Raw genomic sequence first — 144,179 nt, 5'->3', positions numbered from 1 at the left:
GACGGATCTGTCGCGTGCATCCTGTCATGTAAACTGTCCTGTCAATCATCTTGTCACAGTTAAAATCCTCTATTAAATCTAATTTAATTTCCTACCGTTTCGGAGAGAAATGTAGTAGCACGTTCATCTGCCAGTGGGTCTTTCATGGAGACTGTCCTCATGTGTTTGCAATTTGAATATAATAATGCATTTAAAAGTTGGTGCGCTTCACTAATGGTCGTCGCTCAAATGCCTCTGGGCGCAATTGGATAGACCTAAAACCAATCAGAGCGATCGTCATTGTGTAAAGCCCGCCCCAACGTTTCTGACTGGTGCCTCGATTTCGACGGATTAGAAATGGGCTTGAATGAGCTCTTTGCCAGACTACTTGCAGAGCAAATCTAAATTTGCCGGAAGTTGTCTGGGTTTTCCCAGGCTATTGTGGTCCTCTATTACCTAAAACTTTGTCTATTAATGCAAATTATCTGTCATTTGCACTACTTTGAGGAAAGATTAAGCATGGAGCAAGATTTGTTTTACCAACGTTTATGTTTCATCAGTCATTCACGCAGAGCAGAGTAGCTTGCAAAAAGAATGGATTTAGAGAGATTGATTCATCTGACGAGTCGTTTGAGAATCATTGAAAATGTGGTGATGTGCAAATGTATATTATGAGAAAATGAAACAGTCTTTTGACATTTGATGCATGTAAACCTGTTGTAGGAGACTCCAAAACAACATTATGAAACTTTAAAACAGCATAATAGGAGCACTTTAATTCTCCATCACATGCACCTCACATCATTAACAACAATCCTATGTTGAACCAATGACAGATTTGCGACCATGTTAATTCTGATTTGTTAACCGTCGTGACTGAGTTGTTAATTCTATGCTAGTTCACGATTGTTGGCTCATGTCAGTCATGCTACTATGTAAGATTGATATATTGTGATTTTGAAGATTTGGACATCTGTGATACAGTATGTGTGCATCATGTAATAATTTTAGCTCATTATAACACTCGGTAAGCATCCCTCAGCATTCCACCTCAATCAACTATCAGTTACACTTGGCGCCCTTGAGTTGGTATGTAGTCTCTAGATCATCCCTTTGATTACTGAGCCAAAGGTTTCAGGTCTCAGATCTCATGCGTCACACCAACCTGAGAGAACGTCATGTGACACATCATGTCCCAGATTGAGAAATGTGCAGTGTGTTGAAATGTCTTACCCCTCTCACAAAGTCATGTAACTTATTTCTGTGGCTTTTCCCAAAAGTGTTTGCTTACATATTTGTGGAGAGGCTTTATTCGCCCCAAATTCATCCAGACATTGGATGACATTTGCTCACGTTCTGCAGGCATTCAAACCGCTGCTCGTAAAACTTTAATTTGATGCGATTTAGTTGTAGAACCCTGATGTTTTTCCTGAGGATTTGTTAGGATTTCAGAGAATTCAGTCTACCAGGATTTTCTGCAAGTTCAGCGTCAACATTGTGGTGAAATGCAGATGAGACGTAAACTTGAGTAATCTGTTTGCTTTATAATGTTTGAGAATGTAATTGTCAAGCAAAACAATACAGCAAAGCCACAGTTTATGTTGTGAAAGCATTTGTCCTAAGTTTGAATAAACTTTAAGAGCTGTTTCGAAAACCTGCTGTAGTAAATCTGTGTATTTGTATACAGGCTCTTCAAATGTGATATACAGCAGTGGCTCAACTGCTGGGTCATGACCCTAAAATGTCCCACGGGTTTTGATAGGGTCTTAGACAGCAAACTAAATCAATGATAAATGCAAGTAGTAAAATGCATCTAACTAGTTGCTGTTAACTACAGTAATATAATTGTGAATAGGATAGCAACATAAATGTGTCCCGTCAAACTCTACAGCAAAGTTCCTCTAATCCGGCCCTGGGGGATTTTTTTTTTTTGCTCCAGCCATAATCAAAGACACCTGAGCAAGCTAATCACAGTCTTTAGAGTTACTAAAATTCATTGAGGAACACAGCTCTAAAGTATTTTGGTGCAAATATAGTAGAAACTTGTCAAATTAGGCAAATGCCAGTGGATAGGTCACATGGTATCAACATATCCTCAAATAAAAGAAACAGGACCAGATTACATAATTGTTTTGATTAAAACTATTAAAATAATTTTCTTTAAATAAATAAAAAATATTAAAATAAAATATATTATATTAGATGAAAAACAAATGAAAATTACAAATGTTGCCATGCATGTAGCCTACTAAATTACGAAAATTAAAACTAAACATAAATGTAGTTTTTTTTTAGTTTTTTTATTAATAAAGCAGTGTTTTGTTTACCATTTTTCAGATTATCCGCAGAAGTCATACAGGGTTGGAACAACATGAAGATGAGTAAATGATTTCAGAATTTTCATTTTAGGGTGAACTATCCCAGCAATGCATTGTAAAAAGTGATTGAGAATCAAAGAGCAAGAATATGCCTGAGGTTCATCAGATAACGTACTGTTTCCTCCTTTTTGAAAAGTAAGATCTGAACATGAGCTGATTTTTCCTTTGTTAAATTTCACTCTGCATGGGGCCAGCTGAGGGTTTTCAGCCAGTTCTGGGACCGCTCCAAGAGAAATATTGGACAAAAAAATATAGGGGCATGCACATCACTGAAAATACATTTCAGAAATATGTTCTTGGTTTTTCACTTCTCATAACAAAAGCAGCCTCACTTGGTTACAAAGGTCTTCAGGAACAGCCTCTCCGTTATCCAAGAGGCATGTCATATTAAAACTCCAAAACACGCAGAGGCCATGCTTTATTCCTGAATCAGATGTATTCATCGTTCCCTTGCAGATTCATTGTTGGAAAACACAACGAGAAACATGTGCATGGCTACAAATGCCACTCACCCTGCATATAAATGATCAGTGAGATATGGGTCTAATTACAAACAGTCTGCACAAAGACTACAGGGCAAGTGATCTTACCTCAAGTTTTGGGGGTTTATGACTGGAAATGATGGTGTGCATCTGGTTCAGGTTATTGTTGTTGTATTTATGACTGGTATGACATCTCTAGATAGAATGATTTGGGTTATCCATCAGGAGCAGGGGGACGCGCATTAAATTCGAATCCCTCTGTGAGTCCACAGGTAGTTGGGGTCAAGTTTTCGCATGTTACCCAGAAAACATTTTAATTATGTACCGATGCCCTCATCTGTTTCCTTCAGCTTGAGACTGACTGGTGAATATAATAATTAAGGCAAGCTTGATCCTTTGACCTCTTTGCTGGAAACGGGATATGAGTTTAAGTTGGAGAGCTTGGACAAACTTAAGTTGACTTCTTTAGGGAATTGTGGCTTGAATTTCAGAATCAAATAGAAGTTGAGAACAGGATGAAATTCAGCTACTACGATTAATAATAATATTCTTTAAAAAATGCATTTTTAATCCTAATTGTAGGGCTGTCAATTGATTTTCTTAATGCATTAATGTATAAACAAATTCAGTTTGTTTTAAAAAAAAAGAAAAAAAAACATATTATGCAATCAAATCTGCAAAAATGAAATACTAAAATAGCTTCCCGCATACTTTATGGGCTTACATGTTTAAAGTTGTTGTCTGCTGTTCCCATTAACATTTTTATGTTAAAATGAATACATGAGTGGCATACATGTATGCACTGTCATTTAAAAGTTTGAGGTTTTTAGAAATTAATACTTTAATTCAGCAAGCACACATTAAATTGATCAAAAATGACATGACTATAATGTCATAAATTGTTTTAAATAAATGCTGCTCTTTGGAACTTTTTTAATTAATCAATGAAAGAATCCTATCCATTTCGACAAAACTATTAAGCAACACAACTGTTTTCAACATTGATAATAATAAGAAATGTCTCTTGAGCAAAAAATCTGAATATTAGAATGATTTCTGAAGGATCATATAAGCAATGATACTGAAATATCAGCTTTGCCCTTACATGAATAAATTACATTTTAAGAAAATAGTTCACAATATCACTGTTATTTTGTATCAAATAAATGCAGCCTTGCTGAGCACAAAAGACTTCTTTCAAAATACTTCTTTCTAGACATTTTTAAGGGTAGTGTAGTTATACACACGGTAGTGTATATAAGTTAATACGTTAACTTTAACAGCCCTAAAATAATACCATTGCACACATATTTGGCTTATTGTCGCAACTCAAAGTCAAGAGAGGTAAGAACAATGAAAAGTGGTAACCACAAACATCAAAACAACGTATCTCCATTCATCCATTTATTGAGTAATCATTCAATCCCAGCTGAACATGTTTAAACACATACACAATAGATACGGTGTGCAAAGAGTTTACTCTGATTCCACCCCTCTCCCAATGAGACCTTGTGTTGCCAACAGACTGTGCAGACAGAGAGTTTAATGTCATGTCTGCACTCACCGACCATCACTCTCATAATTACACCCCAGCCACCTGAATCTTATTAAACATAATGGCTTATTGTTTTCCCAGCTGAAACATCATATTTGAGCATTGAAAGATTAATGTCAAATGTTTGCCAAAAAAAACCCAATGCTTTTATTTGTTTCCTTTATTTTATAAAAAAAAAAAAAAAAGAAAAAAAAATGAATTCTAAGAATGCTGGCTTCAACAATATATGATGCTGAATCACATTTTTATGTTTTGTTTGCCAATGCTTGGCCTACGGATGCTGAAACTTGCCTTTGGCTTAGCCATCTCAAAGAGTTCTTAATCTTACCAAAACCTCACCACTAACCTCTTGCAAACCCTTACATGTGTATCATGGCTCGGTTCCTTCAGCCTCACTGGCCGAGTGAAAGCCAGGCATGAGTGTGTCCCAGAGTTCCAGTGCCAGCATGCAGAGAAAGGCTGCTGTGCAGAGAGACCAGCTGCTGTGCAGCTTTGTTTATCCTCCCCTGCTAATTATGTCAAATATTATTCCAGTCTGTCTTCCACATCCCCTCTGCAACGCCTCTCCGAGAGGAAGAGTGTGTGTGCGTGCATGCGTGTGTGTGTGTGTGTGTGTGTGTGTGTGTTTTGCAGTGTGCTCACAGGTAATTAAGGTAACAGTACACCAGCAGGATGTGTCAGCCTTTTTATTTTTCATAATGATCTGAGATTTTGAAAGATTCTGTGGCAACTAACAGTTAATTACATCATTATTCTTTGCTTATTTTGAAATATTTTGTATTTGTTTGTTTGTTTGTTTGTTTATTTTTCATTCATTTATATATTTATATTTTAATTGTCACAATTTATTAACTTTGCAACATGACATTGTTATTGAACTGAATTGAATCAACATTGAACTGACTTGTGCTGCATTCACAGCCTATCAGACTCGGAAATAGGCATTTCTATGGCAAAATACTTTTAACATCATTTTATCTCAAAACTCACTTTCAGACAGCAGCGAGTGTTTGAAATAACTTCTGTTTGTGATCCAATGTGGATTCTGATCACCGTATAAGTATTTATACGCGATGCAAAAGACAAAGCGCGCTAACTATTACCATAGTAAACATGTTATATATGAACGCTTGAAGAAATCAGACAAATCATATAGGCTATCACAATCATGTTTTTATTTGATCTGTCAGTATGTCTCGTCTCTTTAAACCAGACTGTCTGATATCCATATTTAGCTCTGCATTTGTCATCAAATAAAGCAACTCCGGTTTTTCGAGAACTTCTGTTTCTCTGACTGAAAATATAACTGTATTGGGAGAGAGTGCTAAAGCTCCTCAGATCGTATTATCAGTGGCATATTTGCAGAAATGATCATTCTTTCTAAATGTTATTTAAATATGTTCTGTGGCTACAAATAAACAGAAACAGACGCAACTGAATAAGTAGGCTACGTGTCCTCTTTTGTGAAATAACGAGCCTGATCTCACGGCAATTCGTACAAATTCTACGAGGTGGCTAATTCGTACGAATTCATACGACCTCACTCGTATGAATTAGTACGATTTTTGCTAAATCGTACATATTTTACGAATTGCCCAATTCGTATGAATTCATACGAATGACATACCCCTGACCCCGCCCCTAAACCTACCCATCACGTGGGTTTAGACAAATCGTACAAATTCGATGTGAGGTCGTACGAATTCGTATGAATTAGCCAACTTTTTATCAGTCGTTCGAATTCGTACGAATTGGTCGTGAGATAGCGTTGAAATAACGGCAAACCACTTTATTCCTGTGTGACTATGTGCAATCTTGACAAAAGTTAATTCATTACGATCAATGTATCACTTTTTATTGTAAACCTGTCGTAAAACATCGATGCAATGATTTCTTTCTGAATAGTTTTCTCATAAAACTTCCATTTGTTGGTGAAATGATGGGTTTGTGTGACGTTGTTTTAGAGAGGTGTGAATTCCTCTGTCGATCAGTGCAATAAGTTTCTCAATTATTTCATTGATTGAGGACATAGACAATTCTTTAACCTCCATCACCCAAGCTGAGCTGGTTGATATTCAGCCTTTAAACCCTCTTATCGCTACTTTTTCGAATTTTGAAAAAGGTTGGCATTGACTTTATTGTAAGAACATGAACTCAACTAACAGTATTTTAGACCACTCCCCTTTTTTTCTATTAAGAACTGTCTTTCATTAATCAGACCTTATATTATTTTAATTGTGAATTCATCACAGAGTTCTGGATCTATTCCTACAGAATTAAAATTAGCTTCCATTACACCAGTCCTTAAGGAGCCTGGATGTGATGTTTCTGACTTTTCTAATTATAGGCCTATTTCTAACCTCCCATTTCTGGCAAAGGTCCTGGAGCGTGCTGTGTCGGCTCAGTTACATACTGTAATTACTTAGCATTAAACAGTCTCAATCAACCCTTTCAATCAGGTTTCAGAACAGGGCATAATACTGAGACAGCCCTGGATACCATAAATATGATACTGTGCCAGCTTGACAGGGAGTTCCTCAGGGTTCAGTGTTGGGCCCAACTCTATTTAGCATATATATGCTTCCACTTGGGCAGATTATTAGCTTGGCACCACTGCTATGCTAATGATAATCAAATCTTGGTGCCATCTTTGATCCTCAGCTAACATTTTATGTTCATAATAATACATATCTTAAAAATCGCCTTCTATCATCTTAAGAATATATTGCACCAACTTTTCTCTCTTTTGCTGATGCAAAAAGGCTCATAAAAGCCTTAATTTTGCCCACCGTTGGACTGTTGTAATGCATTGTTCTCTGGGCTCCCAGCTAAAACTTAAAATAGGCTTCAGTTTATTCAAAACTCTGCTTTTTAACTAACTTACTGTTATTGCTTGTGCATAATAAAATAAAAGTGCATAATATATAAAGTTCATTATTATTATTATTATCATAGAATAAATTTAAACATCATATATGATGTTTAAATATCTGGTGTTGCTGGAAATGCTGGTACTGAAAGTACATGCCATTGTGCACGTGTCTGTGAGTTCGTTAATGCCTGTGAGGTGTTGAAATATTCTGGGCTTGGGTAACAGTATGAGTAATAGCGTTAGAGTTCAGAGGCCCTGCCGTTTGACTCTGTCATGCCAATATGCTGGCATTTGGATTTAGTGGTTGGGGGTAGAGACCCTCAGGCAGCTGGATATTCATATCCAATGGCATTCTGAATGGATATATTTATGCACTTGAGATTGGAGAAAGTTCATATGCAACTTGAAATAAACATTTTATGGGTCTGCGATAAGAGGATAATTGCTGTCATGGAACACAAATGAATGGATAAATAAGGTTAATTAGCATAGTTTCAATTGGCCACACCCCAAGTTGAATTGGGATTTTGAATGAAAGGAAGAAGAATTCATCTATCGCTGTCTGTCTGTCTGTCTATATCTCTCTAATCAAAGCAAATATTTTCATCAGTAGTTAATGGGTAAATCCACCTCACTGTTCCTGTCTCACTTCATTATATTTGATAAATCAGACTGTTTATTGATTGAGTAAACCATATGTATTGAGTGTATTGACACCATGTTGAGACACCATGTATTGAGTGTCTTTGGCTGAGAGTGTTGCATTGCGTAATAGGTTGTATAACAATGGGTTTGATGTCGTGAATTTGGCTTATATAGACTGGCTGTTGGCTTTTGATGGATAAGAGGTGGCTATAAATGTTTTTTCCGATGTGGTGAGAAGAAGCTTTGGAGCTGTTTTAAGAATGAGTGACCAGTTTCACTCTTTAATTCTTCACATTTTTATCGCTGAATTTTTTCTTCATGATTTCTTTTATTTGCGTACCTTTTGCAGAATGAGTTTGCATTTCATTTTGTCTGAATGTGAGCTAATGATCTGAATCTTTTAAATGAACAGTGAAATGTTCATTTCATTTTAAATGAAAATGACCTCATATTTGAGCTTTAGCCAGTCTCTTTCTTTTATTATCAATAATAAACTGCAGGTAACAAGTAATATTTGGCTTTCTGTGGTTTCTTTTGGCAGTCTTTGTCCTGTAGTGCAGACATGCACAGGGGGAAAAAGTTCCCTTGATGCTTCATTTTGCAGCCCATGGAGTATATTTGTCTGTGTGGGTTTGTCCTGGGGCATTTTGGATCCACCCAGTGGTTGGAGTCTTGGGGACCTCTTTAAACGCGGCGTGAAGACAAAAGAGACGCCGTACTTCAAAGATGCTTTCCCAGTGTGTGTTTGGAGTAGATATCATACCAAACATCCTCAGCCAACAGCCTTCTGTCTCTGAACCAATATGGACACTAACAGTGAGGGCAGCCTTCACAACGGACAATATGTTTTAGTCTTGTCTGGCCTGTGGGAAAGTGACCTCTCATAGACATCAGGGCATTTCGGTAATATTACGGAAGTAGCAGGGATTTATTACACTTTTCCCAACAAAACTGTGCTATATTGGCCTGTTTTACTTATTGGAATGATACGGATCACATTCATAGTCATTTTCGTTTGGCACTGACGATGTATTGTGTATCCCAGATGAAAATTTACTGCATAACCTTCCCACAAATAAATATTACTCATAAAAGTCTTACGAGTTTTGATAACACATTTAACGTCCAAAGTATTTTAATTTAGCATCTTTATGACATCCTAAACTGCTTTAATGCAATGTCCCAAAGCTATTGTGAATCCAATTCATAGAAATCAATTCACATATGATCTTTTTTTTTTAGTTATTACAATAAAGAAAACATTTCTTTTTACTATTTTAACATTTAACAATCATTATACATCATTAGTTGTTTAAATATATAAAATGAATAAAAGTCATAGGATTTTTTATTTTTTTTATAAATACATATATATATATAATTTTTTTCATTAAAATTTTTTCAATTTAAAATTTAAAATTGTTACATTTGATGTCTTTATGATATCTCAAAACTGATATCTCAAAAGGTTATCGTGAATAAAATTCAGTTTACACATACTTTTATTATTTTAAAAGGATAGTAAAAATAAAGTAGCTTTAGTTCACAAATCTAACATGTTCTGAGAAAATACTGTAACAAATATTTTTTTGATAAAAACTGTCGGAAGTTATTTAAATATATAGAAATTATATATATATATATATCATCAGATATACGTATCATCAGATATATATATATATATATTTATATATATATAGAATTAATATATATATCATCATTTTCAGTCCTTTTATTTTTGATTGACATGTCAGAGAGAATAGTGCTGAATGATTTGTTGAATGGGGTATGAGAATCTGGTGAACTCATGAAAATACCATGTGATCACTTAATTGCAAAAAGCTGGTTAATCAAATGACATCACCAGTGATATAACGCAGTGCTGTTAAAGAGCAATGCAGAACAATGTAATTAGTTCTCATTAACAGATAAACAGTGTTCATGCAAAGTATGTCAAACATCATTACAAGGAATCAAACACTGGTATTTGATGTATTTAAGTGCACTTAATAATTTGGCTGTGGAACACTGAACAGCTTCAGGACGTTATCTAAGTGCCTACCATGTAAGGCACATTTTGTGTTTATTCTAAATTGTCCAACCAAGAATGTGAAGCATGCAAATCCTTTTGAAAACTTAATTTGTGGGCCACATGTTTGAATTTAAGTGTGTCAGCTGATGAAGAAAGTGAGGTTGTTATTTATATGACAGATTGTGGCATAGGATGGAGAGGAAGGGGGTGAGTAATCTGTTAATTCTGTGTATATACATGGAGAAGAATGGCGATTCAATGTTACAACAGAAAAATCGGACAAAATTTGTTGTTTTTCCCCCGAGTCAAGCGTGCATGTGCATTTTGCAGTTTCTGCTCTCGTAGTAGAAATGTGGTATGGCTTTGCGCCTTTGAAAATACAATAGAGATGATTGATGAGCTAGAAAATCTATAATTTTAGCCCGCAGGCAGAAGCGAGGTATTTTTTCTGAATGTTTTCCTTTCTAAAAATCACGCTATTGTTCTTATGATCCTGTCAAGTAAAAGAGAGCCTTAATAATTGTCATCGACAACTATAATTGGCAGGTTTACAAAGTCTGAAACGTTTGGCAATTGTGGCTTTGACAATGCAGAAATCTCTGCGGCCTTCATCGTCTGCAGTGTACCAACATTGACTCCTGTGTGGTATTTTGTAACAGTTACACAACATGCAATTGTACTGTCCCAACATCCCTAAGGAGTGAGCGGACAGCTCTTGACTGTGGTCCACTGTTTCTATGGTCTGAATGAGGGGAATTTTTTTGGCATCATAATCCACACAGGGTCGAAGCAGAGGAACTAGAATCAATCTTTCAGTTTGGCACTGAATCTCCCTCTACTCCCCTTCTCTTACATATCTATAAAATGTTCATTAAATTATGTTAAGGTGACGTTGTTATGTAATTACTTCAGAATTGACAGTATTAAATTACAAGTAACTAACCCTAAACCAAACCCTAATCCTAACCGGAACTCTATAGTCAGTATAGTTAATTAATATAAAGTACAATGTAACTTCACCTTAAAATAAAGTGTAACCCAAATAACTACAGCAGACCATGAATGAGCTTGATTATTTCTGCAGCAATATTACGGACGTGTTAAATATCACTGTATTATGTAACATAAGTTCCAGTGAATTCTTCATGGCATATCGTAAATTAAATAGGGAGAGCAGACCACAAATGCACAGAATATGTTGTCTTTTTTCATACTCTTACAGTGGAATATAAAGGGGGGGGGGGGGGGGGGAGAGAAAAGAATCAAGTGACTGAAAAGGGCTCTTGTCCAATACCACGCCACATTGAAATACCAAACGTCACGTTATTCTCCTGACGTCTGAAAATAGAATGTGATGGAAATTCTACAGCTAATTCAGTTAAACTGAAAGATAAGGATTATTTTTTAGAGCAACCTTGATTTGTTTCAGTCTTTTTAAATGGAACTTCCCCAAACCAGAAATGCCTCCCATAATCTAATGTAAAACACAGGAGGAGTGTTAGAGAAAAGGTGGATATGAAAAAGTCCTTCATACTAACACAGTCATTTTATTATTGTCACAATGAAAAATAATATGCCAAAAAATAATCCAATTATAATAAAATGACAAAATAAAATATTATATTATTAATATTATGTATATCTGTTAAAAGTAATTAAACTCTACATCATGCTCAATGGGATGCAGATTTAACTTTAATTTTTCAATCCATGGACTAACCTATCCTAAAAAACAGAAAAGTTTTTTTTTTACTATCCTGCTGCAAGTTCTGAGATGAACAGATAGGAGTGTGTTGACAGGAAAGAAACAAAAGGATGCGAGGTACAGGAAAACAAACCAAACAGAAGGAGGCCACAAACAGCACAGATGCAAAACCAGATTCTTAGATGTCAAGTAATATGAACAGTAACAGGTGGTTTACCACTCATGTCGTTCACTGTTAAAAGGATATCCTCATTTATCATGTCATCACCTCAGAAATTAGATGGAAAAAGTTGTTTATGGTCTCCATTCTTTTAAGCTAGCTTTTAATGGATAAAAACATTCTGCTGAAAAATAGGTGTTGAATTCTAAAACTCAGGTTAAGGGGTAACTCTCGCCAAAATTGAACCTAGGCTCTTTTTGTTAATCTACCCGAGTCAAACTTTCGTGTAAAAGCATAATTAGAATGGAAACGCCACTTTTAAGATTGACCGTATTTTTGTTTTAGGTCAAAATGCCTTTTGAATGGGAGTGATAGCATCAAACTTCTATGATAGCATCAAAATCGCTATTTTTAAAACACTAAGAAGGCTCGACACAACATAAAACTGTGCTCGAAGTATCACCAGGGGCTCTACGCATGAACTTGAGCATTGACTACATTGTTTGTGTACACAAAGTTTACTAAAAAGAAAGGTTTTGTACGACTCACTTTATCAGTTAATGTATTCGGTGGCTGGAATTTTGTCAGTCAAAAGTAGTCGATCTCCAAATGCAACGTAACATGAGGAGAGTAAAGATGGAAAGCTCCTAAAGCTTGTTTCCATATAAATTCACGGATAATTTTTTATCTAAGTTATCATGCTTTTCATTGAAATTACAAGTTCATGACATTTCCTCATATGGAGTCAGTTCATTAACGTAATGAACTGACTCCATATGAGGAAATGTCATGAACTTACATGAACTTGTAATTTTGCATTCAGAGATCGACTACTCGATCCTACTACTCGATTCTACTGACAAAATGTCAGCCACCGGAAAACACTAACTGATAAAGTGAGTCGTACAAAACCTTTCTTTTTAGTAAACTCTGTGTACATAAACAATGTAGTCAATGCTCAAGTTCATGTGTAGAGCCCCTGGTGATACTTCGAGCACAGTTTTAAGTTATATCGAGCCTTCTTAGTGTTTTAAAAATAGCGATTTTGCGATTTAGCGATTGCGAAAAGTGGCGTTTCCATTCTAATTATGCTTTTAAACAAAAGTTTACCTCGGGTAGATTAACAAAATGAGACTAGGTTCAATTTTGGTGAGAGTTACCCTTTCAGATGCAACATGCTGAACTAAATTTGCATAATGAAACAACTTAAATTTATAATAAAAAACTTATATTTGATTTCTTATGGGCCAGGCTTGATATGTAAGCAAAAATTAAGAGTAATGAAAAGCAATGAGATCAATTTCTCTGTTATTAAAATTTAAAACAGTCAATGAAAATTTGAATGGATCCCTTTTTTGAATGCATTTTTTATTGTGATAATTTAACAGTATATTATTCCAGAACCTTATGTGATAAAATTGATGATAGAACCTTCTGCGATAAAATTGTGATGACAGAAAACTTGGGTAACACTTTATTTTGATAGTCCACTTTAGACATTCTAACTATAAGTATACTTTGCAAGTACATGTCAACTTATTCTACAAGCCCAAACCTGTAACATCTGCTCCCTCCCCAACCAACAGAGGGAGCCCTCACCTGAATACTGACATCACTCCATTTCTTCTACAGTCACTTCCTGTTTGGTTGATATAAACATAGATATCATATAAAGGCTAGATGTCTCGTCCGCGCTGCTGGCCAATGGAGCTCGACATCCGCACACGGCGGCCATCTTACGACAGGGTGCTCGCTCACTCATAACATGGTGCATGTACTTTTAAATAACCATAACTTGCTCAATTTTCTACCGATTTTCAAACGGTTTGGTTTGTTATAAACGTCAGAGATGTAGCTATTATACTGCATACATATGAATAATTATGTTCAAAATGTTTAAGCATTCAGAATTATAGCCACGTTAATGACGTTTGTAAGAAACCAAACCGTTTGTAAATCCGTCCAGATTTCAGCGAGATAAGAGGATTTGTGTGCGTGCTGCTCACTCACCTTAATTCACAGAGCCCTGTCCTAAGATGGCCGCCGGTGATGCCGGAAGTGACTCCGCCTTAAGACATCTAGCCTTTATATGATATCTATGGATATAAAGAGCCATGCTTTCCACTAACACTTTGCGAAGTATTGCCAGTTTTACCTGCCTTACTGAGCGTTCTATCCATTGCCATTGTTTTTGCCTCTTGTAATGACCTTTTGCCTGCCTTTTGGATATCACGTCTTTGGATTACTATTTTTGCCTTTTTTTGTTGCTTACTTGGACTGTCTATTTTTGTTCACTGAACCCAGCCTGTATCTTTGACCATTGCTTTGCCTGTCGATTTGGATTGTCTGCTTCAATAAAACTTCTGCATATGGATTCTCAACAAACGCCAAGCCTGAGTTCATTACAAAACCCTAATAATCTACTAATTCTCAAATAGGAGTTAGTTGACATGTAGATGCAAATTAATGAGAGTTGGTTGACATGCTGTTGCAAAGTTACTTATAGTTTGAATTTTTAAAGTGGACTATTGAAATAAAGTGTAAAACTTGTAATATGGTAATATTGGTGGGATTGGAAAATAAGATTTGAAGTTGGCTTGCTGGTACAAAAATGCAACTGCACATTGTGTTAGAGCATCTAGCTTGATCTGTCTTAATTTTCATTTTAAAACAAGAGCCTATAGCAATCAAGGGACCCATTGTGCCTTTTTTTCAGATGTAAAACTCATGTCTCATCCCTCACTGGTCTCTATTTCATTTGTCTCAGTCTATAGATGTTTTTCTATATTTAGGTTATTTTAAGCTGTAGGTGAAACGTTCATTTTGTTTGTTTTTTTCTGAGAGAATCTAACTCTATTTCTCTTCACTTCGTATAACGGTACCTGAGGGATTAAAACAAAGAAAACTATTATCAGATTGGCACTGTGCACAGACACTAACACAAACACAGCCTGTATCCATGACAGCTTGTTCTGTTATTCCACTGTTTAAAGAGATGGGATTCAGTCTTTCATCTAGAACAAACTGTGATTCAGCAGTATAACTTAGAACAACATCCACCAACAAGGAGCGTAGGAGAATTAAATCGAAGAGTCGTCAACTGGAAAACTTCAAAAGACACAGACTGTCATAATATGTTTAGCAGTAACATCAGATATTTGTAGGGATGGGAATCCCATGCCGCTTGAACTGAGGTGTTACAGTGATCTATGTATCACGCCACATTAACCCTTAAATGCATACACTGGGTCGTTACTGACCCGGGACATCATTCACTAATCACTACCCTCCTCCATATTAATTTTTAAAGGTAGACATCAGCCTTCTTAGTATGCCTCAATCAATTCATTATAAACAATATAAAAAGAATATATATATAAAAGAATGCCTGTTTTTTTGTAAAAAAAAAAAATTATAGGGGCGCTAATGACGCGAGGTGTTTAACAGTGTAAGTATATTTTTTCTACATAACAATAATTGAATCTTTGATGACTGAATAAGTGCAATTCACTTTTATTCCACAAGGTGGTAATGTCTGATACACAATGATGAAGTGACGTTCCACTCATAGTTACTGCAGGCAGAAAACAAAAGAATAGGAAGTATCATCAGCAAAACTTGAAATGGCTCAGCGATTTACTGCAGAGCAAGTACTGAACGCAATCATATATTAGTGTCTCTGTCACTTTATGGTGGATCTGGTGAAGAAGCTGTCAGCGATCAAAATATTGATTTTTAAGATGGTGAAAGTTACAGTTTTAAGAATATGTTTGAGATTGCAAATATGAGCCAGATGCTGAATGTACTGGGAAATAAGCTCTGATGAAGACAGTGATGAGGATATAAAACATCTGCTCAGACTGAACCCTTCCAATCTCCAAAAGGTAACAAAATATGCTTTATTTTATTCTTCTGTAATTGTTACTCTAACAAAAATGTTATTCAGGTCAATTAGAACCTGCTTTACTGGCACTTTTTATTTTATTTTTGGACTGCGATAAAGTGAACTTGCTTAAATGTGTTATCACTTTAATTTTGACATCCCTAAATTCTACACAAAAGACATTGCTCCCACACAGAGACAAAGAAATTGCTTTTATCAGCCAATAATGATTATTATACACTGGTGCATCCCTAATCTGTCTGTCTGGGACTACGGATGGAAATTAGTATTGTGCTAAATCCGGCGTATTTACGTCAACTTATATTGTACGTTTATCAAAATGCACTGTCCCATCAAAATAAATACAAGATGAAATGAAATAATTAAGATGCATATTTTGGAACAGCTTTCATGCCTATGAAGCCTTACATTAGATTAGATTGCAAAATGAATTTTCCATTCACAGTGGGTGTGTGTTAGAGATTATTATTATTGCATGTACATCTCTCATAAGCCAATATATCACCACCATCTGGTTCAATAACGGCAGATAGATGTGGAATTGGTATAAAGTTCTAGGTTACAATATTACCATCTGGAAGAAATTAACAAATGTATTCAAGAGCTTGTTTATCGTCATCCCTAGCTAAGCAATCTTACAGTTAACTTCTTGTGTATTGCTGGACTCCCTTGTGAGAGCATCTCTGAGGATTTGGGGTTTGTTCAGGTTCCACAGAAATGGAGAAAATGCCAGGAAGCCTGGTGATAGACGCAAAAGAACCAGATGTATGACCTTAATCACACATTCATTTATATTTGGAACACAAATACAATGTAGTTCAATGTGGTACAATGTGGTTATGGATGCAATACCATTCCACATTAACAGATTTTTGAATTTTCTTTTCTTTTTCTGGTATACAACAAGAAATCTTAGTCTAGGATGATGTTACATTAAATGACAAAACAAATATGTGTTGGTCTGGATTCTTGTGTCCAGTGTTGGTTAATAAAAAGTTATAAAGTAGGCCTGGTTCATACGATCCTAATGTAAATGGATCAAGTTAACTCCATTTTACAAATTTAAATTAATTGGACACTATGAAATTGTGACCTGACTTGAATTAACCTAAAACTAAGTCGGAGCTAAAGCGGTTTCATAAAGGATAATTTAAGTTCACGCAATCAAATTAATTTGACCCAGGTTCAAGGATATCATTTTATGACATTCACGCTATAGCAGCCCTAAAGGTCGATTATGGATCGAATCGATCCACCATGGCAAACAGCATATATATATATATATATATATATATATATATATATATATATATATATATATATATATATATATACACTCACCTAAAGGATTATTAGGAACACCTGTTCAATTTCTCATTAATGCAATTATCTAATCAACCAATCACATGGCAGTTGCTTCAATGCATTTAGGGGTGTGGTCCTGGTCAAGACAATCTCCTGAACTCCAAACTGAATGTCAGAATGGGAAAGAAAGGTGATTTAAGCAATTTTGAGCGTGGCATGGTTGTTGGTGCCAGACGGGCCAGTCTGAGTATTTCACAATCTGCTCAGTTACTGGGATTTTCACGCACAACCATTTCTAGGGTTTACAAAGAATGGTGTGAAAAGGGAAAAACATCCAGTATGCGGCAGTCCTGTGGGCGAAAATGCCTTGTTGATGCTAGAGGTCAGAGGAGAATGGGCCGACTGATTCAAGCTGATAGAAGAGCAACTTTGACTGAAATAACCACTCGTTACAACCGAGGTATGCAGCAAAGCATTTGTGAAGCCACAACACGCACAACCTTGAGGCGGATGGGCTACAACAGCAGAAGACCCCACCGGGTACCACTCATCTCCACTACAAATAGGAAAAAGAGGCTACAATTTGCACAAGCTCACCAAAATTGGTCAGTTGAAGACTGGAAAAATGTTGCCTGGTCTGATGAGTCTCGATTTCTGTTGAGACATTCAGATGGTAGAGTCAGAATTTGGCGTAAACAGAATGAGAACATGGATCCATCATGCCTTGTTACCACTGTGCAGGCTGGTGGTGGTGGTGTAATGGTGTGGGGGATGTTTTCTTGGCACCCTTTAGGCCCCTTAGTGCCAATTGGGCATCGTTTAATGCCACGGCCTACCTGAGCATTGTTTCTGACCATGTCCATCCCTTTATGACCACCATGTACCCATCCTCTGATTGCTACTTCCAGCAGGATAATGCACCATGTCACAAAGCTCGAATCATTTCAAATTGGTTTCTTGAACATGACAATGAGTTCACTGTACTAAAATGGCCCCCACAGTCACCAGATCTCAACCCAATAGAGCATCTTTGGGATGTGGTGGAACAGGAGCTTCGTGCCCTGGATGTGCATCCCACAAATCTCCATCAACTGCAAGATGCTATCCTATCAATATAGGCCAACATTTCTAAAGAATGCTTTCAGCACCTTGTTGAATCAATGCCACGTAGAATTAAGGCAGTTCTGAAGGCGAAAGGGGGTCAAACACAGTATTAGTATGGTGTTCCTAATAATCCTTTAGGTGAGTGTATAAATATAAATATATATATATTGTGCTGTTTAATGAGACGTGGTGTTTTCCTCAGTGCATGACTTTCATTTCACAGGTATTCTCCATCTGTTACTGTATTAAAGAGTTTATCTGTTATTTCTTTACTGTTGTGCACTTCTTTACTACAGCTACAGTACTTAACATTACAGAAATCAATGCAGTGAAATTAAAACAAAATGCTCAGTAATTGTGTTGCATTAGCACATTTTAGTTAACTAAACTGAACAAGAAGAAAAATCTGCATTTTGTGTCTGCAAGAAAAGAAAAGGGGTCCAAAGGAGAGTATCTCATTACCTGGATTACCATTTTTGAAAGATACAGTATTAACACTTTTATTCTTGTCTTGAACTTTCTATTCATCAAAATCATGCATCAATAAAAACTATTATAGGGTTAGTTCACCCAAAAATTATCCCATATGCGTCGGGTCAGAGGTCACTCTTCCGCCTGAACTAGACTCGCGCACACACGTTACTCAAAGCCAGTGATAATAGTTTATAAAGTTATGAATATGGATATTTTTCTTACAAAAAGACATCGATTTACTTTAGAAGGCCTTTATTAACCCCCTGGAGTCATATGGATTAATTTTATGATGAATGGATGCACTATTTTTGGGCCTCAAAATCTAAGGTACCATTCACTCCCATCATAAAGCTTGGGAGAGCCAGGATATTTTATATTTCCGATTGCTGAAAGAAGAATGTCATATACAGTACACCTATGGCTTGAGGGTGAGTAAACTATTGGATAACTTTTATTTTTGAGTGAACTATCCCTTTAAGCAACTGTTTTCAACATTGATAATAATAATACCTGTTTCTTGAGTAGCAAATCAGCATATTAGAATGATTTTTGAAGGATCATGTAACACTGAGGACTGGAGTAATGATGCTGAAAATTCAGCTTTACCATCACAGGAATAAATTACATTTTAATTTGGCTGAAGATTGATTAGCTGGTCAGTAAGTATATGACAAGAACAGCACAATTCAATTTAAAACATTATTATTATTACAGGTTTTTTTGTTGTTGTTGTGTTTTTGTTTTTGTTTTTTTGTTCTTTGTGTGTGTGTGTGTGTGTGTGTGTGTGTGTGTGTGTGTGTGTGTGTGTGTGTGTGTGTGTGTGTGTGTGCGTGCGCAGCTGTGTAGGCATTACTGGGTCAGCTGGACCTCTCTGTGCCCTGTTCCTCTGAGTTTTGGGTTGTTTGTGTGTCCAGTATATTTCCCCAGGTGTTTTCCTGCTTTGATGGTTGATGGAAAACTCTTCATAACCTCAGTAAACTCACTGAGCACTGTTTCAGTCGCCTCATTCTGTACAACAAGATTGTTAATCCATAAACATGTAGTTTTCCTGCAACTCTTTCGTGACAATTGTAGTTTCCACCAAAGTTCTGTTCCTGCATATGACAAAGTGCATAGTCAACAAGATTAAGGAGAAACTGAATCTCTCGAGCCAGCGCGGCCAACAGTTCGTGAGTAATGGGAACCACATGTATGAAATTTTGATTTAAGTGGTAATACATGAGAAAACTAAAGCTTCGTCTTTTCCTGCGGGTTCTCTGTAACTCTAGCTCTCCTCAGCTACTCTTCAGGCAGGAGGAGAGGAGATGTGAGGTCAGTCCCCATGGTTCCTGATAGTGAAACTGAAAAATCAGGGAGAAAAGATGGACTCATCATGGCACAAGCTAACATTTTCTTTCCAGAGTCAATAAACTCAGTAAAAAATAAGGCAAATTTAATTTTGCTTATTGGTTCCTCAAAAATCTTAAAAAATTACCATAAAAAGGGCAAACAACTGTATTTACATTTCTATATGAACATATCGGACTATGGTATATATGCCCTCTAAATGGTAAATATAGGCCTATATATATATATAGGCCTATATTTACCATTTAGAGGGCATCTAGTTATAAGTATAGTATAGATTTAACTAACAAAGATTTAATTTCAATTCTTAAATCTATTAAATATTAAATTTGCTGTATAGTACATTTTTTTGAGAGGTATATATGTTGGGACAGTTTACAGCCATTTTTTTTATTATCTCAATAACAACAATTCTCATATTGCAGACCAGTCAATTGTAAATTGGTTTACAGACCCATGTTCAGTGCTGACTTGACTGTTTTTATTTCAACCAGCTTTTAACTGTAAACTAAATTATTTAGTTTTCCAAAAGATATGAGAGATGTTCATTTAATTTTTAAGTTATAATATTGCTCAATCATTGGAGTGATCTGTCACTGTAATACTGATACGCACGTGGCAAACAATGACTTTTTCCCCCAATTAACTTTTTGTGCATCATCCCCCCCCCCCCCCCCCCTCTCTCTCTCTCTCTCTCTCTCTACAAGGAGAGGTATTTTATTTGTATCTTCAAAGACAAATGTTCCAATTACAGCAAATATTATATATTTCAATCTACACTTATAATTTAATGTAACTTTTCATTGTACTGTTCTTAATTTATATATAACAGACACGCAAACACATATTAATTGCACACATACTGCTATGATCTCCTTATGATCGTGTGTAAATGTGCTAATCAGTTCAGTAAAACTGGGTCTGTCCTCTAAGCTGCATACTTTTGGTGTAAAACATTTCAAATGCTTAAAAGCTGGACGTTTATCTAAGGGTATAGCCAAAATTCTTTGCAAATGGACTGAGTAAAAGATCTTACATTTCTGCCTTGAAAGTGTAGTAAAAGTCAGACATGCTAAATGAATAACTGTGTATGAAAACAGATGACAGAATGTTCTTGAATGTTTTCCTCATGTAGTAAACCTAGTATTTTCATAAAGTGCATGTTATTACAATGTAATAACATATAAGTAATCTATTACAATGCAATTATTAATAATTGGAGTGAAACACTAATTTAATGACCCTTTGTGAGCGTTTGCCTCGTAACTCTACATTATAAAACATCTTGCCACCACAGAATTGTGTTTAGGTACATTTCACTGTTGGTTTGTGACCTCTGGCTTTATAAAGTAAATATTTGATCAGAAAAGACCAGCATAATGCTCTGCGCTGTGACCCTGGATATGAAGGGAGTAAACTAGCTATCCCTTTGGTTCACAGAGAGTGTATTTCAGTGGGAGCCAATAAACTTACACCACAGTTTATTACTCAACATTAATTTAATAACAATAATCTCATAATTCTCAGAAAACCCCCTGATGACATCCGTGTTATTTATTTCTCATAGATTGTCCTCTGTAGGCCAGGTGCTCTTCAGTTTGAACAAATCTAAACAGTTACAGACCATTTTATTTTTGATATGTGATAGGAAACACTGTCAACACAAACCATCCAGCAAAGACTCAACTCCTACGAAGTTCATTACATGAATTTGGCGGCACTGTATAAAAGAGAGAAAGTGTTTTCACCCCAGTAAACTTTGTCTCCTTTGTCTTCATTCCCTATGATTACAATGCAATTGAGGGATTGTTGTTATACAGCATATTGGAACACATTGCTGTTTAATGATTGCGTGAGCAGATTCTTTTAGTTGGAGAGATACAGAATAATATAGATATGTTACTGCGCAGGCTTTGCTTTCCTGTTACATAGAAAATGCTATTTAGGTCAATAAGGTTGTGGTCAGGAGCCCATTTTCTTGGAAGAGTGAAGCCTAAGCACAGAACACCATAATTGGGACTGAGAGAAGCAACACAGCAGACCTGGATAGCCAAGTTTGGGAATGCTGTTTTATTTACTGTATTTCTGATTAAATAAATGCAGCCATGGTGAGCATTAGAGACTTCTTTCAAAAACATTAAAACATCTTACAGACAGCAAACTTTTGAAATAATAATTTAGCATTTTTTTAGCTGAACTATTCCTCTACTGAAGAATGTCCTGCCATGTCAATTCAAATCATGTTAGTTTAATGTTTGAAGGTCGTTTACATTATACAGTAGCATTTGTTTCAATATGTGTTAATGTGTGTGTATGCATGTGCATGAGATTGTCTATGTTTGCTGTGTTATTCCCAGAATTCCCATCATCAATCTTCATTAATCAGTGAGAAACTTTATGTATTTTTGAGTCCATGATCCAGATTTGACCTGTCTGCCCTCCCTTGCTAAAATATTAACAGATTATTGGAACTTCGTTTCCAATATTGTTATGTATTTGGCACTGAAATTCTTACCAAGTCTTTGATTCTTCGCCCATTACATTACTCACCCACATGCTTTAATTGCAAGATTTAGTGAACAAATGCATGTAGGCAGGGTTTGGATTGGCTGTGATGATTATCTTTGATCTCAAGGCTCTCATCACTTAATCAAGCCAAGAGTGAGCGAGAAAAAGAGATGGGAGGATGAGACCTAAAGGGAGAGACAAAGTCTCCATTTACATCTGGCTGAACATCAGGTTAGATCACCTCCATATGTACACCCTACTCTGCTAAAAACTGGCAGATCTTTCTGAACGTCTTTTGAACAGATTTAGAACAGATTTAGTTAAAAACTATGTTATTGTCTGTTTTTTGCAGAATTCTCGGTTCTCTGTTGGTAGAAACATGGCATGTTGCTTGGATGTTGCTGTAGCAGCAGATAAACAAATGATTACCAACAGTGATCAATGTGTTTTTTGGGATAGTTCGGTCAGCTGGTATCCATAGTGAACTAGAAGCATCAATTAGTGGTCCGCATAAGCCATGGTATGATTTCAATATAACTTTAATGTTTGCATACATATTAAAATGTTTAATATATATTGACAGCATCTAAAATGTAATTATTGTTGTAATATTTATGACTCTTTTTAGGTTGATCCAATATTGAATTTAATATTATTTACTGTATTTAAAGGGATAGTTTACCCAATTATATATATATATATATATATATTTACTATCATTTACTCACCCTGATGTTGTTTCAAACCTGTATGAGTTTGTTTCTTCTGTTGAACACAAAAGAACATCAATTGACATCAATTAAATATGTTCAGTGCCATCACATTTATTTACTGCATTTGACTAATTTGGAATTAAAACGGCTTTAATCTGCTCTGTGTTGCATGATTCTGTCACTTTATCCAAGTTAAAATAAAATAAAATTCTGTCTTTATTTAATCATTAGCCTGCTTATTGATTGATTAATTGAAATATATTTACGTTTTACATGCTGCCAATACGTTCCTATTGCACATCACAGCGCATATCCAGATGTAGGTGTGGAGATGTGTTGCTGCGTGTTGTTGTAGGGTCTGGGACACACAGGGTTCTGGCACTGCATGTATTTGATTAAACTCTATTGTAACATTTTATCATGGACGTCTCTGCAATCATGCAAAACACACACATTATGTGGGGCACTGCATAATTATTCTCTAAGGCAAGTGTGTGTGTGTGTGTGTGTGTGTGTGTGTGTGTGTGTGTGTGTGTGTGTGTGTGTGTGTGTGTGTGTGTGTGTGTGTGTGCGCCACTTTGGTCCTTGCTGTTTCACTTTACCTAAATAAACCTTCATTCCTCCAGACACAATGGCACTGAGGCAGAAACCAGATACTCATCAAACCTCCCGAGCACCTCTGGCCTTCTCCCCGCTCTCAGCTACATGCCTATAGTCTTGCCAGCATTATATTTATTGTTTTCTCTTTTAATGGTTTAGTTTTTTTTAGGAGGCAGCTTTGCTGGTTTTATAGAAATATCCGGCATTTGTCAACTTGGCCAGACTGGGAGACCAGCTTAAACCAGTTAGAACCATCAAACCAGCTTGAATCATTGTCTCAACCAATTAATTAAAAACACTGATTAATTCAGGAATATAAATTACTGTATGAGTGAGTGAGTCGTTGAATCATTTACTCGGCCAATTCATTCATTCAACTAATTATATATATATATATATATATATATATATATATATATATATATATATACAGCCAATTATACAGTATATATATATTATTATTATTATTATTTTTTATTTTTTTTGTCCTACCCCCATACTAACTCCCAGTGTTTTGCCACAAATATCATCAAGTTAAAAGGCAACAAAATAAGTATTGGCTTTGATAAATCTGGACCCAGAAATCAAGACTGAATCTAAATATTTGGATGCTCAATTGTGGGTCGCTCTGGAGTAGCTCATGATGAGAATTCTGGGAAATTTCTGTGTGCAGAGTGACCTAAAGTTTACTGTAGAGGATCATGTTGTCATATATTATTACGCACATTATATGTTATTACACCCCATGCCCTGCGTTATATCAATGTTTGCTTGAGTTACCAAGGTTAGCAGCTACAGGTTCTGAGAAAACCATCCGTTGCCTGGTTAGAGAAATGACTACCAGATGTCTTCACTGCAAAGATAAAGTACCTGCATGACGGTCAATTCAGGCAGATGCTCCGGGTGTTGCCAAATATTCTCCTCTCATACGGGCTCATCTGCATAAGTAAACAACCTGGGCGGTTCGTTCATGTGGGAACAGAGCAGCTGCCTTAGTGGTTAATCGAACAGCCGTGGCTTTCTCTCTGAGCACTTGATTTACACCTCATGTAAAGAATTGTGAATGGAGAGAGAGAGAATGAAATGTGCCCTGAGAGGGCAGCTTGCGTCTTTCCTTTGAGACTCGCATGTCGTGGTGCCCATTGTGTGGGGAGATTTACAGGCCTCTCTGTTTTTGATAGCACCACAGAACCACCTAAAACACAATGAGCTCTGAATCTCTGAAGATCAATGGCATGAACAAAAGAAGCAGATCGACCAGCTGCTCAGAGGAGGTATCTGTAGAGATAGGCTAGAGTTGGGGAACTCGGACTCGGACTCAAGTCCAATTTTGAATGAACTCGGACTTGTCACGCACTAGGGTGAATTTGTACTCGGACTTGACACGGACTCAGACATTATAGACTCTGAAAATTTGCCGAGTACAGTCGAGTCCGGGCACTGGAGGACACAATATTTTATTAATCAGCCATTCTGCCATCAAGCCAGTCTTCAGAAAAATCCTCCAGCTCCTGCACATTCTTTGCTTTTCAAGCATCTTCTGTATATTTGACTCTTTACTAGCAGTGATTGTATGATTTTGAGATCCATCTTTTCAAACTGGTGACAACTGAAAGACTCATACTCAACTATTACAAACGCTGCAAACATTCAGTGATGCTCAAGAAGGAAACATCCATTAAGAGCCAGGGCGTGTAAATTGGTGTAAATTGTTCTTATTTTGTTTAAAAATTCATTCATTAATTTAGTACTGCCCTTCAGAGGCTAAATAAGATATTAACATGCAAAAGAAAATAAGAAAAATGTACACACCACCATCTTCTTGCTCAAACGTTTACCCCTGGCTCTTAATGCATCGTGTTGCATTCTTGAGCATTATCTTGCAGATTCTGAAAGCTGTGACCAATCATAATGCAGATATCCACCATTTTTGTCTGACAAACAAACCAAACCAAAACCAAAAGGTGTGTATTGACATCTTTTTGCAGTTCTAATGTTCATTCATGTTTAATTCGTGCTATAACTAAAATAGATGATCAGTTTACATGCTGCTTGAACTAAGGCGCTATACATTAAAGCGCCACAAAATGGTATTTATTGTTTGAATTTCACAAAAATTACACATTTTTAAAGCTGAGACTTTATTTTATATCAAAAGGAAGCTACTCTATCTTGTCTGTTGGCGCATTGTCAGTGTCCTCTTTGCTCCGCAATATATTTTTCAGTGTGTGAGAACATGATGTGTGGAGTGAGAGCAGAATGGCTTGTCGGATGTAGCAACAGTAACTAAGAGAGGCGGGTCTTTGTGAAAGGTCAATTTCAAATCATTGAAATCTTTGTGGACTCGGCCGGACTCGACTTGGATTCGGATGTTAAGGACTCGGACTCAAGTCCGACTCGGGCCCCTTTGGACTCTGACTTGGACTCGAACTTGATTGGTAAGGATTGGACTCGACTCGAACTCGACAAAGGTTGACTCGGACCCAACACTTATCAGCAATCTCACAATATTGAATGAATAAGTGTGATGAAAATGACAAAGCCTAGAACTCTGGCCTAAAAAATGAACAACACTTTTTGTTATCTTCTTATTAGCCTTGAAGCATAAAGAGGGGCACACTTATTAGACCCTAAACACATTTTCCACAAGTTTCCTGAATTTTAAATATTTTTTTATACATTATGCTCGTCTGCATTGGTTTATTCCAGATAGACTGTCAGTCATGCATTAGTGGTGGACATTTTTCAGTGAATTTTTCTGCATTTTACTCAACCAATTAATTCAAAACACTAATTCATTCAGGAACATAAATTACTGTATGTATGAGTGAGTCGTTGAATCATTCACTCAACCAATTCATTCAAGTGAATTGTTCACTGATTCATTCAGGAACATAAATGACTGTATTTATGAGTGAGTCGTTGAATCATTCACTCGACCAAATTGTTCAAAGCACACCAACATAAATGTTCGCCAGGAAAATTTAACTGTTTGTCTGTTCAGAGCAATGCGGGGGGGAAAACCCTGGCAGATTTGTATAGTACTTTTTACAATACATATAATTTCAAAGCAGATTTACAGAAAATGCTTGCTTAAAATGTTACAATAAAGAAGCCAGTGCTGATTTTGCCAATGAAAAAAAATAATAATGGTGAGGTATTAGCCTTGAGAGGTCCATATGGCAATAATCTATAGCTCTAAGGTTATGAGTAAGTTACAAGTCATGGTTAGTTGAAACTTAGACTTAGGATAGCATCATTTTGTCTATTTATCCAATGCATGACTTTATGTAACAGCAGCATCTCTGGGCATAAGACAAAATTGTGACTCGTTAGTTGGTCAGTTTTATTCGCAGTAAAATGGAAAAGAGATTAGAATGCCTCTTTCTCTCTGTAAATTAATTCTGTTACATTGATAGCACGCAAATGTTTATGTTGGTCTGAACAGATTCATTCATTCAAATATTTATTATATCAAATTTTCACACCAAACATTTATTTTATATAAACAGGCCTTTATTCAAGAACGATGTTATTTATTTGTTTGGATCAAAATTCCCTGACATCAACATAGTGGCGGCCCAGATCCGGCCGACATCTGGGCCATGTGGAATCCATGTGTACCAGATGTGGGCCGGATCTGGGCCGACACTATGTTGCTATCTGGGTTGTTGCGTATATTATTGCATATATGTTGAGCAGAGACAAAGTGAGAGCTCTCTGATATGTGTCCTCACTGTCAAGTAGCATTTTGTGAAGTGCTTTTCTTTTTCATTGCAGATCAATTGAATTTATATTTAATATTAAATAAACTAAATTCCTTTATATCATAGACACTGTTAATGTTGAAATATCAGCAAACAGTGTTTTTCTGCATAGTGCAAAGTGTGAGTTAGAGTATACGGGTAAACAGTGTCGGACCTGATACCAGTTCTGGCTTTCCGAAGTATATAGGCCAACCAAGAGCAATGCAATCACTGCCCTCTGTTTGTATGATTGCATGACTTTATGCGTTACTCTGTGTGTGATCCATTTGTCTCCTTCGCTATCATATCACAGGAACGGGTGCCTTTGCATGTTCTGCTACCCTGCAGCTTAAAATACATGCATATTCATTTATCAGGCAGAAATGCCTGAGTAATTCATATCATGCTCAAGAGAAAGATGGACAGAGTGATGGAAAGGGATGAAAAAGCTAATAAGGCAAACGCATAAATAATGTTTTTGTGTTGTTAGGAGGATCCCTGCTAAGCTGTTTTTGATTACTCTGGCCTGGTGGGAGGGATGCGTTTTGAACCCCTTGCTGCTCTGGTGTTTACTGCAGCAGAGCATGGAGACCGTAGCCCCAACACTGTACGTCAAATGGGACGAGCATTGTTTGTGTGCTTGTGTGTGACGGGGAAGGCAGGGGTAGTGACCGGGCTGCTGGAGAACTGCAATCTGCTTCTTATTAGCGTGAAGAGCAATTGGGTTCTGGTCTAAAGTATCCCAATATCCTCTCCTATAATCCCCTCTCCTGCCGAAGGGATCCAGCTGTGGGACAGCGCTAGGGGAAGGATACTTGGAGACTTTCGAAATCAAAAGCTTCATTTATTGCAAGAAGCTATGATGACAATTCAATGCATCATGAATAAGTCAATATGTTTTAAATAAAATGTTTTACTAAGCAAAAAAAAAAGTTCTTTACTGATGCATAACTGATGCTTTACTCTACACTTGATGCATAATTATTGATGTTTGCAAGCACCACTAAAAATTCAGTACATAACCCGTTTCACAGTATTTATCCCAAGGACATGAATCATATTAACCTTTTAAGTGGTCAAATTACAGTTTTTGTCTGGCACATGATTAAATGGCTGGAAAAAGCCCATAGACTTACATTGTTTGGGTTTGAGCAATATCTTGAGCAATACTCACCCAGATCTAATCAACCACCCATATATTTATACATATACATATACGAACCAGGAAGGAAAATGCCTCTGCACTCAATTGGATAGACCTACAACCAATCAGAGCAACGGCGTAAGTGACGTATGTTCTTCATTCATCTTTCCGATCGACAAATGCCTTGATCGCGGTTCTCTGTTCCTCTTTTCAAATGAATGCGCTGTCAATATCTTCTATAACAGACGCGATGGCGGAATCTACACTTGATGTTTCATAAACAGGTTCGGGAGGAGCACGTTCAAATAATCAGTCCAATCAACTTGTCATCAAACAATTACCATGTCTACCCTATCAGCATAAGAGGAAGCATATATTTATTCACTCTGTCAACTCACCTAACATTCCTTGACAGTTTTCAGCATCCCTCCACTCACTCTTGGCTTGTTCTTCCACAGCCTGGAATACGGGGGGAGTACTTTGGGTTTGGGTACGCCAAATATGCATTTATTCTATCTGACTTATTTGTAAGTGTAAAATCTCAATTCTCCAGCGGCAGTCATCTTTGTTGTAAACGAATTCAACCCAAGTTGGTGACGTGGATGATTACGTTACTGTTGATTATCTGTCCATCATTGTATAAAGCCCGCCCTGACAATTTGATTGGTCAAAACAGCTTTGGTTCGGGCATAATAGCTCCACAACAGATCAAGTCCAGACCGAACTTCCAGACCTAAAAATGTTGTGGGCGGGGCTAAGTTCGGCTGGCATCCAGGCTAATATTCAATATATCTAGAAACATAAAAACTTCATAAAGACTGATGGATTGATACATGCTATCCTGTCAGTTTATCCAAGAATCATTAATGTGATCCCCAGTTGGGAAGAGTTTTTCTAAATAAAGTATCACATCAATGACTCTGAAGCAGATATCAGCAGTTGAGGATGTTTACGAGTGGAAAATTTCCAGTAAATCTATCAAATTCTCGCTCACTGCGATTTAGAAAAAGATATGAAAAAGATCAGTCCAATCACTCAACTCTTGCACACAAACACTTTTCATGCTCTCTCTCGCTCACTCACTCACAAACACAATTCCTCACTGCATCCCAGGGGAAGAACTTAGATTTATGTATGTTTATTTACTTCAGCACAGGCAGTCTGTAGAGTTCAGCATTCCCAGAGGAAAACCAGGAATTTCTTTCACCACAAATTCAAACACCCGACCGCACAATTCCAAGGAGCTCTTTATTGCTTATTCTCGTCAAAGAAAGTCTAGGTTATATCTTGGATCTTAATTTCACTACTTTGTTAAGAGATATGTGCTCTAGTCTCAGAACTGATTTTCGAGTTTTGACGGGTTATTTTTATGTTTGCGTCCTGTTCTTAAAGGGAGAAATTGTTTAACTTTAGCATACTTTTGAAAAGAGTACTATTACTAGTATTGCCATACTATATATATATATATATATATATATATATATATATATATATATATATATATATATATATCAGCATAGATTACTTGGATTATTAAATTACTTTAGACTAATTTAAAAAAAAATATTTGAATCTTATATAACTTTTAAGTAAGCAATAAGGTACAAGAGGCTGTGCTGTATCATGAATAAGTAAATTTGGAAAATCCAAAAATTCTCCACAACGCGAAGCAGAGTATTGAAAGTCAGAGTTATGGTAAGGGCCGTGACATTTCTTAAACATGCTTGAAACTGCTTACCAACCACAGCACACTGGTCCAGCAACCAATCAGAGCACATTGAGCTTTTCAGAAGGAGGGGCTTTATAGAGACAGGAACTAAACGTTACTGACAGACTGGGAAGAGAGGTGCTGCAACAATGTCAAATATGTGAAACATGTGTTTTTTGAACATTCAAGCATCATAACCAATTAATATTTCAAACTAATCAATGCAATTAAGCGCTCCTTTCTCACAAAGGAGTTCAAGGCCTTGATTAAAGGACTGTCTGATGAAAGCATATTGATAGCATCACACATTTCCCAAATTAAACACAACTGTCGGATGGTGATTCATTTGCCAGTACTGGGAACCATATTTGGTTCCCAGTACTGGCATATGAATCACCATCCGATAGTTGTGTCTGAAAGATGTGTGTAAGTCCACAACAACCAAAATATTTGGTGCTTGTCTCCGGTAGGCAGAAACTATTGAGTGGTCATGGTTTGGTTGTCTTTCACATAATAAACTTTCCCCATTTTCACTACTGCCATCAGTTTTTAGAATAAATATGAGGCAAAAGGCATTATTTTTACTTGAAGTTTATGCAAAGAAAAAGTGGTAAAATAATAAAACTGCCTAATGTGAAGAATATGTTTACGCTTCATTTTTCACCACATCTTCTCCAAGTGTCCCATAATAGGTGTAATGATTCTGAATGATTCGTGAACACAGCACGACTTTACGAGCTCTGTGTTTGTTCTGAGCCCATCGGTGAAAAATCTATTGAGGTTGAAGGAGTTCGTGCATGTAACATTTGTGGTGCACTAATGTGTTTTCTGTGGCGGAATCGGGCAATCAGCCATTTACAACACAGAGATCCTCTTCTCTTAGACATATCACCCTTTTCTTTCTTTGAAATACACTTTAGATAGTTTAGACATAATTTCTGTTGGCCTCGGCACAGAAGAGTCCATGTTTTGAGTGAAATCATCTGTTATGACATTGAATGTGTCTGTATTAATGTATGTTTCATTGAGACTAGAAAGCACGTTAAGATTTGGCATTGAACTTTATTTATACAACAGTTAGTTCTGGTCCTTAATAGGTCGAATGGCGTTCCAAGAGTGCTGATATAAAAGTCCAAAAGCACTGTTTGTATCACTCTGCATGTCTGTGCTTGTTTCAGCTGGGTATTTTTAAATTCAGCTTCATGAAATGAAAATCTGTTTTTCAAATGCATATTATAAATTACAGGAACGATTCATCCATGTATGTTTCATTTTGTAACAATTTATTTGACCTCATCATCAACTCGATCTTCTACTTTGCGGAGATGCGCCGCCATTGCTAATTCTGCCTTGACTTCGTTTAAAACTATTTTGTTGGAGAAGCAATTGTTTCCCTAAAATGTATACTAAATATCACCTTCTGTTTATTGAACTGTTTCGTTTCAAAAGAAAGGACTGATTCTGAACTGCCTGAAACGAATTGTCATTAACTCCAGTCTTACTTCCTACTTGAACCTACAGTTTGTAGGTTTGTAACAAATTTGCATAATGCACATCTTAGAAATGCACCACTTAGAAACGTCCAGTGGTGCATTTCCGGAACAACGACGTAACTCGCTGCTCAACTACCGTAGTGCAATGCATCGTTGAAGAAATCAACCAGCTAGTCATGACTGTTTCCCGAAACCGTATTGTCCCAAAGTGGTCGTTTAACCACGTTGGTTTATGATGTCACGCACATGGTGGAGTAATAACTTCTTTTAATGAATCTGTTTGAGATCGAATTAACGCTAGATGTTTTGCCATAAATTACAGACACATCTAAGAACTATTTCTCATTTTTCTCAGTTATTTAGCTTTATTTCCAGATTCAATCATAGGCTCGTTCTTACGTACTAGAGCATGTACGCATGCACACTCTTCAGAAACTGTGCTTTAAATCTCTTGATAAACTAAAAGACGTAAATTACATTTGTATGTATTCTAAATAAAAGACACAGGTTGTACTGAATGTCAGCTTGCTTATTTTGCTCAAGATAAGGATTTATTTAGTCCACATGTCATGCAAACTAGAAACTATGCTTCTAACCACAGGTGGAGAGCTGTCGTTCCAACTACACAACTTTGCGATGCTGTTTGCGAAAATTCGTTAGAACGATGGTTTCGGGAAACACGGACTCGTTGAACTATGCTGATAACGACGGAACTTGCGAACAAAGTTGGCTAACGATGCTTTTGGGAAACTTAAGTCGTGCATACAATGGTGGTTCAGGTTGATCAGATATTTCTTCCAATGTTTCGTCATTGGACTCTTGCTTGAATTGACACGGTAAAACCGACACCATTGTTACTGTTCGTATCACTGTGCATACAAGTGCTGAGGAAGCCTCCGGAGCTAAAATTCAGATGGGCGTTTTGTTTCCAACATGTGCTATAAGCAGTCAACCAATCACAACACACCAGGCCATCTGACCAATCAGAGCAGAATAGGCTCTCAGAAAGAAGGGGTTTAGAGAGACTGAATCCTTTATCGAACTGTTTCAGACACTGTGAGAAAAGAGTTGATGCTGCAATGTATAACGTGTTTTTTGACCTCGGATGCATGTACATTTTAGGAGTCCTTCAAAACAAAATTAGAAGAGCATAATTAGAGCACTTTATTGTATAAATGTGTAATTTTTTGTGCTGCATCACTGACAGGTCCCACCTGTCATGATATATAATGTGTTAACCCAAAACATAAAGCCTTTTTAATGTATGTCAGTGTGCTGGTCCTGAATAATGCCAGAAACCCAGTATTGGCAGTAATTGAAAGCGTGTAGTAAAGTGAAGCAGGTTAGCGGACTTAAAAGCCCCGGAGGCAACTAGAACATTAGCACCACTCAACACTAATTACCCATTCGAACAGGGGCTCATAATCAGCCTTGTCAAAAAAATGTGATTAAGCACCATATCCACATGCATACAAATGCATGTATCCATGACCTCTGATGCTCTGCCCGGAATTTGCCCCGCAATGTTAAAACTATTTAGTAGGGTATAGCACCCAGTTCAGCCAGCAAACAGAAAAACTCATGATGAACTGTAATCATAGATATATGCCAGATGTTTGTGAAAAACATACTGTGTATTTGAAGCTAAGCATGATGTTTTACATAAGCACTGGAAAAACAGAGACCTAGGGTGGGGGAACTAACCAATGAGGATCTCTCATCACTGAAGCCCATTAACAGCATACATCCTGCTGTAGCCTACAAGTGGACTGCGGGAAGTGTTGATTAATGAGTTACTTTCTCTTTGCTTTTAAGTGCATGTTAGAAGCAGCATTCTGGGATCTAATTACTGTAAACAGAACATACGCACAACATAGCATTAGACATCTGTAAGTGTGGATTACACAGGTATTTCAACAGATCCCTCTGCCACCCAGACATTTCCAGTAAATTGATTTCTGAGGACTAGATGAGTAACTTCAGACTGATGAAAAAACTGATAATATTCGACAGAGTTGAACTGAAAGCTCACAAGCTTGAACTCGAAAGTTGAAAGTTTTGTTGTCACAAAAAACGAGAAAATTGACAATGGGTCATTCAAAATTAAAACATTTATTTGTCATTCCGATGTCATTAGATGTCCTTATCCATAGAGCGGTGTCTCGAACCATATTCATCCGTGCAGAAGAGCCGAAACACGAACAAAATAATGTTCTTCCACAAGACACATGCTGTTTTATTTTTAAAATTAAAAAAATAAATAAAGATATAGATAGAAGCTTTTAAGTCATAACCTTCTTTGACCGATTTAAATCAGTTTCAGAGGTTAAAATGGCAATCATTACCTGTTTGTGAAGGAGAAAAGACCAAGGAAACTGGCCAAGGAAACTCTTTATTTTAGCTTGATGTCGTTTTTGTTTCTGTGTCGAGTATGTTTAAGTTAAAAGAGTAAATATATCAAGGGAGTGAATATCTTTCTAGGTAGTGAAGATTATGAAGAAGGACGTTATAAACAGTCGATTATGTGTATGTGTGTGGGCAAAATCAAAGCGAGAAAGAGATAAATTTGGTTTGTCATGTTAAACCATTTCACATTGTGAAAATGTCAAACATGTCAAAGAACTGATATCGTATTTCGTAAATGCTGCATATTGAATATGACACTAGTTTTCCAAGTTAGGCTATTAAATGAACGGAAATCAAGGGCTACAGTATTATGAACTGTTAAACTGTCCATGAAGTGCATAAAATGGCTCCATACACTGATTATTTTGGTATCCTGACATAAGAGCTTGAACATGTGATATGTCGGCCACTATCTCCGTGGATGAGCACCTCACCATACATGGCCCTGAATCTATGACTGCGGTTATCGCCAAATTCAGGTTAAAGGTTGAGTCAGACTATGTGTGGGCTTAGTCTGCCCTCTGGTGGATGAGTAGAGAGCGGTTTGAAATATAGCATTTCATTTATATGGGAAAAATAAACATAATATAGAAGCCCCACACAACATTTGCTCATTTGCATGAGCATACCATCAGTAACATCCAACAGAAGCTGCCAATTATCATGACACATATCTCCAAACTCAGATGAAAAAGAGATGAAGGGAAAGGAGGAGGGAGTTTAAGAAAAGGAGAGAAGAATGTGGAAAGGAAAGGGATAAGAGATGGGTTAAGTGGGGGGCATTGGTGTAGTGGACATAAGATAATTTGTAAGAAGACATGAACAGAAGCAGGATGGAAGAGGAGTGAAGAGACATAGAAGGTACATACTTTCAAATGAACTGGGAGTCCCCCTTATTGACCATGAAATAAGAGAAGCTAGGAAACAGATTGAGTATTGAGTATCCACTTGAGTATTGTACTTTATGATTGCTAATAATGTAGCCTAGTTTTGAGACAGCCTTATAATGGCAAGTTTAGTAAATGTCCAAACATTTTCAGAATTGAAGTTCAAGAACACTGAGGTGGATGACCAAGTTTGTTTTCAATGAAATAAGAGCATGTCATTGTTAAACAATACCTCCAACCACATTGGATGAGGCTTATGGAAACGTTTAGGCAGAATAACCATGGATTCAATATTTATAAGGATTTTCTTCATCTTATTTTTCTGTCAGAGACCATGTAGAGAACCCAAACTTGGTGGGATGGTCAGAAATCCCACCCGCCACTCAGGCGCATCGACACACATCAGTGGGACACTAAGGTGCCATGTAAGCGCCTTTGCGTTTTGATTAATAACACTGAAACCATAAGTGCTAGAAACAAAATTCTTGTGTCCTCTGCATCCTGAAGACTCACTATTTCATTACCATCTATTCCATTTTGCTACCATTTTGTACTCCTCGTAGGCCATTTGTCCGATTTGCTCAACTTGACATGCATCATCTAGACTAGAGACCCTTGTGGCAAAAAATGTATCTAAAGAATTGTGCTCGGTCAAACCATTTAACAGATACAAGCCAATGAAATCTGAGGGTGTGGCCCATCTTCACTAATTGGCGAACGCAAAATCCAAACATAGGGCATTCTGTGTACGCACATCAAAATTTCCCATTGGGGGCGCTACAAAAGAAAATCCTTAATAATGCCATAATTGCATGGTTGATGAAGTTGAAAATTGGCAGGACAATACACATCATCTTTGGTGGACGTCCTATATCCTCTAATTTCACTAGTATACACTGAAAAACATGGCCACCAGCAGCCAATCAAATTTCAGCAGGTAATAACGTCAAATCTGAATGGCCTACCATTTCAAATTGACATATTCAGGTGTTCCAAATTTTGTACAAATTGGCCATACAATAGCACTATAACTAGCAATTTTATGCTAATTTGTCAAGTTACCAGATATGATTAATTAAATGGCTGCCCATTTAAAATTAAGATTTATTTCTTTTTAGATAATTTATAGTATAACATTTCTAAATGATTTATGTACTTTTTCTAACATGATGTAGTTGGCTATGTTAATTGTTTTGAGAAAAAAACTTTTTTTTATTGCAAAAAGTTCACAAATCGACATTTTGGTTAAGATTCTGAAAATAATTAGACAGTAATACAAATGTTTAGCAAAACATTTGCTTATCTAACTGCAAACATAGAAAAGAAGTCATTAATACACTCTTTAACAGAAATAATGGTTCAATTGTTAACAACATATAACAAGCAATATTAAATACACTGTACATGTTTTATCTGCATTCATGCCTTTTGAAATCTTAAATATGTATTTTGAGATCCAGAGTCAGTATGAACGCATGTCAAACTTTATACTCCTGCCCTTCGCAGTCTTGCCTGGATTTTCCCAAAGCAAAGCATAGCTTTTGATCAATAAATGAGCGTTCAATATGGTAATTAATGTTATTTGCTGCACAGTCCATAACCTAGAGACTACACCATAGTGTGTATCATACATTTGGGTGGGGGTGTGCCTGTGTGATATCGTTCTGAAGATGGTTTAGTGCATAAAACAATCTCTGAGAAACTACACTGAAGGAGAGTCTGGCCATTTTCACCGCTTCTCCAGTTTCTTAAACTTGGCCTCTGTGAATAAACACAAACAGAAGTTATTACACAAGTGCAATACAAAATACTGAAAGCTGCACATCTGAGTGTTATACTTCTCTCACACAATGCGCTTGCTACTAAAATAAGAGGAGCCTGAACATCTAGCTTGGTCTAATAGCGCCATCTAATGTCCATTATATCAGTTAACCATCATCTGTTCAGCAATTAATTCAGTGGTTTTTCATTTAAAGGGATATTTCACCACTGGAAAGATGAATGTGTATTTAAATTGGGTCATTTATGTAGTAGAAATGTGAAATTATTTTGTGGGTGCCTTTTAGACTGAGAAAAGCCAGAAAATGTATTTTTGGCTCATGTGGATGAAAGACAACAACTCCCAGAATGCACTTGCTTGGCTCCCCTATGAGGTCTTTTTTTTTCCAGACACACAATACAGAAATCTCTCATCTCAGGGGGACATGAGGGAGGGAAGCATATAATAATAAAGTATCATAAATTACTGTCGTGCCAACTGAAAGGGTCTCCATGTAAACATAGCCATCTACTCACTAGTCTGCATTCACAGGCTCATTGTGTTTATAATTTCACTCTTCTAACTCAATCCTTCAGGGAAAATGTTTTTAAACAGAACCTGAAAGAGTTGATGCCTAGTGATGGTTACATTTTCATTCGTTTATAGCCTACATTTAGCTTTTTACTTCTGCTGGTTGTATTTAAGCTTCCAAATTCATAAAGGTTGTGTTCATTTGTGAATATTATCATGATAAACAAAATGTTTAAGAATCATAAACTTTTGTTGGCCACAGAGCTTATTTTCTGCAAAAGCCAATGGGATAACTTATTGGGTTTTTATCAGGGGAACCTAAAAATATGCTAAAAATAAAAACATGTCATCACTGCAGTGCTCTATATCTTCATGAAAATCAACTGGCTTTCTGTATTCTCTACGTCGGGTTAAGGTTAATCGTTTATACTAAATAAGTCTCAGTCCAAACGAGACTAATAGTGTCCTTCATAATTTTTAATAAAATTAAACACGTCTATATAAAATCATATAATAAAACATAACGCAGTGTTTTTCCCACAGAGTTCTTGATGTTTGTACTCACCCAGTTTCTTTGAATATGTGTCTAGTTTATATGCAGCCTGCTCCAGAGCCGTAACCTGCTCCTCGATCTGGTTAATCTGATCCAGATAAGACTGCAAACCGCCATCTAAATCCAAAAATGACAACATACTTTAAGATGATTCATATATAGCTTGCATATTCTCTGTCAGCAAATCACAAAATAAACACTTGCATTGTAACAACACTCTGTGTACTTTACCTCTAAAGAACATTGTGATAGGACAATGTGGTTGCAAAATACATTAACATGAATAAACACATATGTTGGTTGATTTTATATATCGGAGACACATTTCTTACACTTCTGATTGAGATCTTGCAGATTGCGGCTGATGTTGATGGATATGTCCTTCATCTCCATGTACTTCAGACTGGTGAGTTTGTTCATGTTCTCGAGAAGTTTGTAGTCCTCACAGGTGGCTGAGTAAACAGGACAAAACAATTTACACACACAGATCTAGAAGTCTAACAGATTCATCATCATCATTATTATTATATTTCCATTACCAGTGAGCTCTCCTTGTAGGAAAACTGCCATTTTGTCAAACATATCTCTGCAGAGCTCATTGATATCTGGCTCGGCGGGTTCAGTGGCCTCCTCTGCAGTCTCCACACCTCCCTCATCTGTGACAGAAAGCAAACTCTTTCAGTGTCCCAAAACATAGAGAGCTGCCTATACCCGGGCACGACTTCTGGGCATTAAATGCAGATTCTAAGTGCCTATATGGCTCAAATTGCACTCTGGGTAGGCAACTTATTAGATTTAGAGACACGGATACAGTCTAGTTAGTTAGTGTATACAAAACAAATTCTTTTCAATAGGAAGAGAAGTAGTCAAATATCCAAAAACAGGAAGAGAAACAGGTTGCATTAGCTTAAAAATAAGTGTCACGAACACAACATGATCAATAGCAGCATTGGAAAGCTAAGAATCACTACATGTAAGCTTGCAGTATACAGTGACTTGCATAAAACTTGATTTATTTACAAAAGCAGCTCACTGTTATTACTCGGTCTTTTTGCTTTTTGGGTCTCTGTCGCATCGCTTGTGGCCGCATCTCTCCTGGACTCGGACTCGGGTTCAGGTTCTGGTTGGGGTTCGGGTTCGGCTGAGAGGTTGAGGTCGGTCGGGGGAGCGGGTGCTTTACAGATGCTGTCCATCGCTGCGGCCTCCTCCCCCGTAGCTGCCATTTTCACATTATCACATGACAAGAATCAGTTTCACGTGACTTCTCGTTTCCGTCTTTTTTCAGTGAAATTAAACCAATACTTCAAAAAAAAAAAAAAAAAAAAAAAATCTGGCAAAACGAAACGGACAGAAGCCGATGTATGTATGAAGTGTGACGAGGATTTTTTTTTTTTTTTTTTTTTAAGTGCTCAGAACGTTGCTCATATTTCTCTTGTATTTAATATTCTTTTTGGCGTGCATGTCAGGTAACGTTACAATTTCTAAATTCGAATGTGAAATCTAAATGTGGGTGACTGAAGGTTATAATTAATAAAGAATAGGCCAGAAAGCACATGTTTTATATACAGATATGGGTGGGGCTGCTTGACAACGCTGCCAATTTAAAAAGAGTGAAGCAAATAACAATGAGCTGCTATAAGATGTATTTCCGGTTGTATGCATTTCAAAATAATGATTAATTCAATATTTGAACTCGGAATTCACGCCCTCATGTCTCATATATTCGAGATATTACATTTCCACATTGTACTCGTTTTTACACACGTATTAGGATCAGGGATATATTTTCATTCACACTTTGTGATGTTGAATGAACGTTTTCATTTATTTGTATATTATTCAGTGTTACTTGCTTATCTACTTGTTTCTTATATAGCATTACATTTATGGGCCAGTGACATTATTTTAAATAATTTGATAAATTCAAGACATATCACTTTATTCTATAAAACCTTTTAGTTTGAATTCACTTTTTAGTACATTTAAATAATACATATTATTTTATTGTTTTGTTATTTTAAACCCCCAAAATGTCAAGTGATGCAACTGTCCAGACAAATAAACAGACTAAGAAAACTATTTAAAATGGCATTTTAATAATAAAAAATGTAAAAAACGACATACTATGGAATACTTTTAGGTTTGAAACCTTTCAAACATTTAATATATATATATATATATATATATATATATATATATATATATATATATATATATATATATATATATATATATCAGTAGTTTAAAAGCTGTTGAGATCATTGAAAAACTTTTGTCCAGCAATTTGTAGCTATATTCTCAAATGTCAAGGTGGCATAACTGCAAACATGGCTCTTTTATTATGAACTGATAAGGTAATAACAGTAAACATGATAATGCATCATCTAGAGTCTCATCCTTGTGGCAGAGTGAAAAGGCTTGTAGATCTCTCTCAAATTCAGGTAAAACTACTATTTTAAGTATTGAAATGTTTGGTACACTTTCCATGTCGGGTGGTACAACTACAGTATACATACAACTATTTGGTTGTACTGCCTGATATAAAAAATAAAAATAAAAAACAGTAAAAAAAAATGAATTCAAACACTTTGAAATGTTATTTAACAACCTCTTTAAACACATTGTCCATGACTCAAAAAATGTACATCAGTTTTGAAAGGATTTTTCTTATTCAGTATTATTTATAAGCACGTATTATATATTTTTTTATTATTATTATGAATGCGTGTTTCTATAAGACCTTTATTTTGAAAGGTGTCCCAGCTTACACCCACCCAGCTAGTCACTGGAGTCTCCAGCTTCACAGGCCTGGCTCCGGCCCGCTCTCAGCCCCGCTGCCCTCTGCCTGTGACGGGAATCCATCGTGACAGGATACCAGCAGCACCAGCGACTGTAAACATGGCGGCGTGCACAGCCGGATGCCTGTGCTATGCGAAGCCCCCTTACTGAAGCACCGATCATCGACACACTTCCATGATGGAGACAGAGGAGGAGCAGCATATGACCACGCTGTTATGCATGGGTTTCCCAGACCCGGTAGCCATCCGGAAAGCCCTGCGCCTGGCCAAAAACGACATCAACGAGGCTGTCGCGCTGCTCACCAACGAAAGCCCGGGACTCGGATACGGCTACGAGCCGATGGAGAGCGGCACTTCCCCGGGCTCCGGCCTCAGCGGAGACGGCGAGAACAGCGGGCGCACGGGCACCGGAGGGTTTGATCCTCCGCCGGCGTATCACGATGTAGTGGAAAGTGAGGTATGATTATGAAACGCATGCATATGTGATAATTTGCACGGCTGCTTGAGGCGGAACCACCGGGGCTGTCAAAAACCGGAGGGAAAGGCGCACGCACGCCTTTAACGCCCCTGTGTATGCATTACCTGTTGTGCTTATGCATGCAACACCTGACGAGGATGTCGAGATATTGTCTCTTAACCTTAGGATCCTTGTGCATGCCATGCAGTAGCAGATTACGAATGAAGTGTGCTGTGCTGCCATGTGAATGAAGTTGTAGGATCTTGGGGGATGGGTGTCATGGATTGCCTTTAAATGCACGACCTGTTAGAGTGTTTCTTTTTGTGTTGAACGTAAAATATTAGGCCAATGGAGTATTTTCCCCTCCTGATTAATAATTAAACTAGTGTCATTCTTTACTAACAGTTGAGCAATAACAGGAAATGTGTGGCTGATGATTACATGTCAGATCGTTGAACCATCAAATGTCATTAGACTCCAGCTTGTCATGAGTTATATTAACAGATGCAGGCGATATTGACCAGTGTTACTGGGTTCAATTTAAGAGGCTAATAAGAAGCTGCTGTGTATTAGCATGTGGATATGAAATGACTTTTGTGTGCTTGAAGTCTTTCCCACAGGTCTCGAATGGTTCTTTTTCTGGATTTGGATAAACGGCTCTAGTTTTGTGTAATTCTGTGATAAAGCACGACTGATTTTTGAGTCTGACATGTAGCCGTCGGGCTTTGTTTATTGCCCAACTGTTGCAGTGTTTCTTTCGCTATTTACTTAATGGCTTCTTTGACCTGTTGGTCAACCGCAGTCAGAGCCGAACACTGAAGTGCAATGATTTAAAATGTCAGGCCTGACTTGTGTGCACAAACATTACTTCAACTATTGTTTTTATTAGTGTCAAGAAAGCTTGTAAAAATTGTAGCTTGTAAAGTAGTTCAACTACAGTGAAATAGGTAAATAGTAGTTAGTTAAAGCTAGCTACTAATAAAAAGTAAAAGGGATAGTTCTCCCAACAATGAAAATTATGTCGTCACTTACTTACCTTGTAATTCCAAACCCGTAAGACTCATTCATCTTTGGTTACAAATGAAGATATTTCTGTCTCTCCATGGACAGCTACGCAACTAGCACTTTCAAGGCCTAGAAAGGTAGTAAAAACATCATAAAAGTAAACCATGTGACTCAGTGGTTTAACCTCGATTTTATGAAGCAACGCAAGTGCTTTGTTTCTGCAAAAAAAAATATAATTTATCCCTTTATTTATAAAATATTAACCTGCAATCCGTGTTCATGAGAGCACCACGACACATTGACATGAGAGCAGACATTGTTGCGTCGATATGCGTTGGAGATTAATATTTTGTAAATAAAGTGGTAAATGATATGTTTTTTTTTTTTGCACAAACAAAGCACTCGCGTTGCTTCATTATAATTGAGGTTAAACCTCTGGAGTCACTCGAGATTACTTTAATGTCTTTAAAATGTTTCTGGGGCTTGAAAGTGGTAGTTGCGTAGGCTGTCAATGGAGGAACAGAAAGCTCTCAAATTTCAATAAAAAGATCTTCACTTCCGGCATTGGAACGACATGAGGGTGAGTAATTAATGACATCATTTTTTTTTTTTTTGGGTGAACTAACCTTCATAGCAGCTATTTAGGGTGGGGGGGAGTATATATAGATCTATACATACATAGATTCCTTTCGAATTATGTAGAAAATCGAAAATTAATGTGACTCAGCTAAATTAAGCTTTAACACTCTTTTTGTGCTGCAGTTTGTGATGCTGTTGGATATTTGAAGTGCTTCCACTTTCAGATGCGGCCTGTTTATGGCATAATATGTTTATTATTTCTTCAATTAATCAAAGAAGTTACAATTTGTTTTCTTTTATTTAAAAAAAAAAAAAATACCATCCCAAATCCTGGCCAATGTTATCACCCAAACAGTGTGCCAAATTGTGACCCTGAACCACAAAACCAGTCTTATGGTTTTTTTTTTTTTTAATTGAGATTTATACATCATCTGAAAGCTGAATACATAATCTTTCCATTGATGTATGGTTTGTTAGGATAGGACCATATTTGGCCAAGATACAACTATTTGAAAATCTGGAATCTGAGGGTACAGAAAAATCGAAATATTGAGAAAATGGCCTTTAAAGTTGTCCATTTCTTTTGGCGATAGTGCTGCATCCATTCACAAAAATAAATGTTTTATATATTTAAGGTGGGAAATTTACAAAATATCTTCATGGAACATGATCTTTACTTAATATCCTAATGATTTTTGGCATAAAAGAAAAATCTATAATTTTGACCCATACAATGTTTTGTTGGCTATTGCCACAAATATACCCGTGCAACATAAGACTGGTTTTGTGATCCAGGGTCACAATTGAAGGCTATGAAAACACATAGGCCTATAGTGAATGTATCTATCTAGGTTATGGTATACATTATGTGAAAAAATGTGTAAAACAAACATTACATTCTAAAACAAACAAAAAAAAAATTGTTTTTTAAATCAGAAGTTAAAATCATTAAATTGAAGTTAAATCACTAGGACATTTTCTTTAAAAAAAAAAGCACAGACTACATAGTTATTATATTTATACATTTATAACCCATTGCAATAGTCCCTTTACAGACATTGCTCTCATAAAAAATTACATTTCTTACATCATGTAGATCTTAAAACCCACTAAGGTCCAACAACAGATATTTTAGAGAAATGTATATTTTAGTCAAAATTTCAAGCTAAATAGAATAGCTTCAGAATTGTTAGTCAATATGAAACGGAAATTGCATTGGTCTTTTCATCCCAATTGTGACATGTTTCTGAGTGAAGTGGCTTCTTAAATGAGGGGAAAAAATAGGACTGGACTTAATTTTGTCCATTGAGAATTGATTAGATTGTTGTCGTTTGCTAATTGCTGAAATCTCATGTGAGTGACATATTGCTGGAGGGAGAGGTTGAATGTGTAAGTCATTTATAATAAACAAACACTGCATTTCAAAAAACAGTAATAATTGTAAAATTTGTTTTCTTTGTGATTTTAAAATATCAATTTGTTCAAAATGATCTGCAACAGCATGGGAAGCAAAAAATATATTTTTTTCCTTATCATACAATATCAATATTTATCACAATATTCATTTACCTACCATCAATGGGGAAGGAAATGCTTTCCACATATTTGTTTGATTTTATACAAATTTATATAATGTAATCAAGCATTTCAAATGTAATCAAATGAAAATATATCAATTCATTTACAACAAAACATTGCATTTTTATTTTTGTTCAAATAAGATGCTGCACAACAGACATGTACAAATTTAAAACATGGATGAAAAAAATATCTTGGTTGTATGATATTTCTTAGAAATAATAATACTATTAGTGGTATATTTCTGTCATAATTTCTTGAAGTTAAACCGAACTTTTATTTTGTTGTGAAGATATTTCAGTTTTAGTCAGTATGAATTTGACGTTAGTTTTTCCCAAATAAAACGGTTTAAAGCTTGTGAAGTGATTCGCAGAACAGCTCTCAATATGAATTTCACCTGTTCATGTCCTCATATATTGAGATGGCAGATGCTGAAAACACAGCGTCAACTATTATGGTTTGTCTTTGACTCTGAATAAACCAAAGCATAACCTGTAGTCGTCTTTCAGACATGATAGGCGGATATATGGCCATGATGATTGAACGGAAATGTTATGTAGGTCTAGCCGTTCTGTTCCAGCCCTGTTTGTAATTGTTTCATGTAGAAATGCCACTGTAACAAAAGAAATTCAGATGACATCTCCTGTCATACTCCCTCTATGTCTTAAGTTTGCCTCCTCTGCCTGAAAAGTGTTGTTGAATGACTGGTAGTTTTGACAAAGTTGAATGGTAGTTTTGCAATGCTTTTGGCATTTGGGAAGGGTAGGGAATTAGGAAACCATATACTGATCAGTGTTTCCCACAGGATTTTGTAAGACTGTTGGGTGAACCTCTGTTCCCTTTTGGGGGTCAGGTGGCAAGAACATTTTGTAGATTTTAAAGGTGCAGTAAGCGATTTCTGAGAAACGCTATTGCAAGTGGATCAAACTGAGCAGCAAAACGCTTGTAGCCAATCAGCAGTAGGGGGCGTGTCCACTCATGATGGGGGGAGAGAGAGAGAGAGAGAGAGAGCAAGAGGGAGATTTGAAAAAAAGACAGTAGAAAAAGAGATGGCTGAGAGTAGTAGGGCTGGGCGATAAAGTGATAATGATAATTATCGCAATGTAATCATGTTCCTCGATAAAATAACAAGAGTTTGTTAAATGTTCGATTCGGTCGAGAAAGACGTGTAGATCAGTATTTTGGATCTGTGCATTATGTCTTAAAGTGACAGCAGCCTTATATTCCTGCAGCCTAATATAATCAAAACAACAAAAGACAAGGAAATCACTTACTGCTCTTGACTGAATAGCTTTTGTAACTTTAATAATGATTTTCCCCTGAACATAGCACATACCAATACCGTGACATTAAAACCGTGATAAAAAAACAAATTTTTGAGTAATTCAAACCAAGTAATTTACTGTAGTAAGTAACACTAACTACACCATGGTATTGTGGCAGATATGTGGGATATTCACATTGAATGTTATTATATTATTAATGTAGACATGTATTAAAGGAGTAATGGAATATTAATTACAGTATTTTTTTGTGATTAAGCTATAGCATGCATTTATACTAAATGTATTTATGATACTGTTTTTCATACAAATACCATAGAAACCATATAGTTACTTTTTACCATGACATTGAGGTCCTATATGCGTGGTTTTAACTGTGGTTATCGTGATCTAAATTATCTAGCATCGTGGATGGTGTCGGGATGTTAAGTGAGCTCTTAGATTCAATGCGTTACCTGAGTATTGGAGTTTAGCATGGCTTATTTTGCAAACAACATAACTCTTGTCGACTTCCTTAGTGTTTTCTGTGTTATTTTTTACAGCGGAAGCCAAAATGAGTCCACACTTCAGCTCTGTAAACCACAGCGGAAGCTGGTGAGCTAGGTTTGCTAATACTAACGTTAGCGAAACACGCTTTTGTTTACATTCTGAGATAACACTGCCATCTAGTGGTCAGGTTTAAACCGAACACAAAGCCACTGACACTAATCTTGGATGTAAACAAATAAATAAATATCTATACAGTGGTTTTGAGAATTGATACAGTATCAACAAACATAATATTGCGATATTCATGTGTATATATTTTCTTACACCCCTAATTTTAAGGAATAGCACAATTTCCCATCCCCTTTTTAATTTAAACTGTGAACTTCTGTTGTGCAGCACTTTGTTTGCCACAAAAACTAAAGGAATTGTTCAAATTTAATATGATTACATTTTAAAAGATTAATTAGATTTGTTAGGGTTTTGTGCTTAAATGAATTACCATAAAATTATCATAAAACAGAATCCAGAAAAATGTAAATGGACGACTCAGAATTTCAGGAAAAACATAAAACGCATTTCATAGGGCACTATTATTGTTAAAATGTTAATAAATTGTTACATTTGTATTTGAATTCAATTGATTAGACATCCTTTTTGATTATTAAAATGTAATTGAACCATTGAAGTACTGGAAAGATTCAGACATGCCTAGCTGTTTTGTTTACCCCTGGTCTTGCATATAACAGGTTTCAAGCAGCATGTATCGAGACTATAAATAGAGCCAGCAGGCCTGGTCTGGAGGGTACTGGTACAAACACACGGGGTCTCCAGTTACCCAACCACTCCGCCCAGCACTGCGCAATGCAGTGGGGAACAACAAACAACTTGCTCAAATCACAACTGTATTAGGGGTAGGTCTTACAAGAGAAATGCATTCCAGGTATTGGGCAACAACCACCTCGTTCCACCTAGACACTGATGCCATACAGGCATATGGGCCGTTAGTTCGTGCCTAGGGAGGTTCGAACCCTTTGAGGTTGTATGTTTAGCAGGCAACAGGCCGTGCGCACACACCTCACCCTATTCGTACCATGGCAACAAGTTTGGAATGTGCCATGTGACCTTACATCGGCCCAAAGACCAGAAGCCTCCTAACAACACAAACTTTCTCTCGTCTCTTTAGATCGTTGCACATGAACAGCACGCCAGCCCTAGATTCACAGTGTTTGTTCGAAATATTAATATTACACATAGCAAAAATTGTTTGCGCAGCAAAATTATTATTAATCTATCGACGCCAGTAAACATAATCCTGCATTGAAATGCGTACTGGAACACAAGTGTCCAGTTTCATACTTGATTTTTATATCCCTAATCAGTGGCACCCTGTTAGACTGTCAGACTGTATGGGATTCTTGACCTTTATGAACAGTACACTAGTATGCAGACACGAATGCTTGTAGAGCATTCAATATTTCAACATTGTTTATGTCGTTTTTTAGTGGTTCAGATTTTCACTGGTCTCTTTTTTTATATTTACCAGCATAAATTATATTATATTATATTATATTAATTTAACAACCCTATTAAATGTTAGATTTAGCCAATCTTAAAATGAATGCTTTTTCATACTGTTCATTATAATCTTGGGATGTTTAAACTTACTTGTAGAATTTAAAATGATTGATTGTTTTTAGCTATTGTTTAATGTTTGTAATTTATATGCTAAAGCATATCTTCTATAACTATTTAATGCGGCTTTGGATATACTGATTCACATGCACTTTCTTTCTCAACTGTTAATGTTGACTTAGAACATAAAGGACTGTGTTAACGAGGATACTTAATGGGCATATAGCTTATACTGTGGTTACCACACCTCAAAACATTGTTCAGGTGTTGTATTTCAAGATGTTTGTCAGGTTTTTGTCCTTAAAATGCTCTTGTGTGAGACTATTTTCTTAAGCATCTAATCCCAAGCCTCCATTGCTAATTACAAAATATCATTTTAGAGCTATTAACGGACGCTTCAGCCACTGATAGCTCTAGCAGTCTAATGCAGTTATTAATACAGTTATTAGAGAGAGAGAGAGAGAGAGAGAGAGAGAGAGAGAGAGAGAGAGAGAATACTAATACTAATAGCAAAACTAAGATTATCTGCATCTCGCTACTGAGAAACGCCAGAGCAACGATGACAACACGCGAGTGTGTGTCCGTACTGTATGTGTGTACGTTTAAAGGGTAACTAAACCCCTGGTCAGAGCCTGACTCCACCCACTGACAATATTTGAAAAATGCTGGAAAAGTGGGCAGAGCCCAGCGGAGGGGGGGGGGGGGGGGGGGCTTGCATCTGAGACACAAGGGTGTGGTTAGCTGGTACCCTCTGACGTCAGAGGGTACCACAACTTCCAATAGGAAAATTCAACTGCAAGTAGCCACCGTTCAACCTGAAGAGGGCAGCACTCAGACGTTTTTACACCATATAATTGTAGAATTAAAACACTTTAAAACCAAATTTCAAAAAAATTACTTGAATCAATGAACAGCATTAATAAAGACACAGTCTTACAGATCATTAACTAAAACAAAGTTGTTTTAGGGTTTAGTTACCCTTTGGGAGAGAGAGCGCGAGGAAAATATATGTGCTTTTCCATAATAACTAATACAAGCAAAATACATAATAAAATGGAATATTGGGGCAAAGAAATGATCCTATTGTTTACTATGTTTATTTGCTCGGTCAGTGTCTTTGTGGGCTGTAAAGACCTTTGAAATAACTGAAATCATCTGGTGTAGTGATATAGAACTGTAATGTGGTCAAGATCTGCCTGTGGAACTACTTTGGCCGTGCGGTTCCCTGAAAATAATTGCAGACATTAGAACATTTGTCAACCAATCAGAATCAAGCATTCAACAGCCCCGTAGTATAAAATCAATGAATTAATTTGTATTAATATTTAACCTTACAGAAAAGTTGAACAGATGACGTAGTGTAGACAGTGCATGCATATACTGTGTTCTCTTTCGCTACTTATTGCGCTTCAACTGTTTAAAATCACTTGTTTTTAATCCGCAATGCTTAAAAACTCATTCAAATGATAAGCTTTCATGACTGATATTATAATAATATTATATTATATTATATTTGTATATATTTGCTTCTAATATTAGCCAGTAATATCAACTAAAAATGAACACCTTTTAATCTATTGACATAATCATATTATGTAACCATGTAGGAAGGTTAACATTCAACAAACACCACCACTTCCCTGCTATTCTTAGCAATTGTGGTTTCTTATTTTATAGTCACATGGCATAGGTTATGTTTTCACTCACATTTCCTGAGGTGACTTTCATTTGAAATCAGCTGCCACAACTGTAAAAAAAGACATGTATGGGACAAGTCAGGTGTCAATATAGCTACCTTCTCCTGTCATAATTTAATTAACATCGACAAATATAGATCACAAGAGAGTTTTACTATAAATATATGCAAATAAATGTTATGTGTCGATTTGTAATTAGCATAATTTCCTCCTCGGAACAGACTTCAAATATTCAGATCGGAATAGAGATGTTTTCCGTCTTCTGATCATATACAGTGGTCTTTATATTTTTAGTAAACACATTTATCATATCAGAATGTTAAAATAGGTCGCAGCTCGACTTCCATGGTCTCTATTTCGGTCTCTATCTGAGATCCTCGCAGTGCAGGTGGTGGTTGCCTCTACCAGAGAACAGAATAAGTCATTTGTTCCTGTTGCCTCTCTTCTGCTTTCCCAGCGCTGCCTCTTCCTCTCACATTGCTCAGCGCTTCTTATTTCTCCTGAACACAGAAGCTGTCAGACTCCGTCAACAGAAATGCAGATCTTTAACAAATCAATAGCTCCTCTACAGCCGTTTAATGTTTCTGTCATAGAGATTGTAATGAGATCTCATAATAACTGCTGTAAACTCGAACCTCAACAACCTTAATAATGAGTAGTTGTGGCACTTTTTTCACAAATAGGGTGCAAAATCGAATGTGAATCGGTAAAAAAATATATATACATTTTTAATCCGTGAAAGGACATACTTAACTTTCGGAAAATGTTAATAGTCAACCTCAGGTGGTCAGATTAAATATTCTACTTTTCCCGCCCTTAATTAGCCTATCCTTTAATTTTTTTATTGTCTTTAGCCCTGTTACTAAAATTTGGGACGTGTTTAATTGCTGAATAAAATCTTGATTGATGATATGAATGATATTTGTAATTTTCAAGAAGTATAAAATGAACATCAAAATCAAATTTAAAATACAAATATGTAAAAAAAAATAAAAATAAAAGTTCATTATAATGGGTAAAAAAATGATTCAAATATTTAATACACAAGATTGGGATGCGTCGAGCATGAATTATGGGAGTTTTAAATATTTAGAAATGTGTGGAGATAGTAGCTTATTAGTAACAGCTGAAGATTGCTTTTATAATGCTAGAAAATAATTGACAGCTTTTTAGTGATTATAAAGGGACTGCTGTTTGCGCACTTTCTAGGCGATATATAATCAGTATATTATCCAGCAGCCACATTACATGCTGCAAAGTTTTGGGAGTGACATCTGCTAAATTAATGTATTTGAGTGATTATTATTGTCATGTACAGTGTGTACATGAGAAAGTTGTCTCTCATTTGATTGGGTGGACCAGCTGTCAATCTGAGTGGGCCAGTGCAACCCTGGCCTCGCCATTGCCATAAACATCGATTTACACCCCCAAAATATGGAATTAATTTTATTTCTGCAGGTCTTAAAAAGCCTTAAATTTGATTTTAAAAGCCCTGCAGATGCCATGTGAAACATCTTTCACAGCCGCTGCTCTCAGTTTGAGCTCAGTGTTAAACCTGCTTTATAATGGCTCTTTAATAAGTAAATAGTAACAGCTGAAGTTCAGTCAGGTCAGAATAAGCTAAATTTAACCCTTGAACTCAGACCCTACCCACAGGGAGGCTTTCACTCCTAATCCCAGGTCTAAATCAGAAAATCAGTGATTTCCGGACCTTGGGAATGCCACAGACATCTGACATTCCCCTGAGGTACAAAACGAGAGAAGGTGACTTACAGTTTCACTATGTATCTTTCCAGACCTCATTGCACATTCACTTATTCCACTCACTCAAGGGCAAACATATGTCTTGTATACTAATATTCCCCTGGCAGAACTGTTTCCTGTTCCAGTCCCAGCCCATAAAGCAGTAATCTACTACAACGCGTGTGCTGATAAATCACCAAACAACCATTGAAATTTTTGGCTTTTAAAGTTGTGATGTAATTGCAGTGAAAAATGAACACACATAGCTTCAACCGCCAAGCTTGTCATTTTGCACTTCACTCAACGAAAACAAATCTGTGCTGCTAGCCTCTGTGTTAGTTTCTTGGGCAACAGCGTTCCAGATTGCAGCGTTAATTATAAATGTGAAACAGATGACGTAGATAATAAATTAAATGCATTAAAAATGAGATATGTGGAAGTCGCACGGCATTGAAGGACATCTGTCAGCCTCGCACTTTCTTCAAATGAATAAATGTCAGATAAAATTAGCCCTTTTTTAATATTTCTTAACTGATTTTGAGTAAGTATTGTCTAAAAATTGCAACAATTTTGGGTATTTCTATTATTTTTTGGTGTTGCTGCTGTAATTAAATTGTATTATTTAGTCCTGTGGAGTTGGCCAACTTGCTCTTTAGATATCAGTTATTGAAACGCATGTATTGATTAGTGCATAATTTACATCACATTTTAGCATTCTCAAACATTATATTTTCACAATGTGACATTTAAATGTGAATGGACTTCAATATGAGAGAACATACTGTATACATATATGAAAAGAATAAATATGATGTATAAAATAAATTAATTCATCAAGAATACATTAATTAAACTGATCAAAAGTTTAGACATATCATAAATGGTAAATACTGTTCTTTTGAAATTTGTTATAGCTGCTGTTAAAGCAGCTTTGCCATCACAGCAATAAATTGTATTTTTAAAATTGGAATGATATTGTAATATAACGTTTTTACTGTATTTTTAAATTAAATAATTGCAGCTTGGCTGAACATAAATGTCCTTGACCCTATTATGAGACTGTTGTGTCAGTTCATAAGGTCTGTGTTGTGGTTTAGTAGGTAATGCACAAACTCATTGGATTGGATTGATTTGTCCCCAATAGTTTCTTGTTCTCGACGTGTTCTGTTATGAAAAAGTGTTAAGGCCGTAAATAAATTAAATATAGAATATATGAAAACAAAGAGTTCATATTGAGACACATCTCTCTCTTTCTCTCTCTTATAGAGGAGTAATGATGAGAACGGGAACTGTTCTGGGAACAGTATGGAGTTCCCCACCACTAACCTGTATGAGCTGGAGAGCAGAGTGTTCACTGATCACTGGTCCATCCCGTACAAGAGAGAGGAATCACTCGGAAAGTGCCTCATCGCCTCCACCTGCCTGGCCAGACTTGGTAAGCTCTTCTGGCTTTTTTACGTACGTGTCTGCATGTTTGTGTACTCTAGAAAGAAATGACACATCTGAAATCTTGTTTCCTCTCTCTAGGCCTGGCTGATGCAGATGAGAACTGTAAGAGGTTCATTGACCGCTGCATGCCAGAGGCCTTCAAAAAGGTTTGTGTGTGTTTGGATAAGCAGGCATGTGAATGCATAAGCTCTAGCAGGTGTTTGTTAGAAATGGTTATAAACGACGAGATGTGATGAGCTCAATAATTCAGATGTTAAATGCTGTTGTAGTTGCTGACGTCTAGTGCAGTGCACAAGTGGGGGACAGAGATTCATGAGGGCATCTATAACATGCTGATGCTGCTGGTGGATCTGGTCGCGGAGAGAGTCAAACAGGATCCCATACCCATCGGCCTCATGGGAGTTCTTACTATGGTACACACACCCTTTTGATTTTACATTCTAGTAACTGTGGTTAGCTCGTACTAGGACTATAACTGGATTATATGACTAAAATAATTGTATATTTTTTGGTGATATCCTATATGTATTTGCTCTTCAATATTAACATTATTAACATTTTTACCAAACAGTCATTGTAGGCATATAGTCTCAATAAAATATAGTAAGTGTAGACAAAGTCTACATTTTATATATATATATATATATATATATACATATGAAGAGTTCAGATGCAAAAGCCTCTAAGTGCCATCTGAAATTTTCTTCTAGAATGATCATTTTTATCTTTTATCTTATTTTTATCTTTTACATTTATCTTTTATTTTATCTTAAGCTCGAATATTTAAGTTCAGTAATTTCACTTAAATGACAATTAATAGGTAATTCTCATTGCCATTAAAGTGAAATAACTGAACATAAACATACAAGCTTAATAAATATGATCATTCTAGAAGAAAATTTCAGATGGCACTTAGAGGCTTTTGCATCTGAACACTTCATATATATATATATATATATATATATGTATGTATAATATATATATATACATATATGCAAGATTTACCTACATGTATCTTTTTCTAATTCATTGTATTATTCAAATATTTTAATGATTCAAACAAAATGTCTTGTTAAAAATCCAATTTCATCCTGATAATTATATGAATACTGATGGCACAAACAAATCATTGAATCAGAGTTTTGAATTTGATTCCATCAGTTTAAGTCAATTAAAAGAATTTAATGGAACTTACCGACTCCATAGTCTTAGCCTCAGTCGTCACACCCACGGACCTTTGCCTGAACGTCAGAGGCATGAGGCACACAAAATGGGAAACACTTTGGAATTTTCGAAGTCGTCATTTGAATTCTCCAGGATTTCCGGGAGACGTGTGTGTTGCGTTCTTTAATGGTCCGCCGGGAAACAAAGCCGTCGTGAAGGCAAACCCCCTCATGGAAGAAGGAAGCCGTAGTGTTTACAACTATGAAAATGAGTTCTTATCAGATCAACTATACACTGGATTTTCAAAAGTATGCGAAGTTTGCGGCACCATTGTTGCAGTAAACTTGCACAACGTTCTTGAATGAATAATGTATTGGTTCCATACCGGTCTGTTGTCGTAGGGACATCGACTTTACATTTTCATGCCCCTAAACATAACGCAGAACAAAACGAACTGTGATCGGTTGCTTTATATGTCGGCCAGACGTCCTCTTGGGTGGTCCTTGGCCAATGAAATCTGGCTGAAGGTTTGACTACATGAGACTATCGACTATAGAATTTTAAAAATGGGTGATATTTAAGACATCTATGTTTGCACTATGCCTGACTATATACATGGAACTCGAGGATTTCTCTGTTTGAAAGATAATAAAACTAGTTTAATGACATAGTCTTAAGAAAAATGGTCAGTGTTTCGTAATTTCATATCTCCAGTAAATTCACAGCAAATATATTGTGAATATAGCCCTGCACCAGACTATCTTTTGGTGAACATGTTTTCCCTGTGTTGTTTTATTGACAGGCTTTTAACCCCGATAACGAGTATCACTTTAAGAATCGGATGAAGGCCTGTCAGAGGAACTGGGCAGAAGTGTTTGGAGAGGACAGCATGTTTGCTGTTTCTCCCAGCTCCAGCTACCAGAAGGTACTGTACATGTTCATGTGTGGGTGTGTATGTGTGCTTTTGGCTTGACGGTTGACTTGACAGTCCTAGTTAATGGACAGAAAAACTGGTTTTGTAGTTTCTAACATGTATGTTGTCAGGAAAATGTGGCACAGGGTTTTTTTTTTTCCAGAAGTACCTTTGCACGTGTGTGTGTGTGTGTGTGTGTGTGTGTGTGTGTGTGTGTGTGTGTGTGTGTGTGTGTGTGTGTGTGTGTGTGTGTGTGTGTGTGTGTGTGTGTGTGTGTGTGTGTGTGTGTGTGTGTGTGTGTGTGTGTGTGTTTGATGGGAGGATAATGAATGAAAAATCAGCAAGTTTATGATTTAGAAATTGTACTTTTGTTGTATTTCTGCAAGTAAGGAGCCTGTTAATTGCAAAGAAATAGAGTAATTTAGACCATGAAACATGCTATTCTAAATTTATTCTCTAAGATAAATTGATATAATTTGCAAAGAAACAACTTGCATATGTGAAGACATGAAGACACATTTTTTTGTGTATGAAATTTCATGAAATTTAACACCTATTCTGTGTTCTGATTGGATCAGGAGCCTCACGGCTGGCTGGTGGACTTAGTGAATCGGGTAAGAGCTTCAGTCACGCACACTGATGGAAGAAATCATATTATATTACTTCACATTAGATATCAGGCAAATCTATTTGGTATTCGATATCTCTGAGCATCTCTTTCTTATGTCTGCAGTTTGGAGAGATGGGAGGCTTCACAGCAATTCAGTGCAAGCTCAACCAGGAAGAATTAGAGATTGGGGTAAGACCGTGCATTCTAGACATTTCTAAATGTTCCTGATATAGAGTAGTCTTTAATATTTATCTACCGCAAATGCCCAATGCCAATATTAATTGGACAACTGTCATTCTTACTATAGTAATTATCCCTGTTAATCTGTCTTTCTCAATTGCACATTGGTGGTGGCTTATGGGTTGCTTGACAAATTAAATCGCATTGACTGTCAGAGCGTGGATGAAATTTCACAGGTTTCTAGTCTTACATTGACGAGAATCAAGCAATAGAATTTATTTAGCTGAAATGTTGTTTCCCGTTATTGTGATTTCTTTGTAAACACAGATGCAGCTTCTTTCCTCAAATGTAAATCGAATCTTTGCCGATGTTCTGTTATTTCCTCAACTGTTTTTTTTAACTGCAAATACGAAAAGCTTAATACGTATGTAAATGTGTAAAAAACAAAATGGAAATAAACTGCAACTATGAAAACCATTACCATAACGGACTAAAACTAAACTGGATTGTAAAGAAACTTTGAAAATAGTTTCAAAGTGCCCCTATTATTAGGTTCCTAATTTTGTCTTGGACGTCACCTACAATAGGTTTACATGAATTCAAGGTCAAAAACACTTTAATTTTCTCATAATATACTTTGCAGCATCACCTCTCGGATCGATAAAGGATTCGGTCTTTCTAAAACCCCTCCTTTTGCGAGAGCTTACTCTGCTCTGATTGGTCAGGTGGCACAGTCTGTTGTGATTGGTCTATCACTTGCAATGCGTGTCTGAAACCATTGCCGTATCTGAATTTCAGCTCTGGATTAAGATTCCTCAACGCTTGATACACAGTAATACAAACAGTAACGATGGCGTCGGCTTTACCGTATCCAATCGAGCCCCGAATTCTCATCCTTTGGAAGTGCTTGCAAAGTGAAAATGGTCTCTTCTCAACTTGTCGACAACACAAACTAAACTCTTCCAGGCCTCAGTTACAACTACAGTGTTTGAGGGTCAAAGTAGACTCTGTTCGCAGGCTGTCAATCAAGACCATAGAGAGGCATTATGTAAATTTGTTACAAACCTACGTGGGTTTTAGTGCTGCACGATTAATCATATCGCAATCGCGATGTCAAGCCTACGCGATTATATGACGCAAAATGCTGCGATTTTATATTAAATAAACAAATTAGCGCTGTTAGCGCAATTAACGCAGCATCTGTTAATTTTTGTGTTACATGATCCCGCTCTTATTCATGCAAATGCTTTTAAACCATTCATGCGCGATAAGACAAAAAAGAACGCGCTGCCTGTGAATGTCCTGACTGTGACACACAGAAAGACTCGCGCTAATATCGTACGTGCGCACAAAACAGCATGCCAGAATACAGTTCTCTTTCGAGCTTGAACGAACAATAACACACACAATTATGCCAAAATGTCTTTTTGTCGAGTATCTTCATAACATAAGAGTAGTCTTATGATGAACGTGAAGAGTTGTGACTCGTGAGAGAATGAGGCGCGTGTGAGATCCGCGTCTCTGACAGCAGCGGCTGGTCTTAAAGGGACAGTACACAGAAGCCACTAATTATATCTGTCGCTAAAGTTAATCAAAGAACAAAGGGAACAGAGAAAAACACTCACTGCTCTTGACTAAAGAACTTTTTTCTTTAGGCAGATTATCACTAATCTGTGCGTGCATTTATTTTCCTTGAGAACCAAGCAAGTTGACTCATGAAACCATTTGTTTATTATATCGCATATCGCAATCGCAATATTGACCTCAATTATCGCAATATGACATTTTCCCCAAATCGTGCAGCCCTAGTGGGTTTGTGCAGGAAGTAAGACTGGAATTACTGACGACTCGTTTCAGGCAGTTCAGAATCGCTTCTTTCTTTCTTTTGGCAAATTTATCATAAATGTATCATGATAAATGATTAAAACTTTGCAGACCTTTTACAATTCACATATATTATACCCTACAGGACCTATATTACACACTACATGAAAGGTAATATCCAAAAAAAAAAGCATAATGGGGGCACTTTAAAATTAAAACATACTTGAAAATGCAAAATAACCTTGTACCACACCTTAAATGTAAAAGAGACAGGCTACGAGGTTAGATATCCCAGAAATGAGCAGGACTGGTCATCTTCGGGTTGAAAACTCTGTTAGTATAATAATGGAATGGCAAAGAAATGAATGGCTAATTCATGTGTCATCAGGTCAACAGAGTGAAGAATTATCTGAATGAAGAGAGGCAGTATGAGTGAGATGCTGAGAGAGAGAGAGAGAGAGAGAGAGAGAGAGAGAGAGAGAGAGTTGAACGAGGGCAGATTCTATTATAGCGTGTGTGCTAAAGAGCTCAGGATGTTTCTCACCATCACGGAGAGCATCCTACACACAGCAGACAGCGAGAAAGAGACGAGAGCAGGGGGATGAGAGGGAAACATGGGAAACATTTCTTCCTATGGGCAGAAAAAAAGAGCATTCAGGCCAATTATTAATACACACACTAACAGAATTGCTCATCATCAAGCCCTCTGAGGTAATGCAGTTGTCTGAAAAAAACAATAAGAAGTGAGGTAGTGGGATAATGTCAAATAGTTCTACCGCACAGCCCTCAAACACAAGCTAATAATGTTTCAATAGTCAGGCGGGAGAATAGATAAAACTGATAGATGGTAGTGATAGACGGGATGGTCAACTCGCTGTGATTTGGGTTTGGTTTATTCTGCTTTGTTTAAAAGTTTCCTTCCATGTGGTTTTTTTTTTTTTTTTTTTTTAAATAACCCCTCAGAAAAGTATCTAATCTGGTCTGAGACAGACAGATAGATGCTCATAATGTTTGACAGCTTCCTTATTTTTAGCAGAAGACGTGTCCGCTCTCCCCTTTTGTGCAAGCGTGTAAATGCTCCCCCTTGTCTTGGAGCTGTGAAGCCGCCTTGTTTTTGGTTCCGCCCGCTTGTCTTTTGAAGGTGGGCATTAGCATGATCTGGGTGCCAGGGCTGAGAGATAGAGCTGGCGACAGGGAAAAGATGCTTTGATTTAGGATTTGCATATTAATGGCCTTAACACAGGAACAGGAAGTTTGAGGCGACCGTAGGGAGGGAAATTCTTTTCAGGGGCACACACGACCTGCTGTGGCACGTAAAGGAAACTCCGCTGGTTCATCGCCAGCTTGGTTTTAATCTCAGACATAAAGGGATGCCCTGCTACAGTAACTGTTTAATTTGTAGTGAGGGTAAGAGTCAATTAAAGCAAGAAGACAAGAGAAGGATGCTGTCTTCTCTCCTCCACTGACTGGACTGATTCATTCTCTCTCTAATGGATGAGAAGTCATTAGATGCTGAACAGAGGAGTGATTCATCTGTGTTGACTCTCTGTTGGCAAATAGCTAAAAAAGAGATGTAGGCCAGCAGAGAAATGTTATATAAAATTCCCTGATTTTGTAATTATGGCTCAGGATTTAATCGGGTGCATCCGAGTAGCCATGTGAAAGGGAAGTTCATTTTCAAAAATGAAAATTCTGTCTTTAAATACTCATCCTCATGTCGTTCCAAACCCGTAAGACCTTCGTTCATCTTCGGAACTCAGATAAAAATATTTTTTATGCTATTTATGAGGATTCTGAACCAGCCATAGGCAGCAACGTCATTGCAACTTTCAAGGCCCAGAAAGGTAGTAAAGACATCGTTAAAATAGCCCATGTGACTACAGTGGTTCAACTTTAATGTTATGAAGCGACAAGAATACTTTTTGTGTGCAAAAAAACAAACAACGATGTCTTTACTACCTTTCTGGGCCTTGAAAGCCTATTGCTGGTTCAGAAAGCTCTCGGATTTCATCAAAAATATCTTAATTTGTGTTTCGAAGATGAACGAAGGTCTTACAGGTTTGAAACGATATGAGGGTTAGTAATTAATGACAAATTGTATTTTGGGGTGAACTAACCCCTTTAAATCCGAGGTCTTCAGTGCTGTTCCTGGAGGGCCACTGTCCTGCAGAGTTTCGTTCCAACCTGCTTCAGCACACCTGCCTTTGTATTATCCGCCAAGCGATCCTGAAGAGCTTTATGAGCTGATTCAGGTGTGTTATTTTAGGGTTGAAACCCCAGGAGCAGTATTGAAGATCTCTGCTTTAAAGGGATACTTCACCTAAAAATGGAAATTTTGTCATCATTTGCTCACCCTCATGTCATTCTAAATTGTGTATGCTGAAATTTTAAAGAATCTTCTCATGGCTCTTTTCCATACAACGAAAGTTGATCTACAGAGGTTTTTTTTTTTTTTTATTGGTTTTTTTTTGTTTGTTTTTTTTGCCACTGGCGAAAGTGTCATACAGATTTGGAACAACATGAAGGTGAATAAAGGCAATTTTTTTTTTTTTTTTTTTTTTTTTTTTTGTCAAACTATCCCTTTAAGAGTTTTTTCAGCCCTTGTTGCCATGTCTTGTCTCCAGCTTAGAGACACATTTTGCTTTTAACAGGTGAAAAAAAAAAATGTATTCGATGTTTCATCACTGATTTATTTTTGTGGTAATATTCAGTGTGTGTGTGTGTGTTTCCTCAGTGTGTATCAGCCCTGGTTCAGCCGCTCGGTGTGTGTGCAGAATACCTCAACTCCAGCCTAGTGCAGGTGAGTGTTTCCACAACTGATCTGTTCTCACTTTGTTACACGGATCCCTGGAATACTTGATTCTGATTGGTCAGAAGTTCCATGGTCAAGTCAGTTAATGGTTTATCTAGGTATTTTTAACTAGTTAGACTAGTTTAAGTTTTTTAATGTAGATAAGCTAGTTTTGCCAATTAAATAATCTTTGTAGTTTAAATAGTTACTTTGTAAAACATCTTTTGCTATTTTTTAAGACACCAATTAAAAAAGGTCCTGTCAGAAATGCAGATAGATAGATGGATAGATAGATAGATAGATAGATAGATAGATAGATAGATAGATAGATAGATAGATAGATAGATAGATAGATAGATAGATAGATAGATAGATAGATAGATAGATAGATGGCTGACTGTACATTATTTCATAGTTTCCTATCAAGTATAGTTGAACCTTAGTGTTAATAATGTAGTTTTGATAGTGATATTGAATCAGAGTATAAATTTGAATAAACATGTTTATGGAAAATTATCAGAGAAATATCAAGGACACTGTCATGTGACCTTTAGCTTAAAGTGTTTTTTTTTGTTTTGTTTTTTTGCATTTTGTAGCCAATGCTGGACCCAGTCATCCATAAGATGATAACATACGTGCAGAACCTGGAGGAGAAAGACCTGAAAGACAAGGTGAGGAACCTGCATGCTTTGTTCACTTTGGTGTGCAGTAGTGTGAGATTTTCACTGCTTTAAAGGGGTCATCGGATGCAAAATTCACTTTTATATGGTGTATCAAATCAAATGGTTTGCATATAAATGTGTCTTTGCAGTGTGTGGACACAACCACAATGAGAAAAATCCATTCACTCCTTTTCTTTTAGTCTTCAAAAAGCCTAAACACTCTCAATAATCAAGCCGTTTGGATTTTCTGAGTAATATGATGTAATATTGCTCAAGCTCCGCCCACGACCGCTGACGGATTGTCCCGTATTAGCATATTTCCGCCCTCAGCCATTTGTATACTGTCCGCCAAAGCAGCACTTTACGTGTCTTGTGTCAACATGCCCCATGGAAGAGAGGGGTGGGGAGAGCAGTTGCTCATTATCATTTAAAGAGACATGCACCGAAACGGGTCGCTGTGAACAGAGCTGTTTTTGAGGAGGTAAAAAGGGTGTTGGTTTACACAACCATTGAGGAATTTTAACCAAAGTATGTTACAAACTTTACATGAAGACCCTAAAGAATCATTCCAACTTGTGGAAAATGGCCATCCGATGACCCCTTTAAAGCTGAAATTTTTGTATTTTGTTTAGTTTAAATATATTTTATAGGTTTACCCCCCACAAAAATGTAGCTCTTGTGTCTCAGTTGCACTATCAAAATAGCTAGTAACACCGTAGCATTTACCTGACCAATGGCGTGAGTTTGGGGCGGGACTATCTGCTTGACTGACCAATGACAGATGGGCAACAAAAGTTGAAAGCAATAGTGTTGTGAATAATTATTTGAAAAATGTTATGTTGCTTATTCGCACTGGTTTTGCTGTATTCTTCAGGTTGTTTTAAATCTATTAAAATGATCATCCCATTTAAAATTTCTGTAATGGTCGACTTTGACTTCCTCTTGTTGTTTCTCTCTTTTATATACGTCTCTTTCTCTCTAAAGCGTTTGGTGAGTATTCCAGAGCTCTTGTCAGCTATTAAGCTCCTCTGCATGCGTTTCCAGCGGGAGCTGGTAAACGTCGTGGATGACCTTCGGTTGGACATCCTACTCCGAATGCTCAAGACGCCCCACTTCAGTGCCAAAATGAACTCCCTCAAAGAGGTTCAAATTCCTTTCTACATATTAGTGCTTAAAGTTCACGCCGGAGTTCTTCCCTCATGTTGACGGCTCTGTGCTCTGATAGGTCACCAAACTCATTGAGGAAAGCACAGTATCCAAGACTGTGAAGAACGCCATTGACACAGACCGACTCCTGGATTGGCTTGTAGAAAACTCTGTCCTCTCAATAGCTTTGGAAGGTAAGAAGTTCCCTGATCCATTTTAACATATTAACAGTTAAGCTCATGTCAAACCCATATTGGGCCTGTTAATCTTTGGTTTCATGATGTTTTACCACACAGGGGAAATAATAAAGAAAACAGGGTTTTTCTTGAAGTATTGAGATAAATTTAGTCAGGGTTATTATCATTATCTAAAACTAAACCCATAAAAAATTGTTACTTGAAATAAAATAAACGTTTACTGAAATAAAATATTTAAAAAAACTTTTTTTTATTCTATTTTAGCTAGTTGGTGAGGCAACATTCCTAATTTTCTCTTAGTTTGTTGAAGTACTAGAATAACTAAAACTAATAAATGCAATATATACTTTTGTAAAAAAATGTAATATAGATTTTAAACTAAGAAAAATGACAAAACACAAAAGTGAAAACAGAAAATATAAAATCTGATTCAAAATATTAACAAAACTGTAATAGTATTTTAATGATGCTAAAATAATTCTGAATTTAGTCTACAATGTAGACATAATTTATGTCCAAACTTCCCACATTTAAATATTTATTCTTATTCGATATTCAGTAATTTTGCAGGGATGTTGTCACTTATTTGATATGCAAAGAGGTTAGCCAATCACAAGGAGGACATTAACATATTAATATCTTAAGCCTGTTTAAAAAATACACATCTAATATTGTAATTATCACTGTTTCTGGTGAAAGAATTCGAGACTAACTTCATAAGTGATTGCTACAGTATATAATACTACAAAAGCATGGAATACGGTCCCTTAAATACGGCTCTATGACGTGCCATGTGTATAAGGACGCTCACACTTTCACACTAAGCAAATCATCAATGTGTTAAAGTGTTCAGAAGCCAGAATCTCAAACTGTTGCTTTGTGCCTGAAGTCTTTTCACCTCACCCACTCATTCGTGTCATCATCTCTTTATTCAATGGTCTTCATTTAACACAGCCTCATTGTCTTTTCTCTCTTTGTTCTGTTTGCATTTCTTATGACACTCTTTTTTTCTTCCCTCTCTTTCTCTTTTGCTCTTCTCTTTCACTTTAATGCCTTTATTTGGTTTAACTTTCTCTTTGCATTCTTCCTTTCATTTTCTTTTGTTTTACTTTCATTTTTCTATGCCTCTTTGCCAACTTTCTCTTTCACTTGTCGTTTCTAAATGTCTTTTGCTTATTGCTTATCTTTTGCTTATCATTCTAAATGTCCTCAGTATATGTTCTTTTTTTGTGGAATGACAGAAACCATCAGTTTTTTCATATATAAGGAATCGATGATGTTTTTTAGTGTTTTATTTTCACAAGTATTTTGTTTGTCATTTTCCTTTTCAATTCTTCTGTGTGGTCCTTGGGTTGCTCTGTAAAAAAAATTAAGCTAAACTTAATGTAAAGACTGATTATAAAGTTGAGGGTAAAACAAAAATGTTTATTTTTTGTATTATTTACAGATGAATAACTTTAAGGGGTTTTACATCTGTGGGGTTATAATGGAGCTAGTTTCTAATTTTTTTGAGAGTGCAATATAAAATGTTTTTGTGAGTTTATGTTTTTGAAGTTAATTTGTAAAGTTTCTCTCTCTCTCTCTCTCTCTCTCTCTCTCTCTCTCTCTCTCTCTCTCTCTCTCTCTCTCTCTCTCTCTCTCTCTCTCTCTCTCTCTCTCTCTCTCTCTCTCTCTCTCTCTCTCTCTTCTCTCTCTCTCTCTCTCTCTCTCTCTCTCTCTCTCTCTCTCTCTCTCTCTCTCTCTCTCTCTCTCTGTGTGCTGTAGGAAACATTGACCAAGCCCAGTACTGTGACAGAATAAAGGGAATCATTGAGCTGTTGGGCAGTAAGCTCTCATTAGATGAACTCTCCAAAATCTGGAAAATACAGGTAAGCTTTTATAGATATTCATCAACTCTGTGCTCCCTCAAAGCTGCATGAACTTCTGACATTGATTCTCAGAAATATTCTGCACAGAATGCTCTAAAATTTCTTTTTGAATAAGAGCTAAATGAATGGAGAGCATTTCAATTGGCGTTCATCTGCTTTCCTATTGATTTTCATGATGGAAATGAAGCTGAACAATCCTGAGATTAATTCATAACAAAAGGACTACATCATTTAGTTTAACTTGATGTAGTAAGTGCAGTTACTAATAATATAACATGTTTATTTCTTGGAGATGCACATCTGACAGTAAAGCACTGTACTTGAGTTGAGATGCAGATAAAATTAACCTTTATTAACAACAGTACCACTCAAAGACCTAATTTTTATAGTGAAAAATGGAAATATTGTAGGGCTGGTCCGAATACCATTTTTTGAGCTTCGAAGCTTCGGTAGTAATGAACATTGAATATTTGAAGCTTCGGAGAGAGGGGGCTGAACATATTCTTCTCTCTAATAAAGGCAGTATTCTCTATGTGTCTGTCTGTCCGTTTGCATTTTGATTATTTCGAGAACCGTTCATCCAATCGACTTCACAAGGGAGTGCAGTGTTGCATTTGGTGCAATATAGATAGAGACGCGACACGTTCAGAATTAATAAACTTTTAATAAACTACAGAACAGCGCGAGCCGGAAGTGGCGCACCTCACACGGGCAGGGCTTATGCTCCGAGAACAGACACTGCACTAGTGATATTAAACATCTTCCCCATGAACAACACAAAGTAAATACACTCGCACGTAACACACACACACACAGTTCTGTTAACTTAAGCAATACTTTTAATAAGGTAGTGTAATATTTTTCTGACTAACAAATTACTGACACAGTAAAGGGTAGATTTAAATAAAGAAAAACTAAATTTAAATAAAGAAAAACTAAATTTAAATAAAGAAAAAACTACATTTAAATAAAAATGAAATTTAAATAAAGAAAAATGGAATTTAAATAAAGAAAAACGGAATTTAAATAAAGAAAAATAGAAATTTAAATAAAGAAAAACGAAATTTAAATAAAGAAAGAAAAACGAAATTTAAATAAAGAAAAAATTTAATTTAAATAAAGAAAAACGAAATTTAAATAAAGAAAAACGAAATTTAAATAAAGAAAAAATTCAATTTAAATAAAGAAAATTTAATTTAAATAAAGAAAAACGACATTTAAATAAAGAAAAAATTAAATTTAAATAAAGAAAAAATTGAATTTAAATAAAGAAAAACGAAATTTAAATAAAGAAAAAAAAACGAAATTTAAATAAAGAAAAAATTAAATTTAAATAAAGAAAAACTAAATTTAAATAAAGAAAAACTAAATTAAGTTAAATTAAAAATGAGATTAATTTAGATTGATAATAACGGCTAAAAAGCTTAATACATTTTGTTTCTATTATTCTATTTTCCACAATGTCAAAGCAACGCAGCTTAACTCAAAACACAAGCTCAGGCATGCACTTCGGTCCACACAAACTGTACTGCGCTCTAGCCAGAGAATACTCCCGTTGCAGGAACACTTTAGTAGGCCAAGAAGCAAATATATTTAAGTATAATGAGGTTGGGTTCCTTCAACTGTCCATCCTATTAAAAATGACTAGGCTATATAAGATAATTGTAAAAAAGAGTATTGTATTTTGTCAGATTTTATAGTGTTGAACATATTCAAGCACGAATGAGAACCGTTTCGAGGGGGTGTGCAAAAAACCCCCCCAAAAAACCGAATATTCGAATGTCAAATTTTCATATCGAATACCAACCCACCGAACGAATATTTGAATATTTGGGTCCAGCCCTAAAATATATGTACATTTGTTCTTCAGTAGTAGCTTACTGAACTGACCGACAGCTTCAGTGATTATAAAATGAGTGCTTTGTCAAAGGTTTTGTTTTCCAAACTTTGACAAAAAAATTTTGATTATTTTATAATAGTGATTTCATAATGTCTAAATATAAATTCAAAAGTAAAACGTGTGGAAAAAATATATTAGTGACTGGAAATGGCTAAAAAGCCAATAAGCCTCTGCCGCCATCTATTGGTTATAGTGGTCATTTCATATCTTTTTATTTTTAGATAAGTGTTTGTTTGCCAACAAGTGTTGACACTCTTAGTCTTGAAACTTTTAGTTTTATAAATGTCTTTTTTTCAAGAAGTTTTATCAATCTTTGAAGGATGAACAAATAATGTTTTTGGTCATCACATTAAAAATAACTAACTATAATTTTAAGAGCTTTGAAGCTCTGGAAAAAGTGTGACGCACTTGAAAGTCCTTTGAAAAGTGCTTGAATTTCACTCTCAACAGGTTGTACAAACCCTGAAATGAATAATGTAAAAACATTCAACCATTTCTGCCACAATCATGGTTACAGTTAGCTTTACCACATTAAATCCCTGGTGAAAAAGCTTCTATAGTTGTTCGTTCATGGCACAATGTCACCTTACAGTGATGTTATTAATACTGTGGAGAATCCAAACGCTTTCTCACTGGATCTCCCAGCGCTGTGTCGCGTGATTGAGATCGGCCCCAAAACGCAGTTGATGTGTTAATGAAAGGCCAAAACGCATTTAATTATATTATATTATATTTTATTATATGATACGGTGTATGTATATTATATTATATAGTATAATATTATATTGTATTTCATTTTTTATATAGCTTTTTTTTATAAAACATTTGCCATTAAATTTAAGTTCATGTAGTTTGGTTATATATGAGCAAAAAGTTGAAAGTTGTATCCTATTTTGTGTACAGGCTGGTCAGTCCTCCACTGTGATAGAGAACATCCACACCATCATCGCCGCTGCTGCAGTCAAGTTCAACTTTGACCAGCTCAGCCACCTCTTCGTCCTCATACAGAAGGTCTTGTCCATCTTCCTTTGGACTCTTTCATCATTTTAAACTGTGTTTTTGACTTTAACCCTGTGTGTTTTTCAGAGCTGGGAGGTGGAGAGTGACCGCGTGAGACAGAAGCTTCTGAGTCTGATTGGACGGATCGGCAGGGAGGCTCGCTCCGAGGCAACCACAGGAAAGGTGTGTGTCGTCAGAATTAAACTGCGTGTGTATTTCTGTCCGTCACCTGAATGTTGAGCTTTGACCCTGCCTAGCTGTTGATACGCTGCTCTGCGGAAATGCGAACGGCTGTGATTGAAATAGAATTGTTGAAGCTAGTGAAAGTTTCTTATTATTGCACTGCACTGATTTACAGTTTAACATTAAGAATTGATTTACATTTTAAATCATAAAATGTAGGAATATAAATATAAAATGTACAGAAGCAAAATACTGCACAGGGTTGAAATACATCAATACAATAAGAAAAATATAAAAATGCTACATATAATATTTAAATATTCTATTCATCTGTTTTTTTAAACCCAAACTGCCTGTGTATTATATTAAATAAATGTTATTACTGATAAGAATTGTATATGTGAAAAAAATAAATAAATAAAAAATAAATAAATAATAATAATAATAAAAAAAAAAAAATATATATATATATATATATATACATGTGTGTATGTATGTATATGTATATATATATATATATATATATATATATATATATATATATATATATATATATATATATATATATATATATATACACATCTATATATATATACATATATATATATATATATATATATATACATGTGTGTGTGTATATATATATATATATATATATATGTATATATGTATATATATATATATATATATATATTTTTTTTTTTTTTTTTTTTCTTTTTTTTTTCACATATACAATTCTTATCAGTAATAACATTTATTTAATATAATACACAGGCAGTTTGGGCATATATATATATATATATATATATATATATATATATATATATATATATATATATTATGTGAATATTTATGGTATGCTTTTTTTGAATTTTTAAAGCTTTGAATAGATTATGGGATTCATAAATTAAAGATTTAATAGATTTTTTTTTTTTTTCACCTATATGGTGGTAAAATTAGTGTCCGGTGTATTATAATGATTATGGTAATAAGCTTGTAAATGAGCGCAGGTGTATGCTTGGAAACACATGGCACAGATGAAGGGTTAAACCCGAAAACGTTTTGCGCACCTTGCACTTTTGGTCACTTTCACATGCCACTTGAATGTGGTCTGGTTAAACCTGGTTATAGATATTTTTGACAATAGATTTTAATAGTCTACTTACTATTTAATATGCTACCACCTACACTACTGTTCAAAATTTGTAAGTCAGTCTGAATTTTTTTTTTTTTTAAGAAATTAATACTTTTATAAATACTGTTAAAAAATTCAGTTTCAAATAAATGCTGCTTTCTTACTGTTAATCAAACAATCCTGAATCATCATAGAATGATTTCTGAAGGATCATGTGACACTGAAGACTGGAGTAATGATGCTGAAAATTCAGCTTTGATCACAGAATTCAATTAAAATTTTAAATATATTCAAATAGAAAACAAGAAATTTAAAATTGTAATATTATTTCACAATATCACAGAATCAAATAATTGCAGCTTTGTTGAACATAAGTGACTTCGAAGCGTGACAAAAAATGAACAGTATCTGTGTTTTTTGTGGTTTGTGTGTCAGGTGTTGGAGGTATTGTGGGAGTTGGCGCATCTCCCCACCTTACCTACCAGTCTAGTGCAGCAGGCCCTGGAAGAACACCTGACCATCCTCAGCGACGCGTACGCCGTCAAAGAAACCATCAAGAGGAACTACATCATCAAATGCATCGAGGACATCAAGAAGGTGAGCTGATACCATCATTCTCAAAATTACAATAATGGCCTAGACTCTTAAGTCTGTTGCACACTTCAACTGTTTCAGTTAATCAACTAGTAGGAATCTGATGATTTTTTTTTTTTCATGATGTGACTCTGCTACATTATTATTTTGTTTTTCTGTCATTATGGAAAGTCACTGTCTGGCTTGCTTCTGGTGGTCTGAATTGGAGTGAGAGTCTCTCACTCTCACACAGATCTTCTGTACTCCTTCATCTGCTTTGTGCTCCTTTCTGAAAATCCATATTCGGATGGTTACGGACCGTAAACACAAAACAAACACACACAAACGCAATGACACACATTTTTGAGCTTCCTGGCTTCTCTTTCAGGCTAGAATCTGTGCAGTGGGCTATTTTAAGAGCTGATCCTTGGAGTATAAAGGTGTTATTCTGTCTCTAGTGCTAGATCTATATTTTTGGCACTCTAGTTTCAGCTTGCCTCAACTCACCCCAAACACACACACACACACACACACACACACACACACACACACACACACACACACACACACACACACACACACAGGCATTCACTTTTCTCAATCTTTGCGCTTCAGCCTCTGGTGTGATTTGGGTGCAGCGGCTGCCGCATAAACTCTTTAGTGGCACTCACTGAATACAACTGAAGTTTATCTCTTTAGATGCAAATACAGGAGGATTCAAAGTCTCCCAGCGAGTCACAGGTCTCTTTTCTTACTGGCTCCTGGGGCAAGAAGAAACCGAGCTCATTGGCTAAAGTAAGATAAGACCCACCCCTTTAGATTAACACTGACCAATCATAACTCAACCTGAATCTCACATGAACAGAATTTGATTTGCAAACTGATGATTGCCACTTGATTCACGTGGAAGTACTGTAAAGATGTGTGTGATTTACAAAGGGCACCTGTAGGGGTTTGATCTTCAAATCCAAATATTAACTTATGACTTGTTGGCTATTGGCTTTAATCTGTTTTTGGACCATTTGAAACGTTTGGAAATCAATGACTCTAACCAAAGCCTGGGGTAATAGAGGGGTCAATGACGTGGTTCTAATATCTTTGTTCTATTTATTCATTTAATAAAACAATTTAAAAAGTTGACACGTGTAATAACTTGAATATGCCTCTTTCTTAATTAAAATTAGTTTGATATTTTTGGGAGGCATAAAGTCAAAAGATTTCTGGAGTTACAATTGTCCTGATATCACAATGAAGAATAAAGCCTCATTAAAAGAAGAAAAAACATGCAAAAAAAAAAAAAAAAAAAAAAAAAAACGGAAACCAAAAATTGATTTCATAGAGAGGACCCCTGCAAAACCATGTCGATAAGTCTCTTAAAATATCAGATAAGTTGACCATTTTATGACAAGACGGAGTTAGTTCAGGTTTTAAAATGTCATGTGGTATGACTCTTCATGAATTAATAGTTCATGAAATTTGTAAGAAAAATTTTTTATTCTTTTTGTTTACTTAAAAAAACCCTTTTTATTGTATTTCCAATTCATTTCTTATGACGGGTCAAATTGACCCGAGGAGAGGATTAAAAAACTTTTATTTTATTATTTTATTTTACTTTGTTTACACCACATGACATTTAAGAGTCATTATATTGAAAATGATATAAAAGCTTTATTAAACCGTATGAAAGTAAACACTTATTCGTCATTGACCCAGGTGGAGATTGCTGTATTCAATAAATGCACCGTGTGTGTTATGGTCGATGTCGTTGTGCGTTTAATATCTGTGTGTTTGTGCTTGTATTGTAGTCATCTCAGCAGACTAACCCTCAGACAGTGTGGGTGGTTCCAGCCTTGCGACAACTTCACGAGATTACCCGGTCTTTTATCAAACAGACCTACCAGAAACAAGACAAGGTAGGTGCAGACAGCATCCAGAAGGACCATCTGGCCTGTTCTTTTTTTTTGCTTTTTTTTACCCATGCTGCTACGTAAGCTATAAACTTTTTTTTTTTTTTTTTTTTCTTCTTCTCTATCAGAGTATAATCCAAGACCTGAAGAAGAACTTTGAGATAGTGAAGCTGATCACAGGCTCTCTGGTGTCATGTCATCGCTTGGCCGTGTCCGTCGCTGGATCCAATGGTCTTTCTGGGTCCACACTGGTTGATGGGCGGTACACCTATCAGGAGGTATGCTGTCACATGTCCATTTTCTTTTAGTCATATAGAGAACTTGATGTTTATATTACATCAAGTATAGAATTTGCCAATTAATTTCCAATTAATATGATAAAGTGCAATTTAGAATTGTATTATTTAAAAGAAAAAGTACAATGAACCGTTACATTTCTGGTACAGTACCATTCAAAAGTGTTTGTTTTATGTTTTTAAAATAAATTAATACATTTATTCAGCAAGGATGCATTAAATTGATCAAATGACTCTGATAAAGAGACTATTATACACTATTTATCGAATAATCCTGAAAAAATGTATCATGGTCATGGACTGTTGTCAACAAAAATAATAATTATAAATGTTTCTTGAGCACCAAATCAGCATATTAGAATGATGTATGTATTCACAGATGAGTCATATTGTTATTTGACTGAAGAATTAGCACAGGACAAAAATATATTTGTAGACTACAGAGGTGACTCATGTTATGCCTCAGATTTAAAAAGAATCCAGAAGAGAAGTGGGATTTTGACCTCCTGATGTTATCATTTATTTATTTTTCACATTATTCCAGTATTTGGAGGCTCACTTGAAGTTCCTCGCGTTCTTCCTTCAAGAGGCCAGTCTGTACCTGGTCTGGAATAGAGCCAAAGAGATCTGGGAATGCTTGGTGTCCGGCATGGATGTGTGCGAGCTGGATCGAGAGGTGTGGTGATGTTGGTCTTTTGTTTGGTTTTGTTTTGGCATTTAAAAAAAAAAAAAAATGTAATCATGCCATTTATACAACTCTGTATGTGGGTGCTTGAAAAGAAAAGCGGCAAGAGCCACATGCTTTGGGTTGAAGGCTAAATGCCATTGTTTTTAGTAACTTAGGCCCTGTTTACACCTGGTATTAAGATGTGTTTTGTTCGATTGGATCACAAGTAGACGAGAGAGACACATTTCCAGTTACACCTGGTGTTTTAATCCGTCCACTTTCAACCACTTCTGTCCTGATTTCTTCGAGGGGACGGCTATGGGAGAGTAAATGTAATGTTTTTTTCAGTTCTTTCGATCTAATGCCGAAATTAGCTCGCGCAACTTACATTTGAACGTAACCAGAGACGATGGAAAAACACACAGAGAGCAGCAGCTTTCGTTTCTGCTCTGATAGCCACAAGACTATGTATGTGCGTGTTAGAACACAGGAATGGTGAGATAACATTGTGCTTGTAGGGTTTTCATCTTCAAACCAAACTTGGGTCTTCAGCCAACAAAGTTTAAATCTCGTCTGGCTAGCGCGCTTCCCATAATGTTTACAGTAGGCTGTCTTTTGTGGCTGTTCGACTTCGATTTCATTTTCGTCTACCTCTGGAAGTGCTCGAAAGTGGACAAGCTCAAAAGGATTTAGAACCCATTTACACCTGTATTTAGCATCGTCCACTTGTGATCCGATCGACCAAATCGCATCTTAATACTATGTGTAAACATGGCCTTATTTATGCTAACATTAAAGTGTATTTAATGGCTTTTCAGCTCTGTAGTGTAGAAATTGTTGTTGCATTTTAACAAGCTATGTGGTAGTTTTGATGATGTTCGTCTCCCTGCTGTAGATGTGTTTCGAATGGTTCACTAAGGGACAGCATGATCTAGAGAGTGACGTTCAACAGCAGCTCTTTAAAGAGAAGATCCTCAAGCTGGAGCCTTATGAGATCACTATGAATGGTAAGAGTTCGACCACAGAGTTCACTTCCCACTTCCACTAAAAACCACAGTAATTCAACATTAAGCAAGTATAGCATCTTGAGGTATTGCATCCTGTACATCTGCAGGAAACCACTGTGGTTACTGTGTTAAATCTGCCCTCGCAATAAAATAGAGTGGCATGAAGTGGTACTAGGAGTATGTGAGTGTTCTGAGGCTTTCATCAATGTCTTACAGGGTTTAACCTCTTCAAGACCTTCTTTGAGAATGTGAACCTCAGTGACCACCGTCTCAAACGCCAGGGAACACAACTGGTATGAGATTCCCAGCTTGTTCTCAGTAAAATTAAAGACTGGCAAAAACAAACAAAATATAAATATGATTAATTCTCTCAGTGTGTGGAGCGATTGGATCTGGCTGGGATGGACTTCATCTGGAGAATCGCAATGGAATCTCCAGACGAGGACATCGCAAATGAAGCCATACAGCTCATCATTACCTACAGCTACATAAACCTCAACCCCAAAATGAAGAAGGTCAGCAGTCAAACCCTGATTTTTTCATTAATCACGCCATTCCAGTAGACGTAGTTTCTCCATAATTCTATGTTAATAAACCTTTTCTTTGTGTATTTTTTACAGGACTCAGTATCTCTACATAAGAAATTCATTGCTGACTGCTATAAGAGATTGGAAGTGAGTGTTACAGTGTGAAATGACACCTCCCCCCCCCCCCCCCCTTCTCTTGTGATGATAATTGTGATAAAACTCATCTTTATATCACACACAGGCTGCTAGCTCTGCGCTGGGCGGCCCGACCCTCACACATGCTGTTACACGGGCAACCAAGATGCTGACAGCCACTGCTATGCCAACGGTCGCCACATCAGTGCAATCTCCATCTAGGTATGATTGAGGACTAGCTTTTAGGCTAGTTGAGCAGCTTTTAGATCAGTTGATGAGATCCAGCTGATGTTGTTGGTTGCATTTTCATTGTCTTAAAATAATGAATGCCCTTTTGCATTACTTTTATAAATGTAAGAGTCCAAAGCAATTTTGATTAGGAATAAATTAGGAAAAAAACACAAGTAGAATAATACCAAAGCTGGAGCAGAGGGATTTAATTGTATGGCAATTAACTAAGAGCAGTACTGTAGTAATTAGAATATAAGAATTATAGTAATAAACAAATATATTTAAAGACACATTATTGTAGAATAATTGTAAGGGGAAAAAAAGGGGGAACGTTTAGGGAGTCTGTTCAGTTGAAGAAACATTTTTTTTGTTGATCACTAATAGCAGTAATTCGAGTAGAATAACACAAACCTTCTAGGTTGGTTTGGTTTATTTTGTTTTGAACAATTCGTATCCCACATTTACCTTGTCATTAAAGTAACATTAAAGTCTTAACTGTTGTTCTGACGTAATTTGATATCAAGATTGACGTTAAAATTGAACCCATTGAAATTCATAATCATCTGTCCTCAGGTCAAGTAAACTGGTGATCATTGAAAGACTTCTGTTATTGGCAGAGCGCTACGTTATCACAATAGAGGTGAGTGCTGATACACACACGCACACACTCTGGGACATATACATTCATGTGACACACTGCTAAACATTATTAGCTCAAGTTCATCCTGTATTGAATGATGCTTTAATATTCATCTTAAATGACTTACAGTTTATCTCTGTTTGAAAGCCCCAGTCAGTCTCTGCAAAGAAACCAGCAAGCTGTAAAAACCAGGCGTAACAGCAACATTGAATGACAGACTTTGCTTATTAATTGTCTTAATGTGTTAGTTGTCAGACTTGCAGCTGTAGAACGATGGTTGACTGCAATATTCACCGTCTCCCCGTTTCTCCAGCTGTTCGATTCCGTGCTGAAATCTGCCATAGAGTCTGTCACATCATTTAGCACATTCAGGAATAATCATGCCAGGACACAGCGAAAGTGATCCGATACGGTGTTGATTCCTGTGTGTGTTTAGAAAGAGAGGCAGACATTTTGACACCCGTTCAGTTTAACAGATACTAATTGGACGGTTATTGACTGACATTTGGCGCAGGAAGTGCTTTTGGACTGGAATTTGAGTAAATCATGTAATATGAAGCTCAGTAGCATATTTTGGGCATTCATTACCCCATTCATTGAAATGCTTATTCAATGAAAACTGATTTGAAGTGGCAGGTTTATTGCTGTAAGATATGCATGAGCACCATAACATCATCTAATGTTACATTTACCTCAGCAAAGTGGTCCAATAGCTTTTATATTATTAAGAATAAGATATTTTATATATTATATTAATATATGCATTATATTTTATTTATGTGTGTCTTAATTATTTAATATACACTACCGTTCAAATGTTTGTGATACATTTTTTGGTTGCATTTATTTGTTAAAAAAACAGTAATATTGAAAATTATCATTACAATTTTTTTATTATTTTAATATATTTCAGATGTCATTTATTCCTGTGACGTCAAAGCTGAATTTTCAGCATCATTACTCCAGTCTTCAATGTCACATGATTCTTCAGAAATCATTCTAATATAACGATTTGGTGTTTAAAAAACATTTGTTATTAATATCTGCGTTGAAAACAGTTTAATTACTTGAAATATCTCTATTTGAAATAGAAGATTATACATTTCTTTGTCACTTTTGGCAGCCAACATGTTCAATTATTACACATCCACACTGCTTTGAAGTGTAAAATGTGTTTCTGGGTCAAAGCGACTCATAATGAACCGCTGGATCTGTTTCAGGACCTGTATTCTGTTCCTCGAACGATTCTACCTCATGGAGCGTCTTTCCATGGCCATCCTGTTACGCTTCACATCACTTACGAATCTACCAAAGACACATTCACCTTGGAGGTAACGGCACAAGCACACACTTCCTGGAGACAAAACTCCCTTTTCCTTCTGGCACCCGCAACTGACGCACACACTTATGACAGATTGTAAGCAGGGTTGATATAAATGACAAACATTCTCCCTATTTGGAGAATAGAGGAACACTGATAGATAGCAGGTGGACATTCGGCATGAGATACTGAATGTGATATTCACAAACACAAAGGTCTGTTGTGTGACCATTTGTTTTGTAGACTCAACTGACTGTCATTTGCTTTGCCTTATTTGAAAGGATGAATCAAAATGGCCCTGATGTGTTTGTGTACGTGTGAATGTGTGCAGGCCCACAGCAACGAGACTATCGGCAGCATCAGGTGGAAGATAGCGGAGCAGCTCAGCTGTCCGGTGGACAATGTGCAGATATTTGCCAATGACAGCATGGTGAGTCAAACACTAACCGTGATCCGTCTTTGATCTTTGAAACTTTGCAGACCTTTTACTTCGCAAACAGATATATAGCACACTACATGAAAGGTAATATCCAAAAAAAGCATTTTAGGGGCACTTTAAATTTTGAATTAGCTTTTATTTTTGTATTTTCAGTTGTAGATTTTTTTTATTTAAGTTTTAGTTTTGGTGTAAGTTTTAATCAACAATAATATTCACAGATGTAAACCATACAATTTTATCTACATCCAATAACTGCCTGCAGAGGACGAAGGGCCTGTTTACACCTGGTCACTTCATGTGTTTTTACTGACACTTGGCCACATAAATGTGTCTCCGCAAAACGAATATAAATTCGATCTTAAATTTTAAACGGAGTTCACGTCAACGAAAGCAAAAGATATGAGCTGCATTTTATTTATCATCAGCTAATTTCAAGATCAAAGACTGCAATAGGAGAGAGAGCGCCATCAGCACTGGTAAGATCATTTAGTCTCACTACTTTTAATGAAGATGATTGTGTGTTGAGTGTCTGTGACACTTTCAGTTTCATTTTCAGCAGTTTGATATCGGCTTGCTGAAGAGATACTCAGCTACTTGTCTGCGGCGACGAGTGTTGCAGTAGTAGCGCTCTCACATCTGGCTATAACATGTTATATAGCCTATAACACACTCGCACGTTTATTTTATTTTTACATATGTGGTTTCAACAACCAGATGCATTTACACTTATCCAGTTAAATGGATATCTCATAAATTGACATGCAGGTATATTAGGCTGCTGTCCCTTTAAGACCTGATGCACGGAGCCATTATACTGTTACACATGCATTGAAACATAACTGACTGTGTTTACATGAATACTCGTCAAGTATTTGACTGTTTAAACGCAATAAGCAGTTGGAAGAAAACTCAAATTAGTTCTGAGAGGCAGCTGTATGTGTACGCGCTTTGGGTGTCAGCACAAAATCCTGCGGGAATGAGTAAAATGATACGCAATTCCACTACGAAATTCAAGCCCTTTAACGCCAACAATATTCATCCGGAGCGAATGAAAGGAGTGAGTGAGGGGAGGCGGGTTTGTGTGTCAACTCGCAGTCGGAGAGATGAGAGAGCGAGATTCTCCGGAAAATGAGTATTGGAAGCTTTTAAAAATAAATATTTTTAGTAACACTACGTTGCACTTAGTTTATTAATTCAGATGCCTTTTTAAAAGACTACAATTGAAAAATGTATATATTATATATAAAATATATATAGTATATATGCTATATATATATATATATATAAAATATATTTTATATATTTTATATATATATATATATATATATATATATAAAAAATATATTATATATATATATATATATATATATATATATATATATATATATATATATATATATATATATATATATATAAAATATATATAGTATATATGCGTTATACCACCCGTATTTGGTGGGTGTTGAGAGCTACTGCTCTCAAATGTTAGTCTGGAGCCCTGATTTTTATTAACTAGCGTTAACAAAGATAAATAATTACTGTAACAAATCTATTACTCATTGTTAGCTAATTCACTACTGTTAAATAATGATACCTTATTGTAATATTTTAAAATGTTTGGTATTTTTATTGAGTTAAATAATAGATTGTGGGACACAAAATGAGAATAATTAAAAGCAGAAATGTATGCAGCTCTTTCGCGTCTAATGAAATTTTATAGCAAACAAGCACTTTTACTAAACTTCATTTGTGTGTAGTAAGTACTTATATTAAGTGGTCTGAATTAAATGTGCATTCCAGCTGACGATGAATCGTGACCAGAAGCTGTTGAATCAGCTGGGTTTCTCTGATGAGCAGAGTCTGACGGTGAAGAGCTCAGGAACGGGCACTCCGTCAGGCAGTTCAGCGGACAGCTCTGCCTCGGCCAGCTCCAGCAGCAGCGGGGTCTTCAACTCGGCGTACGCTCTGGAGCAGGTACATACACACACTGATCTGACTTATCAAAGTTTGCTGCTACTCATTGGATCAAGTACACTTTAATGGTGCAAGCACTGTACTTTTATATTGTCTACCGACAATTTTAGGTGTCCTTGCTAAATAAAAGTATTAACGTCTTTCTTTCATGTGTGTGATTGCAGGAGAAATCTCTTCCTGGTGTGGTCATGGCATTGGTGTGTAACGTCTTTGAGATGCTTTATCAGCTTGCTAACTTGGAGGAACCCAGGTAAACAACCTACGACGGATGGTTATCCTATTATTTAATTGACCCAAAAATGTTAAATCTGTTATGAAAAAATGCTGTTTTTTCTTTATTCTTTTAATGATTGATTTTGCTTCACAGGGGAACCCTTTCGCTTCGCTACCGTATATTGTATTTTGTGATTTTTAGCTGACTTGTAATGACTGTGCGGCCATCTTGTTCCTATCCAGAATAACTTTGCGTGTGAGGAAGTTGTTGCTGCTCATCCCGACAGACCCAGAGGTGCAAGACGCCCTTGATAACTTTGTGCCAAAAGAGTCCAGCGTCTGGAGTCACCAGGTACCTGAATGCCTCTCCTTGACTTTGAATAATATTGGATAAAATTTCCTGATTTTTTTTTTCTCCATGTAGTCGAAATAGTACTGAATTTTATGTTTCACATGTTCTTAAAAATCTATTGATCTAATGACTTATCCTTACATATTTTATTTAACAAAAAATATTGTAGACAAATATATACTACCATTCAAAAGTTTGGGGTCGGTATGATTTTTAAAATACCAAAAATACAGTAAAAACAGTAATATTGTGAAATATTTGTACAATATTTAAAATAACTTTTTTCTGTTTTAATATCTTTTAAATAAATGTATTTCTATGATGGTAAAGCTGAATTTTCAGCATCATTACTCCAGTCTTCAGTGTCAAGAATTTTTTTTAAGCTGCTTAATGTTTTTGTGTAAACCGTGATACATTTTTTTCCACAATACTTTGATGAATAGAAATTTAATTTAATTAAAATAGAAATCTTTTGTAACATTACAAATATTTTTACTGTCACTTTTGATCTGTTTAATGTGCCCTAACTGATAATCATTTTCTTAAAAAGAAATCATACTGACCTCAAACTCTGGTAGTGTGTAGTTTTGATTTGTTTAACATTTTGTGCTCAATGCATAACATGATTCAAATTATGGAAATGATTTAATAGTTTTGAGGAGTTTACTATTATTATGTATATGTGGAAATTTGTAATAGTAAAGAATGAGTTGGTGTAACTGGTAGTTTAGTGGAAATAGAGTCAGATGTGATCCCTGGCTGGATGACTCAGCATTTTTAAGAGCCGTAACAGTCATGTGACAGTGTTTTGTTTTTAGAAGGATGCGCACTGAAGACAGTAAATACCTTTTCTCTCTCTCTCTGTCTCATCAGAAAACTCTGTTCACACTGGGGTCTGGCTCTCAGGCCTCGAAGTCTCCATCTCTGTCCAGTAAACAGCAGCACCAGCAGAGTGCAGCATCTATCCTGGAGTCTCTGTTTCGTTCTTCTGCCCCGGGCATGTCCACATTCAGAGTGCTCTATAACCTGGAGGTTTGTCATGCATTTCTCACATTGAAGTTATAATATTCCATTTTCATGTGCAGAGACAATATGTAAGCCAGTCATGGGCTAAAACAGTGTAAATAATGTCTCTGTGGCACTTTCAAAACATTGCTCTGTTTTTCTGTTTGTTTGAATAGTCCAACATGTCAACTTCTGGATCAATCAATGTCACACGTTTAAGGGCATGATTACATGTTTGACTGAACCATTCAGTCATTCCTCTCAGTTTTTACACGCATTATTGTGTTGATCGCATGTGTCAAGTGCAATCATTCAACCCTGTTACGAAACTTATTATTCAAAGAAATTATCAAACAAAAATGTTTACGTTTATCAACCATTAAAAACCATTTTTTGCATGTATTTTGTACATATATACTATTTTGTATGTATGCAATGTATACACAAAATTAATTCTGCATGAAAGCATTACATTTCTTAAGACATTTAGAATCTTATAAGACATTTCTATTTCAAATAAATGCTGCTCTATTTATCACAGAAATATTAAGCAGCACAACTGTTTTCAACATTGAAAATAAGAAATGTTTCGTCATATTAGATTGATTTCTGGAGGATCATGTGACGCTGAAGACAAAATGCAGCTTTGTCATCACAGGAACGAAATTACGTTATACAATATATTCAAATAGAACACAGATATTTTATGTTGTAATAGTATTTCACAATCTTACTGTTTTACTGTATTTTTAAACATAAAATACAGCATAAGACACTTAAAAAAAAAAAGACAGCTAAATGAAAATCTCACCGACCCCAAACTTTTAATGGTTGTGCATAAATTTTATTTTATTTTTTAAAATAAATATATATATATATATATATATATATTACTAGGAAATCAAAATTGAATTAAATAAAAACACTCTCACTTTCTCACTCACCTCCATCTATTCTCTTAGGTGTTGAGCTCCAAGCTGATGCCCACATCTGATGATGAAATGGCGAAGACCAGTGTCAAATCTTTCTGTGAGAACTTCCTCAAAGCAGGAGGTCTCAGGTAGTCGTCTACTTTTTACCCACATTTCCTCTGCTTGTTGATAATTATGCAGTCTTAATGTGTCTGTATATTTCAGTCATTAATTAATCTCAGCGGTGCATTGTCTCTCTCTCTGTCTCAGTCTGGTGGTTAACGTCATGCAGAGAGACTCCATCCCGTCTGAGGTGGACTACGAGACCAGACAGGGAGTCTACTCCATCTGCCTGCAGCTGGCCAGGTGCAGTCTCATTTATCAGTCTGGCTGTCTTCTCTTTTCTATTTCTCTATTTTGTTTGTACTTTTTCTCTCTCTCTTTGGAAACACCACTCCAGATGATAGGCCGCATAATAATATTGCTTTAAAAGCGCTTGTATGTTTTGAGTATGTTTGAGAACATCCTATAGACTTCCATCATTTTTTTAATTTATTTGGTAACACTTTACAATAAGGTTCATTAATTAACATTACTTAATGTATTAACTAACATGAACTAACAATGAGCTATACATTTGTTACAGTATTTATTAATATTTGTTAATGTTGGTTAAGGCATTTACATTACATTGTCATTTAGCAGACGCTTTTGTCCAAAGCGACTTACAAATTAGGACTAAATTAAGCGAGTAATTGTGAAGAGGCAAAAAACAATGCAAGAAGTGCTCAAAATATGAAGGTCAGGCATTGTTCAGAGTAGCATAAGCCCGATAAGCGAGGATATAAAGGAAAAGGAAAGGGTTTTTTAATTTTTTTTTAATGAGCTTAAGTGCTCACGAAAGAGGCGAGACACTACAGGTGAATAGGGTAAAATTTTTAAATAATAGATATCACCATGAAACTTCCTCAGTTGATTATTTACACAAGTATATTAAAAAAATGTATTAAGTTTTTGAAATTTGTATGTTTAATTATGCAAATTAGGCATTATCTCATTAAATATGTGCGATTTTGCATATATTTTCGGCAGATAGATCTGATCATATCATAAAGTAAAATAAAATAAATTTGCCAGGTGCAAAATTCTTTTTGCATTTTGTTTACACACAAGATGGAAAAAAAAAAATTCAGAGGGATTTCAGGATATATGCTTTCGTTACCTAGGAAATCAAAATATACTGTCCATAGCCTTAAAAAATAGATTTTCGCCATATTTTTTTATTAAAATGTCACATAAATCAGGAATGATTTATTAACAAATCCCTTTGAAAATATCTTCAGAATACTGCTAAGTGTATAACTGGAAAGTTTGGTGTACACAGGTGCTACATAGGCTGAGATGTTTGTACTGGAGAATGACAAAAAAACTCATTTTGAGAAAACGGCAGTTAAAGATTTAAATAGCTCTAAATGAGATTTCGTCATTAGCTTAAATCCCCCTTTGGACATTCACGATTGGTTACTGATAGAAAGGAAATGCCCATATATGGGTTACATAGCGTTGTGAATTGAGATTTGTCCAAATCTCAAAACTGACCACTGCATGAAAAATCGATGTTTTTGCCTGCCGTTTCTTCATGTTAGTTCACAGTGCATTATGTAAGGGTTGATGCCCAACGAGGTGTCCATTATCAGGTATTAATGGACGACGGCGAGGCGTGCGACGCGCAGCGGAAGTCCATTAATACCTGACAATGGACACCTCGAAGGGCATTAACCCGCTTATACCATGGTCACTTACGAAAGAAAGAAATATTTAATCAATTAATAATACTTTAATGTGTTTTAGAGTAAAAATCGTGAGGGTTTTTATTTATTAATTCGAGCGCACTATTTAATATCTCCCGTATACAGGCGTTGCCAAGCAACGTGGCCACAGCGACCCGACCGCACCAGTTGATCAGTGAGTTTGAGCCAGCGCAATCATTTAGAACTGTCATCAGGCAAATTGACGGGACGCCTTTCCTAGGTGTACATTATCACTTTTTAATGGACACCCTTCAGCCAATCAGAATCGAGTATTCACCCAGACCATGGTATAAATAATGTTAACAAATACAACCTTTGATTTTAATAACATGTTAGTAAACGTTGAAATTAATATTAACTAAGATTAATAAATGCTGAAGAAGTATTGTTCATTCTTAGTTCATGTTAACTAAGGTAGTTAACTAATGTTAATGTAAAGTGTTACATTTATTTTTTTGCAATATTTCTGGTGTCGATGGGAAAATATTAAAACGGATTCAGAATATAAAAACAGGTGTGATTTCAAATGCCTAAAATTGTAAGTATTCTCAGTTTCCTGTTGTATCTTGAGCTGCCCCCTAATAGTCGACTAAACAGCAGAACAACTACAACAAACTCGTTGACAAGCACTTGTTGTGAGGGGGTTAAGAGATACCTGGAACTCATTTAAACAAGTGCACAGACATTTTTAGCGCTTATGAATAGAAATAGCACAAACCCTTGACAAGTATAAAACTTTCTAGTGTTCATGTGTCAGTTACCGTTGTTCACGCTCGCTATCAAGTGGAGAGAACTTTAAAAGGCTAAACATTTGGCTTTAGCGTTTAAGAAAGAACTTGCTCTGTCTCCCCCTGTAGGTTTCTGCTGGTAGGCCAGGCTATGCCTAGTATCCTCGACGAGGAGTTGAGCAAGGACGGTCTGGACACTCTGTCATCTCGGCCGTTCCGTAACGCCGGGCGGCAGAGCGGGCGGCAGCTCTCCGTCTGTGGGACTCCGGAAAAATCCTCCTACAGGCAGGTGTCCATGTCTGACCGATCCTCCATCAGAGTGGAAGAGATCATCCCAGCAGCCCGTGTCGCGATACAGGTGCGTTACAGCACCCAGTGCTCTCTTAGTTTTCTAAATGTTTTTTTCTGCACCCTATATGACTTGTCTGGTTTGTTGTTTCAGACCATGGAGGTGGGGGACTTCACATCCACAGTGGCGTGTTTCATGAGACTCACTTGGGCGGCAGCCGCAGGCCGATTGGATCTAGTTGGCAACAGCCAGCCAATCAGAGAGACGACCAACTCGCTTCTCCCGCTGGGCGTACGCAGCAGGGTTAGCAGTACAGGTGAGACTCTGATCGGTACTATATTATCTGTTGGAAGTTATAATAATCAAGAATTTTTTTTTTTTTATGTTTTTGAAAGAAGTTTCTTCTCCTGTGCTCACCAAGGCTACATTTATTTGATCAAACATACAGTAAAACAGTAATATTCTGAAATGTTATTACAATTTAAGATAACTGTTTTCTATTTTAATGTATTTAAAAATAAAAATATTTATCGGTGCTCAATTATGTTTTTATCAATGTTGAAAACAGTTTTTGCTTGTGATTCTCTGATGTATAGAAAGTTCAAAAGAACAGCATTCATTTGAAATTTACTGTCACTTTTGATCAATGTCCTTGCTGAATAAAAGTATTCATTTCTTTAAAAAGAAAATTTAATTTTGCCCAAATTAAAATTTTACCCATCACGGTTTCCACAAAGTATTAAGCAGCAGCAATTTTTTTTTTTTTTTTTACATTGATAATAAGCAGCAAATCGCCATATTAGAATGATTTCTGAAGGATCATGTGACACTGAAGACTGGAGTAATGATGCTGAAAATTCAGCTTTGCATCACAGGAATAAATTCATTTTTAAAATATAATAAAATCTAAAACATTTCTTATGAATTGTAATATTATTTGTAATAATATTTGATCAAATAAATGCAGCCTTTTTGAGCATAAAAGCGATAATTATTCCAAACTTTTGACCGGCTGTGCATACACTGCAAAAAAATGCTTTTCTTACTTAGTATTTTTGTCTGGTTTCCAGTCTAAAAATTCTTAAATCAAGATCCATTTACTAGATAAGTAAAATTAGATAAGATAATTATGTCTTGTTTTCTGGGGAAATAAATCAAAATTAAGTGAGTTGTTGCTTAAAACAAGCAAAATTATCTGTCCATGGGGTAAGAAAAATAATCTTAATTCAGACAGAAACAAGATTATTTTTCTTACCCCATGGACAGATTATTTTGCTTGATTTATTTCCCCAGAAAACAAGACATAATATCTTATGGCATTTTACTACTTTATATTATATTTGTTACATTGGACTGGAAACAAGACAAAAATACTAAATAAGAAAAGCATTTTTTGCAGTGTACGTCTGTCTTTCAGTCTTTGCATCTCTTATGTTCTTGCATGTGTGTGTGTGTGTGTTGCAGGAAGTAACTGCAGCTCCGGCAGTGAGGGAGAGATCACCACATTGCAAGCTGGGATATGCGTCAAACAGCTGTGTGTGTCCATCAAAGACACTATTATCGCACGAGAAGCACTCTCTTTACTTGTCACATGCCTTCAGCTACGCTCCCAGCAGCTATGTAAGAAAAAAAACACGCTCATATGCTAAAGAAAAGTCAGCAAAAATTAAAACGCTTATGTAATCGCTTTGTTTTTTGTTCTAGCTTCATTTTACTCTCTGCTTTCTGTGAATGATTTCATCATTGATATTCTGCTGGGCTCGTCCAGTGGAGAGGTCAGTGCCTGCGTTGGAGTCCTGACTAAACTTGTCTTATTAAGTATGACTTCTGTTCTGAGTCCAGATGTCTAAGGTCTTTCTCTTTCACAGATCCGACGTGTGGCGTGCGATCAGCTGTACACTCTCAGTCAGTCAGACACCTCTGCGTACCCTGATCTCCAGAAGCCCAACCTCTTCCTGCTGAAGGTGGTTCTGACAGCCCAACTTCCTCTCTGGTCCCCTACCAGCATCATGAGGGGTGTTAACCAAAGGTCAGACACACCGAACATGTATGATTTCTTCAGTTTAACCATTTCTGACAAACAAGACCTAGAGAAAATTGCTGAAATTAAGTAATCAAGCATGGATTGTTACTGTAACAGGCACACAAATAAAGAAGATATTGTGTAAACTTCGTAAAGCTGTGAAATGATGAGTATCTACTGAGCTAAAATGATGATCATGTTTTTAGGTTGCTTTCACAATGCACAGAGTATTTTGACCTGAGGTGCCAACTACTGGATGACCTGACCAGTGAGTTTCTTCCTTATTTTGAATAGAAATATATAATATAAATGGCACTTTCCACAAATAAGATGTTTTGGTCTCCCATTTTTATTTTTTCGAACTATTCACATACTTTTTGATATAATACATATTGTTAAGTGTAGTAAAAACTATTTGTAATTTTTAACTAATTTAATTACCTAAAATATTAAGCTTCTTCACACATTTTTACTTGCAACCCTGTTACCAGATGATTTTCCCTCTATTACAAAATGTACCATTCTTTAAAATTGTGACACTTGTGGACAAATATGTGTTTTCTGTTTAATCTATGTGAAATGTAATTGTATCAACAGCTTATTTGACATTTGTCCCCAAACTAGCTAGTCACTACTGAATGATTGTTTGATTTAAGCTAAAATTTGCAACCCTGTTACCCAATCTGCCCTATGCAATTAATACAATTAATGTTTTTGAAAGTCTCATGTTCACCCAGGCTGCATTTATTTGATCAGAAATACAGTGATATTGTGAAATATTATTACAATTCAAACAAAGTTATCTATATTTTAAACTGTAATTTATTCCTGTGATGCAAAGCTGAATTTTCAGCATCATTACTCCAGTCTTCAATGTCACATGATCCTTCAGAAATCATTCTAATATGCTGCTTTTTGCTATTTGATAATAACATTTTATTAGTATTATTATCAATGTCGAAAACAGTTGTTATGCTTAATTTTTTGTTGGTGGAAATCATGATATATTTTTTTCAGGATTCTTTGATGAATAGAAAGTTCAATGAACAGCCTTTATTCGGAATAGAAAGGATAGTCTTTACTGTCTTTACTATAATTTTATTTATAATTTGTTAACAATGTTGCAAATTCTACGAACTTCATATAAAAAATGAATTGAACATAAAAATGCTAATTAAATATATTTATTTTGGCCTCCTCAGTATTTTCTGAACATGAAGCCATTTGCTCAACCCTATTTTGTTCCTTTTACTGTGTATGGAAAGTTCCAAATGTAACTTTTAGGGGGGTGTCCTTTACTTTAGTTCTGCTTAGGGAATTTAAGAATAATTTTTTGATTCCTTCGGAAAGGCTCAGCCCCATGTGTTTCATGTTCTCAGCATCAGAAATGGAGCAGCTTCAGATCGGCCCGGCGGCCATGCTGGAGGATGAAATCAGCTGGCTTGATAATTTCGAGCCCACTTGGACCAACGAGCTGGAGACCAGCGAGGCCGACAACATCCTGCTGGCCGGACACCTGCGCCTCATTAAAACCCTGCTGTCCCTCTGCGGCAGTGAGAAAGAGCAGTTTGGTCAGACACTTTTCCGATAAATATGACAGCATGATGTGACCCATATGGAGATTCGGATGTGGATTAGAATGTTTTTTCTTGTTAATGTGCTCCAGGTCCTTCTCTGATCCAGCAGCTGTTGGACGACTTCCTGTTCAGAGCGTCTCGAATCATCCTGAACAGTGACAGCTCATCTAGCACTATAGCATCTATCCACGACTTTCACCCAAAGTACGATGAAATGCATACATTCACACACATTGACATGCAAGTCGCTGAAATTGCCTTTAGCGTTTGTGCGTGTGTGTTTCTCAGGTGCAGTACGGTCAGCAGTCGTCTGGCGGCGTACGAGGTGCTGGTCATGTTGGCTGACAGCTCTCTAACTAACCTGCAACTCATCACTAAAGAACTGCTGTCCATGCACCATCAGTCTGACCCATCACTGACCAAAGAGTTTGACGTGAGTGCCCTCGCTGTCCTTCTGTCTTTTGAGGAATTTTGCAACATAGACACTGTTATTGAACTGAACTGAATTAAATTGACATTGGATGGAAACTTGTTTCCACAGAGTAAAAAAATGTGAAAGGTAATTGCGACTTTTTATCTCACAATTGACTTTTTGTCGCAATTTTTATTTGTCGCAAGAGTTTATATCTAAAAAGTCAGATTTGCAAGAAATAAAGTCAGAATTATGAGAAATAAACTGAACACAGACTTTATAACTCCAAATTCTGAATTTATTTCTCACAATTCTGACTTTATTTCTTGCAATTCTGAGTTTTTAACTTGCAATTCTGACTTTATTTCTCGCCATTTTGAGTTTATTTCTCGCCATTTTGAGTTTATTACTCGCAATTCTGAGTTTATAACTCGCCATTTTGAGTTTATTTCTCGCCATTTTGAGTTTATTACTCGCAAATCTGAGTTTATAACTCACAATTCTGACTTTATTTCTCACCATTTTGAGTTTATTCTGACTTTATTTCTCAAAATCTAGAAAAAAGGCAGAATTGTGAGAACTCATTATTACCTTTTTTATTCCATGACAGAAACAAGCTTCCATAACACTGAACTGACTCGAGCTGACTAACTACACTATTGTCTTCTATAGAGTTCGCAGCTTATAGCTGAAGTAAACTTTTCAGAATGAACTTCACACAATTATTGAACTGAATTGACTTGAGCTGATTAATGACACTATAGTCTTTAGAGCTGCTTTACACTTTGTCACATATTTTGCATCATGTTATTTTCCTCTGTTATTGTAAAGCGCTATATAAAAAAGGCGACTTGACTTGACTTTTGGAGAAAATAGAAATACATTTTAATTGCCATGTTCTACTGTAGCCTTACAACAGATGTATTTCCATTCATTTGTGTCATTTGTGTGTTAGTATCTTCCTCCCGTAGACAGTCGCTCTGTGTCTGGGTTTGTGGGGCTGAAGAACGGAGGTGCGACCTGCTATATGAATGCAGTGTTCCAGCAGCTCTACATGCAGCCTGGTTTGCCTGAGGTAAACTCCATTATTACGAGTGTACGGTTAGCACAGTCTCTCTCCATTAGGTGACGCCCTAACCTAAAAGTAGTAGGAGTGACCTGGCAAGGTGTTTATAGCTGTCTGACTCCATATTTTGGTTATTAACCCTTGTGTTATGTTGGAATTCTGTGTACTCCCCTTATGGTTCGGGTCAAATTGACCCTAATTGGATTCAATACAATTCCTCAAAAATCACACTATGAACAACAACAACAAAGATTCAGGTACAAACTGTAAACTTTTAATATCAACACTTGTCAAATATTCCAAAAAATATATATCTGAAGATATGATTTAATGAAAATGTTTTTTAACCATTTTTTAAAACTGTTTTGTTTTGACAAAATTTGAATATACATTATATTTATATATATTTGCATATACATTTTTTTTAACCTTTTTTTTTTTTTTTTGCTTAGAACATCATAACTGAACAATTAATCAATTAATCTGAGCTCATTTTTCCTGCTGTCTGTGTCGAAGTCTCAAGATATTTCAGATATCTTGAATATATAAATGAGAGCTTATTTTACTATCTGTGTCTGTCAAAGATTTTCGTTTGTAATTTGCAATTAATTCTGAACACCATGATTTAGCTTTTTCAAGTGTGTTTGGTTTGGGTTAGAGCACTTTTAGATACACTTACACTTTAGAACTGGAATTGATGCCCTGACATACATAAAATAAATGTTTTTATTTTGTGTCTGTACAGTTGCTTTTGAATAGCTGCCTATGATGGTCAAATTGACCTGCGAACATCACAAACGTAATAGTAATTTTGTTTGTACATGTCAAAAAAAAAAAAAACACCAGCATGTTGAAACTTTGCATGCATGTTCATGATGATAAATGCGAAAGTCACAAAATATCAAGGAAAAAAAAAAAAGATTTTATATCATTTCAGGTAGCTTGAAAAAATAAATGAGTCTGTGGCTGACAAAATATTTTTCTGTATTGAAATAAGTGTGGAAAACCTATTTTTTTAGCTTCATAAGGTAGTAAAAAAATAAAATAAAGTATAACCAAGAAATGTTATTATTTTGGGTGCGTACAGTTGCCTTAGAGCGTTAAAATATGTGGGTCAAATTGACCCGCGAACATCACGATCGTAATAGTAATTTTGTTTGTATATGTCAAAAAACACCAGCATGTTGAAACTTTGCATGCATGTTCATGATGATAAATGAGAAAAAGTCACAAAATATCAAGAAAAAAAACATAGGTTAACCAGTATTTCCAACAACTATAAAATCTAAACGGGTCAAATTGACCCGCAACATAACACAAGGGTTAAACAAAGGATGATTTTTATGCGTGTAATTATAGTTTTTGTTTAATGTATTTGTATTTTTTCGACAGATGGTTCTTTTTTGGTATACTTTTTTTTTCTTTTTTTAGTACAATTCTTTGATATTAGTGCCTCAAGCTGTTCCATCTGCTTATAATGAGACATGCACTCTTATAAACTGCATCATACTCGAAATAATACTGTCAAACTTTGTTTTGTTTGTCAAATTTTCAGCAACACTGCATACTGCAGGGATTGCTTCAATATTTATCAGAAGTCAGACTTGACATCTTTGTTATGCAATTCTCTTTTAGTTTTCTTTCTTATTGTCCCACACATTTATAGTTTTAGCTTAGTTTTCATTCATTAGTTCTTTTACAATCTCCCAACATTCCATTTATCAAAGAATCCTGCAAAATGTATCATGGTTTTCACAAAAACTGTTTTCAGCATTGATAAGAAATGTTTCTTGAGCAGTACATCATCATATTAGAATGATTTCTGAAGGATCATGTGACACTGAAGACTGGAGTAATGATGCGGAAAAAAATCAGCTTTGTCATCACAGGAATAAAAATAGAATTTTTTTAATTTTTTGTCTTCATCATAGTTTTTGGGTAAGAATATAAACCTGTGTGTGTGTGTGTTGTAGTCTGTCTTGTCAATAGAAGATGATGCTGAAAACCCAGAGGAGAGTGTGTTCTGTCAGGTTCAGTCTCTGTTCGGTCACCTGATGGAGAGCAAACTGCAGTACTACATACCTGAGAACTTCTGGAAGGTGAGAACCATTATGATCATCCATACTTAAAATGCACTGTATGCATTTATTTAAATTTAAAAAGTTATAAATTCAAAAAATACTTCTTGGTTTTTAGTAGTGATCATTTTAAAGTGATACATGATGAAAAAAGTGAAATGCTTCCTATCAGTCCAGTGTTTCAGCATAATATATACGCTGTAGTTTGTTAATATTTTAGTTTTAGTAATTTTGTTGTGTTTTTGTCATTTTTAAATGTCTATATAGTTTTTATTATCTTTATTTTTGGTTATTTTTGTACTTCAATATGGTATTTTAGTTCATGTTTTGTTTTAAGTTTTAGTTAATGATAATAACCCTGCTCCAGTCATCAGAATTAAGAGCAAGTATTTGATCATTCTCATCACATGCAGATCTTTAAGATGTGGAATAAAGAATTATATGTGCGAGAACAGCAGGATGCCTATGAGTTCTTCACCAGTCTGGTGGATCAGCTTGATGAACATCTAAAGGTACAGTGCACCTGATGTCCCCTGCATACTCGAGTGTACGCGCACAGTCTGAAGTGTGTTTGTAATCATCCTAATGTCTCCCTTACAGAAAATTGGTCGAGAGCAGATCTTCAAGAACACATTCCAGGGCATTTTCTCCGATCAGAAGATATGCAAAGACTGCCCACACAGGTGAGCCTTAAAGAAGTCATTGTTTGCTCACCCACATGTCATTCCAAATACATCTTTTTTAAGTAGTCTTCTTAAAAACAGTGGCTTGAGTTGGTGTTTGGTTACGGTTGGTAGGTATGAGCGCGAGGAGACGTTCATGGCTCTGAATTTGGGGGTGACGTCCTGTCAGAGTCTGGAGATCTCTCTCGATCAGTTCGTCAGGGGTGAGGTCCTGGATGGCAGCAATGCTTATTACTGTGAGAAATGTAAAGAGAAGGTACAGTTGGATACAGTTGTTCTCCTCCTTAATAAAGAGCTGCAGTGAAATATCTATGTACATTTGTGCTCACACATTTTGTGTTGCAGCGGACCACTGTGAAGCGCACCTGTATAAAGTCTCTACCCAGCGTGCTGGTCATCCACCTCATGCGATTCGGCTTCGACTGGGAAAGCGGCCGCTCCATCAAATACGACGAGCAGATCAGAGTAAGAGCTCTGCTAATAAATTATTTAAAATTCAATTAATCTGTTGATTATTTCATTATACACTACTGTTAAAAAGTTTGGAGTCAATTGAATTTTTATTCAATTTAACTTTGATTAATTTAATGTGTCCATGCTGAATAAAAGTAAAAAAAAATGTATTGACCCCAATCTTTTGAATGCTAGTGTATAATCGATTTGTATCCATTTCCATAATTTGTTCACTTTGTGTGCTCTTAGTTCCCCTGGGTGCTGAACATGGAGCCGTACACTGTGTCAGGAATGGCCCGTCAGGATTCAAGCGCGGATCACGGCGATAACGGGAGAGGGGGTGAGGGCGGATCCGGGGGGTCGCCTCGGAAAAAGGTCACCATCTCTGAGAACTATGAACTGGTAGGAGTGGTGGTTCACAGCGGACAGGCCCACGCAGGACATTATTACTCCTTCATCAAAGACCGCCGGTGAGTGACAGCAAGAGAGAGACCTTGTCTGTTAATGGGTTTTAGCATGTTGCTGTGCAGTTTGTGGGGTGTTCTGGTGTTTACTTGATCAAAAGTGAGATAATTTTATCGTTCATCAGACAAAAATCATAAGTCTGATCACTATTCACAGGATTTTTCAAGTTCACCTGGTTATTTATGAGTTGATGAAAAGATAACTATTAAAATAAATTACTCTGAAAAGAAAGCCATCAAAATAAAACACTTACTAAAAAAGATGAACTATTTTATGTTTACCTCCACATCATTTAAAGGAACAAGCCGACTTTTGGGGACTTTAGCTTGTTCACCGTATCCCCCAGAGTTAGATAAATCCATACATACCCTTTTCATCTCCGTGCGTGCCGTAACTCTGTCTGACGCACCCACCGCTAGCCTAGCTTAGCACAAAGACTGGAGGTAAACGGCTCCAGCTAGCATACTGCTCCCAATAAGTGACAAAATAACGCCAACATTTTCCTATTTACATGTTGTGATTTGTATAGTCACAGCGTGTACATATAACAAGGTCATATGAGACACAGCCATCTTCTAACTGTATACATACTGGGAACTATATTCTCAGAAGGTGAAGCACTGCTACTTGGGCGGAGTGATGTGCTCGCAGCACCTGAGAAGCCCCGTGGTGAGGAGCAGAGAGTTCGCTCAGAGTTGGAGTAAATCACTCCGCTGAAGTAGCAGTGCTTCGCCTTCTGAGAATATAGTAGAAGATGGCTGTGTCTCATGCGACCTTGTTATTTGTACACGCTGTGACGATACAAATCACAACATGTAAAGAGGAAAATGTTGGTGTTATTTTGTCACTTATTGGGAGCAGTATGCTAGCTGGAGCCGTTTACCTCCGGTCTTTGTGCTAAGCTAGGCTAGCGGTGGGTGCGTCAGACAGAGTTACGGCACGCACGGAGATGAGAAGGGTGTGTATGGATTTATCATCTAACTCTGGGGGATACGGTGAACAAGCTAAAGTCCCCAAAATTCGGCGTGTTCCTTTAACCATTAAACAACATCAGATAACTGTTGAATGTGTTGTTAAATTATATATAAATGTTTTAGGTCAAAGGGGTTCGGCTGACAGAAAAGTTTTGGAGTTCTTAATCTACTACACAAATGATGAGAGACTAGTTGCGTTGGGTTTTAATACTTGAGTTTTATACCAGGAAACAAGATAGGAAAAAAGAATTTACAGAATGCATTGTAATATTACATAAAGCTTTTTTTAAAGGATCCCAGGTAGCTTGTGTTTGAACAATAAGTTTATGAAGTTCTGCAGAGTCTATTTCCATAATACTTCAGTAACTGTAATATCTGAAACATGTGCTTAATTTTCCTGGGAGGTCTTTTGCCCCTCTCTGTGTGCATGTATGTGTTTTTATGGGTCTCTGGGGGGGGGCCGTGCTTCTGTTTTTGGCAAGAGTGCTTTTATTAGAGTCTTAAACTGTCCCAGATGCTTGGCGGCATGATGGCGCTTTAAACCAGCGCTTTATTTTTTTCAGGGAATGAAGGAATGTTTGAGTGACCACTATGAACTGAGCAAGATCCATAACATGTTTTTCCAATGCTCTCTTCCCTTTTAGGGGTAGTGCACGAGGACGCTGGTATAAGTTTAACGACAATGTTGTGGAAGAGTTTGACATGAACGATGAGACTCTGGAGTATGAGTGTTTTGGGGGAGAATACAGACCCAAAGTTTACGACCAGTGTAAGTCATTAATATTTCTTTAAATCCATAAATATTAATTATGTCAAAAGTAACAGTACTTCAGTACCAAGTCAGTAAAATAAACATTTCTGGTAGTACCTCCTCTGAACATGAACACAAAATTAGGCCTAAAAATAACTGAATGGCTATACAATAAAATAAAGAAGTGTGAAGTCCGCACACTGAAAAATACTGCTCCAAAAGAGTTTATTCAAGCAACGTTTCGACCCTCAGGTCTTCATCAGGCTCAATGTTAATGTAATAGTGAAGTCAATTTTAAATAGACACAGGTGATCACCTTAATCAGGCACACCATTAAGGTGATCACCTGTGTCATTATCACACATGCTATAGCGAACCCCTATCCGGATGTGCGGCGGCGCTACTGGAACGCCTACATGCTGTTCTACCAGCGCATCAGTGACCAGAACTCCCCCGTCCTGCCCAAAAAGAGTCGAGTCAGCATCATGAGGCAGGAGGCAGAGGATCTCTCCCTGTGAGTTAGCGTCTTCCTCCTGCATCAATGTTTTAACATGGACACACTTAATAATGTTCATTATGCTAAATCTCAGGTCAGCCCCGTCTTCTCCGGAGATCTCACCCCAATCCTCCCCACGGCCTCCCAGAGCCAACAACGACCGCCTCAGCCTGCTCACACGCTTGGTCAAGAAAGGAGAGAAGAAGGGTCTGTTTGTAGAGAAGATGCCCGCCAGGATCTATCAGGTAGAGATTTTAAGGCCTGTGACTAAACGAAAGGTTCTGGGTTCAGTATCAACATCTTCAGGAATAAAATATATAAATGGTTGAGAGAACCATCATGTGTCGTCCTGATAATATTGTTTTTTAGGTATTACAATGTTTTGACAAGTTTGACACACACTCCTGATTTTTGGATCTGTAGATGGTGAGAGATGAGAACCTGAAGTTTATGAAGAACAGAGATGTTTACAACAGCGATTACTTCAGCTTCACACTATCTCTTGCCTCTGTCAATGCGGTAAACACTGAAAATTCATTTGATTATTGCCTCTTCTGTAAGCTCTGTATATTGACTGCACTCATTTTTGAGCTTTACCTTTTTACAGACAAAGTTAAAGCATCCGTCTTATCAGGCCATGGCAAAAACCAGTCTGCAGCTGGCCGTCCAGTTCCTCTTCCACACGTACCTGCGAACCAAAAAGAAACTCAGGTGAGACACTGCTTTTGTTCACAGTGCTTAAACTCAAGGCTTGTTCCAGTTGTTGTTATTATTGTTAAACAAAGACGAGAACTAGTGGTGAAAACATTTTCAATTTCATTATAAAACATTTATTTTATAATTAATAATTATATACTATATATATACAGAGAGAAAGAAAGATATTCATTTCAAATTATTTTCAAATATTTTATTTAAAATAATAATAAACTAGATGTGCAATGCACTGTAAATTTGCTAAGTAAAATAAATATATATATACACACACACACACATATATATCTCAATATCTCATTAAATGAATCTCCCAAGTGTGACTTTAGACTGATCATTGTATGTTGTTAATGTGCAACTCTGCCGTCTTCTCTCTCAGGGTGGACACAGAGGAGTGGATTGCTACCGTGGAGGTTTTGTTGTCCAAGAGTAGCGAGGCGTGTAAGTGGATGGTCCAGTACCTGGTGTCACCTGAAGGACGGGAGATCATCAAGTGAGCGTTATGTCCATCATCCTCTGCATACACATTGGCAATAGAATCACCAGTGGCTTTTAAACATTTTAAACACTTAATCATCATATATTATATATATATATATATATATATATATATAGAGAGAGAGAGAGAGAGAGAGAGAGAGAGAGAGAGAGAGAGAGAGAGAGAGAGAGAGAGAGAGAGAGAGAGAGAGAGAGAGAGAGAGAGAGAGAGAGAGAGAGAGAGAGAGAGAGAGAGAGAGAGAGAGAGAGAGAGAGAGAGAGAGAGAGAGAGAGAGAGAGAGAGAGAGAGAGAGAGAGAGAGATACAGAACACTTTTAAACTAATTGTCCAAATAAGATTTGAGGCCACTGTACATTTAACTTCTGTTAAAAAGAAATGCATGGAGAGCTGCAAATTGTGCCAAAAGACCATGAGGGTTTTTAAGATGTTCCCTCACTTTTGTTTCCAGTTCCCCCAAAACCAAAAACACCTGTGTTTATGTAAGTGTATGGCCATAATTGTATTGCTACGACCACAGCTGCTTTCTGACATCCTGAAAGGTGGGTCCGTCTCGGGATGTTGATGTGTAGAGCGTGTAAGCGAGATCTGGAGATTCGCATCCCTGTTACACGATTGGCGGGTTGGTATCGGATGATAGGGCTGCCCCAAATATCACCCCACGAGTCCATACCGCAGCCGAAGCCAGGGAATGTTCCGGATTGTTTTATGATCGAGTTCTGACACACTTCCAACAAAACAAGCAACCGTTCCCTTATCAATGGAGACCTGGAGCCATAATTTTGCAAACTCTTTTCTCCCTGGAAAGAACGATAGAGTTGGCTCTGCAGGAAGAGTTTCCACAGAACCGCCCAACCAGCTCAAATATGCCAACATCCATTATCTCCTACCACGTATTCATGCAAAACATTCACAAGTTAATGGATGAATCTCATAAAGGACATGTCTTCCTCTCTCTGTAGGATCTGTCTGTTGGAAGGCAGTGTTCGTGAGGTCCGTGTCGTGGTGGCCACCATCCTGGAGAAGACCCTGGAGAGTGCTTTGTACTTCCAGGACGCTGGGCTGGACTGTCTTTTGGACATGCTGCTTTCTCTGTTGGATAAGGACGTCCCGGACAACTGCAAGAACTGTTCTCAGTACTTCAGCCTCTTCAGTAACTTTGCTCAGAGGGTGAGAACGATGATGTCACTGTTATGGGCACCAGACAGTATATTTGAAAAATGTACATACTATTAATTTTCTTAATGGAAAAGAACACAAAGTTCAAGAAAGCACCATTAAAAGTGGTCACATTAGCCAAAATTTGGCCTTTTCACCCTCACTTGAAACTCCCGATCATGCAGATTCCTATTAGAATGACTAGAATTCAATAGAACAGCGAAACCTGTAAATGTGACCGCACCTTAAGTCTTCTAAATCCACAGAGATTGAACAGATTGAAGTTATTCACTGATGATCTGTTTCAGGGCTGTGGACCGTGTCAACTGCTGCTGAAACATTCAGCTTATCGTCGAATGCTTGTCTTCCTTCTGGGAGCCAACCGGCAAACCAATCAGGTATTGCAGACGCCTGATTATGTGAATATTGAGGATTGCTTAAGCGCACATGTTAACCTCCATTGTTTAATGTCTGTGTTAATGACATTCTGCTGGTTGTGTGTTTTAGCACCGGCGCTGGAGTTCAGCACAGGCTCGAGAGTTCCTGCATCTTCACAACACTCTGGCCTTGATAGTGCTGCACACAGACCTCGCGTCTCAGAGGACAGAGGGTACGAATGCAGTGATTTCTGGACACACACCAAAGTTATTAGCATTAATAAAAACTGTAATGATTATGAGAGAGAACACTTTTTTATATATATTTTATAAACAAAAAAAATGACACAATTTTTAAAATGCGTAAGATTTTAAAGTCCCACTGTAGTCAATAATTTCATCCCTTAAAACTCATCTTTGATCACCAAAATGACATATTTAAATGTTTTTCCTTGAAAAAAAAAAAAAATTCTTCATGCCTTAAAATGGCTTGCATATAACTCTACACCCTTGCCTCATTTAGTATGGATATGTAAATGAGCCCAGCCTCCACTCACTCACACCAGCTCAGAGATCCACTCATCCTGATTGGTTACAAGGTAGCTTGTGACGTCAGAAACACCAGCGATTTCATATATAATTAATAATAAATGTTTCTTGACCATCAAATCAGCATATTAGAATGATTTCTGAAGAATCATGTGACGCTGAAAACTGGAGTAATGATGCTGAAAATTCAGCTTTAGCATCACAGGAATAAATAACATTTAAAAATATATTAAATTAGAAAACAGTTCTTTTAAATTGTAATATAATCACAATATCACAGTTTTGCTGTATTTCTGATCAAATAAATGTAGCCTTAGTGAGCATAAGAGACTTTTTTCAAAAACATTAAAATGCAGACCCCAAACTTTTTAATGGTAGTTTATATTATAAAAACAAATCTAAAAAGTCCACTGCATCCCTTCAGTAGTGCTGCAGACTGCACTTGTGTTTAGATGTTACTGGTGTTCTGTGTGACTGATGAGGTAAATCTGATGTGTTCAGCTCAAGGAGTGTTCAAGCACGCTTCCTCAGGACTGGTGGCTCCATCTTCACCCCTCCTGCCTCTAAATCCAGACATCAACACGCTCCTCTTTAAAGCGGAGGGACATGTGTATCTCATGGAGGTAAGACTACATCTCTTTTTCACTCTCTCCTGTCTCTATCTGTCTATTTTGCACTCTTCTGACTGAGGCTCATGTGTTTCAGGTGATGTTTGCCATGCGTGAGTTGTCCGGCCCGTTGTCGTTTCTCATAGAGATGATCACATATTGCTCGTTCTGTAACGAACCGTTCTCACTGGGAGTCCTGCAATTACTCAAGGTTGGTATATCCTTACCTATAAGAATTTTGTTTTTAAGAATGAATCATGTATATTTATAATTAATAATATATAAAAGATCTTATACAAATCTGAAGTAACCTGACAATGTGTTCATGTTCTAGAATCATCTGGAAACGGCTCCTCCTCATGAACTGAAGAACGTTTTTCAGATGCTGCTAGAGATCCTGGTGAGTGATACTATATAAATGTGTGATATTGTTATGAATACTACTTTGGAGTAGGGTGTAATGATCTTCCCGTCACCTCTCAGATGGTAGAGGACCCTCTGCAGTCCCAGAGGCTTAAATATGCATTTGAGTCTGAAAAGGGCCTTCTGGGTAAGAACCATATCACTTGGATCTAGCAGCATTAGTATTTGTAAGATTAGACTGATTTGAACTCACTTGATTCTTGTTCATTCACAGCTTTAATGCATCAGAGCAACAATGTGGACAGCAGTCGTTGCTATCAGTGTGTGAAGTTCCTGGTCACACTGGCACAGAAGTGAGTGTAGAACACCAAATGCACAATATAGATGTTTACATAACTGGGTTGTAAAGATATATGATATAATGGTGTAATTTCAGTTACTTATCACTCAATATTATTTCATCTATCCAGAACTGTAGGATGTTGAAATTGAATATTTAATTGTTCATGATAATTTATTATATGTTTACAACATTTAGATGATTTTGCTATCATCTAACACTCAATTAAAGTTAGTCTAAATACACAAAAATGTAATAACACTAGTACATGTAATCTATAAATAATAACTATTTGTTTTTCATATTCTACACTATAAATAATGTACATTAAAATGCGTTATATTTGCAGATTCCTTGTTGCATCTGAAATTGGTTGTTTTTCTTGTTACGCCTTTAGAAACTATAACACACATTAAAACGCAAGTATTATAACTCTGGGCCCGTATCCCTAAAGATTCTGAGAATCCTCTCAGAGAGCTCCTAACTTAACCTAAAAATTCCTTGCCAGGAGTTTTAGCTTAGAAGTGATTCCAGAACATTTTCAGTGAACTCTGAGCAAGGAATGGATGGAAAATCCTATCTTAGTGAGGAGGTGTGGTTGACCCCGTTGCTAGGTATGAGTCATCATTTCAAAAGCCGTGATTGGTTGATCCTACAAGTTTGATGAAAATGAACTTTTGGTGATAATGAGCAAAGGATGTACCCTCAAATCAATAAACATAATTATACACTCTAATCTTATGCAGACTGTAATTGTAAATAATATTTCACATTCAAGAAAATATCTGGAAAATGAATAGTAAGCTGTAGGGGTTATAGCCTAACATTAGAATCTAAATTATGTGAAAACTTAAGCTCATTACACCCTGTTCAAATAATGATTTGTGTCTTATTTGCTCATATTAATATCCTAGCTGGCATATTTTGTACTTTCACTCCCATATGGACCCCATTGAAAACAAGATGGCCTATCTCAAGGGGCTGTCCTTAATGAAGTAGAAATTGCAACGTTACAACTCAGTGTGGTCTTAACGAGGGTAACACGGCTCAGCTTTTATCAATGTCTGTGATTGCTGGCTGGTCTATTTATGAAGGCTTGTTAAAAAATAAAATAACAAACATGATTCCTGCACGATCCAATCTGTAGCGTCTCAATAATTCCCTGTCATCCAGTGTTTGCAGGACATCTCTCCTGCCTCCTCTGTTGGCCATTTTGTGCAGCTGCTTAGGGGAACTCCTAAGCCACTAAAAGTCCTCTTCCCTGCTCTTAGCAGATCTCGCCTTAGGAGCCCTTTTAAGCGCTAGGAATCTTGAGGAATAGCTTTTATATTAACTGGGATTTTCGTGTCACTTTTAGGGGAAATTCTAAGAAAATGTCATGACTCTGAGAATTTTCTTAGAATTTGGCCGCTAGGAGCCACTTTTTGCACAAAAATTCTTTAGGGATACGGGCCCTGGTTACAATTATTCATGTGACCATACAATGCATTATAAGGTGCGTTAATTAAAAATATGTTTATAATGCAGTATAATTAAAAGCTTCAAGTAAAGTGTTACCCAATTAGTTTTATTTTTAAATGTTATAAATTTCCTTTATTTAGACAAAATGGAAACAGTTATTAGCTTATCTGTAATGGCCAGATTTTCTTAATATTTGTGCTTCCCTGTTGTTTTTATGATATGTACATAAAATATAATTTATCATATGATGATTGGCAATAACCAATATTTATGGCTTATATTTTAAATGTCTACTATGTTTAAAGGGGGGGTGAAATGCTCATTTTCACTCAATCTCCTGTTAATCTTGAGTACCTATAGAGTAATATTGCATCCTTCATATCTCCAAAAAGTATTTTGTTTTATTATATTAATAACAGAAAGATAGACTGTACCGAGTCTTTCCGGAAAAAACCGAGCGGCTGGAGGCGGGCCCTGTGGGCGAAGCTTAGCTGTGCTAACGCGCCGAGCTAGTGACAACACACAGAGACATTTATTCAGTTCAACAGTTTTACTCACCGTCCGGTTCCAACGCACGACCGCGAATCTTTATCATTGCGACTGCTCGATCCTAAGCATTAGACGATCTGCAAATCCGTAGATCTGGGCTTTGTTTATAAAACAATCATCGTCGAAATGCAGGGAACAAACAGTCTCACACAACTCCGTTTATGCTCAGGAAAACAAACTCCATCCACGGGTTCCTTAATGCTGGGTTCTTTGGGAATCTGTGCAGGGTTGTCTTGCCCTGGCAACCAAAAACACACTTCTTTGGTGACATTGACTTCCCAAAAGCCGGGCAGGGCGCTTTGATGGCGAACTGCTTTCACTCTCTTGCTCTGGTCTACGAGTGCGCGCGCGGCCGCGATCTTACCGGAGAAGTGCCCTTAGGACCCATATAAGGAAATTCCGTTACATCTGACGTCACACATACCCATACTCGAAAAAAACTTTACGAAACTTGTGACAAACCGGAAGGAGTATTTTTGGAACAAAAATACTCCTTCAAACGTACAACTTAGTTTTTGAAACTTTGTCCATGTTTAGCATGGGAATCCAACTCTTTACCAGTGTAAAAAACTCAGTATGCATGAAATAGCATTTCACCCCCCCTTTAAAAATGATGGCAGATACCGTTATGGTGACGGATAAATGATGCATTTTTAGATATAGTGTTAAATAATGAAGTGTTTCTGGCAGCAGTGATGTTAAATGCTTCTGTGTTTCTGTTAGATGTTCTCCAGCTAAGGACTATTTTAAAGAGCTCTCGGGACATTGGAGTTGGGCAGTGCAGTGGCTTCAGAAGAAGGCAAGAGACCACAGATACGCACTCACACAATAGTTCTTCTTTATTGTGCATTTTTTAAATTCCCCCTCTCCTCTTTCAGATGTCTGAGCACTACTGGACGCCTCAAAGTAACGTATCGAACGAGACGTCCACGGCTAAAACCTTCCAGCGCACCATCTCAGCACAGGTACTGCACTTACAGTCTGACGTATCATTGGGCTGCGTTAATGTCATTACTGAACTTGTTTTACATTATACATAACCAATATAAACGTATGTATTCGTCAAAATTGTAATTTCAACTTTACATTATAGTATTTATTAATATTTTTAATTGCCTTTTATTTTAATATTTTCGATCTTTCATTTTAGTTTTAGCAATTTTGTGCTTTTGTCATTTTTTTATATTTCTATATAGTTTGAGGTCATTTTTATTTCAGTTTTAGCAATTTTAGTACTTATTTGATTTGGTTGATAACTTTTCATCTAATATTTATTTTATTTTGATTTCAGTAGTATTTCAATTGTCAAACTATTTTTAATTTAGTTAACAATAACACATAAAGTGAAATTTGTCATTTTGAATTCAAAATATGATTTGTAAACGTCTTAGGAGTATAAAGTCCTATTTTTCTCTCCATTTCCCTCTCCTTCACTTTTGTACATCCTTAATGTTTTGCTTTTCTTTGAGATGAAAACACCCCCAAAACAGCACAAACATGCTAATTTAAGCTAATTTGCTGTTGTACAAAATTATTTTTTTATCATTAAAAAAGCTTGCATTTTAAAAACATTTAAAGACTTTTATTTTTGTACCTGTGTTTTATATTTTGTATTTTATTTTAAAGGTTTAGTTCACCCAATAATGAAAATTGTCATCATTTACTCACCCTCATGTCATTCCAAACCTGTAAGACTTTCGTTCATCTTCGAAACACAAATGATGGTCTTTTTAATGAAATCTGAGTTGATTTATGTCCCTCCATGTACAGCTGCACAACTACCACTTTGACGCTTCAAAAAGTTCATAAAGAGATCGTAAAACTAATCCATATGAATTAAGCGGTTTAGTGAACACGATCACTTTATATGATGAACAGATTACATTTAGGCTTTTATTCACATATTCATCAACTCGCACATCAGTTGTGGTAAATGGAAGCTCAAGCATGTTTGTTTGACGTGCGAGAACCAATGAGGTTCATTCTCGTGTTACGCAGCACGTTTGAGCTTCCGCAAGAACCAATGAGGTTCATTCTCATGTTACGCAGCACGTTTGAGCTTTCGCAAGAACCAATGAGGTTCATTCTCGTGTTACGCAGCACGTTTGGGCTTCCGCAAGAACCAATGAGGTTCATTCTCGTGTTACGCAGGATGTTTGATCTTCCACAAGAACCAATGAGGTTCATTCTTCTGTTACGCAGGATGTTTGAGCTTCCACAAGAACCAATGAGGTTCATTCTTCTGTTACGCAGGATGTTTGAGCTTCCGCAAGAACCAATGAGGTTCATTCTCGTGTTACGCAACACGTTTGAGCTTCCACAAGAACCAATGAGGTTCATTCTTCTATTACGCAGGATGTTTGAGCTTCCACAAGAACCAATGAGGTTCATTCTCGTGTTACGCAGAATGTTTGATCTTCCACAAGAACCAATGAGGTTCATTCATGTGTTACGCAACACGTTTGCGCTTCCGCAAGAACCAATGAGGTTCATTCTCGTGTTACGCAGAATGTTTGATCTTCCACAAGAACCAATGAGGTTCATTCATGTGTTACGCAACACGTTTGCGCTTCCGCAAGAACCAATGAGGTTCATTCTCGTGTTACGCAACACGTTTGAGCTTCCACAAGAACCAATGAGGTTCATTCTTCTGTTACGCAGGATGTTTGAGCTTCCACAAGAACCAATGAGGTTCATTCTCGTGTTACGCAGGATGTTTGATCTTCCACAAGAACCAATGAGGTTCATTCTTCTGTTACGCAGGATGTTTGAGCTTCCGCATGAACCAATGAGGTTCATTCTCGTGTTACGCAGCACGTTTGATCTTCCACAAGAACCAATGAGGTTCATTCATGTGTTACGCAACACGTTTGCGCTTCCGCAAGAACCAATGAGGTTCATTCTCGTGTTACGCAGAATGTTTGATCTTCCACAAGAACCAATGAGGTTCATTCATGTGTTACGCAACACGTTTGCGCTTCCGCAAGAACCAATGAGGTTCATTCTCGTGTTACGCAACACGTTTGAGCTTCCACAAGAACCAATGAGGTTCATTCTTCTGTTACGCAGGATGTTTGAGCTTCCACAAGAACCAATGAGGTTCATTCTCGTGTTACGCAGGATGTTTGATCTTCCACAAGAACCAATGAGGTTCATTCTTCTGTTACGCAGGATGTTTGAGCTTCCGCATGAACCAATGAGGTTTGTTCTCGTTGTCACACGGGTTCTTTTGAGCTTGTTTATGTTCGCTGATCAATGTTTATATGTAAATAAAAGCCTTAATTTAATCTCTTCATCGTATAAAGTGATCGTGTCTCTTCAGAAAATTTAGACTAAACCGCTCAATTCATATGGATTAATTTTATGATCTCTTTATGAACTTTTTAATAGTCAAAGTTGCGTAGAGTGTCAATGGAGGGACGGAAAGCTCTCAGATTACATCAAGAAGATCTTCATTTGTGTTCCAAAGATGAACGAAAGTCTTACGGGTTTGGAACAACATGAGGAATTAATTAGTAATTAATGACAGAATTTTCATTTTGGTTGAACTATCCCTTTAAAATGTAAAAAAAATAAATAAAAAGGTTTACTTGCAGCTAAGAGTTAGCTAGCCATGCACACCCCCTTTGGCCGTTATGGGAGAATCATGACATTTGACCTGCTAAATGGGGCTCAATGAATGGTGGGTTTTGTGTTTAGGACACTCTGGCTTATGCCACAGCTTTACTGAATGAGAAGGAGCAGTCCGGCAGCAGCAATGGATCAGACGGCAGCCCGGCCAATGAGAACTCAGAACGAAGCCTCAGACAGGTCTCATTATTTCAGCAGTCCATCATCAGTCACATCATAAAACAATCAGCAGCATTATGCTATAACATCTTAGTGTTTAATAAATCATTATATTCACCATTTCGTCCTCTCTTTCTCTCAGGGATCCGAATCCCCAATGATGTTGGGCGATTCTCGGAGTGATCTAGAAGATGTGGACCCCTAACGTTCCTCATTGTTTGTGCGCAACAAAACACACAAAAAAAATCCCTCCGACGGAAAGATGTTGTGGCTCTAAAAACACAATCAGAAAACTGCATTTGATCTTCTAGGGACTGGAAATGGAGCGACCAGAAGCAGCCAAAGGGCCCGTCGGAGCGCTCGCTCTTCAAGCCGCCTCGCCGGAGACGTGAACAGACGCGAATATCTCGTTTGTTTGGTTTTTTTTTTTTTTTTTTTTTTTTTTTTTTCTGGTGGTTAAAGCCTGGTTGGATGAAATCAGAATTCATGTCTTACAAGTCATTTAGATAGTTTCGTCTGACTCGATGAGTCCTGTCAGACGAATGGAACTTAAAAACGGAGGCTTTCGTTTCCTTGACGTTTTTACGCAGAACTACTACTATGGTGCCAGACGGGGTGTTTTAAAAGAAATCAGCGTATATTTGCCAATGTAATTAAGTAGATACTATTCATGAGAAATGTAAAGATGTGTTCCATAAGTGTAATTTCAAATGTAAAATAATATTTTTAAGAATCCTTTACTGATTTTCTTTATTTTTTTTCTGGATCTGTTTGAGAGGTGCCTCAAATCTTATTCAAAAAAAAAAAAAAAAAGAGGAACTTGCCAAGTCTCTGAGAGTCAAATAATCACACCGTTTTTTTTTTTCCCTTCTCATTTTTGCTGGTATTTTTAAAATGCACTTTATATTTGAATTCAGTTTTGTGACAAATTCATCACGTGGAGACAATTGGACAGACATGTCCCCTCGCTGCTCTCTGTCCAATCCTTGACTTTCTGAATAGGAAACCGCTGGATAGGAACAGCGTGCAGCAGAAGACACGAGCGGTTTACGCAAATGCTAGACGGAGAAATATGACAGTGGACACGGGGGACAGACTTTACAGCGGAAGACACATCGCATCAGCAGATGCGTCCTAAGACACATATGCAACACACTGTCCGATGAACGTTTCTTCCTCCCAAAAGACAATGAGTGCTACAATCAGCAGTGTGTCATCTCACTCTTTCTGTTCATCTGTTTTGATGTTGTCTTGTGCCGCTCTGGTATGAAGGTCTAGGACATGACACTTTTCAGGGTAAATGTTGCCATATTTGTCCCTTTTTTTTTCTTTTAGTTTGCCTGCTTCTTTTCCGTTCAGTCTGCCTTATGCGATAGAATGACGGGGCGAGGATCGGGCAGAAAGGGGAGGGGAAAGAGAAAGACAGAGGTTGTTGGCGAGATGGGAAGTTGTCACAGAGCAGTAAAGTGCCTTTACTCGACTCGTCCCCTATGCTGCTCGCGTCCTCGTCTTGAGACAAACCAGTGGACACGTCGTGCTACACAAATGCCTGAACTCGCTCGACATTACGAAAACAGCGCACACGCATATGCTCGGCCGTGCTCATCTCAGAGCGCCATATGAGGACACAGGACGCTTGTTTGAGCCGGGCCTGTGATGTCTCTCCTTCAGGGAGTCCGCAGGGTGATTCATCTGCCGTTTGCTGCTCATTTTGTATTTAGACTAGAACACTTAGCAACATCGCTTCAATGTTTACAGCGGAAAGACCTCACCACCACCTTACGCAAGCGTTTGCTGAAAGAGTGAACAGTAGTGCTGCTTTTTACCTCACAGTCACCTGCTCTTTGCTTGGGTTTTTTTTTTTTTTTTTGTGGAAACTTTCAAGTTGACGCTTTTTTGATGTGGTTCTTCACATGTTTGTACATGTGAGAGACTCTCATGGTGGAAAATAATGGCCAAAGCTGAAACACGCTGGTCCTTTCCATCTGTTGGAAAAAAAAAAACATCTTAAACCAGCCTAAGCGATACTGGTCTTAGCTGGTTTATGCTGGTCTCCCCGTCTGGCTTAGTTGGTATTCAGCTTGTTTAGTGGCCAAAAACCATTTAATACCAGCCAGTAGACCAGCTTGATCCGGCTGGGAGACCAACAGCTATAAATATTTTCCCAACAGGGCAAGCCTGCTTTGCTGGTTTTAGGGGGTTTGGTTGACTTAAACTCTTGATTGGTCTGGCTGGGTGATCAGGTAAAACCAGCATACCATCTTAAACTGGTTCAACATTTTTTTCAACAGGGCCAGCCTGGTTTACTGGTTTTAGAGGGATTTTGGGCACTTTAACTCTAGAATGGTCAAGCTGGGAGACCAGGTAAAACCACTTAAGGCTGGTTTAAGATGTTTTTTTTCTCAGCAGGGTAAGCCTGCTTAGCTGGGTTTAGGGGGTTGGGGCACTTAAACTCTTGATTGGTCAGGCTAGATGATCAAGTTAAACCAGCACACCATCTTAAACTGGTTTAACTTTTTTTTTTTTTTTTTTCTCAACAGGACCAGTCTGGTTTGCTGGTTTTAGAGTGGTTTTGGGCACTTTAACCCAAGATTGGTCAGGCTGGGCAACCAGGTAAAACAAGCAAACCTGTTAAGGCTGGTTTAAACAGTCCCAGAAGGGTATTTGACTTTTTGACTCTTTCTCTAAGTGTCGGCCTCTAATAGTCAGCGAAACACTGCAGTACTCACAACTGCCTTTATACTTTGAATCAGTAAATGATTCATTCCTAATTCACCGCCGCATATGTGGTTAGTGTTTGGGATGATTAGTTAAACAAGCTTTAGGATGACTTTTTCTAAATGCTTCGGGCTGAAGGCACATGGTTCAGCGACGATTGAGGGGACAATTCATCAGATCAGTGCCTGAACATAAGGCGTCTTTCTTACTTTGCTGGAATATGCACATTGGCAAAGATATCACACTAATTTCAACTCAGCTGCCTAAATCGATTTTCACTAAATGAGCCCATAAGAAACGGTGGAGTTGCAGTTTATATGTACTTAAGAGACAGGGTGAGATAAAGCTTTCATCAAATCTGATCCTCTTTCCTCCAGTCAGTCTTTTTTAAACCCTTCCTACACCTGTAGATGCTGTACCAACCACTCGGCAGATCTGTGACAAGGCTTGCATTTTGAAGCTGGGTGTCAGGACAGGGTTAAAGACGCTTGAAGAGTTTTTAATAACTGGGGATTCTTTGATTCATCTCTGCTGCGAGTGTGTAAAATGTGTAAAGGAATCTGTTAATGCATGTTACAACCACATTTTAATTTGTACATCAGAGTTTGACAATGAAAACATTTGATATAAAAATGGAAAAACTGGAATGCACAACTTTTCACGGATTGTGTGACATTTGTACGTGTCAAGTCTGAAGTTGATTTTAGACCATTACTCATATAAAGTTTGTATGAAACTTGTAATGTAAAAATATACATTTATAAAAAGTTATACTCTTATAAACAGTGCACATGCATAATAGAAGATAATGCTCTCCAAAATATAGTACAAAGAGATCTTGTTCAATTCAGAATGTGTAAATATCTAATTGAAAAGTGCTGACTAAATACAGTGTTATCAATATAATTATCAGTTACCAATATTGGAGGTTTGTTAATCAGTATTGGTCCATATTTTAAATATATTGGCCAATTTTGTACGTCATTGTACATGATGGTCTCTATGTTTACATTTAGATTACCTTTGCCATCATCCAAGGCTCACTTAAAGTCAATCTTTAAAATCTAATAATTTAATAACACTGTTAAATGTAATCTTTAGCAAATCTCAAAATGAGTATTCCTTTTTCAGTTAACCCTAAATTCACTTATAACAAAATAGTATAAAATCGGCCATTACGTAAGTATTGGTTAGAATTGATAAATGCATCCCTATTTAAAATGTGTTTTGCAGTTTAAAGGCCTATTTTAAAGTGTTTTAGCGTGTCTTCATTGGTTATGGTTACAATGCTCTTCTCCATCGTGTAATATTCCGTAGTGGCAGAAATTAACTCACTCGTGTCACGCCTCCAACTATTCTATGTGTTATAGCAGTTCTGTCCTTGGTAACGTGTTTAGAGAAGGGAGGAAAGAGGAACACCCATCCCCCTTAGCTCTTCAGTGGTCACGCGGCTGGTGGGACGGGCGGTGCCTGCAGCAGGTGGCAATGGCGGCAGCTCCTTTATCTCCTCCAGATGTGCGAACTACACAGGTGTTTCCCAAAGCAAATGCCCCATGAGCGACAGAACCACGAGAAAGAGCCTGACAGCCTGTTAGTGTCCAGGACTCCTCGCATGAAACTTCCACCTAAAATAAATAATGCAGGTTAGTGCTGCTCAGATACACTAGAAACGCTCAGAAAAGTCTAACAGCTTTCTGTTGGTCAACAGGGCGATCTTGCATGACCAACTGAACCTGATGCAAAATTTACAAGTCGAAATCTTCCACCCTCACGTACGTTCCCATTAAAATGACGGGATTTCACATGCGAAAATGAGATGGACAGCAGTGACCACACTTTAATTCACCCAAAAGAAATCCATGAATCGAGTGGTTTAATCCAGGTCTTCTGAAGAGACAGTCTTTAATGAACTGATTTAATTTGGGCTTTTCTTTAGATGAACATTGATCGGTAAACGTAAATAGAGCACTCAAATATGGTAAACGGAAGCTTGAGCATTTATTTTATGATCTCTTTATGAATGAGATTTGGGTGAATAGACTTTCAATGGAGGATAAATCTCAATTTCATTCAAAAATATCTTCACTTGTGTTCCGAAGATGAACGAACGGGTTTGAAACGTCATGAGGGTGAGTAATTAATGACTGAATTTTCATTTTTGGGTGAACTAACCCTTTATGTCATGTTTCAATGAATCCACAGTAGGTACAACAGATTCAGGAGTTAAACTGCCACTTGTATAAATGTTAGAAGCTGTGCATTAGTTTTCTGTGTCCACTGAGTCAATGGAAACGTCTTGAGAGTAAGTCACCTGCTCGCTGACAGCCATGGGGTCGTGTTCTTTCAGATGACACTCCAGAGAGGACGTGTGGCAGCAGGAGGCATATGACGTTACACCCCTTTTAGCAGGACATGCCCTGCGGCTGCCGTGCAGAGGTCGATCAGAGTCCGATACCTCTCCAGAGGAAGAGGAAGAACTGCAGCCTGCAGGGAAAGATGACAGTTGTCACATTTTAGAAACGTGAATAGAAATGTACTCAAAGACTAAGTTGGCTTTAGGATAAGCATAGAGATCTCTATTCAGCGCAATTATTGAAATTATTGTCTGATAACCACAACCCAATACACTTCAACTTCATCTGAACCCAGAACAATCCATGAATTAATCCTAATGAAAAACGCTGCAGTGCGAAACCATCTGTCACCTGTCAGCTGGTGTTCTGAGGGACATTCTGCATCCGCGCCTCTCTCGGGACTCTCTATCGTCTGGCACTGAGCTTTATGGCCTGTACAACAGCGCGCTACGGCGAACACACCTTGCCCTCCGTTCCCATTGACGGCAACACACTCTTTCTGCCCATCTTTCACCTGTCAGAAAGGAAATTACTAAACATTCCTCTACTTTACTCGCTCTCTGGTGCAAGTAGTGACTTGCATCAGGCTGACAGTTTAAACGGTATTTTTTGAGGATACTGAACAAACTTTCTCTGATAATGACCTCCACTCTTTCTCCAGCTCTCGCTCCGTTATGTGAGAAACTGGAGCAGCTTAGCATCTCTTCACCGTGGCGACAGCGGGACACAGTTGTGGCGAAACCTGAAGCGCCTGACCTCTCAGACCAAACCGATCTACAGAGCAGATCCTCTCCTGTGAGAAAACACACATGTAGTGGGAACCTCATCAAAAATACACAACAAACTGCATTAAGGCCAAAAATGGTTTAATACCCTTTTGGAAGTTAAACTCTTCCAAATTGTTTCAGGGAAGAATAAAATGCAGTAAATGAACAATTGTATGTAAATAAATCATAAAACAAAACAATAAATAACGTTAGTATTATTAATGTTAACAGGATTATTATATTAGGCTGTATTATAAATTCAGTGCAGTCTGCTAAAATATAATATTAAATAAAATATAGTATGTAAATAAAGTAAAACAAAACATTAAATAAGGTTAATTTTAATAATATATACTTATAAGGTTATTATATATAAATTCACTGCAGTCTGCTAATTATAATAATAAATTATTAAAGGTTAATATAATATTGTACTATATTATACTATATATTATAAATCCACTGCAGTCTGCTAATTATAATATTAAATTATTAAAGGTAAATTTATATATTATAGTATATTATATTAGGTATAAATTCACTGCAGTCTGCTAATTATAGTATTATTAAATTATTAAAGGTTGATATATTATATATAAATACACAGTCAGTCTGCTAATTATATTATTATTAAAGGTTGATATTTTATTAAATATAAATACACAGTCAGTCTGCTAAATATAGTATTAAATTAATTAGGGGGTTAATATTAAATATGAATAGGTTATTATATTATTTTATATTTTAGTACATAAATTCATTGCAGTCTGCTAATTAGTATTATTAAATTATTAAAGGTTAATATTAAATATTCAAAAGTTGTTACATTACATTACATTATACATTTATTGCAATCTGCTAATTATAGTATTGAAATCAGTCCATATTATTAATAACTGTTGTTGAAGTTTACTCGTGAACTCTGACCTGTGAGTGTGGAGGTCGGGTCAGGCAGGGCGACCACCATGTTGGGTGTAGTGAGACGGTGGTCCTGTGGCAGAGACTCTGGGTTCAGACTCTGTTTGTCTGAATGATAGAGGAGCTGTTGCAGAAGCTCAGCAGAGCTGGAGTTTGAACTTAGATTCAGAAGCACCGCCGCTACACCTGAAAACACACACCGACCAGAGCTGGTTATATGGACAGACTGATCAAATGTACTCTCATCCATCTAATAACATGCACTAATAATAGTACGCATTAGTGTGTGCGTGTGTGTGCGCTAACCAGCAACATGTGCCGCCGCCTGTGACGTTCCGCTCTTGGTAGTGAAGCAGGTAGAGCAGTCACTGGATGCGCTGATGATGTCATCACCGGGTGCGAACACATCCACGCAGCGGCCCACGTTGGTGCCGGTCTTCCCAGTGCTCAACGGCTGGTCAGCAAAATTAACGGCCCCTACTGTTATCACCTGCAGCAGGGGAACAAATGATGTCAAAACCGATTGTATTAACAAGCTTTCCTGAAGGATTCTCCGGTCAGTACCTCGGGCTCTGAGGCTGGTGAGTATAGACAAGCATCATCGTTGTAGTTCCCAGCTGCAGCAATAAGCACTGCTCCAGATTCCACCATTTTCCGGCAGGCAGCGTTGAGGGTGCGACTGAATCCCCCAACAAACGGCAGCAGGAGGATCACAGGTGAGATAGGCTGAGACATCAGAGATGACTGGATATACTCTAGACCTGCAACAGAGTTGTGTATTATAATCATGAAGACTTCAAAAGTTTGGGATCGGTACGATTTTGTAATGTTTTTAAAAGAAGTTTCTTCTGCTCACCAAGGCTGCATTTATTTGGTTGTCGCCCAAGGCTTGATTAAAAATACGACAACAACAACAAAAACAGTAATATTGTGAAATATTATTACAATTTAAAATAATTGATTACTTTAAATATATTATGAAATGTAATTTATTCCTGTTATGCAAAGCTGAATTTTCAGCTTCATTACTCCAGTCTTCAGTGTCACATGATGCTTCAGAAATCATTCTAATATGATGATTTGCTGCTCAAGAAACATTTCTTATTATTATCATTGTTGAAAACAGTTGTACTTTATTTCAGGATTCTTTGATGAATAGAAAGTTAAAAAGAAAAGCATTTATTTGAAATAGAAAGCTTTTGTAACATTACGCACTAACAGTCAAAAAATTGGGGTCAGTAAGAATTTATTTTTGGAAAGAAATTAATACTTTTATTCAGCAAGGACGCATTAAATTGATCAAAAGTGACATAAAGCGATTTATAATGTTACAAAAGATTATATTTCAAATAAATGCTGTTCTTTAGAACTTTCTATTAATGCAACACTGAAGACTGGAGTAATGATGCTGGAAATTCAGCTTTGCATCACAGGAATAAATTACATTTTATATATAATATATTCCAATAGAAAACAATTATTTTAAATTGTAATAATATTCCACAAAACTCCTATTTTTGTTTATTTTTTTTAATCAAATAAATACCTTGATGAGCTTCTTTTAAATACATTACAAAATCTCACAGATCCCAAAACAGCAGTGTGTCTGTGTGTGTATATATATATATATATATATATTTTTTGTATTACTTACGTTTTGGTTTACCTGCTAAAGATGCATATATAAGATATTATATATATATATATATATATATATATATATATACATATATATATATATATATATATATATATATATATATATATAGCTTTATATAGCTTTATAATATCTATAATAAAGATATTAATAATTATACTTATTTTTTTATTATTATTTATGTTTTGGTTTACCTGCCAAAGCTCCTGACACGGTACCCTTGCCTTGGCAGTTCAACACTCGGACACTGTTTACACTGGCACCTCGAGCGACACCCGAGTCCCGTCCACTGACCACTCCTGCTATGTGTGTGCCGTGACTGTCACACTGACTAGCCTGAGGGCAGAAGACCGTAGGAAGTGATGGACATATGCCTCTCATTAGCACTTACACGAAAAACTGCCCAGTTACCATAACACATTTAATGACATTCTCCAACCTGTCTGTGAACTCTGACCCCATCCTCCTCTGGCACACTGTTGAAGTCCGTCACCATCACCCTGTCCTCAATCTCACGATGAGTCACCTGAACGCTTGTGTCTAAGAGATACACTCCCACCTTTGCGCCGTCATCTGCATACACACAAGCATGACGGCTCAACAGATCAAGAACCATAAATGGCAAAAATACTTGAAGAACAGGGAAGATTCAAGATTAAACATTTTATCACCATAAAAAGCATTTACACAGTGCAGAAAGCAAATCTTTCACTTCAGGATCTCAGAATATAATTTTAGAAGGTAGATTAAAGGGGTGGTTGAATATGATTTAACTTTTCTAACTTTAGTTAGTGTGTAATGTTGCTGTTTGAGCATAAACAACATCTGCAAAGTGACATCACTAACCCTAAAATTTACATAAATCCCGCCCCCTGAACACTACTTATAGATTACCAAGACAGAATATGCTAATCAGTGACTAGAAGATAACTACACATAAGCTACATAAATTCATCAACTAACCATTCAGAAATGTTTGTCTATGTGTTGTCAGTTCACCTTGAGTCTCTCCTTTCTGACTTCGATTTGAACATAAAAGGCTAAAAGTTTTTAAAATTTCCAGTGCATGTTTGTGTGAGGTAAAAGCACAAGCTCTTGAAGCTACGCCCCCTGTGCCAGGAGCAGCAGCTCATTTGCATTTAAAGGAACAGACACAAAACGGTGTGTTTTTGCTCACCCTCAAAAAGTGACAACTTTAACATGCTATATAAAAATATCTGTGGGGTATTTTGAGCTAAAACTTCACATACACACTCTGGAGACATCAAAGACTTATTTTACATCTTGTGAAAAGGGCATTTTACCACCCCTTTAAAGTGTTTGGGGAAAAAAAGAGTGAGAGAAGAGACTTTAGCTCACTGAGTGGTGAGTATTTTCCAGGCTCATGTTTGTTTTGAAGGATGCGCTGCAGGTTCCATGGGATGCTCTGGGCAAAGATAGAGGAATCCTCTTCAATGTATTCCACATGGGGCAGCTTTACTGCCTGACAAAAAAAAAAAAAAAAAAAAAAAAAAAAAAAACAATGGAATGAAAAAGACAGGCAATAACTGAAGAATTATTTTAATCCCAGTTCAAGTTTTAATTTTATTTTCCAGTCAATACTTTTAAAACATTCTTAAATATAAAATATGTACTGAGATATGAGATATGAAATACAAAACTGAGAGCATTATTGTGTAAGAGTGTCTGTAAATTACCATGTGAAGAACATCGCTGCTCATTTTCACCAAAAACCCATGGAAGGCTCCTGAATAAGTCTGCAGTATTTCGATCAGGTATCCGCGTTTCGCGGCTTTTGCGCGGAGCCTGCGCGCGGTGCGCTCCACCTGGTTCACATGTGTTCCGTTCCGCATCACCACTATATACTGACCCGGCATGCGCCATGCATCCTGTGCGTAAAAAGATTTTAATAACCTTCTCATTCCAAACGTTCCACACGTACTACAGTACATTTATTTTAGACGTTCTTGGCTTATGGCAACTGAAGTTGTCAGGACAACTTGTGAGTGTTTCTACACAGCTAATAAAACAATGTGGGAAGTTTTTTGGCAGTTACATAAAAGGTAGAATGGGATGTTACTCGCTTCTGGGACCAGCTGAAAAGTATGTTTTCATTGTTGATAAATAAACGTAGGGCCTATATTTTTCTTTGATATATATCTAATATATATTTAATATATATCTTAGCACTTTTGATTAATGACTATATTATGTTTAATTTTGTCATTTTATCTGAATACCAACATTTGTGAGATTCAGGCAGTCGAAACAGTTTTTTAATTGATCTAATTTTGTATCTGGAAAATAGTGATATATGACATTGTATTATGTTGAATATCAAAGTTTTTGTGTCTACAGTTATAATCAAAATGAATGAACTCCCATTGCAAATCAGATGTATTGGCTAAATATTGGCTAGACTTTCAGTTGTTTGCAATGAACAAATCAAACAAAAGTAATTGAAATAGCTCAACACAACAAATGCTGCAAATAGTTTCCCCAAATCCAACTGAAAATGCAACTTTTAATGACTTCTGCAGTCTAAAAAATGTTCAACCCCCAGAATAAAATCCCTCACAGCAGCACAAATATGCAAAACAGGTGTTGTCTCAAGCACACCTGATCCAACTAATCAAGGGCATCATTAGTTGCAACAGGTGTGTTTGAGCTAGAACACATGAAATATCTGAACTGGCTAGGTTTGTTGAGTGTCATGTTTGACTGCATGTAAGGCCTCGTTTACACTGTCAGTGAAGTGTGACCCAATTCCGATTTTTTGCTCATATGTGACACAGATCGGATGTGTTCTATGACAGGCCTCATTCATAAGTGGAAATAAATCCGATATGTGCCAATGCGACTGTCATGTAAACAGGCAGATCGGATTTTCTGAGGCATTAGGCAACGTCTCCGTGGTTTAATGTTGAGAGAAACCCCGACGCGCATCTGCAAAGGGACGGGTGGCCCGACGAAACGTTGTGTCGTCGTAGGAGAGGAATGTGGACAAACGTTGACACAACATATCAAAGGTTGGCTTGCTCATCCTAAAATTTAGGACCCACTGCTCCTCGTTAAAGCCAATATTTAAATAGAATATGCTCCCGCCAGTCCTGAGATCTCTCTCGCACACTATAACTGAAGCATATACGCACGCTGCAATGGTGGCACTTTTCGTCCTCCTCCGCCTCAAAATCATGGTGATGTTTGGCGAACTTTGCTTATATCGCAGAGCTAGCATCAAGCATATTTCGCATTCGTCCATCTGTGCAAGAGAATTTAACCCTTTAAGTATGCGCGATGTTTCAGATAGTATGGCAAGTGTAAACACACGAACCGGATATGGGTCACAGTTGAAAGAACGTGTAAACAGACGGTCAAAAAAATCGGACAAAGGTAACAAATCAGAATTGGGCATCAAGACCTGCAGTGTAAACGAGGCCTAAGAAATATGGCTAAGTCAAAAGAATAGTCCAAAAAGTTTAGAGAAGATATGATTGCCCTTCACAAACAAGGAACAGGATACAAAACAAACAAAAAAATGTCCAGAACTGGATATTTGGTCAAATAAAGTGTCCTACTTACACACATTAAATATTAAAAAAACTATTGGTGCTAACAATGTGCCTCCTACTGTAGACTAAAAATACAGTGGGGAGAACAAGTATTTGATACACTGCCTATTTTGCAGGTTTTCCTACTTACAAAGCATGTAGAGGTCTGTAATTTTTATCATAGGTACACTTCAACTGTGAGAGACGGTTGTGTCTAAAACAAAAATCCAGAAAATCACATCGTATTATTTTTAAATAATTAATTTGCATTTTATTGCATGACATAAGTATTTGATCACCTACCAACCAGTAAGAATTTCGGCTCTCACAGACCTGTTAGTTTTTCTTTAAGAAGCCCTCCTGTTCTCCACTCATTACCTGTATTAACTGCACCTGTTTGAACTTGTTACCTGTATAAAAGACACCTGTCCACACACTCAATCAAACAGACTCCAACCTCTCCACAATGGCCAAGACCAGAGAGCTGTGTAAGGATATCAGGGATAAAATTGTAGACCTGCACAAGGCTGGGATGGGCTACAGGACAATAGGCAAGCAGCTTGGTGAAAAAGCAACAACTGTTGGCGCAATTATTAGAAAATGGAAGAAGTTCAAGATGACGGTCAATCTCCCTCGGTCTGGAGCACCATGCAAGATCTCACCTCGTGGGGCATCAATGATCATAAGGAAGGTGAGGTATCATCCCAGAACTACACGGCAGGACCTGGTCAATGGCCTGAAGAGAGCTGGGACCACAGTCTCAAAGAAAACCATTAGTAACACACTACGCCGTCATGGATTAAAATCCTGCAGCGCACACAAGGTCCCCCTGCTCAAGCCAGTGCATGTCCAGGCCCGTCTGAAGTTTGCCAATGACCATCTGGATGATCCAGAGGAGGAATGGGAGAAGGTCATGTGGTCTGATGAGACAAAAATAGAGCTTTTTTGTCTAAACTCCACTCGCCGTGTTTGGAGGAAGAAGAAGGATACAACCCCAAGAATACCATCCCAACCGTGAAGCATGGAGGTGGAAACATCATTCTTTGGGGATGCTTTTCTGCAAAGGGGACAGGACGACTGCGCCGTATTGAGGGGAGGATGGATGGGGCCATGTATCGCGAGATCTTGGCCAACAACCTCCTTCCCTCAGTAAGAGCATTGAAGATGGGTCGTGGCTGGGTCTTCCAGCATGACAACGACCTGAAACACACAGCCAGGGCAACTAAGGAGTGGCTCCGTAAGAAGCATCTCAAGGTCCTGGAGTGGCCTAGCCAGTCTCCAGACCTGAACCCAATAGAAAATCTTTGGAGGGAGCTGAAAGTCCATATTGCCCAGCGACAGCCCCGAAACCTGAAGGATCTGGAGAAGGTCTGTATGGAGGAGTGGGCCAAAATCCCTGCTGCAGTGTGTGCAAACCTGGTCAAGAACTACTCTACAGGAAACGTATGATCTCTGTAATTGCAAACAAAGGTTTCTGTACCAAATATTAAGTTCTGCTTTTCTGATGTATAAAATACTTATGTCATGCAATAAAATGCAAATTAATTACTTAAAAATCATACAATGTGATTTTCTGGATTTTTGTTTTAGATTCTGTCACTCACAGTTGAAGAGAACCTATGATAAAAATTACAGACTTCTACATGCTTTGTAAGTGGGAAAACCTGCAAAATCGGCAGTGTATCAAATACTTGTTCTCCCCACTGTATATGTATAAATCTTGTTCATTAGTTTTACTTAGGAAATTAGTAATTTTAGATGCATTATTTATTTAGTAAGTTTTATTTGATACAATTAATAAAAAAAAATCTGCATCCTGTAGAAAGTAAAATCACTTTGCCTGATTTAAAAAAAAAAGTAAAAAAAAATAAATAAAACAAAAACATTTAAAAAAAAGTTTCCTTTATCAAAATAATTTCTTTTACTTTCATAAAAAGAACCAAAACTGCTGGGTTGTTTCAACCCAAATATGGACAAACCCAGCCATTGGGTTAGATTTTTACATTACATTTTTAACCCAACGTTTGGGTTTGTCCATATCTGACCCACATTTGAGTTAAAACAACCCAGCATTTTTTAGAGTGCAGTACACAGAAAATATATATATAGTTTATATAGTTTCTAGAGTTAATATCAGGTAATAAGCACATACAGTGATTAGTTAATTTAGCCAGTACCTTAGTGCACCTGTAAAACTGGGCAGATGGCCTGCTCTCTGCTTCAGGCTGGGAGTCATCCTGCAGAATTAGAGACAGGATCATCTCTTCATCCTCAGTGTAGTCTTCATCACTCTTAACCATAGCCAGAAGACTCAGAAGAAAACTCAAACAGCACACAGTCACGACGCCTCTCATTCTTGGACACTTTTTGTGCTTTTAGGTCAAGAATATAAAATAAGTAGTTCAAGTGATGTTGCTCAAAATTCCCTTTTCTGGATTGGTGTTCCTCATATGGCAAGGCAGAAGTATGAAGCAGAGAGATTTAGAGCTGAAGTGTATCCTCATATCATTTAACATGTCATTTGAATCTCTCTGACGGAGTGAACGCAGTGAGGTGGAGCGTTCTGACGTTTCTCTGTGCTTATATCGAACGATGTGAGGTAATAAATACAGCAGATGAGGAGTCATATTACAGTCCACCCACACACATATTACACGCTTACTATTCCTGCAAAACCTGTAAAATGAAAGTGTCAATGAAGTGACTACAAACATCCTAACAAATAAAGAGAAAAGCCAATATTAACAATATTAATAATTGAATTGCAGTGAAATTTTATTTTTTATATTTTGTTTGTTTTGTTTTTTAACTAGGCAAAAGGACGACACATGTCTAACCTGCGCACGTTCGTGAGAGTCAAAAAGTTCCTATATGGGGAGGCTGCAGACCTGGAGCCGGTAGATACGCCCCAGGCAGTTTTACGCCCAGGCAGTTTTACGCCCCTGCTGTTCCTGATGCGTCCAGTAGGGGGATATACAGCGAAATAACACCATTAAATCGACGCTCAAAACTTACACATTAATAACCGTCCCGTTCATAGACTTCGCCCAATTTTTTGTTTTTTGTTAATTTAAATATAAACGTTACAGTGTAGATCTGCACTATGGATTAAAATATCTGTAGATATTCAGTTGGGCTTCACTTGCTTCACTCAGCCTAGATGACTGTTTGTTTTAGTCAGCCTACAGAAGACTATTTTTGTGAATGAAAAAATTAATAATGCACACAGTTGGATCAGATGACAAGTAATGATATATGACCTACTGTAGAATATTTATATATGACCTACTGTAGAATAGTTAATTGAATATTGAATATAGAATATTCACTGTATGTTTTTATATACAGGAGACTGAGTGAAATATGTTGTGAATTTATATAAAGTTACATTTAGATATTAACCATATTTAGCCCATTAGACATACAGCACCGTGTAATCATATGGATCCTCAATTAAATATCTGCTGTACTATTCACTATTGGTCATCATACAGCTACAAAACGTGTCCTATAGCATTTTATGAAGACAAACACAATTTATCCCTTTCCTAAAATTCCGAGGGCCATTTAGAAGAAAGAGACACTATTGTTGTTCACAAAAACATTATTTATCAACACCATTTATGAATTATGATGACTCCTGTAGATGACTCCTATGGCTTGCCACTCTTCTTTAACTGTTTTTCTATCCTCCTGTCAAAGTGCTTCTGCTCACTGATAAAAAAAAAAAAAATTACATTTTTTTAAAAAAGGACATCCATGGTGAATTTGATCTTGTCAAATTCACAAGCAGCAGGACTCACTGTTAAATTTTTAATAAAATTCCTGAATCCTTCATTTTTTATCACAGTTGCTTTGGTACATTTCTCAGATCACTACTGAAATTCTCATAACTACTTTTGAACAAATTGCCAATGCTTTGGTAAATTCATGCAATTGATTATGAATTGCCTTGCTGCTTCCTAATTTATCAATTCATTATTTCCATTAGTGAAATTCTAAATACACCTCTGCAATTCATCAATTCAGGACACATTTACAATAGAAATGTATTGAAAACATGCTTGACAGTTTATGACAACTAGTCAACCATTTTGCATTTAATGACTTATGCAAGGAACTAATGCCTAGATGTTTTGAGGACTATGACAATTCAACAAAGAAATAGTAGAGGCCTATATTTTGATCAACATGACATAAAGAGTTGATAATGTAGGAAACAGCAGACAGTTGTACATTATAAATTCTTGCATGAATGTACCGAAGCATTTGCAATTTGTATAAAGTATAAAAGAATGAGAAATTGCTTTTATGATGTGCACAAGTGACAAGCTGATGTGATTTCAGTTGTGATCTGAGAAATGCACCAAAGCAACTGAGATAAACTATAAGACTTATTGGTGACCCTGCAGAATCACTGTAGACCCCCTAAGAGTCACAGACCACATAAAAGAAAGTGTTACGAGAACACAAACTGCCTTTTTAATTTGAATTACATATCTGTGTATTTCATAATAAAAAAAATAAACATTAAAAAAAATGTAAAAAGGACATCCATGGTGAATTTGATCTTGTCACAGTGTGTGTGGGTGTGCTGCCCAGAATTTATGTCAGGTGAGTGTGGATTGCATCAATTTGCTCCTGATCTTCAAAGTACAACGGCACAGGCACTTGTTGGTGGAACACTTTTGGAAAAAGTGTCAAGACACTTTTCTTTTGGCCACTGATGATGGACTAGAGATTACTAGAGAAGCTATTGGTTTGGAATGCAGTTAAAAAAAGAGATGGGTGTTTATAGTTTATACAAGTTTAGAGAGAGAGAGAGGGAGATTTTCATTTCCTTAAGTAGCTAAAGCAAACACACATGCATGCAAGTTAAAGAGAACTTGGTAAAGACAGAGTATGATATATCCTGCATTAAGTGCACACAGCCTACATTTTAGTCCAGATCAGTAAGCTATTTTAAGAAAAATGTATATTTAGATATAAATTAGATAGTTAGATCATCTCATTTCCAATAAGAAACTCAAACCAGAAAGGAGTAAACAGAGTCTTACCAGAAGAGGCCATCTCACGCAAGATAAAGACAGGCAACAAAAGAAAATTAATTTTGAAAGTGAGTAGAGAAGACTAGGGGCAGCTAAACTTACACGTGGTTAGCTAAGTTTAAGCCAGACAGAACATCAACCTGACCGTCCAGAACTTTTTGTCTCTCGAAATAAATTATAGGCCATCCATTGATATATAGAAATGAATTGATATCTACCTAGCTCTATCAAGCTAATCGTTTATAAATAATAAATGTTGCATCATTGCATTTTTTTTTACAGTCTATGTTGCTAAACAATAATAACTTTAGCAGATTATTTAATATACCTCAATTCGTGTCGCTGTACAGGCTCCCCCTACTGGACGCATCAGGAACAGCAGGGGCGTAAAACTGCCTGGGGCGTAGATTTACCGGCTCCAGGTCTGCAGCCTCCCCCTACTCAAAAGTTGCACGTGTCGGATGCTGCTTCACTTTGACCAAAATGAAATACAGATTCACGTCGTCCTCTGTTGGCCAGATAGTGGTATTGTTGAAGGGCTAAAAGAGTCGTAATCAAATGAAACGTGCTAAAAACAATACAATACATATTGTCAAAGCAGGGTAATTATTATTATTTATTATTTTTTTATTTATTTTGACTCATATTAAGTGAGGGAAAAAACTGTTTGTGAGAAAACAGAAGAAACCTGAGATGCACCTCACCTGACATGCTGATCCTAAATAGTAGCCTATGTGTTTTTTTTTTTTGTTGTTGTTGTTGTAGTAGCTAGGCCTACTCAAGATGATTATGAATGCCAGAAAAGTCATATGGGCAGCATGCATAACTTAAACTTGAACTTGAAAAAAAATCTTCATGCCTTAAAATAGCTTGAATGTAACTCTACACCCTTGCCTCATTTAGTGTATGCAGTTCTAGAAATATGCAAATTAGTCCCCCCTCCACTCACTCGCACTTGTTGACGATCACACTTTGACCTGATTGGTTACAAGGTAGTTTGTGACGTCAGAAACACCAGCGATTTCGAACCGTTTTTGAGACTGTCTTTGGTTCACTGCAGTTTTATGGAGAAATTACTTAGCAATGGTGTTGACTTATGAATTTACACATATGGTTTATCTTAAAGTATATTAAAAACACCACATAGACATATAAACAACATTAAAAGCTTGATTGTATAGGCCTGGCTATTTTGGGGAAGCAAATTTCCACAGAAATGTAAACATTCCGCAACGCATTCTACAAATATCAAGGTACAAATAAACAGAACAATTTTTTCAATAATGAGCTCAGTTTTATGAAACTTGTATATGCATTTGTCTTTCTGTCCTTAAAGCTTCGTCTAGTTCTTAAGGTTTCATTTCCGTGCTTTTAGATAGATGGTAAGACATTTTTAAATATTGAAAATATCTAAATGTTCTATTTGTTTACCTGGATATCTATCAAATACACTGCAGGACTTCAACTGTGACCAGTAACTTATGAAGCATAAAACTGAGCTGAATGGACAGGGAGAACAACAGGTTTTTTTTTTGTTGGTTTTTTAGCACAAACAGAATGCCATAATTTCTGGAAATCATCCCATAAACGACAGAAATATGCAATATAAAGAACATACACCAACAAATAAGCCTACTAATTTATTTTAAGTAAATGACTGTTACGACATGGACAAATGTAGTACAACGCTTTATCCTAAAACATAGGCAATGACTACAAGGACAAATGTAGGTACAAGAACAAAGCAGTCGACTCCTTTTTGGCACAAATGGAACCTCATAAACGGAAAGTCCCCACCATAAAAAACAGAAAAACAAACATGTGTGTTGCACATATAGGCCTACTTTAAGGCCCAGATGATTCACATTTCAGTAGGCTACTACGTGTATTTTTAACTTGCTCAGCAATTATCCCTTTAATTTATCCCTAGAATTTTACTACAATACTACATTTAAATAATCTAAAATCACATAACAATCCAGATATGGTTATTTATCCTGCTGTCCCATGTGTAAAGGATCTCTTATGAAGGAGCACCACAGACAGAACACAAGACACTCTTTCAGTGTCCTCTGGTCTTGGTGGCATGTCAAGGTCACAAGTATGCTATTTCATCACCTAATGTTTAAACTTTTTCCAGGCTTATTTCCTGAGAGTGAAACAATCCTTTTATCATACGCTTGTGACAAAGTCACTGCCAGACCTTGTGACATTAACATGCCTAATGTAAAATATGATGGCATACATTACACACTTAAAGGGGACCTATAATGCAAAATTCTCTTTTATATTGTTTTTGAACAGAGTTTCCACACTGTGTGTCCACAACCACCTTATTTTGGTAAAAATCCACCCACTCCGTTTTCTTTTTATTTTCTCCAAATCTGAAACAGTGTCTCAAAAAAGAACATTTAAGGAATGTTCTCCAATGTAATGTCACAATGTAACAAGCCCCGCCCACGACTGGTGACATAATCTGCCCTATTAGCTTAGCTCCTCCCCTGAGTGAGCCGTACACAGTCCGTCATGTTTATCTCTTCGCCAGAGATTTAACAGCAGCATTCAAGTAAGAAATGTATTCTTATTATAGCAACTAAAGTAATTCAATCAAGAGCAGTGAGTGATTTTCTGTTTTTCTTTTGTTTCCTTTATAGTACTACATTTCAGCAGTTCATTTGCATTTAAAGAAACATGCACTAAAACAGCATTTTTTTCCTTACACTCAAAAATGGGCATTTACAACATGGTATGATAAATGATCTTTGAGCTGAAACTTCACAGACACATTCTGGGGACACCTGAGCCTTATATTACATCTTGTAAAAAGGGGCATAATAGGTCCTCTTTAAACATACTGATATACGTTATTTAGAATATTTTTTTAAAGTATGACAACATAGTTGTCTGGCAAAAATTTACAGTATTTCAGATGTAGATGATGATTTTGACATTAATCAAAAGGCACTATTCACTCTCCAGCTCAGATGTAAAGTAACATGAGTCTTCCATTTTCCCATAGTACATCTCTCGGTTGGGGTCTGTTCCTGTGGTTCTTCTGTCCGTCAATGGAGTGCTAGAACATGCCAGCACACTGGGAGAACTTCGACATGTGTGGAGGACGATGGCACGCTCACTGTGTTTGAGTTTTGGATCTGACGATATTTCTACTTTTTCATCATCACAGAAGCCAGCCAAGGGAGCTCTTATTGGTTTCTGTGGACTGTAACAGGAAAATACATGTTTTTTGAGTTTTATGCAGTTTAAAGTTGCATATAGTTGGTGCTATTTAAAAAAGTTTTACACATCAAAAAATAAATTGTATTTTTGACGTACACTCAAATGAGATGAAGACTGTTCTTCTATAAAAAATAGGATAGCTACATGGTGCGGGTCACACCATCAATGTATTTCGCCATGTTGAAATGTTACGTCATTCACAAGGTTGAATGATTTGAAGGGGAAAAATCCTGAGTAGTGATATGCTTAAGTTGCTCATTGTTTTGTCGGACAGGTAAGGGAATTAATTATTGTGTAGACCGCTCTCTAAAACTTATATACGAGTAATTTACATAACTGACAAGCATGTTGAACCACACTGATAGCAGCACACGGTCTAACACCATTGTGGTATAATTAGAGGCTTTTGAGTTGTAAAGTTGTACCCTTGTCTCTTTAAGATATTATGATCACACAGCATAATTACATTCCCTGGAAGAGGTAAGATTGTCTAAGATTCAATTATCCAGCCGCTTAACCCAGTTACAGAGTGAGTGAATTTAGACTTAATAAGTCTTGATGGGCCCTCAGAAAACACAAACACAGACTCCAGTGTGATGACAGAAAGAGAAGGAAGAGTTCATTGAGTTGACTGGATGAATGAGGGTTGTGGAGAGAGAATTTACTATACAGAAACCTTTCACTCTAAAGTCACCATGAAATCAAAATTGACATATTTATTTATTTTAATTTTATTTTTTTTACAGGATGTTGCAGTGTTTAATATAAATTATTTATCCATGCACATCATTATTTAAAAAAAAAAAAATGCATATGTCCTCAATCTATAATCAAAAACATTAACCTCCCCTCTCCATCGAAATGATGTTTTCAGAGGGTGGGACTAAATATATTCCACAAATGATATTCAGATTTGCATCCATTTAGTTAACAATGCCCAGCTTCAAATGTTCCAGTCAATTCTTGAGGACAAAATCAAGTCCTTTCCTCATACCTTACACTGTAAAAAGTGAATAGTTGGAATAGTTTTATCATGAAAAACGTGATAATTTAAGTTGAGAAAACTTAATTTCTTTAGGTGTTACCAATTGAAGTAATTTTTTTAAGTTGATCCAACTGTTCACTTTTTACAGTGTACAAGCTTTATAGAGGCATTATTGCCAATAAATAATAAATATTTTGTGTCTTTTCTAGAAGATAAATTGACTTGAGAATCACAGAAAATAGACTTGTTTTCTTGAATTAAGTTTAAGATTCCCAATTAGCAAATGCATAAAACTTAAATACATAATTTGCCAGTGTAGTGAAACTTATTTTTTTGAATTATTATAATATACTAGCCTAATTATAATCTAAGTATGTATAGAATCTTATTTCAAGATATATTCCCTGAAAAGTCTTAAAGGGATAGACACCCAAAAATTTAAATTCCAAACCCATAAGACTTTCGTTCATTTTTGAAACACAAATGAAGATATTCTTGATGAAATCAGAGATTTTGGTCCCTCCATTGACAGCTGCGCAACTACCACTTTGACGCTTCAGAAAGTTTATAAAGAGATCATAAAACTAATATGAATTGAGCGGTTTAGTTAATTTTTTTTAAGAGACACAATCGCTTTATATGATGAACAACAGATTAAATTAAGGTTTTTATTCACATATAAACATTGATCGTAACACGAGAATGAACCTCACTGGTTCTTGCGGAAGCTCAAACGTGCTGCGTAACGAGAGAATGAACGTCATTGGTTCTGGCTTAAACTATTTACAAACAAGACACGTACCAAATTGAAGACGAGAACTGAATCTAGGGAGACTATATACACAGACAAATGAGGAGACTAAGTGACAACAACTGCACACAGTGAGTGATGATGTCTGTGATGAGGATGACAGGTAACAGGTGAAACCGATTAACAATGAAACACATGGTGTATAAACACAGAAGGCAAAACAAAGTCCAAGACAGGTGTCACAGTGACAGACAGGAGGATGAGTGATTAATGACAGAATTTAACTTTTTGGGTAAACTATCCCTTTATATCCTATGCAATTTATCTAAAATATTTTTTTGTGTTGTCTGTAAAGAGATCTTACTCTAACCTTTTTTCATCCGAGCTTTCAGCACTCAAGTCCAGTTTTTCAGCCCCACAGAGGTCTTCCTTCTCTGCCAGTATAACAGTCACCTGTTGGACATCGGAAACACTCTAATGTAATGCACTCTGTCAAATTATATGCACATTATAATCAAAGTAAATGCCAAGAACCTAAAACATAAAATCCATATATTACCAAACAGCCATTTTTCCTTACCCTGGGGTAACACTGACACACCGACCAGACCGTCCCCATGCCCACCATTATCACTCCCATAGCACAGAATGTGGCGAACACCTGTGGTTCCTCTACGGAAATCATGAACATACCCAATGCCACAAACGCCATCCCAAGAACAATGAGCCCATAGCGATATGGCTTGTTCTCTGCCATAGAAGAAGTGTAGAGTTCCAGCAGTGGCTAACTAAGTTAACAGAAGAAAGTACCGGTGAGAGTGTGGAGCTTTATGATTGTGTTCCCATAGAGGTGAAGGACAGACTGAGAGGACAGGAGTGACTGACGGGACGCAGGGCCAGTGGAGAACCAAGATACAGATCATTGAACCTGTAATGAGTCTTAGTCAGGTGACCTTCCCCCAGGTAAAGGTTGCATTGACATAAGCAATCTTACTACATTCCTTTCCAGAATATTAATGAAATATGGTAGAAGTCATTAACGCTATAGAAGATACAAGTACATACAAAAACATTTAGTTTGATAATATGATTGGTTACCAAATACAAATCAACAATAGAGTTTTTGTGTCATATAGTGTATTGATATATATATGCACATGTGATAGCCAGGAAATACACAAAGAAAATGATATGTAACTGACAAAACATCACAGATAATAGACTTATGCAGCATTATGTGATATAGTAATAATAAAACACACACAAAACAGAGATAATAGTTTCTGGTAGGCCTGTTAAAGTGACATTCAGGAAAGAGAGAGAGCACATTTCCTCAATCCTATATTATACAACATAAAGTAAGCCTACCAAAAATAAGATTATATACATTGGGAAATTTCTAAAAACATGTTCTGGTCATTAAGAAAAATCAAGGCACAATTCAAAATTTGGTTCAGCTTATTGATAAAGAGGTACTCAAAAATATAAAATTACAACTTCGCATCTTTTACAACCTAGACTGATTTTATATTTGGGGTCCCAAAGTCCCTAATAATATACACCACCATTCAAAAGTTTGTGATGAGTAATTTGTTTTTTAAAGAAAGTAAATAATTTATTCAACAAGGGTGCATTAAACTGATCAAAATACTAAAGACATTTACATTTACTTTATTCATTAATTAATCTTGAAAAAAAGAATATTAATTAGGTACTTTCATAGTGCGTTTTCAGCTGTTTTCAGCATTGATAATAATGATAAATGTTTCTTGAGCAGCAAATCAACATATTAGAATGATTTCTGAAGGATCATGTGACACTGAATACTGGAGTAATGAAGCTGAAAATTCAGCTTTACATCACAGGAATAGGTTACATTTTAAAATATATTCAAGTAGAAAATGGTTATGTTAAAATAGATGCAGCATTGGTGAGCATAAGAGACTTATTTCAAAAACATTTAAAAATCTTACAAACCCAAAACTGGAATGGTAGTGTATGTGTAATATTAAATAAAAGTATTTTTTAAATTGATCTCATATGTCCCCTTCAAATTATTTAAAGTTCATTCCCTTTAAGTTAACCCTATTCAAAAAACCCATTAGACTGATATTATTGACAATCTTCTCCCTTTTTTACCATAAAGTAGGAATGAACATTTCATTACTTTGACTGGTATCTATATTCTAGTAACACAGTTTCTGTTTTTGACCCCAGTAAAAACACAATGTAGAGAAATACAATAAAACAAATTAAAGTCAAATCAGAAAATCATCAACCTTCAATGGCAAGTAGTTAGTAGGAACTACTTAGTAGGTTAGTAAGTAGTAGTAAGAACTTCTGTAATGGCCTCGGGGTCTCTCAGACCCCAAACAGAACATGAGGATGAAATAAACTTTATAACTTTTATACTGTGATTTACTATCAGTTAATTTAAGTACATTTTATATTTATATTTTCCATTTCGGTATCCACATACATAGCTATGAAAAAGTAAAATAAAAGAAAGAAATAATAGGGATGCACAAAATCTGAAGTCATTGTTACCAGTTATCAGCCAGTATTAATTCAACAAGTAAAATAGGCTGCTATATATTTTTTTTTTAGCCAAATAATAGGACTCCACATTATTTCTAGTTGGATTACCAATTTTTAAAAAGTTGTCCATGTGCATCATTTCTTTATTCTGATGGTTTATAAAATTAGCTAACAAATCTTTTGTTGCTGTAAGATAAGAAAGATTGTTTTCTCCCCGTTTTAAAAGCAGTGTTCCACTGTTTACGACATTTTGTGTCGGTGAGGACTTTGGTTATCGGTTTCAAAACATTAAAAATGTATCGGTTATCACATTGGGCAAAATTGCCATATCAGTGCATCCCTAAGAAATAGGAAACTAGCATGTTCAGTCAAGCTACATGTAACAAATAGCAATAATATAAGTCCATAGCATTAGTACAAAATTGAGAAACTGAAGTGTCTTGTTACTCAAGGCACTTCATTATCAGAACAGATTAAAGATAGAAATAGAGCTGCACGATATACCTGTTATCTGTAGATATTACTCATGTTATCTTATTTATAAACCAATATTACGTATTCACTTGTTTCCCTTTTAGATTTAGATTACTTTTGCTGTCTGTATCTAACAATATCTTAAAGGGATAGAGGTATAAAAAAAATATAACCCTTTAAGTGCATCATCTCTAGTCGAGTGCATGCAGAGCTGTGTGTCTTCATGCATAAAATAAGTAACATTACTTTTTGGCATTCAAATGAAAACTTATCCTTCTTCCATACTGCACATGGTTTGATGCCTTCATGCGGTTGTAGAGTTTAAAAGTATTTAGCTTTTAGTGAGTTTTTTTTTTTTTTCCGGTTTTGATTTCTGTAGTTATAGTTGGTTCAAAGCTGTAGTGGTCTTCATAACAGTCTCATAGGATGGCGGCGGCTCCATTTGCCAGGGAGGGGGTGTTGCAGGTTGGATCTGTGGACTGGCGACTGAGGTGGGAGGCACTTGGACTGTAATGTGATCCTCTGCTGTAGCCCTCCGGATCCGATCCAGCCTCCTGGGGAAAGGGAAGAGCAGAATACCTGTATCACAATATAGTTTGAGTATATAGCTTAATTAATATACTGCAAAGGCCCTGATGTACTCACAGCGAAGTTCTTTTTTATTCTTTGCTTAAAAAAGAAGGGGTTAAGTTTGAAATACTTTTGTAGTGGCGTTTAGATAAATATGTAAATATGTGCTGGACACTTTCCACTCAATACCATAATAAACGCAACAAAAAATTACAGCGGTAAGAAAACTGTAGTTAAAGTCCCCTGTAGTCAATAATTTTATTCCTTAAAACTTATCATTGAGCACCAAAATGACATTTTTTTCCTTGAAAAAAAAATATTCATGCCTTAAAATAGCTTGAATGTAACTCTACACCCTTGCCTCATTTAGTATATGCGTTCTATTAATATTGAAATTAGTCCCGCCTCCACTCACTCGCACCAGCTCAGAGATCCACTCATTGACGATCACTCCTTGACCTGATTGGTTACAAGGTATTTTGTGACGTCAGAAACAGCAGCGATTTCAAACTGCGTTTTTGAGACCGTAAGTAGAAAATACTCAGCAATGGTGTAGACTTGTGCATTTGTTCCAGATTTATCTTAAAGCATATTTAAAAACACCACATATGTAGACATATAAACAACATTAAAAGCTTGATTTTCACCACAGGGGGACTTTAAGAAAGCATCTGATACTTTATACAATTGATTGCTTTAAAGTAGGGCTGCACGATTAATCGTAATTAACATGAAATCAAACTTAAAACGATTTGGCTTAGTGCGATTATGAAATCGCAAAGGCTGCGATGGTTTTTTTTTTATTTAATTTTTTTATGCGCAGCTTGTCATTGATGTCTCTGTAAACGCTGCTCCACCTGAAAGCAATTGTGAGTTTGAGTCGCTTATAACGTGCATTTGAAAAAGCAAAGCGTCAAACACCTTTCCAAACATAAGCATGTATGAACCTCTTGTCCAACAATAGACAACATTTAATAACAAGTTTTACTCCAAACTCACTTCAAAACGACAGTTGAATATTTGAAAACATCCTTCTGTGAGATGATGTGGCTTCTTACACAGAATAAGGCACACAACATATTATTTCACAGTATTTTATACAGTGATAAAGGCTATGTCGCTTAGCATTGAAGTGTAAATATACTTTATCATCATGAAAATACCCAAGAAGGCTTGAAGAACTCCCGATATATTGTCGTAGTCGTGTGTTTATTAGTCATGTCTAATCAATCAAAGCGTTTCAATCTTCTGTTTATTCAGCTACAGATAGTAAGAAGCCCATAGGGATTTCCTAGAAAGATGTGCATTATCTACTTCTGCAGGGCATATTTGGAGTTTCTGCATGAGAGCGCCCTCTGGCTTTCACTGACAAGCTGTGCATAAAATAATTGGCAAATCGCGTGCGGTTTAATTTCGATTAATCGTGCAGCCCTACTTTAAAGCAAGCAGCTTTACAGTATTAAGCATGAAAAACAGTGTCAATGTCACTTTCGATTAGAATTACAACTAAGTTCTACTATAAAGCACCTCTCCAGTGTTTTCATGTTTTTACTCGCGTCTGACCTTGAAGGACTGAACAGAAGAAATGAGTCGGAGATGATTTCCACATCAAAGAAGGCGGAGCCTTGGAGCCACACCTTCTCATTATGTAATCACCGCAGAAAATTCGCTTTGGCAAGTGGTTTCGAATTCCAAACGAAGTTCATTTTGGCCTGATTTTTGTTTGTAATGACGTCACAACAGTTCGTTCTTCGATTTAACTTAAAGGGTTAGTTCACCCAAAAATGAAAATTCTGTCAGTAATTACTCACCCTCATGTTGTTCCAACCCCGTAAGACTTTCGTTCATCTTCGGAACCCAAATTAAGATATTTTTGATGAAATTTGAGAGCTGTCTGACTCCTTCACAGACTACTAGGCAATTTCGGAAAAGTTAGTAAAAACATCGTTAAAATAGTCCAAGTGACTACAGTGGCTCAACTTTAAGTTTATCAAGCGGCGAGAATACTTTTTGTGCGCAAAAATAACGACTTTATTCAACTATTCATTTTCTTCCATGTGGGCCTCTGACGTAAATTCACAAGCTCCATGACGCATGCGCGAGAACTGAGAAGATGACGCAGATGGGTCTTGATGAAGTGTTTAAAATGGTTCTAAAGTGTTCATTTCCTGGATGCCCGAATCGTGAGAAACCAATGAGAAAACGTAAATGTGCCTTACCAATGCCAAAAAAATTAATGGCTTACCTTTCACATTTTCCCATCAAATGATTGTGAGTGTCATCATCTCAGTTCTCGCACATGCGTCATGGCGCTCTCGTGAACTCACATCAGAGGCCCACACACAGAAGAAAATGAATGAATAAAGTCGTTATTTTTGTTTTTTTGCGCACAAAAAGTATTCTCGTCGCTTGATAAATTTAAGGTTGAGCCACTGTGGTCACTTGGACTATTTTAACAATGTTTTTATTAACTTTTCTGGACCGGCAGAATGAAACTGCCAAGAAGCCTATGAAGGAGTCAGACAGCGCTCAGATTTTATCAAAAATATCTTAATTTGTGTTCCGAAGATGAACGAAAGTCTTACAGGGTTGGAACAACATGAGGGTGAGTAATTACTTTTTTGGGTGAACTAACCCTTTAAGGTACATCGGGGTTTTAATTAGCAATTAATCTGGACATTTATGTTAAAGCTTATGGAATCAACATTCATTTCAGAAGGAAACCAAATAATCTGAAATCACCTAGTTTGTGCTTGCAATTCTTTTTGCCAAATCTTTTTTTTTTTTTTTTTTTTTAAGTGAATCCAACTTTTAAGTTTAAACCAAAGACTGAGTGTTTACCATCATTCTCTTAAAACTACTGTACTTCAGACGCCAAAAAGACAAGGAGTGGGGAGAAGGGGGAGACCCCAAGGCACTTATTTGATGGCTTCAGCATGTTGCAAGAAACAAAAATCTCTTCCTCTCGAGCCCTCCCTCCTACTTGTTTCTGGGCTAGTGTACAATGTTGACTGCTTTCTGTTAACATCTGTAGTCCTGATCATGCGGTCAGAATGAACCGCTCTGCTCCCTTTGATTCTCCTATCTTCCACAGCATGATTCTCCAAACAAAAAAAAAACCATAAATAGATTTAAATATAAACTGAGATCATAATTAAATACCAGCAACTTACTAGTTTGTAAATGGCAATGGGTCCTTTCTTTCTCTTGTTCTCTCTCTCTCTCTCTCTCTTGTTCTCTCTCTCTCTCTCTCTCTCTCTTTCCCTCAGACATGGAACACTGAAAGAATTTGGCGGCTAGCAGCTGTTCAGTCTTCACTTGGTCTGTAAACATTACCTTGCCTTAACATTTTCTCTCAGTTTCTCCATTAATTACATTGTGATTGCATTTTGTTAAGCGTTGAAAAAGGTTTCTTGACAAAAGGGAGTCAGTTTAAACACTTAAACTAATTACTGTTATTCACAACGATATTACATAGAAAACACTGTTGTGCTAATGGGAACCACAGAATGACACCCATAGAAATTTTAATTAAAGCTTAAGTATGCAATTTCTGCATTACTAGAGTCACCAAACAAATTGCAAAAATGCTCAACAAACAATGAGGAATGTTTTTTTTCCCCAAGTATTGATAAAGGCATGTTGGATATATGGTTCCTCGCTCTTGCTATAAGAGGAAAATGTAAACCTTGCCTTCCAACTAGTACATCGTGCAATGAAAATAAATGTAAGACATGAGTTAGTTTATGGACAGAATGCAGACCCATCATTTCTACCATCTAACCGTGCCAGACTGTTTCACTGTTTTCACTGCTGACCTACTTCTATAATCAGAACATTTGTTACTTCTGCTTAACTTTGGCTTTCAAACTAAGAGTGGGCCGAGAAGAGACAGAGGACCGTCTTAGTTTGAATATGTTTTTATCAACTGAAAGCCAGAGAAATTCTGAGTGTATACAAAAACCCCAATCAGATTATTATTTTTCAGCATTCTTGTGTTTCACAACTTCCCAATATAGGCTTTATGCCAAACGTCACATGACCAAACAGGAAAACATGTCTCAGTGCATCCGTTTGTTGGAGAAAGTGTTAACGGCAGTACGAGCTGGCACGGATATCTATGGACCTTTCTAAGGTAATCAACTAACCTAGCTAGTTCTTTTTATTGTTGCCGTTTTATTCTATTTAAATATGTAAATGTTAGTGAGAAGACGAAAAAAAAAAAAAAATTTTTAGATATCAATCTGCATTTTCGATGGATCGGTTATGCTCATCTTTGCTCGCTCCTTTGAATGTATCTTGAGTAAAACGTCTCTATATTTAACAAAGCACATAAAAAAGACCTGAACCGGAAGCGATGCATCCTGTTTTACAGGATATGGAAGTTTGTTGCACATAACCCCTGTGATGGATTTTTAATGAATAAGATAGCAAACTTTCTTTTAAACTAACCATGATTCTAACAATAATAACACATAAACTTTACTTCCCCTTTTAGGGCTAACATCCTAACACTTTGAAACACGTTGTACTAAAACGTTCTGCTTTTTGTCTATTTGCGTAATGGGAAATAGTCTAGTGCTGACTATAACAATATCAAAACTGTCTCTCTTGTCTCTTAACCCTTTACTTGTGTTTTGTTATGTTCTGAGATATTTTTACTTAGGTCACTAACAGAGAGGCTTGCTTCACCAATGGATATTAATAGAAGGTGACATGTTAAAGTCATGAGTTAGGCACGATGTACGTGGCTGAGATTCTCTGAGAATTGCTCGAGAACTCTTCCGGCCGTGATTAAAGCATTTAAAGGACATTTGTTGAAGTTTGTCTGTCATTTATGCTGCGTGGCAAGTCAGTTAGAAGACCCAGATATACTAAACTTTGTAGACGTTAGGGGACGTCGTCTGTAAGGGGATGTCGATTGCAGGCGAGACCCAGATAGACTAAACGTTGTAGACGTTAGGGGACGTCGACTGTAAGGGGATGTCGATTGCAGGCGAGACCCAGATAGACTAAACGTCGACTGAAGATTTTCAGGGACGTCGATTGTAGACGTTAGGTCAGGTGAGAAAATAGAGAAAAATCTACCACACCCCCATTATTGCAAAAAAAAATTCTGAACACTTTAGCAAGCAACTTATTTAGGTCAGGGTCAGCAGGCGGTCTACTCTATGATGTCATTTCCTGTCAGGTTTTTTTTAGTTTTTGGTTTTTTGCATGTTGTGAAAAATTTACTAAAAAACCAATTAGCATATATATATATATATATACAGTACCAGTCAAAAGTTTGGAAACATTACTATTTTTAATGTTTTTGAAAGAAGTCTCTTATGCTCATCAAGCCTGCAGTTAAAAAAAAACAAAAAAAAAACAGTAATATTATGAAATATTATTACAATTTAAAATAATGGTTCTCTTTTTTAATATATTTTAAAATGTAATTTATTTTTGTGATGCAAAGCTGAATTTTCATCAGCAAGTACTCCAGTCTTTGGTGTCTTATGATCCTTCAGAAATCATTCTAATATGATGATTTGATACTCAGTTATTATCAATGATGGAAACAGTTGTGCTGTTTAATATATTTTTTTGGAATACTTTTTTTCTGGATTCATTGATGAGTAAAACGTTAACAGCATTTATTCATAAAAACAGCATTTATTCAAAATAAAAACATTTCTAACAATATAAATCGTTACCATCACCTTTTATCAATTTAACGCATCCTTGTTGAATTAAAGTACTAATTTCTTTAAAAAAAAAATGTTATTGTTCCCAAACTTTTGAACGGTAGTGTATATTGTTACAAAAGATTTCTATTCTAAATAAATACAGTTCTTTTTAACTTTTTATTCATCAAATAATCCTGAAAAAAGTATCTCAGGTTATAAAAAAAATATTAAGCAGCACAACTGTTTCCAACATTGATCAGCATATTAGAATGGTTTCTGAAGGATCATAAGACACCAAAGACTGGAGTACTTGCTGATGAAAATTCAGCTTTGCATCACAAAAATAAATTACATTTTAAAGTATATTAAAAAAGAGAACCATTATTTTAAATTGTAATAATATTTCATAATATTACTGTTTTTTTTTTTTTGTTTTTTTTGTTTTTGTTTTTTAACTGCAGGCTTGATGAGCATAAGAGACTTCTTTCAAAAACATTAAAAATAGTAATGTTTCCAAACTTTTTTGACTGGTACTATATATATATATATATATTAGTCTTCATTATGACATAAGGACAGCTGTACCACCCTGACATTGTTGATTTTTTGCATTCGAAAAATATCCAAATGAATTGTAATTCAGGTATTAAAAACATGCTCATCACAGCAGTCAAGTCACTGTACATATGCATTTTTTTAATGTTTTTAATTTTTTTAATAAATTGAAAGATACAACAAAAAAATGAGTGCTATGAAATTGATCCTTGTGGGTTCCAGAATCTCTCAAAACCTCTGATTATTTATGTTCTGATTTTGGTATTTTCCATTTATAAAACAAGTCTGGACTACACTACAACATTTGCACATATTGTTGTGCCAATTTCCAGTCTGCACGAGGCAATGCTAGTTGTCAAAAGTCAGAGGCAGTAGGCAGATATTAAAATCTGTTCCGATTTTAAAGGTCATGTAGTGTATTCCAGCCTTGAGCCTCTCTGTTTATATTGTATCTATTCACAGAGCTCCGGAAACTTGATTTGACAATTACATACTCCATGACACTCATCTAGTTTGTATACATATGCCACAGCTTTGGCTAAACCCTTGTTTCTCTTTAATTGCACTCATCAATTAGCCACATAACGATAGCTTATTTGTGTGTGTGATATTGGTGTGTAAAATTTGCGTCTTACCTCTGCACCGCAATGGCTTGATGGTGGGTGTAACGGGTGCCCGTTCGCGGGTGTAGAAGGAAGTGACCTGCTACACCTGGCACAGCTACATCATGACTGGATTTGATGACCATGCAGAAGGCACGGATGAGGATCAAGAGGCCGAGACACACTATGGCCACGCCAATGAGAACACTGTAAAACTGCATGGTAATGAAGAGCACTATGCCTGTAATCACAACCAAGATCCCCAATGAAACTTGCCATCTGTGCTGGAAGGACATGCTGCTCCTTCTGGCTATGCCATCACTAGTAGGCCCATTGTCTTCCGCCCTTGTGACACAGTGCATGTGTGTATGAGAGTTTTAGTATTAGCTTCAAGTCGTGTTGCACAAAAAGTACAGCACAAAAGTCAGTCCAGCCCTGGTGTCAGTTCAATATCCTTGAAAATCCAAGAAAGAGATTGCAAACCATCCTACACAGAGCAGAAAAAAAGAGTGAACATTACACTACATGCATCACAGATAGAAACTATGTAACCTACATTGATTTAATTGTATTTTTATAGACAGTACAGTGTAAAAAAAAAATGTTTTCTGTTTCCTGTTTTTTCAGGTAACCAACAATGTGCTTCATGTGGTGTTCAGAAGTCAAAAAATATATTTTAAAATGACAGAATAAAATTTACTTCATTAGTAAGACTACAAAAGTAAAAATCGATCATTTTCAGTTGCATTTTACACCTTCTATCAAATGAACACATGATCAACCTTATACAGTCTTATCCAAACAAGAGGTAAGAATTGAAATGTCATTACAATTATTATAGTTTAATATGACGAGTTAATATTGTTACTGTTTTCTTTCTTTCTTTCTTTTTTTTTTTTTTTTTTTTTTTGTCTGATGTGTAACAAAAAATCAGAACTACTGAGTTTTTCCTGTTTTATCGTCGTTATTAAAATATACAGTAGCCTACCTTGTCGTGTTGACGCAGTCCGGCGTGCGTTTGTTTTGACCGTGAAGTTGAGAATCAGTGGATGAGTGTAAAGGTTTCTTCTAATGAACTGTCTTCAACATCTGTCTGCACGTCCTGAATAAGCGACCAGCTCTGCTTGTCATTATACTCAACGAGGATAATCATTTCCACCGAGCTCTTCACTTTACCACGGAAATCGCGACTCAGCCAGTCATTTCCTTAAAGAATGCTTAATGGAAAATCTAATTCTTCCCACAGTCATCGCTGTCGGTAGATATGCCATCTGTTTGAGTCTATGCGGTCATTTAAACGTGAAAAGGAAGTGGCAGAGATTATGGGCGGAGGTTGATGCCACTAGGAGCGTTGTCCGATTCGTGAATCGTTCTTTTAATTCGAATCTTTTTAATGATTCGGGTGAGCCGGGTCACTAAACCGGTTCATGAACGGATAAGAGAGAGAGATCCGAAATCGCCCCCTTACCATACCTGTCAAGTATCCCGTTTTGGCCGGGAAAGTCCCGTATTTTACCCTTCTTTCCCGCCGTCCTCCCGTATTAGTATTTTCCCGTAAATCTCCCGGTTTTTAACATGCGTTATTAAAAAATAATATTTAGGCTAACCCGGGCACGGACGGAGTAAAAAAATAAATAATTCCTAATCTGAGTCTGTCAGTAGCTTCGCGATAACTGCCACCTGCAGTAGCCTACTACAGGGACTGTAGGTGGCAGTTGTCGCGAGGTTAGTGTGTGAGGTCAGATGATGAGTGACAAACCATTACAGTCTATGGTGACAATGCGGGAAAAAACTGGAAAAAAAAACAGAGACAGATGATGGACGCTACAGAGACGGAAGGCACTCCTGCCAAAAAACCAAAACCCTCATGTAAATACCGCGAATGCAAAGTCTGCAACAAATTTGTACAATAACTCACTAAAAGTAAAGAAAAGTTTTGTGAAATGAAAAGAAAATCTGTAAAAGAAAAGCAATATGAAATGAAAAGATTGTGTGGAATGAAAATAAAATGTAAATGTAAAGACAAGCAATGATAAATGAACAGAAAATATGCAAATAAGCCTTTAAATAAATGCTCTTCATATCATATGGGGGGGGGGGGGGGGGGGGGATTTTCCCTTATTTTCAAATCCAAAACTTGACAGGTAGGCTATGCCCCTTACTCAATCACGTTAGTCCACTAATAATGTTCACTTGAAGGAGCGAATGAAAACGGATGTTGTTCTAGACACTCGCAGTGCAACGTGGGATGAGTGAGTGCACTCAATTACATCCACTGTTTCGGACACCACTGCAGATGTCTGTCCCTTCAAATAATGCCCTATTCGAGGGTATATGGGGGCGATTTCGGATTCAGCCAAGAACTCAAAGAAATCTTATTATGTTTGTATTGGCAGAATTAGGCCATAAAATCGAATTATTTATGTTGTCTGAATTTTACTCACACAGTTTAAATGGGTATATAGTAGATGAAATAGCTGCAGTGTTCATTCGAAAATGTTTTGTAAGGCAACACTCAAGAATCGTTCAAGAATCGCTGAATCGCCGTTTTTAAATGAACTGTTCAAAAGAACCGAGTCGCGGAGTGAGTCTGACTTCCCATCACTTGTCAATAAGGAAATCACCCAGTCCTGGCTGGGCGTGGAAGAGCCGGGTCTCTCGTGTGACTCACGTTCAGAGATTTCTCATACAGCTTTATTAAAAACACACACAAACACACACACACAGGAAGAAAAAAAAAACCTCAATAAAACAGCTGAATTCCGTCATTACATGCTGATTTATAGTAACTAGCTATTAGATCATGTTATTTTCAGAAACTTTGCACCTGCCCGCTATTTACCCTTTAATCAATAAGTTAACTTGCATGACTCAGACTAAATTCTTAAAGCATGATTGCAGGGCCACTTTACTCACTTCCAAACAGACAAGCTCTGGGAAAAAAAAAAAAATGAAGAGACTGCAAAATTAGCAGTTACTCTGGATTTTTTATTTTTTTATATGCATCTGTTTGAGTGAAATTAACATTTTGCAGCATTCTCTTAATTTTTTCCAGAGCTTTATAGAGAGGGACACACCTTTGGTCAAATCAGATAAAACTATATGACAAAGAACCAACACCCCTCTCAAAAATAGCTTCAGCATAGACATCTGTATAAAATGTAAAGCTTTAAAGGTTGGCATTGTCACATACACTCATTCTCAGTTTCATTATCATGGACTTTTAGTTTGTTTCCATGAGTTTCCTGTTTCCTTTTGTTCTATTTCCCCGCCACTTGTTTGTCTCCTTGGTTACCGTCATTGTGAGTTCTGTGTTTCAGCTGTGTTTGTTTATCATCTCGTTTGTGTTTGCTTTATAAGTTGTATCCTCACAGTCACTCTTTGTCCAGTCACCGTCTATGTTAGAGGTTGTTGTTTGTTTGTTTGTTTGTTTGTTTGTTTGTTTGTTTGTTTGTTTGTTTGTTTGCTTGTTTGTTTGCTTGCTTGCTTGCTTTGCCTTCGAAGTGGATTATTAAAGACATTTGAAACTTGATCATCTTCTTGTTCTTCCTTCAACCTTGTGTGACAGAAGACCAGACCCTCAGAAATGAGAAGAATGGACATTGCATCAATGAAGGGCAATGTCATTTTGGATGGAGGGACAGTTTTTATGTTCCAGAGTGGCATAGACCTGGAGCGACATCTGCTATCTTGCCACCTGCGACAACGTCTGTCTGCTTCGTCATGTCCCGCGGCGATCTCTGCTGGACTAGAAGCTTAGATCAACTTCGCACTGTGGACGAATGGATCCGTGCTCACAGTGGGGGAAGCGCAGGATAACAGCAGTCTCGTCCAGCCACACCTCACAGTTGTCCTGCAGCCAGAGCCCAGCCCACCACCACCCTCCTCAACCGAGGAGATTTCGTTTGAGCCTCCCGCAGACGGAGAGCTTCAGCCTGCCGCGATGTGTAAGCCAGACCCCTTTAAAGATAGGACAGCGCCGACCATTGCCCCGGAGCCGGAGCCCCAGAGTGAGACCAGGGGTGTGAGCCAGCAACATCTGTAGCAGAAGGAATTTTGGTGGAATTGGACACTGAGGACTGGCTGATAAACTGGGACACTGAGATACTGCCTCCCACCCTGAATCATTTGTCTGTTCTTCATCATTGCGATTTCAAGACAGCAATGAAACTTGAAAAGACTGTGAAATATCTGTTTGTTCGTCATCACTGTTTCATTTACCTTATTGATCCCGTCCAGCTTCCCTCTTTCACCCTCACCTCAGAGCTCAGCCAGTCCTCCAGCTCCACCTCTGCTGGATGCCTTCCCCGGGAACGCCTTGCTGCGACGTGAAGGCTCAGGTTGTGCAACCACCATTAGCGCCTGAGGCTCCGCCTCCGGCCTCTGATCCCTTCGCTCCACCTCGACCTGTTGGCTTCGCCTTGGCTCCTCCCACCCTCGGCTCCACCAGAGACCCTCGACCTTGCAGCCCCACAAGGTTCCCTCGTCAATACATCAGTCCTTTTTCCAAAACGTGTTTGTCTTAGTGTTTATATTTTAGACCTGTCAGGATGGTTTTTGCGGTAAATTGCATGTACAATTGTGTACTTGCCCATGCATGTCTCGTCATATCTTTAAATAGAGAAAAGTTGATCCAGCTTCTTTGACGCATAGTTTTTGTATTGTATTGTATCAAGTATTGGCATGGATTAGTTGTCACAACAAGTGAGAAAGGTTGACACGGAGCACGATAAATCTCGAACCACTGGGGAATCACCCATTTTTAAAAAAACAGAAGTGTCTGCTGGCAAAATAAGAACATGACAGAGCTCGTAATAAAGCAAGAATCAACAATGGTTTGCTTTTTTGGACATGGCGAGAACTGAGGGATTTGAAAAGCAACAGGGAGATGGTGTTGCTCAACAGGTGAGAAAGGTATTTTATTGAACAGATAAATTGTCATATGTATCTCTCTAACATATAGTTCATTGTAAAGCATTATCTATTGTGAAGGGTCATTTCATTATGGCATTCTTCAGTTAGTCAGCTTGAGATCCTTTCCACACGTTTACACCTCTTGGCCTGGTAATAAATGATTTATGAGCAGAAGGATAACCATATTCATCCGCAGAGCCGAAGCACAACCAAAACACTGTTCTTCAGCAAAATGCATACAGGTTTAAAGTGTACCTTTAAAATGTCATATTGTATATTTATCCGTTTAAATTTTACACTGTACATAGGCCTACAACCAACCTAGGATTTACAGATTTTAAAAATGTAGAAACTGATATAAATACTGGTTTCTTCACGGAGATATATAAAAAAGTCATTTAAAGAGCATTATGTTCATTTTTTGCCACTTTGTCATTGATGGTAAGATCTTCACCTGTTATGTCAAATATTCTGCACTGCATGACAATATGCAAAAGTTTGTAATCATATACTGTTTAATTTTCAATCATACCACATCTGAAAAAGGAACTGGGTCTAGTTTGTCCTTTTAAAAAAAAATGAACAAACAAAAAAGTACAGCATTTCTAAAAATAAAAAGTCTTGCATGCACACAAAACTGATGTAAACAGCCCTCTGTAGATTTTTCATTGCAGTTCAAAGGAAACACACTGTAAATACATAAGGTAGAGAATACCCAGAAGTGCCTTTGTTAAAAGATGAAAATCATTATAATGGGTGAGTCAGAGGAAGTAGTGGTCGTGAATGTCATGTTTTATAGTGTTCCAAACAATATTAACAGAGCATTAGTTCATCATTAAACTCAGTAATGCTGTGTGGTTTTCTCGGCAGAGATCTGCTGCCATTATCAGGCACCACAATGTGTGCCTTATGCATAAATCATCACTCTGGGCAGATCTCTAATGTGATCTGACCATGCGATTTTTGAGTCTGTGAAAATTGTGTGCTTATACAGGCTATCCCATGAAAATATTCTATTGACTAAAAACAATAATTTGCCTGAAGAGTCTAAAAAATGAATAAATATACAAACAAAACATTTTCTCTTTTCAAAAAAAATCATCCACATCACTGCCAGAAAGCAATTCGGGTGCCAAGTGCACTGGCTAGTTAAAAGGAAGTACTCTAAATACTTTTAAATTTTGAATATTTTGGAAAATCCTGAATTTTGAATTATGTATAAGTGTGATGTTTTGTGAATATTACTATTGAATGGATTTATGGCTATGAACTTGCTTTATTATTTATGTGAATGTAAATATATATATATATATATATATATATATATATATATATATATATATATATATATATATATATATATATATATATTTACCTTTATTATGTGAAATAATTAAAATATTTTTACATAATTTTTTTTCAAACAAAACGGAGTCTAGCCCGACCCTCCCTCCTCCTCATCCCGTCCCCTCCCCCTCCCCCTCCCCCTCCCTTCCGTGCTTCCTGAAACAGTCATGAACGAGTCAAAGGCTTTTCCGATGTAAATTCGTTCCTTCTCCTTTTCCCTATTCTTTGCTATTTGTTTATCGGAACGTCGTCTCTTTGGTTGTGTGTCAGCCATATCAAAATTCAAGAGAATATAATTCTACCGTTAGTCATTGTCGTTGTCTAGAACATCTCTCTAGCTAACTCCCCTTTTCATGCTTCTCTCTCCTCCACTCCCCACACCCCCCTTCATGTGCACGCACACTAACCCCCCAACCCCCACCCCCAAATCATTCTTGACTGTTATTGGCTGGAACACTGTTTGTTATGTTTCGTGGTCCAGGCTGGACCAGTTTGTTTTTCTTGCCGTTTGTGGAGCCTGGGCTGTCTACAGAGACCACGTTTTTTTACAGTGTGTTCAGGGGACAAAAAAAATTTCATCCTAAAAAACGCGTGACATCGCTTAGAGCACCTTTAACAAAAACTATATATATATATATATATATATATATATATATATATAAGTGCTGTCAAATCGATTAATCGCAATTAATCGCATCTAACATAAAACATAAAAACATTGCATCTAACATCTGAAAGTTTTTGTTTATATAATATATGTGCATATGATTATATTTATTCATAAATTATATATATATGTGTGTGTGTGTTTGTATATATATATATATACATATATACAAACA

General features: G+C 36.7%; 5 protein-coding genes across 9 annotated transcripts; 1 reads left to right on the top strand and 4 right to left on the bottom strand.

Annotated features, from left to right (window-relative positions):
* Positions 1 to 36,234: 36,234 nt before the first annotated feature.
* On the bottom strand, positions 36,235 to 39,266 carry bloc1s2 (biogenesis of lysosomal organelles complex-1, subunit 2). 2 transcript variants are annotated; one of them, XM_079889139.1, is made up of 5 exons: positions 39,024 to 39,266; positions 38,530 to 38,646; positions 38,323 to 38,442; positions 38,003 to 38,107; positions 36,235 to 36,908 (listed from the first exon to the last, which is right to left on the bottom strand). In XM_079889139.1, the coding sequence occupies exons 1-5, from the start codon at positions 39,211 to 39,213 to the stop codon at positions 36,877 to 36,879; spliced, it is 564 nt and encodes a 187-aa protein (XP_079745265.1). In that variant the 5' UTR covers positions 39,214 to 39,266; the 3' UTR covers positions 36,235 to 36,876. The 2 variants fall into 2 exon arrangements, with proteins under 2 accessions (XP_079745265.1, XP_079745266.1); XM_079889140.1 differs by having other exon boundaries at positions 39,033 to 39,266.
* Positions 39,267 to 40,826: 1,560 nt separating this feature from the next.
* On the top strand, positions 40,827 to 105,475 carry usp24 (ubiquitin specific peptidase 24). 4 transcript variants are annotated; one of them, XM_079889104.1, is made up of 68 exons: positions 40,840 to 41,245; positions 52,518 to 52,686; positions 52,779 to 52,846; positions 52,970 to 53,113; positions 54,667 to 54,789; positions 55,356 to 55,391; positions 55,511 to 55,576; positions 60,126 to 60,191; positions 60,779 to 60,853; positions 61,829 to 61,987; positions 62,070 to 62,184; positions 63,952 to 64,055; positions 66,859 to 66,966; positions 67,042 to 67,137; positions 68,708 to 68,869; positions 69,545 to 69,640; positions 70,651 to 70,758; positions 70,881 to 71,030; positions 71,593 to 71,724; positions 72,611 to 72,722; positions 72,939 to 73,015; positions 73,097 to 73,237; positions 73,343 to 73,396; positions 73,491 to 73,606; positions 74,189 to 74,255; positions 75,476 to 75,586; positions 75,908 to 76,006; positions 76,441 to 76,491; positions 77,816 to 77,989; positions 78,154 to 78,239; positions 78,446 to 78,554; positions 79,428 to 79,586; positions 80,522 to 80,619; positions 80,741 to 80,836; positions 83,139 to 83,367; positions 83,452 to 83,614; positions 84,763 to 84,918; positions 85,003 to 85,073; positions 85,167 to 85,327; positions 85,528 to 85,589; positions 86,701 to 86,892; positions 86,988 to 87,102; positions 87,187 to 87,331; positions 88,266 to 88,385; positions 90,350 to 90,475; positions 90,868 to 90,966; positions 91,055 to 91,137; positions 91,252 to 91,393; positions 91,483 to 91,602; positions 91,840 to 92,060; positions 93,674 to 93,798; positions 94,153 to 94,294; positions 94,371 to 94,521; positions 94,700 to 94,795; positions 94,884 to 94,987; positions 95,370 to 95,483; positions 96,448 to 96,655; positions 96,952 to 97,041; positions 97,151 to 97,253; positions 98,071 to 98,192; positions 98,275 to 98,388; positions 98,512 to 98,577; positions 98,661 to 98,727; positions 98,815 to 98,893; positions 101,614 to 101,689; positions 101,769 to 101,855; positions 104,590 to 104,700; positions 104,822 to 105,475. In XM_079889104.1, exons 1-68 carry the CDS (start codon positions 40,964 to 40,966, stop codon positions 104,882 to 104,884), a joined length of 7,932 nt encoding a protein of 2,643 aa, XP_079745230.1. In that variant the 5' UTR covers positions 40,840 to 40,963; the 3' UTR covers positions 104,885 to 105,475. The 4 variants fall into 4 exon arrangements, with proteins under 4 accessions (XP_079745232.1, XP_079745230.1, XP_079745231.1 ...); XM_079889106.1 differs by lacking the exon at positions 69,545 to 69,640 and having other exon boundaries at positions 40,827 to 41,245; XM_079889105.1 differs by lacking the exon at positions 76,441 to 76,491.
* Positions 105,476 to 107,966: 2,491 nt separating this feature from the next.
* Positions 107,967 to 119,240, bottom strand: pcsk9 (proprotein convertase subtilisin/kexin type 9). The gene is made up of 12 exons (XM_079889124.1): positions 118,822 to 119,240; positions 114,791 to 114,982; positions 114,453 to 114,576; positions 113,533 to 113,666; positions 113,288 to 113,429; positions 112,001 to 112,197; positions 111,743 to 111,926; positions 111,446 to 111,622; positions 110,396 to 110,544; positions 110,103 to 110,265; positions 109,709 to 109,881; positions 107,967 to 109,022 (listed from the first exon to the last, which is right to left on the bottom strand). Exons 1-12 carry the CDS (start codon positions 118,996 to 118,998, stop codon positions 108,834 to 108,836), a joined length of 2,001 nt encoding a protein of 666 aa, XP_079745250.1. The 5' UTR covers positions 118,999 to 119,240; the 3' UTR covers positions 107,967 to 108,833.
* A 5,097-nt stretch (positions 119,241 to 124,337) lies between these two features.
* bsnd (barttin CLCNK type accessory subunit beta) lies at positions 124,338 to 127,694 on the bottom strand. Its single transcript, XM_079888284.1, has 3 exons — positions 127,246 to 127,694; positions 127,036 to 127,118; positions 124,338 to 124,912 (listed from the first exon to the last, which is right to left on the bottom strand). Exons 1-3 carry the CDS (start codon positions 127,420 to 127,422, stop codon positions 124,657 to 124,659), a joined length of 516 nt encoding a protein of 171 aa, XP_079744410.1. The 5' UTR covers positions 127,423 to 127,694; the 3' UTR covers positions 124,338 to 124,656.
* Positions 127,695 to 127,795: 101 nt separating this feature from the next.
* On the bottom strand, positions 127,796 to 138,443 carry LOC307168390 (uncharacterized protein). Its single transcript, XM_079888283.1, has 3 exons — positions 138,065 to 138,443; positions 137,110 to 137,563; positions 127,796 to 130,231 (listed from the first exon to the last, which is right to left on the bottom strand). The coding sequence occupies exons 2-3, from the start codon at positions 137,436 to 137,438 to the stop codon at positions 130,057 to 130,059; spliced, it is 504 nt and encodes a 167-aa protein (XP_079744409.1). The 5' UTR covers positions 137,439 to 137,563; positions 138,065 to 138,443; the 3' UTR covers positions 127,796 to 130,056.
* Positions 138,444 to 144,179: the final 5,736 nt, after the last annotated feature.

The sequence above is a fragment of the Squalius cephalus genome (genome assembly GCF_949319135.1).
Source record: "Squalius cephalus genome assembly, chromosome: 12".
Classification (NCBI taxonomy): domain Eukaryota; kingdom Metazoa; phylum Chordata; class Actinopteri; order Cypriniformes; family Leuciscidae; genus Squalius; species Squalius cephalus.
The sequence above is the reverse complement of the archived record's forward strand: the minus strand, read 5'-3'. Positions and strand labels throughout refer to the sequence as shown.

Coding starts and splice junctions, on each gene's coding strand:
- bloc1s2 (XM_079889139.1), bottom strand. CDS start 39,213: ATGGCAGCTACGGGGGAGGAGGCCGCAGCGATGGACAGCATCTGTAAA. Junction 38,647..39,023: donor AAAAAGACCGAGTAATAACA/GTGAGCTGCTTT, acceptor TTTCTGTCACAG/ATGAGGGAGGTGTGGAGACT. Junction 36,909..38,002: donor CACATATTCAAAGAAACTGG/GTGAGTACAAAC, acceptor GTTTATTCACAG/AGGCCAAGTTTAAGAAACTG.
- usp24 (XM_079889104.1), top strand. CDS start 40,964: ATGATGGAGACAGAGGAGGAGCAGCATATGACCACGCTGTTATGCATG. Junction 60,192..60,778: donor TCAACTCCAGCCTAGTGCAG/GTGAGTGTTTCC, acceptor TGCATTTTGTAG/CCAATGCTGGACCCAGTCAT. Junction 98,193..98,274: donor GACATGTGTATCTCATGGAG/GTAAGACTACAT, acceptor CATGTGTTTCAG/GTGATGTTTGCCATGCGTGA.
- pcsk9 (XM_079889124.1), bottom strand. CDS start 118,998: ATGAGAGGCGTCGTGACTGTGTGCTGTTTGAGTTTTCTTCTGAGTCTT. Junction 114,577..114,790: donor GCAGCGATGTTCTTCACATG/GTAATTTACAGA, acceptor TTTTTTTGTCAG/GCAGTAAAGCTGCCCCATGT. Junction 109,023..109,708: donor CCATGGCTGTCAGCGAGCAG/GTGACTTACTCT, acceptor TATTTATTTTAG/GTGGAAGTTTCATGCGAGGA.
- bsnd (XM_079888284.1), bottom strand. CDS start 127,422: ATGGCAGAGAACAAGCCATATCGCTATGGGCTCATTGTTCTTGGGATG. Junction 127,119..127,245: donor TGTGTCAGTGTTACCCCAGG/GTAAGGAAAAAT, acceptor GATGTCCAACAG/GTGACTGTTATACTGGCAGA. Junction 124,913..127,035: donor GAAAGCTCGGATGAAAAAAG/GTTAGAGTAAGA, acceptor TTCCTGTTACAG/TCCACAGAAACCAATAAGAG.
- LOC307168390 (XM_079888283.1), bottom strand. CDS start 137,438: ATGCACTGTGTCACAAGGGCGGAAGACAATGGGCCTACTAGTGATGGC. Junction 130,232..137,109: donor CAAGCCATTGCGGTGCAGAG/GTAAGACGCAAA, acceptor CCCTTTCCCCAG/GAGGCTGGATCGGATCCGGA.